General features: G+C 51.4%; 4 protein-coding genes across 5 annotated transcripts; all 4 read left to right on the top strand.

Annotated features, from left to right (window-relative positions):
- Positions 1 to 7,911: 7,911 nt before the first annotated feature.
- RPS7 (ribosomal protein S7) lies at positions 7,912 to 13,516 on the top strand. Its single transcript, XM_055427797.2, has 7 exons — positions 7,912 to 8,019; positions 8,182 to 8,265; positions 8,364 to 8,435; positions 8,566 to 8,709; positions 9,675 to 9,739; positions 12,813 to 12,963; positions 13,404 to 13,516. Exons 2-7 carry the CDS (start codon positions 8,191 to 8,193, stop codon positions 13,479 to 13,481), a joined length of 585 nt encoding a protein of 194 aa, XP_055283772.1. The 5' UTR covers positions 7,912 to 8,019; positions 8,182 to 8,190; the 3' UTR covers positions 13,482 to 13,516.
- Positions 13,517 to 28,435: 14,919 nt separating this feature from the next.
- On the top strand, positions 28,436 to 40,508 carry COLEC11 (collectin subfamily member 11). Its single transcript, XM_088837792.1, has 7 exons — positions 28,436 to 28,504; positions 28,711 to 28,795; positions 32,429 to 32,575; positions 35,034 to 35,105; positions 37,491 to 37,544; positions 39,509 to 39,604; positions 39,790 to 40,508. The coding sequence occupies exons 1-7, from the start codon at positions 28,436 to 28,438 to the stop codon at positions 40,179 to 40,181; spliced, it is 915 nt and encodes a 304-aa protein (XP_088693918.1). The 3' UTR covers positions 40,182 to 40,508.
- A 12,799-nt stretch (positions 40,509 to 53,307) lies between these two features.
- On the top strand, positions 53,308 to 75,735 carry ALLC (allantoicase). Its single transcript, XM_055428112.2, has 11 exons — positions 53,308 to 53,397; positions 59,347 to 59,397; positions 60,821 to 60,908; positions 62,341 to 62,466; positions 63,536 to 63,615; positions 66,905 to 67,037; positions 70,883 to 71,038; positions 71,429 to 71,502; positions 72,933 to 73,041; positions 74,568 to 74,692; positions 75,392 to 75,735. The coding sequence occupies exons 1-11, from the start codon at positions 53,308 to 53,310 to the stop codon at positions 75,596 to 75,598; spliced, it is 1,239 nt and encodes a 412-aa protein (XP_055284087.2). The 3' UTR covers positions 75,599 to 75,735.
- A 963-nt stretch (positions 75,736 to 76,698) lies between these two features.
- On the top strand, positions 76,699 to 139,241 carry DCDC2C (doublecortin domain containing 2C). Of its 2 annotated transcripts, XM_088837761.1 has the most exons (14): positions 76,699 to 76,985; positions 84,374 to 84,425; positions 92,880 to 92,956; positions 95,659 to 95,787; positions 99,621 to 99,758; positions 100,913 to 100,955; positions 105,176 to 105,302; positions 107,556 to 107,656; positions 109,133 to 109,201; positions 115,310 to 115,351; positions 127,132 to 127,195; positions 135,189 to 135,236; positions 138,624 to 138,804; positions 138,925 to 139,241. In XM_088837761.1, exons 1-14 carry the CDS (start codon positions 76,699 to 76,701, stop codon positions 138,974 to 138,976), a joined length of 1,410 nt encoding a protein of 469 aa, XP_088693887.1. In that variant the 3' UTR covers positions 138,977 to 139,241. The 2 variants fall into 2 exon arrangements, with proteins under 2 accessions (XP_088693887.1, XP_088693886.1); XM_088837760.1 differs by having other exon boundaries at positions 138,624 to 139,241.
- The last annotated feature ends 437 nt before the right edge of the window (positions 139,242 to 139,678 follow it).

Raw genomic sequence — 139,678 nt, 5'->3', positions numbered from 1 at the left:
CAACACGCAGCCTGTCCGCAAAGGCCCCAATTCTCTTCATCTTGTGCATGTTTCACAAAGATGCCTGGGAAGAATGGTGCTGCGTTTGAGGATATATATTGAAGATGAGCAAATAATCAGTTTGTGATAAAAATCAAATGTATTCATATTTCTATAATTTAGAGATTAATATCTCAGCAATAACCTTCTGCCTACTGATAGTTCACCAGTATTTCTGCAGGCCACCTATGGTAATACAGGAAAAGTGACCTTGAGACTCTCCAGAAGAAGCCAGTGACCTCGCTTCAATTAAATGCATAAGATTTTCACTTTCATTACAGGCTTGCACATTTATTTCACTCACACGCTCCTTACACTGGCTGATAGATAACACAATAAAAATCCTCCCAGCTATAAGTGGAGGGGAGAGAAAACCTTCTGCTAAATTCAGTCCATTAATTCTTGATCAGACAGGCAGGTCCATACATTCATTTTACACTCAAGGACTCATCAGTAACTCTTCTTTGTCACTTCATTATGAACACCAGGAGTTGTGATCTGGAGGGAAGAGAATTGTTTTGAAGTCTAAGCTCTCTCACCCCCATGACCTCTAGGCTTTCTGCCTCACAGAGCTGAGATAAGGCATTTCCCACACAGGATCCTTTTTCACAGGGACTTTTATACAATAAACAAGTTAACTTTTTAAAGGAGAACCAAGCTTGCTTGTTTAACGATGCCCTCTGCCCTGGCAGTATTCTGTCCTGGGCCAGAACTACCTAGTGTAAAAAATTAATGAGCAGAAACCTTAAATAGATCTGGGAGACCAGAACGGGAGCTCTGCTGCCCTGCGACAATGGCAGAGCCCAAGAGGAAGAGGACTTCTCTTCTTTCCCGGCAGAGACTTTGCCAGCGCATAGCCACAGACTGTCCTCCACAGCCCCCGCCTCCCTCTTCCCCATAGAAGCACTCTCTTTGCCTCGCTGTGCCGGAGTTCCGCAGTGCTCACCACAGCGGCAGAGCCTGACTGTACTCCCCTGCTGACCCTGAATAAGCCCATCTTTGCTGGAGAAACACCTGGCAGTCCATTTGTTTAAGGCCATCACTTTTCTTGTCCCTACAGGGGCCAGAGAAGGCTCCAGAACACTTCTGGTGTTGTAGCCTTGCATTCTGGGAAACACGCACTCAGAAGGACAATGCAGATAGTGGAGTGCAGTTTATTACACCAGCGGGTCCAAGGCAGAGTCTCCTCTTAGCCAAGGACCCCGACCAGTTTTCGTGAAAACCTTATATACACTAAGTGTACATGCCCAAACTACCTCCCCTAATTCCCTGAAACTAGTCTGAACAAAGGAAAAGAAAGATACAATCAAAGTTAACCCGTGATTCATATGCCTTAAGCCTAGGTAGTTAACAGTGGACACACCCCTGTGATCATACCCCAATAAGCATAATAGAATTTATGATTCTATTCGGTTTCACAGATAATTCGGGCATTCTTTAGAGTCGAGGTACAGAGAGTCTAGGTACGAGCCCTGGGGCTCTTCTGGGGGCCTGGTTTTCCAGTTGGTCTGCCGTTACCAGAGATACTGGGCATAGAGCTCAAAGTCCACAGTCCGGCCCAAGATGGAGTCCTGCTTTCAAGATGGAGCCTGTTGTGTTTCCTCCTTCACTGGGGGAGCAAGGAGGGGTGGCGCCCATGTTGCTTCTCTGGGCTCACTGCTTTTCCTGCGGACCCTGGAGTCTGAAGGCACATTTTTCTCGTGGATCCACACTCACGCCCTTGTGTGTGAGGTCCTCCACGCTTCATTGGGGATTCATGTAAAGGCTTCTTTCCAGTTCAGGCCTTGCTCTGTATGTGAGTTTGCCTTTGGCACTTCAGTCTCATCTTGAGATCAGACCGTTTCAACCAAAGCTGGCTGAAAATGCCACTGGCCTGGTTCCTGGGAAGGGGTGTTTCAGATAATGGGGGCTTCCCAGATGGCTCAGTGGGTAAAGAATCTGCCTGCAATGCAGGAGACACAGGAGCCATGGGTTTGATCCCTGAGTTGGGAAGATCTCCCAGAGGAGGAAATGGCAACCCACTCCAGTATACTTGACTGGGAAATCCCGTGGACAGAGGAGCTTGACGGGCTACAGTCCAAAGGGTCCCAGAGATTTAGCACAGCACACAGCACTGCTTCAGATAAAGTAGCATGGAGTTTTTCAGCCTTTGGCCTTATCCTTCTGGAGAGAGACACTATTGTATTGCCAACTGGGAAAGATTGAAAGCAAAAGGAGAAGAGGGTGACAGAGGATGAGATGGTCAGATGGCATCAGCAACTCAACAGACACGAGTTTGAGCAAACTCTGGGAGATCGTGAAGGACAGGGAAGCCTGGTGCGCTGCAGTCCACGGGGTCACAAAGAGTTGGAGAACAAGAGTTAGCAACTGAACAACTGTGTATGGGGGATGCAGGAGTCTGGGCTCACGGGATCATTCCTTGCACAGGCACCCAGTGTTTTCACATCCTCATTTCCTCAGGGCTCAGGATAGGAGAAGCTGCAGTCTGATAGTTTCTCCTGGCTGACACTCTTTGTTTCCTTCCTGAGTTCCCTCAGGGCTGGCCAACTCACCATCAAGAGTTGGTTGCAATTGCTGATGACTGTGACATTCTTTGTTTACTGATATGGCAGGCAATATTCCATTTCTCAATATCTCCATTTCTTTACTATTCCAGTCAATGAAACAGGCCAGGACCTTAGCCCTTTCACTTGAAAGAAAAATAATTTGGGGAGAGGAATGCCTCAGGATTTTACTGAGAGTCCTCGTTCTTCACAAATCCTGAAGGCTGACCCGGATGTTACAAACTTCCCGAGGAACTACTCTGTTGCAACATGTAGATTTGCTTCTTTGCTCTCCTTCTTGAGCCTCCCCTCAGGAAGACAGCATCCACTTGCTAAAGCTTTTAGCCATAAAGGGACATAGGACTGCCAAAGAAAAATGGCAGTTTTTCCAAGCCCAGGTTCGACACTTAAGGCATCTGCTATCAGAACAGATGAAAAACCTGTCCTTTCCAGCACTGAGTGACCTTCCTCTGACCTCTGGAAGGTAGATCTTCCTAAAGAAGGGGTGCTTTGTTATCCCCCGCCCCCTGCCCCTGAACAGACACTGCTCTTCTGATCGCTGCCCAGATGTTCTTTAATCCTCGGATGTATAAGCTCTGTTTCCACGTTGTACTTTCCTCCTGCAGGAACTCAAAATAATGTACTGACTTGAAGGTTCCTGTGGAATATTCTTAAAAATACATCTTTTAATGTTCTGAACATTAAAAGGATAAGGGAATATTATGAACAATTCTACTGGCATAAATTCAACAATTTAAATGAAATGTACCAGTTCCTGTAGAAGCACAAACTGCCAAATTTCATCCAATATGAAAGAAATAGTTTAAATATCCTTGTAACTATTAAAGAAATAGAATTCATCATAGTAAAAACCCCTGGAAAAAGAAATCTCCAGGCCCTGATAATTTCACAGCCAAATTCAACCAAATGTTTGAAGAATTAACACTGATTCTACACAATTGTTTTCAGAAAATACAAGACAAGGGAGCCTTCCCAATTTACTTTATGCTGATATCTATTTCTGCTTCATTGACTATGCCAAAGCCTTTGACTGTGTCGATCACAATAAACTGTGGAACATTCTGAAAGAGATGGGAATCCCAGACCATCTGACCTGCCTCTTGAGAAACCTGTATGCAGGTCAGGAAGCAACAGTTAGAACTGGACATGGAACAACAGACTGGTTCCAAATAGGAAAAGGTGTATGTCAAGGTTGTATATTGTCACCCTGCTTATTTAACTTATATGCAGAGTACATCATGAGGAACGCTGGGCTGGAAGAAGCACAAGCTGGAAGAAGCACAAGCTGGAATCAAGATTGCTGGCAGAAATATCAATAACCTCAGATATGCAGATGACACTACCCTTTTGGCAGAAAGTGAAGAGGAACTCAAAAGCCTCTTGATGAAAGTGAAAGAGGAGAGCGATAAGGTTGGCTTGAAGCTCAACATTCAGAAAAGAAAGATCATGGCATCTGGTCCCATCACTTCATGGGAAATAGATGGAAAAACAGTGGAAACAGTGTCAGAGTTTATTTTTTGGGGCTCCAAAATCACTGCAGATGGTGATTGCAGCCATGAAATTAAAAGACGCTTGCTCCTTGGAAGGAAAGTTATGACCAACCTTGATAGTATATTAAAAAGCAGAGACATTACTTTGCCAACCAAGGTCCGTCTGGTCAAGGCTGTGGTTTTTCCCGTGGTCATGTATGGATGTGAGAGTTGGACTGTGAAGAAAGCTGATCGCCGAAGAATCGATGCTTTTGAACTGTGGTGTTGGAGAAGACTCTTGAGAGTCCCTTATACTGCAAGGAGATCCAACCAGTCCATTCTAAAGGAGATCAATCCTGGATGTTCATTGGAGGGACTGATGCTAAAGCTGAAACTGCAATACTTTGGCCACCTCATGCAACGAGTTGACTCACTGGAAAAGACTCTGATGCTGGGAAAGGTTGGGGGCGGGAGGAGAAGGGGACGACGGAGAATGAGATGGCTGGATGGCGTCACCGATTCTGTGGACATGAGTTTGAGTGTACTCCGGGAGTTGGTGATAGACAGGGAGGCCTGGCGTGCTGTGATTCATGGGGTCGTGGAGAGTCGGACACAACTGAGCGACTGAACTGAACTGAACTGATATTAACCTAATACCAAAACCTGACCAAAACAGTACAAAAAAAGGAACCTAGAGACCAATGTCTCTTGTGAATAGACATTAAAAATCCTCAACAAAATATTAATAAGTGGATGATGAGAAAGTAAGATGAGAGTAAGATGATGAGCCCAGTGAGAAAGAATATACCCCATTACCAAGCAGGGGTCATTCCACATTCAAGGAAGGTGCAATATTTGAAAACCCATTAAGACAGTCTACAAAATTAACAGGCTAGGAAGAAAAACTCACATGATTATACTAAATGATACATAAAATGCATTTGACATAATCCCATTCATGATAAAAACCCAGAACACAGGGATAGGAGGGAACTTCCTCAATAAATAAAGAACATCTACAAATACCTAATGCTGACATCATACTCACTGATGTGATGAAAGAGTGCTTTCCCTGAGGATGGGGAGCAAGGCACGAACGTCGTCTCCTACCAGGCCTTCCAACAAAGGCCTGGAGACCAGAAAGAACTTTACTGGACAGACTTCTGGAGTGCTGCTACGTGGAGTGGGAGACACAGAAGCCAGGTCGAAAAAGTGGGCAAAGGAATGGAAATAGCCCATCAAGGGGGTTTGGAATGATGACCCAGCTAAGATCACAGGTCAGCTCTATTTTCTCTTTTCAACAAGTTCCATGCTGACTCCAGTGAGATAATCAGTTGGCCTCTCTCCCCCTAACATTAGAGAAGTATCAGTTCAGTTCAGTCACTCAATCATGTCTGACTCTTTGCCACCCCATAAGCTGCAGCACAACAGGCCTCCCTGTCCATCACCAACTCCTGAAGTTCACCCAAACTCATGTCCATTGAGTCGGTGATGCCATCCAACCATCTCATCCTGTCATCCCCTTCTCCTCCTGCCCTCAGTCTTTCCCAGCATCAGGGTCTTTTCCAAGGAGTCAGCCCTTCGCATCAGGTAGCCAAAGTATTGGAGTTTCAGCTTCAACATCAGTCCTTCCAATGAACACCCAGGACTGATTTCCTGTAGGGTGGACTGGTTGGATCTCCTTGCAGTCCAAGGGACTCTCAAGAATCTTCTCCAACACCACAGTTCAAAAGCATCAACTCTTCGGTGGTCATCTTTCTTTATAGTCAACTCTCACATCCATACATGACCACTGGAAAAACCATAGCTTTGACTAGATGGACCTTTGTTGGCAAAGTAATGTCTCTGCTTTTTAATATGCTGTCCAGGTTGGTCATGACTTTCCTTCCAAGAAGTAAGTGTCTTGTAATTTCATGGCTGCAATCACATAGAGAAGTATATATAGCTTTAAAACTCTGAGATGAACACAGTCTTAGTAAAGGTTATTGGAAATCTTAGACATGACCTAATGTAACGTTCTAAGCATTTTCCACAGCACCTGGCCCATGTTGATAATTGCTCTGCTAAATTTGACAGGTGAGGAAACTGAAGTTCAAGGAGATTATCTCCCCACAACCAGATACTGTTTGCTAGGTTGGAAATGCCCTTCTCCCTAATGACTCTTTACCACCCCATGTACCACAGAATGTTAGGCTTCCCTGTCCATCACAAACTCCCGAAGCTTGCTCAAACTCACGTCCATCGAGTCGGTGATGCCATCCAACCACCTCATCCTCTGTCCTCCCTTTCTCCTCACCACAGATTAATTTCTTCTCTTCCACAGAATTCCCTGGCTTCTTAAAGCATGAGTCCTCCTGGCCCCCTTTACTCATTTCACTCATATGTATTGTTATAACTTGTCATTATATTCAGTCATACAATTTATGTCTTCTTCACTAAACTTCCCTGGTGGGCTTCCATGGTGGCTCAGCTGGTAAAGAATCCACCTGCAATGTGGGAGACCTGGGTTCGATCCCTGGGTTGGGAAGATCCCCTGGAGAAGGGAGAGGCTACCCACTCCAGTATTCTGGTCTAGAGAGTTCCATGGACTGTGTAGTCAATGGGGTTGCAAAGAGTCGGACACGACTGAGTGACTCACTTTCACTCTCGAAACTGCCATCTCCCAAGGGCAAGGATCCCATGGGTTTTCCTTATAGCCAGCACAGAACACACACCTAGACAATCATCTGTGAATTGTATTTTTCGCTCCTCTCTAGGGCAGGAAGTCCTTTACACACATGTTTCAAGTGACAGGATAGGAAGCATTTTTCCAATAAAAAATTCTTCTGTGTTAAATTCTTGACCCGCTCTAAGGCCATTTGCCATCCCCGAATCTTTCACCACACCTGGACTAAATCCAGCTGTCCAGCTCGAGCCCTGACTTTCCCCAAGCATCCCTCATCCTCCTCCTGGACACGCCCTGTTTGGCCCCAGGTCTTTGCAGATGGTGACTGCAGCCATGAAATGAAGACACTTGCTCCTTGGAAGCAAAGTTATGACCAACCTAGACAGCATATCTAAAAACAGAGACATTACTTTGCCAACAAAGGTCTGTCTAGTCAAAGCCATGGTTTTACCAGTAGTCATGTATGGATATAACAGTTCGGCTATAAAGAAAGCTGAGCACCAAAGAACTGATGCTTTTGAACTGTGGTGTTGGAGAAGACTCTTCAGAGTCCCTTGGACTGCAAGGAGATCCAGCCAGTCCACCATAAAGGAAATCAGTCCTGAATATTCATTGGAAGGACTGATGCTGAAGCTGAAGCTCCAATACTTTGGCCACCTGATGCAAAGAACTGATTCATTGGAAAAGACCATGATGCTGGGAAAGATTGAAGGCTGGAGGAGAAGGGGACGACAGAGGATGAGATGGTTGGATGGCATCACGGGCTCAATGGACTGAGTTTGAGTAAACTCTGGGAGCTGGTGATGGACAGGGAGGACTGGCGTGCTGCGGTCCATGGGGTCGCAGAGAGTCGAACACGACTGAGCAACTGAACTGAGCTGAACTTCCCCTCTTGGGGTGGTTCTTCAGCTCCAGGCCGCCTCCACCACAGGTGTTCCTAGACGTCTCAGAATCGTCGGCCGCACCAAGCAGTCGATACGAGAGCCCAGTGTGGTCTGGAAACCACATTTATGCGTAAAGCAGTTCGTTCCCAAAGCGCTTTCACAAGAATCTCATTTGGTCCTCCACAGCGCAGCAGCCGAGACAATGATAACCGCGGAGCCCCTTCCGGGGACTCTCTAGGCTGCCTCCGCGTCTCAGTGGTTCTTCCGGTTTCTTTACTCTCGCTATTCCCGCCTCTTCCCCTCCGCCGCCGGGATTTAACGAACTCTCGCGAGACCTAGGCCTCTTCCTAGACCTGCTCGAGTTGGCAGCGGCAAGAATCTTTGGCCGCCTCTGCAAGGTACGTGGTCCGCGGGCGCCATGCTGGCCCCCCGGTTTCGGTGGGCACACGTCTGGGGCCCCCGGGTGGGGATGCGGCCGATTGTCTGGCCCGGGGGCCCCGATGGCTTGTGCGGGGGGAGGATGGGGCCGGCCGCTCTTCCTGAGCGCCCTGTGCTTCCAGGTCCCGGCCATGTTCAGCTCCAGCGCCAAGATTGTCAAGCCCAACGGCGAGAAGCCGGACGAGTTCGAGTCAGGCATCTCCCAGGTGAGGGGACGGGCGAGCCGGGGTCCCGGTGGGGGTCGGGGTGAATGAAAGCTGCGCGCGCTGAGCGTGCGTGGGCTGCGCCCTCTGCCTCTTCTCAGGCCCTGCTGGAGCTGGAGATGAACTCGGACCTCAAGGCGCAGCTGCGGGAGCTGAACATCACGGCCGCCAAGGCAAGGGCGTCCCCCCGGGGTGGGCTTCGGGTCCCCCCAGCACAGGGCGGGGTCAGGCACGTGCGCGGAGAGCCGGGGCCACCCTCCCCGCCTAACTGCATCTGTGCCTCTCTTCCCGCCTCGACTATAGGAGATCGAAGTTGGCGGTGGCCGGAAAGCTATCATCATCTTCGTCCCCGTCCCGCAGCTGAAGTCTTTCCAGAAAATCCAGGTGCGCCTGGTGCGCGAGCTGGAGAAGAAGTTCAGCGGCAAGCACGTTGTCTTCATCGCCCAGGTGCGGCGCGGGGCGTGTCATGTCGGGTCGCTGGAGCGAGGGCTTGTGTGGGTAGAGTCACTGGTCGGTGCTTGCACCAGGTTAGAGAGAGAGAAGGGACACTGCTGCTGGTTGGCCGCCTGGTGCCAAGACCCGACTCCCTGGAAAAGACCCTGGCGCTGGGAAAGGTTGAGGGCGGGAGGAGAAGGGGATGACAGGATGAGATGGTTGGGTGGCATCACCGACTTAATGGACATGAGTTTGAGGAAGCTCTGGGAGATGGTGATGGACAGGGAAGCCTGGCATGCTGCAGTCCACGGAGTCGGAAAGAGTCGAACACTACTGAGTGACTGAACCGAACTAAACTGCTGCTGTTAGTTTTAAAGCAGCCCCAATGCCTTCCTTGGCCATAAAAGTACTGGGTTGTGCAGAAGCGATGAAGGTAAGATGTGAACTTGGCGTTTGCTCCAGCTGGTGGGATTTCTCAGCAGACTCGCACCACCCTGGGGAATTACATGTAGCTGCTGGAAGAGGCAGACAAAGGAATGGTTGGTAGGGTAAGAAGAAAATGGTTAAGAAGCTGTGTTTTTGTTTTTAAGTTAGATTGGGCCTTCCTGTAAACAGAAATCTCTAGGACTTAAGTGCTTGGCTGATGAGGAAGTCAAGGAGTAGTATTCTGACTTAGTACCTGTAAGTGGGTAGTGGGTTGGATGAAATGTGAACAGGCATGTAATATTTGGGGGATCAGTCACATTTTTCCAGTTACATTTTAATATAAGCTGTGGGTTCTGAAAGAAGAAATGAAGTCAGGAAGTACTTCAGAGATTCTCACTCACTTGTTGGGTCTAGGTTGTTTGACTTTCTGGAGCTTTGAATTCATTCAGCCATTAAGTCCTTTGGTTTATAAAGCAGTTTTGATAGTGCTTAGTTTTCTGACAACTTCAGTCTTGTTAAAGGTTTGTTGCATGATAATTTTTCCCTTACAGAGGAGAATTCTGCCTAAGCCAACTCGAAAAAGCCGTACAAAAAATAAGCAGAAACGTCCCAGGAGGTAGGTTTTATCAGCATCAAAAATGTGTGTACCACTCTTAATAACCAGTGTTGATTGGCATGAGTTGTTTATAGTAAGAGTTATAGTAAGATTTTAAAATTAAGTGTAGATAATGCAAGAAAGCCATTCACATGGGAATTTTTATCCAGTAACTTGCTTTCTGTACCTGTGTGTGAAATGTTTTCAAGTTAATTCTGGAGGTAAGAATTACATATACTCACGTAGGTGGTACAGTAGGTTGCTGCGCTCACAGAAGGTGAGGCTTTCACCTAGTTCTTTGGGTACAGGGTAGGGGCAGTGAGGAGGACTCTAGTTGGATGTGGTGGGGTGAAGCACACCGGATGCGGAGGTGGGCAGCACAGTGTGTTCTCAGTTTCTCTTTTTGCTGTGGACTTGAGGTTGAAAAGCTAGACTTGTCTGTTGCTCGTGGCACAGGAGAAAGGCGTTGCTGGTGATGGATGTTTTATGAACTTGGTGGACTTGCCGGTTATCTGCCGTGAACTGGATGCCGGAGGCTGGCTCCGTGGCCTGGGCTTTCTGGTGTTGTGTTGTGGTCTCTGACTCTGCACACTTGGTCTCCTGGGTCCCTGCAGGCCTGCCCTTGGGCACTTTGAGAAAGGACTTGGGCGTCCCTGCTGACGGGGTAAAGGGCATCACTCAGCTCCCTCCGTCCAGCCAGCATTCGCGGTGCTGGCATCTGAGCTCAGTCTCGTCTCGAACCAGGGAGTGCCTGGATGCAGGGCGTGAGGGGTCTGCAGTGCTGTGGTCAGGCGTCCAGCCAGCATTCGCGGTGCTGGCGTCTGAGCTCAGTCTCGTCTCGAACCAGGGAGTGCCTGGACGCAGGGCGTGAGGGGTCTGCAGTGCTGTGGTCAGGTGTTGACGGTGCCGCGTTGGGAGGATGGAGAGGCAGCAGTGGTGAGGCTGGAAAGGCAGGTGCCTAGTGTTAGGAACTTGCACTGTTGGTGCTTTGGTCTCGTTTTCAGGGCAGTTGGAGTAGCATTAGCATGTAGAACTTTTTTAGGGGGGCTATTCTGGGGAGTTTGCAGGAGATCAAATACAGGGGTAATCAAGAACGTTGAGTTTACTAATGCTGATACTTCAGTGGTTTTGTAGCCTCGGTTCTGACAACCTGAGTCAGTATTGGAGTATAAAAACAGATCCTTTGCTCAGTGCGCAGTGAAGGTGCTGACTCCCCGACCTGTAGCCTTGGTTCTCCCTCATCCCAAACCTGTCTCCACCTCTCAGCTGATGATGGGTCAGTGACCAGTGGCCTGGCCCAGACCTGGGAGTCTTCCCTTCCCCTGCACCGAGCGATGCCCCGTTTCCAGTCTGCGCTCCTGCCTTCGGCTCCTTTTCCTTCTCTGTGCTCGTCTTTCTCCTGCAGGGTCTTGGCTGCCTCCCTGCTGAAGCCTCCTGGCTCCGCTGCTCTGTGACTGTTAAGTGGTGTTGCCACTGCTTGCCCTCAAAGAGATTTTAGAGCAGCTAGAGTTTGAGACCAGCTTGGATTCCGTTCTACTTTGTGTTTTGAAGGACATAACTAACAGTGTCCATGGCGCTTTCCTAACCCTTGGAAGGGTGTGCTTAACCATTGGTTAGCAGCCATTCGTCGACTGGGCTGGCTGGCTGATTTGTTAGCTGAGAAGTGATGGAGCTGCTCTTGGCCATGGAGCAGTGAGGCTTTGCGGTCATTTCGGAGCCCCTTCACTGCAGATGGTGACTGCAGCCGTGAAATTAAAAGACTCTTAGTCCTTGGAAGGAAAGTTATGACCAACCTAGGTAGCATATTAAAAAGCAGAGACATTACTTGGCCAACAAAGGTCCTTCTAGTCAACGCTATGGTTTTTCCAGTGGTCACATATGGGTGTGAGAGCTGGACAACAAAGAAGGCTGAGCACCGAAGAATTGATGCTTTTGAACTGTGGTGTTGGAGAAGACTCTTGAGAGTCCCTTGGACTGCAAGGAGATCCAACCAGTCCATCCTGAAGGAGATGTCCTGTGTTTTCATTGGAAGGACTGATGCTAAAGCTGGAAGGAACTCCAATACTTTGGCCACTTCATGCAAAGAGTTGACTCATTGGAAAAGACCCTGATGCTGGGATGGATTGGGGGCAGGACAAGGGGACAGCAGAGGATGAGATGGCCGGATGGCATCATCGACTCGATGCATATGAGTTTGGGTGAACTGCAGGAGTCGGTGATGGACAGGGATACCTGGTGTACTGCGCTTCATGGGGTTGCAAAAAATCGGACACGACCGACTAGTGAACTGAACTCTGTGTGTGCAGAGCTGCTGGACAGGAAGAGAAACGAGTAGGACGTGGTGTCTGAGCCACTGAGGGATGAATAAAACCTGGACATGTTCCGTAATAAAAGGGAGCCCTGCAGACATTGGGAATGAGAACAGTCTCTTTGTTCTCTCATTCCTGGTATCCTGTGGTACAAAGCTGATAGGCTGGAAGTTTGGGGTTAATTGAACCTTGTCAGGCAGCCAAATGGGTTGTGAACTTGGAGTCATATCCAGGAGAGGAGCAAGGCTCCCTTGGCAGTCTGTGATGGGATGGGCTGAAATTGGGACCCTCATGGGAGGGGCCAAATCCTAGAGCTGGGGTAGAGCAGTGTCCTTTGGGTGGGGTGTCACCTCATTGCATCGCAGGAACAGGGAGGAACTTTGGTGCATTTTAGAGGCCAGGGAGCCCTCAAAGGGTCTTCGGTAAGTAAAGCCTGTGGTGACATCTAATCGTTTTGGTGATTTAGTTGAGAATCGTGTGAATGACAACTTAAAGGTGTGTCCAGAAATAAGTCAACACTGACGTCCTTTCTGCGGAGAAGGTCACTCACGACAGCTCCTGTGTGTGGTCTCCACTGCACTGAGCTGTTGAAGGGAGGTGGTAGCCTGTGTCTCCCTCTCGTGGCAGGGGCTCTGCTGTGACACAGGAGCCGGAGGACGTAATTCCGAAGCGCGTGTTGCTGTGGCTTCAGGCACCTGCAGCGCCCCACTCAGGGTCTGGCGTGCAGAGGTGACGGGAGGGCAGACCTTGCTGGGTCTCTCACCCATGTCGCTGTGTTCTTCCAGCCGCACTCTGACGGCCGTGCACGACGCCATCCTGGAGGACTTGGTTTTCCCAAGTGAGATTGTGGGCAAGAGGATCCGCGTGAAGCTGGACGGCAGCCGACTCATAAAGGTCCATCTGGACAAAGCTCAGCAGAACAATGTGGAACACAAGGTGGGGGGCCGCCTCTGGGGAGGGGCCAGATGCAGGACCCGGGGAGGGGGCCAGATGCAGGCCTGGAGGGCAGGGTGCAGCCCACCCCTCCCCGGCGGCTCCGGACCCGCCTGTGCGCTCGGCGCTGACTACCTCATGGGCTGTAGATCAGGTTAAATTGGGAGATGTTTTAGACACTGGAATTGTTTTAAATTGTTAGGAGAAATGGACGTGAAGTAATTCCATGGTGTGTTACGCTGCACTTAAGGCTGGGTGGTGGTTGAGATAGACTCTGGGGCGAACTGTCGATTGGCTTCATTTCCTTAAACCACCAGCGAGGGTCTCTGAGTGACCCAGAGGAGCCAGCACTTGGTGCAGCTCCAGACTTGAGCTCGCCCCAGGGGGACTGCAGAGGGCACGGCCCCTGTGTTTTCTGTGACGATTTCTCTCTTTTCTTGCAGGTAGAAACATTTTCTGGTGTCTATAAGAAGCTCACGGGCAAGGATGTGAATTTTGAATTCCCAGAGTTTCAGTTGTAAAGAAACGACTAAATAAACTGCTGTTCGCAGCGCTCCGTCTTGGGTGTGGTTCTCAGGCTTGCAGAGATGCGGATGCAGCGCGGTCTGGATTTTGGGTCACTTCCCGCACAGGCCGGGGGGTCTTGGGCCGATGGCGCCCGTCCTCAGGGCCCATGTTGGTGTCAGACGCATAGCTCGGCAGCTCACTTGCAGGTGCGTCCGTGGTTCTCAGGTCCTTGCCCCTTGCAGGTGATTACAAGCACGAGTGTGGTTCACATGTGCTTAGTAGGCCCTCAGTGCTGGTCACCTGTGTCACATGGTGGAGCCCATTTCTAACCTGCAGGGTTTGTCTTGGGGACGGTGACTGGCCGAGGACCCCGCTGCCGCAGCCCCCTGACTGACCACCTCCGTGGCCTTCAGAGTCCTCCGGCCGATTGTGGGCAGCCTCCTGAATGTACTAAGATCCCTCCTGACCTCGGGATCTTTGGGTGTAACACACTGTGACACCTCTCTCCACCGTGGGGCCTTGTGTGCTCCACGTTTGCGTCCTTGCCCATGCTAGCTGGGCTCCTGTGTCACAAGCTAGCAGTCCATATGGATGGGGCGGGTGGCCTGATGTCCCTTTGCCGTCAGGAGCTCTGGAGGAGTGAAGCCTTGAGGGGAGGGCGGGTGAGGTTAACGTCCTGGTGGACAAAGTGTCCCGAGATCTGGCTTGCACAGAGCTGACCTCTGGGGAGGAGTCCCAGCTGGAGACATGGGCTTGCTGGGGCTCTTGTGTCCAGATGTCTCGGTTATATCTGAGAAATGTAAATAGTAACTGGGCCGTGGGCCAGATTCTTGTCCGACCCCTTGGAAGTGGCCTGGCTCTTTGGCGGTCAGTTTTGGGGGCGGAGGGCAGTGGGGTGAAGAAAAGGAAGGAAGCCTGGAGGCCCCGGAGGAGAAGCACCAGTGATGCTGGTGGCTGTTTGGTATTCGTTTGCCAGGCAGGTATAAACACGACCTGTGATCTAAAAACGGCTCTAATTTACAATCTACTTCAAGTAGGCAAGTTAATATCAGAAATGCACATCAAAGCCACAAGCTGTCACCTCACACCTGTCAGAATGCTGGTCACAGAGGTAATAGAATAGAGGTAACAACTTCTGAAAACAACTCGAGAAAACGTGGGAATGTGTGTCAGTGCGGCCGCTACAGAAAAGCATGCAGGTTCCTCAAAGAGGAGTTGCTGGACGATCACACAATTCCACTTCTGAGTATTTATGCAAAAGTAATGAAAACATCAAAGGGCTGGCTGTCCTCCCAGGCTTATTGCAGCATTATGCGTAATAAGTCAAGGTACTGAAACCTACCTGCCTGTCACAGGACAAATGGATAAAAGCTGCAGATGCAGATGTACAGTCAAATACTCAGTGAGGAGGAGGGGTGTCCTTCACTGACGTGCTTTTCCCTGGAGGGCATAAGCTAAGTGACATAATCCAATGGAGAGACACTGTATGATTGCAACTTCCACGTGGGTCTGAGGAAACCAAACTAGGAAGGGGCGTGGTGGCTGCCAGGGTGGGGTTGGCAGGCAGGGACTAGAAGAAAGGTTTTGGGGTGATAGCACAGGGTAGTGAACACAGACAGCAATGTAGTAAAATCGTCAAGATTCCCGAGAGCTAGATCTTAAAATTATTCCCACCACGAGAAAAGGCAATGACAGGGACTTCCCTGGTGGTCTAGTGGCTGAAGGCTCCACTCTCCCAATGCAGGAGGCCTGGGTTTGATCTCTGGTCAGGGAACCAAGATCCTGCATGCCGCAGCTAAGACCTGTCAGCCAAGAAATGAAACATTTAAAAAAGCAATGACAACTCACGTAATGTGCTAACTGACGCCACCCCTGTAGGCAGCCATATTACCATGTTCAGATGTATCAAATCAATGTACTGTACACCTTGGTCTTGAATGTTGTATGTCAGATACATTTCAATTAAAAATGCAGTTAAAAAAAAAAAACGGATGCTGTTTGTCAGTTCAGTCGCTCAGTCGTGTCCAACTCTCCACGACCCCATGAATCAGCATGCCAGGCCTCCCTGTCAAGGTGAGGAAATTCCCCATCTGTTCCCATTTTTCTGAGAGTTTCTATCATCGAAGTGTGTTGGATTTTGTCAGGTGCTTTCTGCCTCAACTGATGTGACAGGTGGCTTTTCTGTGTTAGTTTATTAGTATGGTGGACCACTTTAGTCAACTTTTCAGTCGATTTTTGATTATTGACCCAGCCTTGCGTCCCCAAAATATCCCACAGTCTTAGCTTATAAATCTTTTTATATAGTGCTCAATTCTGTTTGCTAATATTTGACTAAAAATTGATTTCATCTACACATTTTTTTTATGCGTGCATATCTTTTGCAAGTTATTGGTCTATACTTTTCTTTTTCGTAGCGACTGTCTGGTTTTGGTGTCAGGGTAACACTAACTTCATAAAATAAATTGGTAAGTGTTCCCCCCCACCACCCGTTCTGTTTCCTGGAAGAAGTGCATGGAATTAATTTTTCTTTAAACATCTGGCAGAATTCTATGAAGCCATCTGGCCTAGAGATTTCTTTCTAGTGTTAGTCGCTCAGTGGAGGCCAACTCTTTGCGACCCCCTGGACTGCAGCCCACCAGGCTCCACTGTCCATGAGATTTTCCAGACAAGCATACTGGAGTGTGTTGCCATTTCCTTCTCCTTCTGGGGAGATGTAAAATCACAAGTGCAATCCCCTTAATTGCTCCAGGACTGTTGAATTCTCTCTTTTGTGGGGAGTCCACTGTGGTAGCTTGTGTTTTCCAGGAAGTGGTCTGTTTCCAACCAAGTCATCGGATTGACTTATGCTATCAGGTAACTTGAATAAACAGTCCGTTCTTCCTCATGCATTTGGGGATGTGTGTGGCTGAACTGAACTGAACTGTGGCATCCCTACTTCTGTAATTTGTGACAACTTCTCTTGTCAGTCATCTTTGAAGCTTTTTATGATCCTAATTTGCCAACTGTCTAATTAAATGACACCCCCACCCCCACGCCCCCACTTCCAGCCACATGGAAGCTGGATCCATCCAGTCATGGATTTGGCTTGTGTTGCTTAGATGAAATTCCAGTGAGTGGAGGGCTTTGGGGGGCTCACCATGGGTTAGGGCTTCCCAGGTGGCGGTAGTGGTAAAGAACCCTGCCTGCCAATGCAGAGGACATAAGAGATAAGGGTTCGATCTCTGGGTGGGGAAGATCCCCTGGAGGAGGGCGTGGTGACCCACTCCAGTATTCTTGCCTGGAGAATCCCATGGACAGAGGAGCCTGGTGGGCTACAGTCCATAGAGTTGCAGAGTCAGACACGACAGAGCGACTTAGCACACACACGCAGAGTAGGTCTCGGCAAGCAGCAGGTGAGTACTTCATGGTTTTGGAGTGAAACCCACATGGAGAAAAAGTGCAGTGTGTTAGCCTGTATTTATCCCTGCCTGCGTGGTACCAGGTGATAACTGTCACTCTCTCTTCTGCTCTCCTGCATTCCCACAATAGGCTTATTTATTCCAAAGAAAGGAGGAAGAACAGAAAAGATGCATAAAGAAGGGACTGGTGTGGAAGTCTGGAGGGAAGAGTGAGGGGCCCCGAGACCCCATCTCACACATCCCCGAGTTCCCACACTCCCTCCTCCCCGCCAAGGCTTTGCAAACAGGAAGCCATTCGAAGATAAGGCTGCAGCCCCGGCCAGAATCTCTGGCCGGCCGACAGCCAGGCCACTCACCCGACGCCCGACGTGTGGGTCTGAGCGCAGCCCCAGGCGGGGCTGAGGGTCCCCCCGGTCAGGACGCCCGACGTGTGGGTCTGAGTGCAGCCCCAGGCGGGGCTCAGGGTCCCCGCGGTCAGGACGCCCGACGTGTGGGTCTGAGCGCAGCCCCAGGCGGGGCTCAGGGTCCCCGCGGCCGCCGTCAGGACGTCCCTCTGCCCAGTGTGTACCTCAGGTAGGGACTCTGCTGGCCCCTCCGCAGCCTCGGGGCGGGACGCGGGGGGGACCCCACGGGAGATGCTGGGGACGTGAGGCGTGGCTGCTCGGGGGCACCGGGGGTACTGGGTGCAGGGCAGAGCTGTCTCAGGGACCAAGGCCAGGTTAATTCTCTGGTTCGTGTGGAGACTGCCTGGAGCCGACCAAGGAGAAGCACTTAGTCTACCAGTGACTAGGAGACCGAGGCAAGCCCTGCCAAGCTGACTCGGATTCAAAGCAGAGAGAAGCAGTTTTTCCTGAGTCCCAGCCCATGTAGGCGCCTGCAGGAGGCGCGCCCAGGACAACTGCTCCTCTGTGCTTTCAACTCAGTTCAGTCGCTCAGTCGTGTCCGATTCTGCGACCCCATGGACCACAGCATGCCAGGCCTCCCTGTCTATCCCAGCTCCCGGAGTCCACCCAAACCCATATCCGCCCAGCAGCTCCGGGTGGGGCTCAGTGACGGGAGTCCGGTGGGGCTGCAGAAGGCAACTGTCGGGGCAAATCGGGCCCCCTTGTGTCGGGTCCTTTTATGATCGGGGAGGGGTCATCCCGCCTTCATCACTGGGCTGTGCAGTGTCAACAGGGGTCCCTCCTGCCTCGACGCCTGCCTATGGGCTGAAGCTGGGCTGCAGTCCTGAAGCTGAAAGCGGATGTCTGGAAGCCATGGAGTATGTGCAACTGGGTTTTCAGTTTGATGAGAAATGTGTTGCCCTGGGGGTGAGCTGAGCAGCACCCCAAACTTTCACGGCTCCCCAATTTTATTTACCGTTTTGAACAATCTATATGCCAAATAAGAGAACACACAGATGATTCTCGTAAAGGTAGGGAGGGAAATACGGAAAAGGCCTCTTCCTACTTTGAGGGTCTTGGTAAGAAGACAAGAAAGATGTGTGCCTTTGCGGTGACGCTGGCCATGCTGTGGCCTCAGGGGAGGCCCAGTGTCACTGTAGGAACAGCACGGCGGGTGGTGGGGATGTCTGCCCCTGAGACCCACGGCGCTTCCAAGAAATGTGCTGCTCTGCAGGCACTCGAGGTACCCATAAGGTGCTGGGCCTGCTGTGGGTGTTTAATGAAAATGTACAATTGCATGTTTGGCGTGCAGGAAGCTGCATATTTTTCATTGCCTATTTCATTCTTACAATGTATTTCTACTAAAAGTTCCAAATTGAATTTCCTTTCCCCTCTGCAAAGCCGCCTCCTTCATGGAGGGGAGGGTCCCAGTCTCACGGGCTCTGGCCTCCCGGGTCCTGGCTGGGAGATAAGGGTGTTGTTGTTGAAGAGGCCCCGGGAGGAGCTGCAGCTTCCTGGTTTATAAAACAAAATTCCTCTTCTAAGAGGGCAGGAAGGAGCCTGAAGGCTGGGAAACAGGCTCCCACCAGAGTCTGCCCACCCCAACTTCGGCTGGCAGGACCCGCTGGGTGGGTGGGCACAGACGCACGCGCGGGCAGAGGGCCAGGGGGTGAGGGGAGGGCTGAGGGGCTCTCTACCACGCAGGGCCCTCCTCCCGCTGCTCCCCTCACTCAAGAGGTGGTCTCGAAACCAAGTCAGAGCAGTTGTTCAGTCACTCAGCCGTGTCCGACTCTGCAACCCCATGGACTGCAGCACGCCAGGCCTCCCCGTCCATCACCAACTCCCAGAGTTTACTCAAATTCATGTCCATTGAGTCGGTGATGCCATCCAGCCATCTCATCCTGTCGTCCCCTTCTCCTCCCACCTTCAATCTTTCCCAGCATCAGGGTCTTTTCCAATGAGTCGTTTCTTAGCATCAGGTGGCCAAAGTATTGGAGTTTCACCTTCAGCATCAGTCCTTCCAATGAATATTCAGGACTGATTTCCTGTAGGATGGACTGGTTGGATCTCCTTGCAGTCCAAGGGACTCTCAAGAGTCTTCTCCAACACCACAGTTCAAAAGCATCAATTCTTTGGCACTCGGACTTTTTTATGGTCCAACTCATATACATGACTACTGGAAAAACCATAGCTTTGATTATATGGACTTTTGTCGGTAAAGTAATGTCTCTGCTTTTTAATACGCTGTCTAGGTTGGTCAGAGCTTTTCTTCCAAGGAGCAAGCGTGTTTTAAGTGTCAGAGAAATAGATCTTGCTAAACACCCTGGTATTCTCCTGACACAGTTGTTTCTAGCTAGAGAGGATATTCTCATGTACGCTTTTGAATAAAACAATCTGAACGTGGCCTGCATCCCACAAACACCAAGAAGCCAGTGTCCATCAACCTGAGCACAGCGATCTGCCGCTAGAGTGGCGGTTCCCTCTCCCCGCCTCAGCCCTCCTGTTGAGATGCCTTCTCATCGATGGAAGGAGATAACGGAGAAGCCACAGATGCTGTAGCAGCATAATGTACATGCATCCGGGAGTGCTGGTGTTGACTAAGGGCTTCCCTGGTGGCTCAGCAGTAAAGAGTCCACCTGCAATGCAGGAAACCAGGGTTTGATCCCTGGGTCAGGAAGAGCCCCTTGAGGAGGAAAAGGCAACCCACTTCCAGTACTCTTGCCTGGAGAGCCCCATGGACAGAGGAGCCTGGTGGGCTACAGTCCGTGGGGTCACAAAGAGTCGGACACAACTGAACAACTAAACAAGCAAAACAAAGTGTTGAGTAAAGCAGGTAAGACTACGCAGTGTGAACCAGGATCCCATGACTGAGAACCGGGCGCCTAGCCCTGCGCTGCCCAGGAATCTGCTGAGCCGACTTCAGGGCAGGGGGAGTGGGCGGGCTCACAGGTGTGGGGACTGGCCCCTCTGCAGGAGACGGGGCTGGGGCAGGCGCCAGAGACGGGTCAGGACGCCGTCGTGTGGAAGGGCGGCTCTCCAGTGTCTGGTTTTTGACGATGAATGCGCCTTTGTGTGTATTGAACCTTAGTTATAAAGAACCAGAAGACGAGAATCTGTAGTAGCACCTCCCAGGATGGTCACCGTTGTCACCGTGGGCAAAGGGGACGTCTGGGCGGAGGTTGAAGTTGGCACCCTAATGAGAGAGGGAGGGAGGGACGCCCCAGAACCAGGGGAGCGGCCCCAGGCAGGCGGCCTGCGCGCTGTCACTCACTGTCGGGTTTTCACTGTTTATTCCTCCCCCACTCCAGGAGTCAGCGTCCTGCCAGCCTCACCATGATGCGGGCTCTGGCTCTGATGGGTCTGGCCTTCCTGTGTGTGTTCCGGGCTGGGGCCACTCAGCAGACGGTGGATGATGCCTGCTCCGTGCAGATCCTCGTCCCCGGCCTCAAAGGTACGGTCCCCAGGCCCCCGGGCCATGCTGCCCACGTGGCGGCCATGGGCGGGCAGGTAACCTGGGAAACGCAACCAGGAGCAGGTTCTAAAGAATGCTTTACACAGACACCAATCATTGTAGGAAGAGTCAGCAATTTTAAACGGTCCCTTCCGAATCCTGATGAAAATATACAAATGCACAGAAGCTGGAAAAAAGCTGGAAGGAGACCCACTGCCGTATCAGCAGCCGCGCTTCTGACCAGAGTCCAGGAGGGCGCGGCCCACCTGTCTATAGCTCAGCCTCGTCCACAGATTGAATACAAAACAGGGGCAGCGTCTAGAGTCAGGTGTCTGGGTTTACAAGTGCATCTCGAGGGCACGCCTGAGAAGATGCTGCTTCCATCTGCTTCGGGACCATTTCTGCTGCATCCAGATGAGGTGTCTCTGACCGCGTGCCCCACAGGCCCCGCAAGGCTTTCTCCCCCACCGGCAGCCACGCCAGGGACCGGTCGCTTCCTTCAGCAGGGGTCTCTCAGCACCTAACACCGCACTGCGGGCAGTGATGAGCCACTGAACCGCCAGGTGAAGGCCAGTCCGCAGAGAGCTGACCGGCTGTCCCCCCGCCCTTCCCACAGGCTGGGCCGATGCAGTGAGCAAGCGTGATGCAAGGGGGTGTGTCAGTGAATCCGCCGGGACCCTGCTTGCCAAGGCTCACCCGCCAGCAGGCAGGCAGACAGGCTCCATGCGGCGGCGTGGGATGTCTGGGGCTGTGGGCAACACACTGTCACTCAGTGTGTGGTCTGGATCCCAGATCTCAGGGGCAGCCTCGTCTCACTCGTGTAGTTTCACGCTAGTCTGTCGATATCAAACCGGCAATTCCAGTGGAGAAACTTCCTAGTATGTTTACGAAAGCCCTTGGAATCCTGGCAGCTGGTTCTTTCTAGATATCCGGCTTTGCTAAGGGATAACTGGCAAACAGAAGCTGCCACAGCTATTCGGGGCGAGCTTCTTGATGCTCGACTCTGCAGACTCCTTGTGAACCGGCTGCAGAGTCACGCTGACGGACCCACCTGCACCTTGCCTGGTTACTCTCTGTGGCATGTTCTGACTCAGAACTGCGGGGCCGTGTGAGAGCCTTCTGGGCTGAGAAGGTGCTGACCGGAAGCGAGGGGGGATTCAGTATTCTGGGCTTTACAGGGTGGGGCGCGGGGAAGGGTGGAGGAGAGACGCTCAGGTCTATGTACCCCCTGCAGAGCAAGCTCAGCATCACGGCAGTGCCGCCTCCCCAGACCTGGGCCCCTGCGGTGGGGGAGTGGGGGAGCAGGGGGCAGCTGCACTCAGCTGGTCCTCACTGCCTGGATCCCCGGCTCACAGCTCCGTCTCTGACCTCGCAGGCACTCAGGGACGTTCCCCGGCTGCAGAGAGCAGGAGGCCCCGGGAGCAGAGAGAGGCCCTTCTGAGCCCAGGCCCTTCCATGAGGCTCAGGATCGTGGTGGGGCTGGGACTTCTCCAGCGCTTCGTGTGCAGAGCGTCGGTGTCACACCCAGCTTCAGGGCACAGGGGACACCCTGCCGTCCCCTGCCCTCTCCAAGTGACTTCCCGACCACTGGGTGCTCCGGCCGCACAGGGAGCCAGGGAGGGGACAAGGGCTCCGCTGGCCACGCCTGCCCGGAACGTGCCCACAAGAGGCTGTGAAAGGTCTGATGACCGCAAGTGTGGCAGGAACGGCCTTGGCCAGTGGGGGTGGAAGGAAAAACACAATACGGGGCCTGCTGTTAAGAGAGGAGCTGCGTGGCCTCCATTTGTCCATTAGACAAACGCCGGGCCAGGCTCAGCCCACGAGGATGAGCTGGTGCCCGCCTCCTTAGAGACGGAGCCTGGAGGCACAGAGGGTCTTGAACGCTGCTGCCTCTGCAGTCCCGTGCGGACGCTTCCTCCACCAAGTCACAGGGGCTTCAGGTCCTTCTCAGCACAACTCCAGGCGGCTTTCCCCCGTCTGGCGCTGTGCTCGAGGTAAGGTCCGTTTGCAGACCCAAAAATAGCAGGCTCTCTTTGCATTCAGAGAGAGCGAGAGCCCTTTCCATCACGGCTGGAAAAATGGGGCTGCACGGAGGAGGACACTAGTGTGTATTAGCAAGCCTGCCATTCAGAGATTTTAAAATGGCGTCGTTACTCTGAAGGTTTTATCCAATTGATTGGTTCAATTCAGTTCAGTTCAGTCGCTCAGTTGTGTCCGACTCTTTGCAACCCCATGAACTGCAGCACGCCAGGCCTCCCTCTCCATCACCAACTCCGCTTACCCAGACTCATCTCCATTGAACTGGTGAGACCATTCAACCATCTCACCCTCTGTCGTCCCCTTCTCCTCTTGCCCCCAATCCCTCCCAGCATCAGGGTCTTTTCCAGTGAGTCAGCTCTTGGCATCAGGTGGCCAAAGTATTGGAGTTTCGGCTTCAACATCAGTCCTTCCAATAAACATCCAGGACTGGTCTCCTTCAGGATGGACTGGTTGGATCTCCTTGCAGTCCAAGGGATTCTCAAGAGTCTTCTCCAGCACCACAGTTCAAAAGCATCAATTCTTTGGCGCTTAGCTTTCTTTATAGTCCAACTCTCACATCCATACATGACCACTGGGAAAAAACTGATTGGAGGAAGGTTGATAAAACCAGTTAGGTTACTCACACGCGCACTTGGGAATTTCGCTCTTCTGAAACGTTGCTCCGGCCTGTAACCTCTCCTGCAGTCTCCCGGCCCCTTCCTTCTGTTGCTGGGGCACCTCTGCCCAGTGCTTGGTCAACCGGTAGACTCGGCATTTGCAGTGGGTGTGGTGAGAGCCGAGCCACTCTGGTCCTCCCCCAGCGGCTGCGGACTCAGCCCGTCGACGCGCGCCCTGCATCCAATGACGGGCGCGCCTTCCGGCCCCGGTAGAGGGTCTCCCTGAGTGCGGTCTAGGCGGGGGAGCTGGCGCACGGTCGGGGTGGTGCGCAGGCGCGGGCCGAGCCGGATGCACAGGACACGCGGGCTTCCCTTCGTTGAGGCCGGAGGACGTATGCACACGGCCGCGGGAAATGAGCAAGACAGCGGAGCGTCAGCCTCAGCTGGTGGGGACACTACGAATACCCGTCATTCAGAACCTGACGTAGCAAGTCGGCCCCAGATCAGCGCCCGACAGAGACCCGGCTGTGGGGAAAGGCTCCTGTGCTCCCGGGCGTGTGCACGTTGTCGGATGCGTGTAACGTGTGTGCGCGGGAAGGGTCAGGAAGTCCCCAGCGAGCACCCCCAAGCCCTGCATGAGCGCAGGCTTTCTGCCCCCAGACAGCAGACAGCATGAATTCAAGCCCTGCAGAACACCAACAGGGCTGGGAAACCGCCTGTGTTCCTGGAAGCGCCTCTAGGGCGTCTGCAAGGAAGCGGTCAAGGTCACAGGACAGGTGGCCAGGAGCTTTCCTGCCAGCTGAGTCTCAGGGTCTGGGCTGCCTCCCAGGGTGGGTGGGGGGGGGTGAGTCTTTCCAGCGACCCCCAGCACACCATGTGCACACAGGTCATCCCCTTCTCGTCAGAGATGAGGGAGCCAGGTGGGACAGTCTACATGGCCCAGGATGGGGAGGCCCGCAGACTCCCGGTTCTGGACGCCCCACAGCAGGATCTCGAGGAAGGCTGGGGCTCCGTCCAGCGCTGGGGGAGGCTTAAAGGGCCTGGAGCCAGAGAGTCACGGGTCAGAGACACAGAGCCTCGGGAGAAGGGCGAGGAGAGAAATCCCTCGGAGGAGGGAGGTGGGAAGGGGGTTCAGGACCAGGGTGGGGGTGACACGTGTGTACCCGTGGCTGCGTCACGTGATGTATGGCAGAGATCACCACCGTATTGTAAAGTAATTACCCTACAATTGAATTAATTAGAAGAAAGGAAAGAAGCCCCATGGGTCCCGCTCCTCAGGAAGCCTTAACTGTGTCGGCCACGTCTTATTCCTGTTCCTGTCTCAGCGAGGAGAGTCCGGGGACACGAGGTGATGTTTGGGGCTCTTCAGGCTCTTGCTGACCTTGGATCCTTACTCCCAATCCCTGCTGGATCCTTGGAGACGGGCCTGTGGAAGTGGATGGATGCAGGGCAGGGGGCGGCGCGACAGGGCGCGGTCCTGACGGCTTTCCCCGAGGAGGCGCTTGGACGCCTGTCCTCTCCCCGGGCTTGGCGGTCCCGGGAAGTGTGGCCTGTCTCTGGCCTGAGTCTTCATCCGTGAAGTGGACATGGTTCCCGCATCCCATGGGGGAGCGGGGGGCGGGGGCGAGGCAGTGATGCTGTGGAGATGAGTGAAGTGGTGTGTGAGCTCTCGGAGTCCATCTCAACCGACGCAGGAAAACCTGCTGGGTTGCTGGTGCGACTCTTCCAGGATTGCTGAGGCCCCGTGAGGTCCGAGCTCCGAGGTGCTCTCAGAGACGCGGAGACACTCTCCTCACTGCCCTCCGCGTGCAGCGGGTGCCCTGGTGGGCGCTTCCCTCCCGCAGCCCAGCGGCGGGGCGTCTGGCCTGAGCGCCAGCTGCTCCGGGCTCCCCTCCCGCCGGCCCAGACCCCCGGCTCGCCGCTCCTCACCCGCTGGTCCCCTCCCCTCACCCCCGCCTGGGTGCATCCACCTGCTTCAGCAGGTCTCCGTCAGAAGCCGCGTCATCGGGGAGGCCCCTTCTGGTCTCTGTCTAAATTACGGCCTTTTGTTGAAAACCGCCTCATTTTATTCTCGTAGCCCATGTCGCTGTTGGGGATTCTACGTCCGTCTAATTCCCATTCACGTGCACGCAGGCTTTAAAGGTTCCTTTTGCTTGTGTTGCTTGCAGAATTTTCTCTTTACTCCGGACGTCCCGTGTGTCACTCGAGCACGTCTGAGTTGTTTCCCCCATTTTTTTCTGCTGCTGCTCCGTGGGCGCTCGCATCACACCCTTCGTGACTTTCCCCAGAGCCTTCACAGCTATGTTTCCCTTTTCTGAAATTCCTGTGTGGTGGGTGTGGGGATTTGTGGATTTTTCTTCAATTCCCGAGTCGATAACTTCAAAACCGAAACTAAGCTTTCCAGCCCTCCTCCAAGTCCTCCTGTGTAATCTCTTGTTCGTAAACCAGCCTTGTCATCGGCTGTTCTGCTGCTCAGCCTGTCTATGTGCGTGCTAAGTCGCTCAGTCGTGTCCGACTCTTTGCGACCCCCGTGGCCGGTAGCCCTCCAGGCTCCTCTGTCCATGGGGTTCTCCAGGCAAGAGTACTGGAGTGGGTTGCCATGCCTCCTCCAGGGCATCTTCCCCACCCAGGGATGGGAGCCACGCCTTCCGCACTGGCAGGCAGGTTCTTTGCCACAGTGTTACCTGAGCAGCCCTGTCTCTAGAGGCGCTGGTTTGGAAACTCCTTTGGGGCAGGAGAGCCCTAGTTGGTGCTCCTTCGCTGCCGTTTGCTCCTGTTCCCTCTCATCGTTGCGGGGATCCTCCGGGTCTCATTTCAAAGCAGGTTCTGGCTGCCCCCGAGTCCTGCCTCCTAGGTGTTCCCGCTCTATCCCGACGCCGGCGGCCCCGCAGTGTCTGCCGATTCCTGGCGGCAACAGATGAGTCTGTTAGCCGGCGCTTCATGCCAGACTGTCAGTGCTTCTCCCGGTACCGTTTCCTTCCTCTTTGAAGAAAGGAAGAAAGCGAAGTCGCTCAGTCGTGTCTGACTCTTTGCGACCCCATGGACTGTAGCCTACCAGGCTCCTCCATCCATGGAATTTTCCAGGCAAGAGTCCTGGAGTGGGTTGCCATTCCTTTTTAAAAGATAAGAAAGAATCCCGAGAACTACCCGGCGAGTCAAGGGGTGTGTGTGCTGCCCGTGTAGGTCGCCCTGAGTAGTGGCTCCCGGAGCCGCCAGGGCTGTGCTGGGGGGCGGTGACACCCCCTGCCTTCCAGGTCTCCTTGGCGCTCACTTTGCTCGTCTCTTTGTTAAATGCCTCCCCACCCAGACAGTTCGGGCCAGATGATCGGTTTCGGGCATGTCACTGGGGAGTCGGTAATCTCAGAGAAGCCGGCCACCCAGGGAAGGTGCACGGGGAGCGTTCACGTAGGACGGAAGTGCACTTGAACTTGTGCTCACCTGGGAAGGCGCGTCAGCCACAGCCACTCCCGGGAGCGGGCGCAGCAGGAAGCCGCGTGAGGCGTGATGACGGTGGTGAGGACAGGCCCCCCGTCTCCAGAGGAGGGAGGCCCACCTTGCGGGGGTGGGGTGGTGGTAAAGGGCAGCCTCCTGGAGGGTCCGATGATGAGATGAAACCCCTCCAGGTGGGTTGACGGTCGTGGCCGACTAGGTGGAAGCAGCCGTGTGAGAAAGACCTGGGCTCTGGGCACAGGCTTGAGGGGCTTAGAGACGGGACGTTATTTTTAGGGACATTTGGCTGTCGGTGGTTTTGAATCTCCAACCAAGGGAGGTGTCCTAACGGGCTCTGTGTTTTAGGAAGGTTGTTCTGGTGTGGACTGGAGCGGGGACCAGGGCGGGCAGGGGGAGGCCTGGATGTTCTGTCAGGACTCCGCCCTCTCTCCCACCACACCCTGACCTGCTCTGGCAGGATTCTCTACAACCTGTCCCCTGTCCCGAGCCTCGTGAGGGCAGGCTCGTGGTCCTTGCGCCCCCAGAGCTGCAGAGACACGGCCGGGCGTGGGGGCTGCAGAGGGAGACCGGCGGAGCTGGCTGGCCTATGGAGAGTTGGCAGATACTCACTCAGTTGCGTCCCAATCTTTGGCTCAGATGGTAAAGAGTCTGCTTGCAATGCGGGAGACCCAGGTTCAATCCCTAGACCGGGAAGATTTCCTGGAGAAGGAAATGGCACCCCACTCCAGTATCCTTGTCTGGAAAATCCCATGGATGGAGGAGCCTGGTCAGCTACAGTCCATGGGGTCACAAAGGGTGGGACTTGACTGAGCGACTTCTGTCTCTCTTTGTGACCCATGGACTGTAGCCCACCAGGCTTGAAGAGGGCAATGGAAAACCAGAAACAACTCGGGGCCTGGGGCTTGGTGTTTGGGAGAGTCGATGTCGCAATAGCAGGGAAGTCCACAGAGGAGACTCCCTTCTGGGGAAAACCCTGCGGTCGATTTGGGACGTGCCAAGTATGCAGTCGGAAAAGGCAATGGCAAGCCACTCCAGTACTCTTGCCTAGAAAATCCCATGGATGGAGGAGCCTGGTGGGCTGCAGTCCGTGGGGTCGCTAAGGGTCAGACACGACTGAGCGACTTCACTTTCACTTTTCACTTTTATGCATTGAACAAGGAAATGGCAACCCATTCCAGTATTCTTGCCTGGAGGATCCCAGGGATGGGGGAGCCTGGTGGGCTGCCGTCTATGGGGTCGCACAGAGTCGGACACGACTGAAGCGACTTAGCAGCAGCAGCAGCAGCAAGTATTCGGTACCCAGGAGACTCAACAGACAGCCCATTTCCCCATTTCGGTTTTGAACAAAATAAACAAAGCAGAGCCCAGTGGAAAGAATGGGTGCCAGCCCTGAGGGTTGGCTGGAGAGGGGCGGGCGCATTGCTGCAGGGAGAGGGTGGGCGAGGACACAGAGTCCTGAGAGCAGACCAGGGAGGAAGACCGGCTGGGAGGGGGTCGGGAAGCGGGGGTGAAGCCCCTGGGGGCTGGGCAGGAGGGAGGTCAGGGCCCCGGCTGGAGGCACAGATGTGGAGCTGGTTGTCACCTTGGCACAGAGGCCAGGGCCCAGCACTCGGCTGAGGTCTTAATGGCCTGTGGCTTCTTCCACAGGGGATGCTGGTGAGAAGGGGGACAAAGGCGCCCCAGGACGGCCCGGAAGAGTCGGCCCCACGGGAGAGAAAGGTATGTGCCACCCCTGGGCCCTGCATGCGCTGCTGGGGGAGGAGCGGGTGGGGAGGTGTGAGTGAGCAGGTCACAGGGCGCTCTTTAAACGGTGCTCCCGGGTCCTGCCTGCCTGGAGCCTCCTGGAGGCGCACGTCACGGGACGGCTCAGGGCGCGGGGCTCAGCTCTGGCTGGCCCTCACGCGCCGGTGACCGTTACACACAAGCACACTCACGAGGGCGTGCAGGCAGGGATGGAGGCAGTCACGTCGGTGTGCAGGGGAGAGCGGGCACAGATCTGCATGGGCCATGGTGGGGGTCACTCAGTGGCCTCCCATTTATGGCTGATGGACCCTAGTCACTGTTTTGGGGGTTCTGAAACCCGAGAACGGAAGTCCCTTTGAACCTGTTCCCTCATTAGTAAATCGGCGTCGTGTAGCCTGCTTCCTGGGCTGGTGCTGAGGTTCCCAGGGAAGCAGCCATACGGCGCTCAGTGAGGTAGCAAACGTCCCCTCTAGGGTTCACTAACTGCTGCTGCTTTGAAACTTGGGAAGTCCCTAAAGGCGGCGGGTCGAGTGCTCTGTCAACGTGGGGATGCTATCCTGTGAGAACACGCTCTGTGGTGCTCCAGCCCATCCCAGTCACGCGCAGAACACTGGTCCAGTGGAGGCGGTACCCACACAGGGAAGGGCCATCATGGCTGTCAGCCCACGCCCTGGTTTCTCATTGTTTCGAGGTGTGATGTACCCACCGTCTCCGTTTGGGACGTACCATCCACGACTTTGGCCCGTGAAACCCTGGTCCCACTCAAGACCGAGAGCATTTCTGTCACCACCACCCCTCCATCAAGCCCAGGAGCTGGTTTTTATTTAGTCTCCCTTTACTTGGAACAAATTAATCAAAAATAAACCAACTGCTCCTGGCTCAAAGTTCAAAATGTATATTCCCAGGGACTAGCCTCCCTCCTTCCCCACCAGCCACCCTCCCCACTGGGCATCTGTCAGGGTTCTGCATCTTCATAGAGATATTTTGGAATGGCCAAGTGAGCTCTGCTCTTTCCTGCTTCTGTAGGAGCAGTTGCACAATGTATGTACTGTCGTGTGTTTTGTTCTTTCCGTGTACTTGGAGATCCGTCCACAGGAGGACATGCCGGTTTGCCTGCTTCCTCCTGACGACGTGGTGTCCGTGCTTTAGCTGGCTGGTCTCCTATTACTGCAGGTTTGCAGTTTCCTAGGGCCTTGCTGCAGTGAGTCATCTTTAAATGTCATTCTTAATGTGCATGAGTGGAGCTTGAAGATAAATTCCAGGCATGTAATTGTAGATCGAAATGCTGGTGTCTTTGAAATATGGATGGATATGGCCGTTCAAAAGGGTCAAATCTGTCCACCCTTTCTTTCTTATTGAATCAAAAGAAGGCCATCCGCCATCACCCTCACCGCCTCAGAGAGCTTCCAGCCTGGCAGCAGTGAGAGGCTACATCAGTGTGCTTTTTAAAAAGACGTGTTTACTTATCTGGCCGCGTCAGGCCTCCGCTGGGACACGCGGGAGCTTTCGTTGCAGCGTGCGGACTCTCTAGTTTCCGCCCACGGGCTTAGTTGCCCTGAGGCATGCGGGATCCTAGGTGTCCAACCAGGAACTTTTTTGTTAGTTGCTGAGAAAGTGTGAGGGATTCTCTCCAGATGTCCAGAATGCCCCACAGGCTTCCAGTCTCCCTGGTTTTGCATCGTTTTCCCCGTGGGACCCCTTCCTTCCTTTCTCCTCTGGCTCCTGACTGGAGTCTTCCATCCCATCAAGGACCTGGCCCTTGGAAGGCCCTCAGTCAGTTGTCTGGGAAACATCTGGAAGGAATGCCTCTGAAATCTGTGGGTGGCCTGAGGGCCAGGATGACTGCGCGGGGACCCCCTCCCCAGGTTTGGGGGGTGGTCTGTGGCCGAGGCACCTGGCCACGCTGGGCTGGATTCCCTTGCTGCCCACCGAGCAGATGCTCTGCCCTGAGATGCTCCTCCAACCAGGAGGACCAGCTGGGTTTACGCAGTTTCAGCTTTGGTTTGGGGGGCGGCCGAGGTGGGCAAGACTGTCGGCTGGCGCCGGGGGGTTGGGGTGGGTGGGACCGCGGCATCCTGCCCCTGGCACAGTTTCCACAGAGGGCCGGCTGTGTTGACGTGGGGCTGCTGCAGGACGGGGGCCTCCTGCTTTGGCTGGCATGCCATGTGTTGGGGGGGGGTCTCTGGTCACACATGGAGCAGCCCCCCTGCTGGGAACTCAAAGCAGATGCAGCAGAAAGTGCCTGCAAGCTGCAGGCTGGCTTTTCTGGAAGAACAAAGACGGCCCATGCACGGCAGACCCCCCCCCCACCGCTGTCGGGGTCCTTCATTGGAATGCAAGTCCTGCCCGCACTTCCCGCCTGAGCGCCGTGTGCACTCAGCACGAGCTGCGCTTGCTGACACCACCTGCTAAACGCGTGTCATCTCAAGCCCCCAGACATGCAGCTAAGAGGCCGCCCGCAGGGCCCCCGAGCGCAGGGGCTGAGGCCCCTCCCAGCCCAGAAGGGTGGAGGGCGATCCCGACCCTGATGGGCTTTCTGGGAGCTGGAACGCGTGCATCATCCCCGTTAAAAATCGCTGAGGAAGCGGGCTGCCAAGTGCTCCTTTTGCCCTGTCTCCTCTTCAAAGGACGGAGTGAGATCTTCATTAAAATTAATGAGAATCACCAGCCCGCTGCGAGCACCGTCCCTCGTGCGTGTCCAGGGGACAAATGTGCGCAGTGCCCGTCTCATTAGCGGAGGGGACAGGCTTCCTGGGAGCCGCCGCCACCAGCTCCGGAGGCATGGAAGGACAGGATCTGACCGTGTCCGGTGTGTTCCCGGCCCTCCCCCACCTCCAGAGCGGGGCAGTTTGCTTCTTGTCCTAGGGGACTCCGGAGGAGGCAGGACGAAGGCAGTGGGCTCTTGTTGCATCCAGTCCCTGCCGGGCTGGCAGTCCCCCAGCCTTTCTGCTGCTTCTGGTTGACCGCGGGTCGCCCTCAAGCACAGAGCGTGCAGGTTACGTCAGGGGACCCAGTGGTTCTCGCCTCTTTCTTCTCCAGCAAACCCCACAGACAGAATATTCCATGAGGGGCGGCAGCCCACACCCAAAGGTCTTGTGTGCGTGGGGTCACACTGCAGCACCTGCGGCTCCTGCCCCCAGGTTCCAGCCCAAGTGCAGCGAGGACGACAGGGCTGCAGGGTGCGTGTTTATGTGTGCATGTCTGAATGCTGTTCATGCGTGTGTGCATGTCTGAGTGTCGACGTGTGCACGCGTGTATCAGGCACACTCACGCACTGGCATGTATACGTGCACATTTGCATGAATGCATGTGCGTGCACACATGTAACAGGCACACACGTGTAATATAGATGTGTGTACACGCACGTGTGTGCACACGAGTTGCCCAGCACCAACACTGCCCGCAGCAGCACCCACAGGTGGTGGCTGTCGTCACTCTGCCCTCGGGGGGCCTGATGTGTGGGAACCGTGCAGGACAGTGTGCTCGTTGTGCTGGCCAGGGTGACCGCTCACTTGGGGCCCAGCTTCCCCCAGGGCCTGGCCTTCTGCACAGAGGCAAGAGGCCACCAGGCTGGGAGCAGGCCAGGGCCTGCTCCAGTTTTGGGGCCGTGGAGTCACTCCAGGATGTGTTAAAATGTAGATTCGGGTGTGTGAGCTGGTGGGCCCAAGGCTCTTTGTGTGTGTGTGGGTCCAGGTGGGGTCAAATGACAGGGGGAGTTCAGCCAGGGCCAGGGCCCAAGTTCTGAGCGCCCCGCACACGGCTCCTCAGGGGCAGGTGGGCAGCGCCATGTGCCCAGCGTCTCAGACCACAAGGAGGATGTCATTATCACACTGTTTGGAGAGAGTCGACTTTGAGGGCCCAGATGCTGGGCTGGCTGACCTCCAGCCTTGGCCTACACAGGTGGCCTCCTGCACCTCCAGCCTTCTCACGCCCCCAAAACCTCAGGGGTCCCCAAGCCTGGTTCTGGGACCAGGATGCAGACCAGCATCGGCATCACCTGGGAGCTTGTGGGGACACCCCTCCCAGACCTGTGGAGTCCCCCCTGCGGTGGGTCCAGCCATGCGTGTTGACAAACCCCCCCAGGGCCTCTCCCCGGGTCTGCAGACCCGCAGCGCCTTCGCTCCCCGTGGAGCATGGGCTCTAGGCCCGCCTCCATCCTCTGCCCCATGAGCCACTAGTGTCCGACTGTCCGATTGTCCTATCTGTACCTGGTTTCTCAGAGCTCCCTACAGCAGGGACCACACTCCTCCAAGGGCAGGAGCTGGACACAGACATGCTGAGCATAGGTGCCCCGTGTCACTGGCAACCTTGAATCAGTGGTGAAGTTTGGCTGTGCAGTTCACAGATGGGCTGAACGCCAGGGCTCTGCAATCATCCTCAGGTTATGACTTATTTACAACAGCAGGATGTGTGCTAAACCCTGACTGCGTCCTTCAGCAGATGAACTGAATCATTACTTGATCGACTGCTAAGCTGGGAGGTTTTGTGTGGGGGGGGGGGAAGCGGGGGAGGAAGCACTTCACCAGATTGTTCCTGATGGAGGTGCTTCCCCTCCAGGCCCTCCCGCTAGCCTCCCACCCTCTCCTGTCTGCTTGAAGCGGCAGGGGCTGTCTCGGGGGAGCAGAGGGGTGGGCAGGTGCTGTTCTGAGCGCCCCGCTGCAGGAGTCTCAGGGAGAAGTGAACCTCAGGTTGTAGGAGGCCCGTACTCTGTCCTTACCTTTTCTAGTTGGAATCTTCTTAGCAAACAGCAGACCAGGTGACCGGCCCACGCTCACACCCGACCTACCCCAATGTGACCCAGGCTCCTGTGCGGTGGTGGGTCTTCTGAGTGAGACGGCACGTTCCCCAGGCAGCAGGTCACTCCCCAGGCTCCAGTGGGACCTCAGTGGAGTCCTCATGCTGGGAACCATCCGCCCAGCTCCTCACTGTAGGTGCAAGTCCCTCGACTGTGTCTCTGCAGCTGTGGTTGGGTGGGTGGTCTCTAAGACCTCCAGCTGCTCTGGGCATGGGTCTTCACAGGGCTGTCGGTGGAGCCCAAGTTTAATCTAATTTAGCGGATCTGCACGTCCCCTAAGGAGGCCATGGCAAGTGTCCCAGCGGACCCTGCTGGTCAGTGAAGAAACAGCGTGAAAACCAGCCCAACCACCCCAGGAGGCCCCCATGCCTCTCCTGTTACAACACTCATTACCGAGGTCAGAGCTGCCTCCTCCAGCAAACGCTGAGCTCTGTTGCTCTTGAGTCTCCAGCGTCACGCAGGGCACGTGGTGTCTGAGGCAGAAGCTTGCCTCGTGGCTGGACCAGGGACCTAAACCCGGGAACCTGGTCTGTGCAATGAACCCCTCCTGTAATAAATACGAGAGTGTCTGTGCACATGCTCTGCCCCCAACCCCTCCTCCTTGTGCAGACCTAAGCCAGCTCTGGTTAGACTGGGGGGCATGTTGGATGGGTGGCTCTGGGTGGCATGTTTCCATCTCCACCGCGGTTCAGCTCAGCCTGTGTTCTGTCCTGTGACCTTGACCTGGTCTGAGCTGGGGCGATGTCACAGAGCTAGGACTTGCCTGCCGGCTGGAGCTCGGCCTGTGGCCTGGTTGAGTGGACATCAGGGTGGGCGCCGAGGCCTTCGCCGTTCCGTAGCGTGCGAGACTTCAGTTCAGTTGAGTTGCTCAGTCGTGACCAACTCTTTGCAACCCCATGGACTGCAGCACGCCAGGCCTCCCTGTCCATCACCAACTCCCCGAGTCCACCGAAGCTCACGTCCATTAAGTCAGTGACGCCATCCAGCCATCTCATTCTCTGTCGTCCCCGTCTCCTCCTGCCCCCAATCCCTCCCAGCATCAGGGTCTTTTCCAGTGAGTCAGCTCTCCGCATCAGGTGGCCAAAGTATTGGAATTTCAGCCTCAGCATCAGTCCTTCCAATGAACACCCAGAACTGATCTCCTTTAGGATTGACTGGTTGGATCTCCTTGCAGTCCAAGGGACTCTCAAGAGTCTTCTACAACACCGCAGTTCAAAAGCATCAGTTCTTCGGCGATCAGCTTTCTTCACAGTCCAACTCTCACATCCATACATGACCACAGGAAAAACCATAGCCTTGACTAGACGGACCTTTGTTGGCAAAGTAATGTCTCTACTTTTTAATATACTATCTAGGTTGGTCGTAACTTTCCTTCCAAGGAGTAAGCGTCTTTTAATTTCATGGCTGCAATCACCATCTGCAGTGATTTTGGAGCCCAAAAAAATAAAGTCTGACACTGTTTCCACTCTTTCCCCGTCTATTTCCCTTGAGACTTAGGGGAGGGAAATACATCAGCAGTTGATGTGAGGAACCTTCAGGGATCAGTTGACCCCATGACCTTGGAGAGATTAAGAGTGGCTGTGTGTCCGGCCTCCTCGTGTGTGCGTGGCTGTGTGTGCGTGCATGTGTGCTCCGGGGGATGGTGTGCGTCCGCGTTACCTGTACGCATTACCCGTGCCTTGGCCGACCGTGATCTCGTTGTTTCCACAGGAGACGTGGGCGACAAAGGACAGAAAGGTGGCGTGGGGCGCCACGGGAAGATTGGCCCCATTGGCTCCAAAGGTATTTCACTCACACCTCTGGCTCACGTTTCCTCACAGGCTCGCCGCTGGGCGCTTGGAGAGCAGCTGGCGGGCGTGCTTATTGTGTGTGCTTTACACATGATCGGATCTGCCCTGATATTTAGGTTTTGGGAGCAATCAGACTTGACTGGGTGCTAGCAGGCAGGGATGCCCCAACCCTGCAGGGCTCACAAGCTGCTCAGGCTCAGGGGACAATCAGGAGGCCCGTTTGAGCAGCTGAAGGACGGTGTTCTGGACACAGTGTGTGTCCACCTCCAGCTCGGTGGCTCAGACTTCCTGGGACTGGGGACCAGCTCCCCATGAGCACAGGGGAGGCAGCATCAGTTCCCATGTCATCCTGTTTGACCCGCACGACCCTGGAGGATGGGGTTGGACGATGAGGTCCAGGGCAGTCAAGGGGTGGCTCAGCCTTGTGCACTGACCCCTCCACCCTCTGTCAGCGAATGATTTCTGAGCCCCTTGCTTGTCTGCACCTCTGCTGGACCCCGAGGCTCTTAATGAAGCAGGCAGGCCCCCGGTCCCATGGAAGCTCCCCACAGGTCTTGTCACCTGTGGGGTGCTGGCTGCAGGAGACAGGCTGGGAGGGCCTGGAAGGCTGCGGGGGCTTAGGGGTGAGGAAGCTTGGCTGTGGTTGACTCTGCCCAGTGGGCACCCCCTCCATCACAGTCCTGGCCAAGGAGTCCTTCCTGCCAGGGCTGGGCTGGGCCAGGGCAGGTCCCTGTGGCTCCCACCAGGAGAGCCCACCTAGACCCACTCACGACTCGAAGCCCTAGATGGGTTGACGGGGAACAGGGACTGCCCCGAAAGCGCCTCTGCCCCTGGCACGTCTGCGGGGAGCCCCTGCCCCGGGGATTCGTCACGGAGCACACAGATGTGCGTGACACAGAGCTGGCTACGACTGCTTCCAGGAAGCTTTGAACAGTGGTGGTGACACACCTGTAGCATGAAATTCATCACTTGCAGCGCACAGTTCAGTGCCACTAGGTTCCACTGCTGTGTTGTACAACCACCACCGCTACATATGTATTTCCAAAATGCTTTCATTTCTCCAGAGAGAGACTCTGTCCTCATCAAGTAGCAACTCCCCTCTCCCCTCCAGCCCCAGCAACCGCTTATCTGCATTCTGTCTGTGAACTTGCCTATTCAGGTATCTCACACACATGGAATCATACACTCTTTGTGCGTTTGTATCTTTCACTAATACGATGCTTCCGAGGTTCATATCCGCTGCAGCAGGCATCGGGACCTCTTCCCTTCATAGGCTGGACAATATTCTGTTGCATGGATGGAGCACATTGTACTTGCCCCTTCATCTGCTGAGGGTCGCTGGAGGGGTTTCTGCCTTTTAGCCATTTCGCAAAAGGCTGTGGGTGTTGCCTACAAGTAGGGGTGTGCATGCTTGTAACACACAGCACATGCTCTGGGTAAATGTCAGAGTCTCACGGGGGACAGCCTGCCCTGGGGGTACTCAGTGGGCTCAGCTTACCTGAGCTTCTGTGTCTCTGAGGCTGCCATGCTGGGCCCTTGTCAGGCTGAACCCCGAGTCATTCTCAAGTTCCTGATGCTGATAAAACAAAGACATCACTAGGGTGGAGCCTGCTGAGCTCTCTTCATCTCCATCAGACAGAACACGGGTCTCCAAGGATATGCACTTCACTGTCCCTTCACTGCCCCAGGTCAGCGGAGATACTTAGGTTCTCTCAGGGGGAAGAAAGATTATGCTTTAGGGACATCCCTGTGATTTAAAAATAAATATCCATCGTCTAATTGCAAAGCAGCTGGAAGCGCTGTCTCCATGGTTTTCTCTGACCCCCTTGTTTGATAAGTTGGGAAAGATGGAGGGTCAGAGTGGCTGAGTGGCATGTCCTGTCCATGGAAGGCTGGCGCCCAGGTGTCCATGATGGTGCCTCGCTGCCTCCCAGAGAGGGTCGGGGAGGACCAGTCTCACCTTGACTCTGTTTGGCTGGCTAACCCGTAAGGTCCATTCATCTCTGAGGTCACATGTTCTACCTGGGTTCTCTTGCTGTGATGAGGGACTCGGACAGGACTGACACTGAGCCTCAGATTTCCTGAGATGGTGGACGTTCTAGGAAACATGCTGGCTTTCCAGGATCGATGTGAAGCATGCTTGTCTGGTAACCTCTCAAGTCCTGTGCTATGTGTGTGTTCCCTGTCATGTAAGCAGAGCCTGGAGAAGCAATCGTTGACACACTGTACCTCCCTACAGTTCACTGCGGGAGGAGGGACCAGGAGAAACCCCAGGGCATTGCCCATGGAAGAATGAACGCTGTCACCTGGACAGTCTGAGCTCATGGAACACGCCCCACCCCTGCTTGGTGACTTTGGCCTTGCTTCTCTTTTGCAGGTGAAAAAGGAGATTCTGGTGACATAGGACCCCCTGGCCCTAACGGAGAACCAGGTATGCATAAAGGGTTCAAGGATTTCTTAAACGTGTTAAAACTGCACTTTTAAAAAGTATAAAGCATGACATCACGCTGCAAGGGGCTGGAAAGCAGCACAGGTACCTGCCCTCCCCTCCCTGGGTGTCGCTCCCTCTGTGGACCCCTTCAGTGTTCAGTTTCCTCCCGCCTGAATGTGTCCATGTCCTGCTTAGGGCGCGGTCTGCCTGCCGACTGCATGTGGTCCCAGCTCCTCATTCGGCTCAGACACAGGGGTCCTAACGACCCCTAAAGGGGTCCTTTCCTGATGCGTCTCTGGGGAGCCCACTTGCTCTGAGCACCTGGCTTCTCTGAAAAGCTCGTCTGTACCTTCTGGTTTTGCTCTTTCCGGAGTCCTTGCAGCCCAGCCCAGCTCGTCCCCGCCGCCCACCCCTCCTGGGGGCCGCGAGGCCCGGCTGTGGGCGGACCCTTCCTCTCTGTCAGCACCCTGTCGCCCCCACGTCCCCTGTCTCCCCGGAGGAGCCCCTCTGCTGCCCCCCTTCCTTATCCAGGCGGAGCCGCCGCCCCCACCCCGCTCCAGGGCGGCCCTCACCGTCCAGCCCGCCGCCCGGCCGGGGCCTCCAGCGCCCGCGCCAGGTTCACGCGGTCCACACACAGCCTCCCCCGGCGCCGCCGGACTGCCCCTGCCACGCCCTGCCTCGGCTCTCGCGGCCCCTCAGACCCGTTGCTGAGACCCCCTCCTGGGGGTCTGCACTGCCGGCCCTTGTCTGTCCCCCCGGTGACACAGGAGACACCTCACAGATTCTGGGTGAGGTGCGGACTGGTGTCCGCGTCCCTGGGGCGGCCCCGGTGCCGCTGAGGGGCCCGCCGGGCGGACAGCGGGCCCAGCTCGCCAGCTCGGCCCTCAGAGACCTCGAAGACCGAAGACACGTCTCAGAGAACGTTCCCTCAGAGCGAACCCACCCAGGCGCGGCGGCGCCAGGTGCCCCGGCAGGGGGGCGCCCTGTGGGTGGTGGGGGTGTCCGGGCTCTCGGTGATAAAGGGTGGCCGGGAGTCTGGACGACGGGCCAGACACCGAAGCTGACGACCAGACAGCGAAGGCGGGCTGAGCGCTCACGCGGCGGAGTCCTCAAAAACGCGGGGCGGGGCCGCGACTGGGCGGGCGGGGCCGCGGCTGGGCGGGCGGGGCCGCGGCTGGGCGGGCGGGGCCGCGGCTGGGCGGGCGGGGCCGCCGGAGGGCCGAGCCGCGGGTGGGCGGGGCCGCGGGTGGGAGGGCCGAGTCGTGAGTGGGCGGGGCATTTGGTGGGCGGGGCCACTGGTTGGTGGGCGGGGCCGCTGGAGGGCCGGGCCGCGGGTGGGTGGGGCCGCGAGTGGGTGGGCGGAGCAGAGTCGCGGGGGCGGAGCCGCTGGTGGGTGGGCGGAGCCAGCAGCCCGTCCTGATATGGAGCGGGTGCTGGAGCTAGATGTGCCTCCACGTGCGACTCACCCAGGACGCTGTGACAGCCAAGTGACATTCTGAGAAGGCTTCTTACCCCGTGGAGCTCCTCAGGGCACGAAGATTAGGGTCCTCTCAAGAGGCCGGGAGGAGACACCTAAACTGAACCATGGTGGGCCACGCATGGGTGACCGAACATCGCCCAAGGGCTCCAGCTCCACCACGCTTCTCAAATGTCTCGTCTTCTTTCCCCCGCCCCCGAAACACAGTCCAGACATCCTCCCGCGGTGACGGTCACGACCCCCACTCTCGCCCACCCCGTGTCACTTCTGCACCCCACTGATTCCTTCCCACGGTGACCAGAGCGAGACTGGGAAACTCGGACCTGACCTGGGCGCCCCTGTTGCCGCCCTCCCACTGCTCCTCGCCTTTAGGGTCAAGTCTATCACAGCCTGGACAGCCCGCGTGTCTGCGTGTCTGCTGTGTCACGTCGGTGCTTTGGGGAAGGGGCTCATCTCCTAACATGCTGGCTGTGGTCTCCATCCGCAGGCATCCCGTGCGAATGCAGCCAGCTGAGGAAGGCCATCGGGGAGATGGACAACCAGGTCACCCAGCTCACGGCGGAGCTGAAGTTCATAAAGAACGGTACGTGCTTCCGGGCACCTTCCTGCTCCCGGGCCTCCCCAAGCCCTGCCTCGGGAACTGCTGGCTGCAGGGGTGGTTTCCGTGGCCCGGCCGGGGACTCCGTGTCTGCCCCCGCTGCACGGTGCTCTGGGTCGGCGCTCCTTTCGGGGACTGCCGGCGCTCACCCTGCAGCCCTGTTGTCACAGCTGTTGCCGGGGTGCGCGAGACGGAGCAGAAGATGTACCTGCTGGTGAAGGAGGAGAAGCGCTACTTGGACGCGCAGCTGGCCTGCCAGGGCCGGGGCGGCATGCTGAGCATGCCCAAGGACGAGGCCGCCAACGCGCTTCTGGCCGCCTACATCACGCAGGCCGGCCTGGCCCGCGTCTTCATCGGCATCAACGACCTGGAGAGGGAGGGCGCGTTCGTCTACGCGGACCGCTCCCCCATGCAGACCTTCAGCAAGTGGCGCAGCGGGGAACCCAACAACGCCTACGATGAGGAGGACTGCGTGGAGCTGGTGGCCTCGGGGGGTTGGAACGACGTGGCCTGCCACCTCACCATGCACTTCCTTTGCGAGTTCGACAAGGAGCACGTGTAGGGGGCCCTGCCCGTGGCCCTTGCATCTCCAGGGTCTGAAAGGAAAAACAGTGTTTCTGGGTATTATTCCTGAAGAACTTTAAGTTTTACAACTTGTAGGCAAAATGTTTGTTATGTAATTATTACTCAGAATTGCTCTTGGCTTTGTCCAAAGTATGAAATGACTTCTATAATTATTACAACAGTTAAGTACAAACAATGGTAGTGAGGTCATAAAGGACTATATATGGAAAAGCATCCTCTTACCTTTGATCAATGCTTCTGTAAATTATATTAAAATATAAGTTCCTTTTCTATGTTAATCAAGTAGAGACAATTTTGCTTTGCTGCAAACCCAGATTTCAAGAACAAGAAAAATAAAGGCTCTGAATCTGACGATTGAATTTGGTCCTCCACGTCCTTACTAGCGGTATTCCTTGTCTATTCCTGTATCACTGTCACCCCCAAACAGCAACTTGTGACAAATCATCAGTGTCCCTGCAGGTGCTGTAGGGCAGGACTTCATGCCAGGCACGGCCAGGCTCTGCCTCACCCGCCACACTTGACCGTGAGGCCACATGGGTGGCTGGACAAGGCCTGGGTTCCTCACTGGGCGCCTCTGCCCTAAGCAGCTCCCAAGGACCGCTGGTGCCTCCGAGCAGTGCGGCCTGAGCCCATCAGAGAAGCGATGCCCCATCACAGTCTGCATCCTTGTCTGTATCCCCAGTGGCCAGGCCCAGCCTACACTCAGGAGGGGACTCCTGGGGGCGGGGCCACTGGGGACCATTCTAGAAGGTGCCTCCCACAGTCACCCATGGTTCTTCCTTCTGTATGTCATAAACCTCAGCAAAAAATAACAAGCATCTTCATTTTTCTAAGGAAACAACAAACATTTTCATTTTTCTAAGGAAGCATGTAGATGTGCCCGTACAAAGGAAAACAGCTGGGGCTGGGGGCCAGAAGGGGGCTGGGGGGAGACAGTCTCAGGGTCTCCTGCGAGTCCGTTTTGGGAGCGAGGACCTGGCTAGCCTGTGTCTGCAGGATGCTTGCACACTGATTGCCTCGGAGGAAGGGACGATCTGCCTAGAGCGGCTGGGGCAAAGGGAAGGCCGGTGACGCCCAGCACGGGTCGGGGTCTGGTCCTCTTCGAGCGCCCCATGGATGTGTAGGTACCACAGCAGCCCTGTTCGGGGTTTCTGCGGGCGTGCAGGCATCCCTGCCCGCAGCCCATAGCCCTGAGCTGGCCCGGGTGCCTGCCCCTCACAGGACGTGCAGATCCAGCCCAGGGGCCTATGCCAGGGAGCTGATCACACGGGGACAGTGCGGGGCACGGCCTTGGAAGGGGTCCGGCCTGGGCCTCCTGAAGCCTGAGACTCTGCACCGTGAGGGCCGGGACCTCTGCCTGTGAGGCTGCGCTCGGCCCCGCGGCCGAACCGCCCTGGTTCTACGGTGGGTCAAGAGTGCCCCCACCCGGCCAGAGTCGGGCTCTTCTCCTGGGGTAAGTGCACCTCTCTCGTCTGGGTCCCTGTCTCATAGGGAGGCGGAGTTGGGCACCTCTGTGCTCTCATGTGGTCTCTGGGAGGCCCCGTGCCAGGAGGCCGCTCAGGAAGCCCTTGGCTCGGTCTGTGGTCCGGGCCGGGCCACTCGCCTCTGTAGGGCGGTGAAGACTGCAGCCTCATTTGCTCGGACGCGACAGCCGGCGGGAAGCCGGGATTGAAGCGCTAATTCAATCCCCGGGCTTGGCAAGGGAGGGCGCGGCGCCCGATCTGCGGAGGAGGAGCGGCGGTCTGGCTGCGGGCGGGCCGGGTTTCTCAGGCTGCGCCGAGGCGGGACCGCGACGCTGTGCGCGGGTCTCCGAGTGCCCAGCGCAGCGCGGGCGCCACGGATTCGCGCCGGACGCGGCCTGGCGGGGCTGCCGGGCGGGCGGCCGGTGCGCGCGTCCACACTGCCACCCAGCGGCCGCGGAGACGGACGAAGGAGGAACAAAGGGATGACGAGCGCCTGGGAGGGGAGGAGAGGGCCGTCAGCAACGAGCGGAGCTCCTGTGGTGTCCCCTCCAGGAGCGAGTGTGACCCCAGGTCGCTGCTCGGACTGCAGGGGGGCAGACGGCTCTAGCCAGGGGCTGTCATTCCTGCCCTGATCCCCACCCCCTGCAGCCCTGGGCCCTGGGGGTCTGGGGGCGAGGGCTACAGCTAGACTGGCAGGAAGGGGTTTCCTCGCAGACAGATGTCCTGTGGCTGTCCATCTTCTTGTCCCTGGGGCAGCCTTTGTCTGGACATCCCTGCCTCTTGATGGGGGTGACAAAGGCTCTCATATCTGCACACGGCCATCTCTGGTGTCGGGTCTAGATGGAGACCACGTGCTTCTTTGGGGGCAGGTGTTGGGGGAGGTCCTGGTGGGGTCACCAGGTGTAGCCCAGTTTAATCCAGCAGGTCAGAACCAAGGGCAGGGCTGTTTCTTCGCTGTAAGCAGGAAAATTGGAGTCTGGCTGATGTAAGTAGAAAGGGGATTTGTTGAAAGATTTGGGGCAGGTGAAAGGGATTTTGGAAAGACTGGAGAATGTTCGGCTCTCTGTCCGAGGAAGGGAGAAGCTCGCACGTCCTGCAGAACGTGGGCCTGCAGGACCGGCCCTCTGCCAGCTCCGAGCACCCTGCCATGGCCGCTGTCTGTGTCCGACTGGACTCAGAGAAGCAGAGGACAGCGAGGCCCTCCTGCTCTGGGGACCCACTGGAGGCCACGGCCTGGACACTGCGGCTGCCACCTCTGGAGAGGCCGTGGGTGACCGGAGACATCAGGACAGAAGCACACCCGTTAATTTAAATTAAAACAGTCTGCTACGTGAAGAAGCACAGGATGGGTTTTGCTGTTAAGAATTTCACTTGGAAGGGGAGATGTGTGCCCTCTTGAACCAGAGGGTCTGGTGGGGGCCGGCCAGGTTCCTGGAGGGGTACGGGGGCAGCCTTTCCATCAGGGTGGAGTGGGGGTGCAGGGGGAGCCGGGAGGGCCAAGGCCTGGGAGGAGAGCCCCGGAAGGGAAGCGGGAGGGGCTCCCGGGGTGGGAAACGCCTCCAGGCAGCAGGGGCGCCCGCACTCCCGCACTTTGGGTGTTCTGAGCCCCCGCTTGTGAGGTAGGCTCCCAGGATGACCTTGAAAACCTTGGGCTGCAGTTTCTGTGTCTGTGAACCGGGAGAACACTGGCAGGGCGCTGTGTGGACGAGTGCGGTTGGCTGTGCCCCTCACGCATCAGGCGTGACCATGCATGTCAGTTGTGACCAAGGGAATCAGGCAAGACCACGCATGTCAGACACAACCATATATGTCAGGCGTGACCACGGGTGTCAGGCAAGACCATACATGTCAGGCGTGACCATGGGTGTCAGGCATGACCACACACGTCAGGTGTGACCAAGGGAGTCAGGCATGACCATACATGTCAGGCGTGACCACGGGTGTCAGGCATGACCACACACGTCAGGTGTGACCAAGGGAGTCAGGCATGACCATGAGTGTCAGGCGTGACCACGGGTGTCAGGCATGACCACACATGTCAGGTGTGACCAAGGGAGTCAGGCATGATCATGCATGTCATGTATGAACACAGGTGTCTGGCTGTGCTCAGCTGTCCCCATCTCATGGGGAGCCTTTCCCCAGACCCCAGGCTCCCAGGGCCAGGACAGGTGTCTTTCCTGCACCACGAGGCACAGGTATGTTTTCTCCAGGTCCACAGGCCCCTTTAGCCCCTGGAAGCTCCGTGTGCGTCTGCACTTTCAGGCAGAGGGTCCTTCCTGCACTCACCCCCCCAGGCTGTCTGCTGGTCGCCCACGGCTGGGTGTGCTGGACACATGCTTTCACAGGAGCCTCCTAGAGATGGACCCCAGGGGACCCGAGGGCTGGCAGAGGGGGGTTCAGGCCCACGATGTTCAATAGGGCTTCTTCAGGGAGGGGCCGCTCAGCTCAGAGCTCTGTCTCCCACAGCCCTTGTGATGTCACACAGGCACAGCCCGTCCCTGGGAAACTGTGAATTCTCTCTTGCTGGCACCTGAGCACCATGCAACCTGGGCTGGCTTGCGGGACAGAAGAAACCCAATCCTGAGCACGGAGCATCAGACTCCTTCCTGGTGAGCTCGGAGGCCCGTTGATAAACAACATATTGTTTTTAAGTTGTTATTGTGGAAAGTACAGGGCAGCAGAGAGGAACTTACTGGCACAGCGAGTGTTTGACCCCCGTGAGAGGGGAGGGTGGGACGGGTCTGGCAGACACTCGGTGTCGGCGGTGGCTAAACCCTAGGAACAGTGTTTGCAGAGCCAGGAACAGCCTGAGTGCGCTGAGCGGCTCTGGGCTCTGGTCCTGCTCTGCTGGGACTCAAATCATTTGACTTTTGTCTTTACAAAACTACAGAAACGCCGACAGTGCTAAGCCCACGGGTGAGATGAAACTTTATTCCGAAGGAGAGCCACACATCCGAGAAAAACTTGCATAGACCCCCAGCGGTGCTCACCGGGGCCTCAGTGCCAACCTTGGGGTCCGCTGTGCCACTGCCCACACGCACTCACGTTTCGTCCACACTTCAGAAAACTTCTCTACTTTCTTCTATTTTGCTATCAACCTTATACTTCTGTCCAGAGGCTTTTTTTTTTTTAATTAGGATTTATGAACAGTGATGACAGAAGTCACTGTTGTTCTTGAATTGTCAGCACAGCCTGGTTGGCTCCTCGAACAAAGACCTTCCACACACGTTTCCTAGAGTCACCCCATAGCACCTTCCCATTTTAGGGTAAATCCCAAAGGAAAATAGCTCTTGACTGTATGAAATTTAAAGACTAGGCTTTTTCCATCGGGAGGGAATAATGGCCTCCTTGCACTGGAATAACCCATTTAGTGCTCCTGACTTCTGATGACTGAGTTGCAGTTTGCCTGAAAAGCTTTAGCATGTGCATTAAGCATCGCAGCCTGACCTCAGTCACAGCCCCTTTTAGAGGAGGTCTTGCTTTTTGCCTAGGCTTATTTGAAAGTTAATTTTAAGTGAAGAGGTAAGGGAATTCCATATTTAGTAGTCAGATGTGGAGGCGGACGCAGCAGGCGGTCTGAGCGGGTGGGAATGAGAGAATTCAGGGGTGGGGGCTCCTCCATCAGTAGAAACAGTGGAGACCATGAGCTGAGTTTGGGGCACCCACAGCACCTGAGTCTCAGAGCTGTGGACACCCCCCACACACAATGAGGGGCGAGAACCCACTTCCCCGAGAGGTCTCAGGTGGTTAGGGTAACCCCACCCGGGCCACCCAGAGTCCCCTCCCTCTTGTAGGGTCTGTAACCTTTGTCACAGTTGCGAACGCCCTCTTGCCGTGGGAGGTGACGTGGACACGTTTTTTCGGGATGAAGGAGCAGACAGTGACGGGAGGCCTTCTGCCCACCGAGGGTGGATGGGCTGTGCCGACACTCGGGCCCGCCATGTGTCTGCCCCTGAGACCATCCGTGGGCCCCGGCGTCTCTGTCTCCCCCATCACCAGATTCCCTTCTGGCGGTGCACTGGACTCCCCTCCAGCGGGGGGAGGTGTGTGTTCACAGGTCCCCTTTACCGGACCCCCTCCGGCGGTGGGAGGTGTGTGTTCACGGGTCCCCATCACTGGACCCCCTCCGGCGGTGGGAGGTGTGTGTTCACGGGTCCCCATCACTGGACCCCCTCCGGCGGTGGGAGGTGTGTGTTCACGGGTCCCCATCACTGGACCCCCTCTGGCGGTGGGAGGTGTGTGTTCACGGGTCCCCATCACTGGACCCCCTCCGGCGGTGGGAGGTGTGTGTTCATGGGTCCCTGTCACTGGACTCAGACCCAGTCCACGAGGGAGTCTCCTGTGGGCACAGTCCCCAGGCCCTGTGTGTGCATCTCCAGAGATGAGGCGCACCCTGCCCGTTTCTGGGGGATCTCCAGCCCACTTCACGTTTGCTCCATCGACGCCCACCCTCAGCCCCCGATATGAGGACCTCTCTGCACCCCCATGCCCAGCCCCGCACACTTCATCCCACCCACTCTTCTCCCAGCGCCGTCTTTGAAGGCAGGGGCGTCAGTTTAGTGTCTCATTCTCTGCGCCCAGCGGTGTCCAGTTGGCTGTCAGAAGAAGCTCTGGGAGTGGATGGCTGATGCGATAGACTGATGACTGGTTGCTTGAGGCCCATGGGCAGGAAGGGGCCAGGGTCTGGGCGGCCTGGGAGGCCACGCGCTGGCCTTCCAGAACTGGCATTGTTGCACAGAAGCAGCCAGTTGTGGCTCCATGGTGGAACAGTTTCTTTGGCTTGCTTTTCATTGCTTTTGTTATTATAATCATTCAGAATGGCCTGCCTCAGAGAACCCTGCCTCTCCGCCTGACTGTTAAACCAAAGTGCCTTCGTTCAGAGCCTTGTCCACCTGTAGACGGCAGGAAGGAAGAACTGAACACACCCCTGGCTGAGGCCTGCAAGGTGTGCAAGACTAATGGCCTTTTTACTTTGCTTCCTCATCTCCCCCCATCTCTGACCTGTAAACCAACCTGGCTTCAGACCCCGCTAAGATGGTTATTTTCGGCGCTAGCCTGCCATCTTCTCAGCTGGCTTTCCAAATAAAGTCGTTTTCCCAGCCTCATGCAGCCAGCAGAGCGCGCTTGGACTCGGTAATAGAATGAGGCTGGTGGGTGGGTTCTGCGCCCTCGCACTCAGACGTGGCTGAGGATTTCCTGCAGGGCGGGGCTTGGTGGTGGTGGGGTCCTCAGCCCCCAGGAGGCGTGATCAGGTGGCTGCAGAGCAGGAGAGCAAAGCAGAGGCGGAGAGCGGGGTGAAGGCGTCCGTGCAGGGAGGCCCGGTGGCCGTGGGGGGCAGCTGCCCTTGGCTCGCCGGTGACCTCCCAGTGGCATCACGTCTGACAAGCCCTGAGCGAGGAGCACTGGCTTTGGAGGCTGCAGGGGAATGTCTGAGCTCCCTCCCCAGGCCTAGACCGAGCGGGGCTGGATGTGCATGGTATCCATGGGAACATGGGGCCAGACATGGCCACCTTGTAAGAAGCTCATGGACGTTAGAGCCTATGTCATGGTCTGAGCACCATGCCTGGTGCCTAGTAGGTCTCTAACTTCAGGGGTGCCTAGTAGGTCTCTAACTCTGAGACACCTAGGTCTCCAACTACAGGGGTGCCTATTAGGTCTTCCACTGCAGAGGTGCCTAGTAGGTCTCTAACTTCAGGGGCACCTAGTAGGTCTCCAACTGCAGGAAGCCCACAGGCAGCTCTGCAGTGTCAGCCCTGGCTTTCCTGCATTGGCGGGAGGTTGTTAAAGACTTCTGAGACTTACTGAAAATCGATATTACAACCAAGGTCATTCGTGAAAAGGCATGAAAATAATGAGTGCCCTCCTATAACATGCAGCAATGTGCTTTGCATCCACATACCTCCACCTTGACTAGAACCTTCTACAGCGACGGAAATCTCTCTTCTGGCTGTTCAGATGACACCTGGCTTCTGAGCTCTGAGCTTTATATTTCATTAACTTCAAACGCAAATGGTTCAAATAGCAGATAGTTACCATCTTAGCGCAACCACAGAACGCACAGACAGCGCACCCCATCAGACTTGTGTGCTCAGAGCCGAGGACTGAGTGACTCGCCTGTTCGAAGGACTGGAGGTTTCGTCTAAACACAGGATCTTAGGAAAACCTGTGAGTGTCCGAAGAGAAGACGGGGCTGGATTTCACCCCCACTCTGCCCCTGCTATTTCTATTAAATTGAGTTGGGAGCTTCATTTTCCTCGTAGATTTCTCTCTATTCTGGCTCCTCTGCAGTGTTTCACCAAGATCTGTTTTTCTTTTATTTCAATGCAACACATTTTAAACACACTTGAGGAGCAAAATCTTACCTGTTAATGGAGTTTGCCAAGAGAATGATAAAGCTTTAAGTCACTAGGTCTTGGCGTGGCTGTAAGGTCACCATGTGACACCTCAGTTCTAGCAAAGCGTGTAGGCTCGGGAAGCAGGCAGACATGGCCTCCAGCGAAGGCTAAGGAAGACGCCACGGAGAATTTCTGCCCCAAGTCAAGGTTATTCTGCCGATTAAAACAGATGTTTCCGTATGCCAGAGTTCATGGGGAAAAGCAGAAGTCAGCCTCAGAAACTTCCAGCTGTTTTTGAAGTGCCCTTTGATGAATATTTATATATCTATGTATTGTAATGAACTCGAGGAAAGTGTGCTCACCCCTTTTGAGAAACAGGCCACATTAAAATATCTGGCATGGTGGCCGCGGACGCTGCCTGTATCTTGCAGATGGACGAGGGTCGGCTTCGGCGGCTTTACCCGTTAGCTGTAGAGGGTGCTGCCACACTGACCAATGTGGAACCAAGAAGGACTTTTTATGTATTTATTTTCCAAACAGAAACATTCATTTCCAGAAGGGAGCATTCTTTTTTTTTTTAATTTTTATGTTATATTAGAGCATAGTTGATGAACAATGTTGTGTTAGGGAGTGTTCTTTTTTTTAAAACAAGTGCTGCACTGCACTGTTTATTGTCTAAACGGAGTGCCAGTTTTCAGGGGTGGGGCTGGAAAAACCTGAAGCGGGTGACACCAACACCTCGAAAAAAAATGTAAAAATGTTTTCCCCTTAATCTCTTTCTCCCTTGAATCTGCAGCCTCTGGCCGATGTGTGTCATACCAACTGTTTGGTGTAGTCTGAGACACATCAAAACAAAAGATAAAAGACGGCTAAGATGAAAAAGAACGCTCTCCATCCCCCACGGCTCTCTGGGAGGCAGGGAGGCAGAGCAATGCCTTCTCCGTATGGGTCGGGCCTGCGTTGCCATGACGCCTGGCTCCACCCATCCAGTGGGGTACCGAGCCGGGAATCCTGCATCCCTGACTCAGGCAAATGTGTGGATGCTCTGTCCTGGGGCGTCTCGAGCTCATTGACTGAAAAACAAAGCCGAGCCTGTTTGAAACAACGGGTGACTCACATGTTCCATGATTAGTTAAGGAAATGAAACACTCACAAGTCTTTGTTGAGTGTGCACGATGGGCCTGGCCCTGTGGGTTTTGTTCAAGAGGCGAGACACGGACTGAGCTGTCCTGGTGGTGGTGGTTGGGGGGCACCGGAGCGACCCACCAAGTCTGGGATGGGTCTGCCCCCTGGCTGGGTCTTGCCCTGTCCCTCTGAGCCCCCAACACCCTCAGCGGCGGAGCTGAGCAGAGCCAAGTGTGTGAGCTCTGATGGTTGCCCCGGGGCAAGGCAGGGACGCTGGGGAAAAAGCGTCTGATCAGCTGCCCTGAGGGCGCGTCTGCTGGGTGGGCTAGTGTTGCCTGTCCAGGTTTGGAGACTGCGTGTGTGTGTGTGTGTGTGTGTGTGTGTGTGTGTGTGTGTGTGTGTGTGTGGTGGTGGGGGACGTGGGTGGGTTGTCCGCTATTATCTTCTCCAGCCAGTAAATGTCGTGAGTGGATGGAAAGTTCTCTGCACCGGGCGACCTGGGAGCCATGCACGGCTGCTGAGCACTCAGAATGTGGCCAGTACGAGAGGAACTGTGTTGTAATTTTATTTTATTCACTTTTATTCACTTGTAATTCTTTAAAAGTTTATTTTGTTCACTTGTAATTCTTTAAAATTCGCTGTATCTCTTGTAATTCAATTGTAATTCTTTAAAATTATATTTTATTCACTCGTGATTCTTTAAAATTCGCTGAATAGCCACCTGTGGCCAGGGCTTCCAGGTTGCCCCATGCAAGTCTGGACCAGTGGGGTCCTCCAGCCCGCAGGCCCTGGAGCCCACCCGGCCACATGCTCTTGGTCGCTCCGTCTCCTTGATGCCCAGCTCGGGTGTCCCTCCTAAAGGGGACCCCAGGAGGACACCTCTTGTCTCTGCATCTCCTGCTGTGTCTGCCTTCCACTGTGACCCCTGGAGAGCAGGGGTCAGGGATCAGTCCCACACGTGGCCCTGGGCCTGGCCACCGCGGGAGCTTCAGCCGCAGCTGCTGGATGAGCCTAACACTAACGGGTGAGCATCCCTTCCGAGACTCTGACACAGGCTGGGAGCTCTCAAATATCCGTCATGTCAGGACATGTCTAGGCTGGAAATAGGGTTCCCTCCCCAGCTGCATGGTTTGGACAGTTCACTCGGCCTCTCAAAGAGGCATTTTGTTTGTAAGATGTGAATGCCAAACTCACAGGGTTGTTCTGAGGATTAAAATGAGATAAAATAAATGAACTGTGTAGGATGCTATTGTAAACTCAAAATAAACGTCAGGAAATAAATGTCCTGTTTTCTTCTGTACCTGTTCATCCCTGGGGAGGATTTTAGTCCATTTGAGGAATCAGTTCAGTTCAGTTCATTTCAGTCGCTCAGTCGTGTCCGACTCTCCGCGACCCCATGAATCACAGCACGCCAGGCCTCCCTGTCCATCACCAACTCCCGGAGTACACTCAAACTCATGTCCACAGAGTCGGTGATGCCATCCAGCCATCTCACTCTCGGTCGTCCCCTTCTCCTCCCGCCCCCAACCTTTCCCAGCATCAGAGTCTTTTCCAGTGAGTCAACTCGTCGCATGAGGTGGCCAAAGTATTGCAGTTTCAGCTTTAGAATCATTCCCTCCAATGAATATCCAGGACTGATCTCCTCTAGAATAGACTGGTTGGATCTCCTTGCAGTATAAGGGACTCTCAAGAGTCTTCTCCAACACCACAGTTCAAAAGCATCAATTCTTCGGCGATCAGCCTTCTTCACAGTCCAACTCTCACATCCATACATGACCACGGGAAAAACCATTGCCTTGACTAGACGGACCTTGGTTGGCAAAGTAATGTCTCTGCTTTTTAATATACTATTAAGGTTGGTCATAACTTTCCTTCCAAGGAGCAAGCGTCTTTTCATTTCCTGGCTGCAATCAGCATCTGCAGTGATTTTGGAGCCCAAAAAAATAAAGTCTGACACTGTTTCCACTGTTTTTCCATCTATTTCCCATGAAGTGATGGGACCAGATGCCATGATCTTTGTTTTCTGAATGTTGAGCTTCAAGCCAACCTTTTCACGCTCCTCTTTCACTTTCATCAAGAGGCTTTTGAGTTCCTCTTCACTTTCTGCCATAAGGGTAGTGTCATCTGCATATCTGAGGTTATTGATATTTCTCCCAGCAATCTTGATTCCAGCTTGTGCTTCTTCCAGCCCAGCGTTCCTCATGATGTACTCTGCATATAAGTTAAATAAGCAAGGTGACAATATACAACCTTGACGTACACCTTTTCCTATTTGGAACCAGTCTGTTGTTCCATGTCCAGTTCTAACTGTTGCTTCCTGACCTGCATACAGGTTTCTCAAGAGGCAGGTCAGGTGGTCTGGGATTCCCATCTCTTTCAGAATGTTCCACAGTTTATTGTGATCCACACAGTCAAAGGCTTTGGCATAGTCAATGAAGCAGAAATAGATGTTTTTCTGGAACTCTCTTGCTTTCTCCATGATCCAGCGGATGTTGGCAATAGTATTTTAACACAAATCCAGAAAGCATTGTTCACTCCTCATTTATTCAGCACGTGCTTGTCAAGCATCTGTCTGTGGCAGGCAACATGCCACGCCCGCCGAGACACCAGCGGGGAAAAAAAAATCAGTGTCCTCATTTGCTGTCCAGTTGCCCAGTTGGGTCCGACTCTTTGCGACCCCGTGGACTGTAGCACACCAGGCTTTCCTGTCCTTCCCCATCTCCCAGAGTTTGCTCAAACTCATGTCCATTGAGTTGGTGATGCCATCCAGCCATCTAATCCTCTGTTACTCCCTTCTCCTGCCCTCAGTCTTCCCCAGCATCAGGGTCTTGTCTAATGAGTTGGCTCATGAGTGTCCTCATGGAGCATAGCACATTTAATCGGGAAAGAAGAGACTAAATCCTGCAAGCAGGCGAATCCCTTAGAGGCCTGTGTTCTGTGGAGACAAAGATAGACGTGGTGGGGGTGTTGGCAGCGCTGGGGTGGGGTATGGGTGGAGAGGCCACTGCACTGCCGGAGCAGCTTGCACCGAGAAGGTGGCAGTCCAGCCAGGCCTTGAGCTGAGGTAGCGGGTGAGCCGCACAGGTGCTGGGGAAGCACTTCCTGGCAGGGGGAACAGACCTCTCCCAGTCCCAGAGGCAGGCCGTCCGGTACTGTGGGCAGGGAGGGTGCTCCGTCCTGTTTTCTGTGCCCACCTCCACCAGGGTCTACCGCCCAGCTGCTCGATACGTGTGTGAGTGTTTTCTTAGTATATATGTTTCATTGAAATACAGTTAAAACGTTTTAGGTGCATAGCAAGGTGATTCAGTTGTACATTTACACATATATTTCAGATTATTTTCCATTATTACAAGATATTCACTACAGCTTCCTGTGCTATAGGCTAAACCTTTGCTGCTTTTTTTTTAATTAGACATCTAGCATTCTATTCATACTAAGTCAAACACATGGGATCAAAATACGTTTTGTTTTTTAAAATGAGATTGTTTTCTAATGTCTCAGGGTAGCCTTTCTGTAAAGGCTATTTTCCAAATAATTTTATTTATGTTTTCTTATTTTGGCCATGCTGAGTCTTCTTTGCTGCTTGGGCCTTTCTCTAGCTGTGGCCAGCCGGGGCTTCGTGCTGCAGTGACTTCTCATAGATCACGGCGGTAGGGGGCGTGGTCTCAGTAGTTGCGGCTCCTGGGTCCTAGAGCGCAGGCGCAGTAGTTTTGGCGCACGGGCTTAGTTGCCCCGTGGCGTGTAGGATCTTCCTGGACCAGGGATTGAACCCGTGTTTCCTACATTTGCAGCAGATTCTTTACCACTGAGTCACCGGGGGAGCCCAGTATGTGTTTTTTGAATGTACCTCAAAACTATTCAAGGCAAATTGTTCTTTTCTACATTGAAGCATTTTTTTTCCTCCTTGAATAATGAAACTTTGCATTTTGTGGCTGCAGAATTTGTGTATTTTCTTCTTAGATGGTTCACACGGGGGCCGTGCTCTAGTTCCCTCCCACTGCAGTTTTGTGCAAAGTTGCTGGGGAGGGACCCTGAGCCAGAGGGTACCCCCACAACCAGTGGGGGACACGTGTGTTGTTTGAATGGCTCAAGCCTTGGTTTGGGGGCCTGATGAGGGCCTTGCTCCCCGAGACCCGGCACCCAGGGGCTGAGCCAGCCCGCCTTTCTCCTTGCAGGAAGCATGGCTGACTCCCCCAGGGAAGGAAAAGTGGCCAGGCCTCCAGACTTCACGCAGCTGATTGACTTGGCGTCAGAGTTTGTCGGAGGAAAGGTAAGCACGGTGTCTCAGGGCGGGAACAAGTATTGTCCTTAATGCACCCAGGCTGAGGCTGCAGCTGACCACGCGGGGACCTGAACTGGAACAGCAGGAATCAGGAGGAAGGCTGGCCTCCCCAGGGAAGCCCGTGACTGCAAAAGTCTCCCAGGGAACTTTCCTTAAATTGGTGACAATTATGGCCAGGGCAGCATTGCCCGAGGTTGGAAACACACCATTTGCGCCTGTGAAAAGAACTCCCCACCCCCTTAGTGTGTTTTCTTATGGGGCAGATGAGTGGTCCTCAGACTTCAGTATGAGAATCACGTGAGACCCTAACATGAGGTGCCAGGTAAGCTACAGACCTACCCTCAAGGGCTTAGGCTCTGCTGGGAGATGTGCAGACCAGGGCTGGCATCGAGGCAGGACAGAGCACTGCGGGACCACATCTGCCATGCAGGGTGGGGAAGCACGGGGAGGCCCATGCAGGGAAGTGATGCTCAAAAGAGCCCTCAGTTGGGGGAGAAGCCGGCAAGGCAGGAAGGTGACGGGGAGGGTCAGACGTCATAGGACGAGGGGAAGGGAGCTGACATGGGGTGTGAGGGCAGGATCCTGGAGGGGTAGCGAGACCCCCCGTGCCTGGAAGGTCTCTGCCCTGGGGGGAGGGTTGCAGGCCCTGAGCAGGGGAGGGACGCCCAGGTGAGCTCACCAAGCTGCGTCCTCAGGAGGTAGATGTCAGGGAGGTAGATGTCAACAGACAAAACTCTGCACAAGCTAAAAGCTGAGCACAATGCTTTATTTGGAAGACAAAACTGAGGGCGTCAGCCCTGGACACAGCCTCTCACATGGCACTACGGACGGCTCCGAGGAGGTGAGGGGAGAGCCAGGATATGCAGGGGGTTTTGCAACAAAGACCATGTAATCACAACATCCAAAGATTCCTATTCATAAAAGAAAACCAGACATCTTTAGGTAAGGAGTGTAGCCCTTTACTGTGTATGGGCTTCCCAGGTGGCGCTAGTGGTTAAGAACCCGCTTGCCGATGCAAGAGATGTAAGAGGCGTGAGTTCCATCCCTGGGTCGGGAAGGTCCCCTGGGGAAGAAAATGCCACCCACTCCAGTATTCCTGCCTGGAGAATCCCATGGACAGAGGGGCCTGGCGAGCTACAGTCCATGAGGTCACAAGAGCCAAAGTCTGGGCTCACTGACACCTTCCTTTTTTTAATCATTAAATTAATTTATTTATTTTAATTGGAGGCTAATGACACCTTCCTTTGATGTGCACATCACTCCCGATCCTATGCTTTCCGGTCACACAGAGATGGCCCCCACATTTGGCCAACCAGACAACCAGCAACTCCCAGACAGCTAGGCCCTCCCCTGCCTTTTGGGTACTGGCTGGGCTCAGAGGTCAGGACACTCTTTCCCAGACCACAGGGGTCCCCAGGCCCTAGGTTTGGTGGAGTGGCCAGCAGCCAGCCTGCACATCACTCTTGAAAGTGTTCTGTTTGGGAGTCCCCTGGCAGTCCATTGGTGAGGACTCAGTGCTTTCATTGCCATGTCCAGGGTTCAATCCCTGCTTGACAGGGCAACTAAAATCCCCCCAAGCCATGAGGTGTGGCCAAACTAACATTCTGCTTTGGTTAACAAACCATAGAGGCAATGGAGAAGCCTCAGCAAGATGGTAGGAGGGACAAAATCGTGTTTCGAAGCAAACCCCTTACCCGTCAGAGATGCTCAGAGGGCGCAAACAAACCTGATGCGCAGCAGGACCCAGAGAGACCCCACAGAGACCGAGGAGAACTGTGTTTAGTGTCTTCAGAGGAGGTAAAGGTCAGCGGCGGACTGCCGCAGGCGCAGGGGCTCTGGGTGCAGCAGACCTGGGGATGGCATAAGCCCTCTTGGAGGAGGTCACCATTAACCCACCATAGAGCCGCCAGAGCTTACGCAGGACTGGGAAATAGACTCCTGGAGGGGACAACAGAACCTTGTGTGCGCCAGGACCCGGGAGAAAGGAGCAGTGGCCCCACAGGAGACTGACGCAGACTTGCCCGGGAGTGTCCAGGAGTCTCCGGTGGAGGCGTGGGTCGGCTCTGGCCTGCTGCAGGGTTGGGGCACTTAGTGCAGCAGTGCATCATGGGACCTTTAGAAGGAGGCCGCCGTTATCTTCATCACCTCCACTTTAGTTTGGTCTCAGGTCAAAAACCAGGGAGGGAACACACAAGCCATCAACAGAAAATTGGAGTAAAGAGTTACTGAGCCCGGCCCCGCCCATCAGAACAAGACCCAGTTTCCCCCCAGTCAGTCTCTCCCATCAGGAAGCTTCCATAAGCCTCTTATCCATCTCCATCAGGGGGCAGAGAATGAAAGCCACAGTCACAGAAAACTAACCAATCTGATCACACGGACCACAGCCTTGTCTAACTCAATGAAACTATGAGCCATGCCGTGTAGGGCCACCCAAGATGGACGGGTCACGGTGGAAGTTCTGACAAAACATGGTCCACTGGAGAAGGGAATGGAAAACCACTTCAGTATTCTTGCCTTGAGAACCCCATGAAGAGCATGAAGAGGCACAAAGTTATAGGACACTGAGAGAGGAACTCCCCAGGTCGGTAGGTGCCCAATGTGCTACTGGAGATCAATGGAGAAATAACTCCAGAAAGAATGAAGAGACGGAGCCAAAGCAAAAACAACACCCAGTTGTGGATGTGACTAGTTATGGAAGTAAAGTCAGATGCTGTAAGAAAAATATTTCAAAGGAACCTGGAATGTTAGGTCCATGAATCAAGGCAAATTGGAAGTCGTCAAACAGGAGATGGCAAGAGTGAATGTCAACATTCTAGTAATCCGCGAACTAAGATGGACTGGAATGGGGGAATTTAACTCAGATGACCACTATATCTACTACTGTCGGCAGGAATCCCTTGGAAGAAATGGAGTAGCCATCGTGGTCAACAAAAGAGTCCAAAATGCAGTACTTGGATGCAATCTCAAAAACAACAGAATGATCTCTGTTGGTTTCTAAGGCAAACTATTCAATATCACAGTAATCCAAGCCTATGCCCCGACCAGTAATGCTGAAGAAGCTGAAGTTGAATGGTTCTATGAAGACCTAGAATTAACACCCCAAAAAGATGTCCTTTTCATTATAGGGGACTGGAATGCAAAAGTAGGAAGTCAAGAGATACCTGGAGTAACAGGCAAATTTGGCCTTGGAGCACAAAACGAAGCAGGTCAAAGGCTAACAGAGTTCTGTCAAGAGAAGCACTGGTCATAGCAAACACCCTCTTCCAACAACACAAGAGAAGACTCTACACATGGACATCACCAGATGGTCAACACCAAAATCAGATTGATTATAATCTTTGCAGCCAAAGATGGAGAAGCTCTATACAGTCAGCAAAAAACAAGATCGGGAGCTGACTGTGGCTCAGATCATGAGCTCCTTATTGCCAAATTCAGACTGAAATTGAAGAAAGTAGGGAAAAACACTACACCATTCAGCTATGACCTAAATCAAATCCCTTACGATTATACAGTGGAAGTGAGAAATAGATTTCAAGGGATTAGATCTCACAGAGAGAGTGCCTGAAGAACTATGGACAGATTTTCATGACATTGTACAAGAGGCAGTGATCAAGACCATCTCCAAGAAAAAGAAATCCAAAAAGACAAAATGGTTGTCAGAGGAGGCCTTACAAAGAGCTGAGAAAAGACGAGAAGTGAAAGGCAAAGGAGAAAAGGAAAGATATTCCCATCTGAATGCAGAGTTCCAGAGAAGAGCAAGGAGAGATAAGAAAGCCTCCCTCAGGGATCAATGCAAAGAAATAGAGGAAAACAATAGAATGGGAAAGACCAGAGATCTCTTCAACAAAATTAGAGATACAACGGAACATTTCATGCAAAGATGGGCTCAATAAAGGACAGAAATGCTATGGACCTAACAGAAGCAGAAGATGTTAAGAAGAGGTGGCAAGAATACACAGAAGAACTGTACAAAAAAGATTTTCATGACCCAGATATCACGATGGTGTGATGCTCACCTAGAGCCAGACATCCTGGAATGTGAAGTCAGGTGGGTCTTAGGAAGCATCACTATGAACAAAGCTAGTGGAGGTGATGGAATTCCAGCTGAGCTATTTCAAATCCTGAAAGATGATGCTGTGAAAGTGCTGCACTCAATATGCCAGCAAATTTGGAAAACTCAGCAGTGGCCGGGACTGGAAAAGGTCAGTTTTCATTCCAATCCAAAGAAAGGCAATGCCAAAGAATGCTCAAACTACTGCACAATTGCATTCATCTCACACACTAGCAAAGTAATGTTCAAAATTCTCTAAGCCAGGCTTCAACAGTACATGAACCCAGAACTTCCAGATGTTCAAGCTGGATTTAGAAAAGGCAGAGGAACCAGAGATCCAATTGCCAACATCTGCTGGATCATCAAAAAAGCAAGAGAGTTCCAGAAAAACATCTACTTCTGCTTTATTGACTATGCCAAAGCCTTTGACTGTGTGCATTACAACAAATTGTGGAAAATTCTTGAAGAGATGGGAATACCAGACCACCTGACCTGCCTCCTGAGAAACCTGTATGCAGGTCAGGAAGCAACAGTTAGAACTGGACATGGAAAAACAGACTGGTTCCAAATTGGGAAAGGAGTACGTCAAGGTTGTATATTGTCACCCTGCTTATTTAACTTATATGCAGAGTACATCATGAGGAATGCTGGGCTGGGTGAAGCACAAGCTGGAATCAAGATAGCTGTGAAAAATACCAATAACCTCAGATATGCAGATAATACCACCTTTGTGGCGGAAAGTGAAGAACTAAAGAGCCTCTTGATGAAAGTAAAATAGAGTGGAAAAGTTGGCTTAAACTCAACATTCAGAAAACTAAGATCATGGCATCTGGTCCCTTCACTTTATGGCAAATAGATGGGGAAACAATAAAAACAGTGAGAGACTTTATTTTCTAGGGCTCCAAAATCTCTGCAGATGGTGACTGCAGCCATGAAATTAAAAGACACATGCTCCTTGGAAGAAAAGCTTTGACCAACCTAGACAGCATATTAAAAAGTAGAAACATTACTTTGCCAACAAAGGTCAGTCTAGTCAAAGCTATGGTTTTTCCAGTGGTCATGTATGGATGTGAGAGTTGGACTATAAAGAAAGCTGAGCACTGAAGAATTGATGCTTTTGAACTGCGGTGTTGGAGAAGACTCTTGAGAGTCCCTTGGACTGCAGGGAGATACCACCAGTCCATCCTAAAAGAAATCAGTCCTGAATTGGAAGGACTGATGGTGAAGCTGAAACTCCAATACTTTGGCCACCTGATGCAAAGAGCTGACTCATTGGAAAAGACCCTGATGCTGGGAAAGATTGAAGGCGGGAAGAGAAGGGGACTACAGAGGATGAGATGGTTGGATGGCATCACCAACTTGATGGACATGAGTTTGAGTAAACTCCAGGAGTTGGTGATGGACAGGGAGGCCTGGCGTGCCGCAGTCCATGGGGTCGCAAAGATTTGGACATGACTGAGCGAGTGAACTGAACAAACCACAGGCCAACCCACCCCACAGGATGTCCTAGGATGGGTTGGCTAAGCCACAGGGGTGACCCAGGTGACATTTTTTTCCCCATTGCTCTGGGACAAGGGTCACAAAGCCCCCAGGGTCCTCCGTTTTTGAAAAAATGTTGGTTTATTTTCTTTCTAAGAAGTTAGCACTTTTGTATCCAGATGGTAAAGGAGATTAAGAAGGAAAGGGTGAGAAGGCAAGATTAAGGGGGAGGCAGGCAATGAAATCTAAGCATTTAAAAAGCATTGTGTCTTAATTGCTTATTGTTTCTCTCCCCCTCAGCAATTTCACATTTTCTTTTTACTGCATCTCATAATGTTTCACCAGGGAATGAAATAAAATGGTTTTAAATTTATGGTTATTTTATCTTCACTTCTTTCTTTGTCTAGATTTTATTTGCAACAGATGACTTTTTTGCTCCTGCCGAAAATCTTCTAAAGGTACTGTAAATTGGTCTCTGCTAAGTGCTGGGGTGGGGTGAGCCACGCAGTCCTGCTAATTAAAATCTCCCTGTGTGTTTAGCTTGGGAGTCACGTGATGTGACCCAGAGAATTAACGTATTAGAACAGTAGAAACGTGTGGAAATAAGCCTCCACTCCTGTTAAGACAGATGTGGACCCGACAGGACTCTGGGACCACCTTGCTCTATGGGGGAGCCACCGATGTCCTCTTGTATTTTTCTCTGCCCCACTTTGTGTTTATAACTTGTGATGGGAAGAAAAGTGTTGCAGAGCTGGAATTTTTGGGAAAATGTTTTTCCTACTTAGTTATAAAAATGTTGTTCAGTCACTCAGTTATGTCTTGTTTTGTGACCCCGTGGACTGTAGCACCCTAGGCTTCCGTGTCCTTGACTATCTCCCAGAGTTTGCTCAAAGAGTCGGTGATGTCATCCAACCATCTCATCCTCTGTCGTCCCCTTCTCCTCCTGACCTCAATTTTCCCCAGCGTCAGGGTCTTTTCTAATGAGTCAGCTCTTCACATCAGGTGGCCAAAGTATTGGAGCTTCAGCTTCAGCATCGGGCCTTCCAGTGAAAATTCAGGGTTGATCTTCTTTAGGATGGACTGGTTGGATCTCCTTGCAGTCCGAGGGACTCTCAAGAGTCTTCTCCAGCACCACAGTTCAGAAGCATCAGTTCTTTGTCGCTCAGCCTTCTTTATGGTCTAACTCTCACATTTGTACATGACTCCTGGGAAAACCAAAGCTTTGACTATATGGACCTTCGTTGGCCTAAGTTTATTAAAAACAGAAAATACTGATAAATGTAGGGAAGAACGGGAACTCTGGGGAATCCCGCCACCTTGTCCCTGCAGTGGGACCAGAGAGAGTTATTGCGAGAGGGGTGATGGCCTTGGTGCCCATAGGGCTGGGGCCCGGCAGCGTGTGACTGCTGTGGGGTGGGGGTCTCACTTTCACTGCGGGGCCTGGAGCAGCTCGGAGCACGGGGGTGGGGGCAGGGGTGACTGTTCAGAGCAACCCGCAGCATCGAGCCTACGCTTCCTGAGACTCGGCCGGATTCTGGTTGCGCAGTCTTTTCGGGGCTGCTCCCAGCTACCCTTTCTCGCTTTGCTCGACGGCCTTTCAGGAGGTGCCCAGGTTGCGGCTGCGCCCGTGGCGGGGCCCCTGGAATGAGCCGTGTGTGGTTTTACCTTTGGCTGCCAGTGGCAAGTTCCGTGGATGAAGGCCCGCAGAGAAGTAGGACCTCTTTCTCGGAAGCCGATACGAAGATGTGCAGGCATCGTCCCCCGTCTCCCCTTCAGGCCCTGCTCTCTGCGCCACCCATCTGTCCCTTTGGGGCAGAAGTTTATTTGCTGGGAGCCCAGGCTCTCGCGTGAAGGTTAATGATCCGCTCCTCTTTGCTTCAGAGGGACAACCCAAGTTTTAAAGAACATGAGTACACTGAGTTTGGGAAATGGATGGATGGATGGCAGACCCGAAGGAAAAGGATCCCAGGTAAGACGATGATGACTCTGTTCACCCACCCCCGTGACGTTTGAGATCAGGGGCTGTTGGAAAGCAGTGCACGTTGGGGGTCGATTCTAACACAGGCCCTTGGACTACTCGGTCACCTCAGAAGTCCCTTCTGAATGGCGGGCTCCGACAGTTCAGGAGGGGTCGCGAGAGCCCTGGTCATCGGTGCACAGGAGGGGCGGGCGCTTGTGAGGAAAAGGAAGGAGGCCCTGGAGAAGGAGGGCCGCGGGGAAGGAGACTGAGCTGTGTGCACACCGGTCGGTGCGTGTGCGGCATGTGACGTCAGCTCCCCTCTCTGAAGCAGGTGTTCTGGTCCCATCCAGTTGCCATGGAAACAGCCTCATTCACTTAGCTCAGGTCACAGCAATGGTAGGAGAACCTGGGAACTTGGCCAAGATCCATCCTATCTTTTATGTCACCTTAAGAGGCTACTTTTGCTCACTGCTACTCATCAGTCAACAAACACCCTTTAAATTTAAAGAGATGTCTGTAAAAGAAAACCAGCCAGCCTTAGGCTAATCGCTGACTTTCTTGCTACTGTCTCAAGTGTTAAAGAAACAGTCGATATTTCTAATTTTCGGTATTTCTGTGGTACTCCAGGCCTTATGGCTGTGCTCGTGCTGTGCTTAGTCGCTTAGTTGTGTCCGACTCTCTGGGACCCTGTGAACTGTAGCCTGCCAGGCTCCTCTGTCCATGGGATTCTCCAGGCAAGAGTACTGGAGTGGACTGCCATGCCCTCCTCCCAGGTCTCCTGCATTGCGGGCAGATTCTTTACCGGCTGAGCCACCAGGGAAGCCCAGGCCTTATTCAGTTCAGTACTGCCACTCAGTCGTGTCCAACCCATAGCCTTGACTAGATTGACCTTTGTTGGCAAAGTATTAGGCCTTATTAGATTCTAATAAAACTGGACACTTTAAGGTGGATCTGAATCTGACTGCTGGAAACCAAGAATCACAGTGTCATCATCTGATGCAGGGTGGTGTAGTCCTGGCTGGGGCCCTTAAGGCAAAGTTTAGGCTGTTTCCAGGAAACGCACCTCAGTACTGAGCTACAGCTAAACTTTTTGGAAGCGGATCTCATCCCTGATTTGCAGTTAAAAGAAATGAAGCTCAGAGACGCCTGTCTGCCAATGCTGCCCACATTGTGGCCAGTTTGGAGTCAGACATGTGGCCCCTCTGGACCCAGGGCTTATAACGCTCTGGTCAGATTAGAAGCGAGGGTCCATGTGGCGAGCGGCGGTCCCGAGCGGCCACGTCATCAGAGACCTTGCAGGCTCGGAGGAGAAGGAGCCCGCACGCGTGTTCTCCGATGCGAGAAGTGCGTTTCCCGGGTTTTACTTCTGCTGTCGTTCGCGCGGTCGTGCGGCTCGGCGCGGGATTCGGCCTGAGGGGGATCCTGTTGCTTCTGTCCCCAGGTCACGACTGGTGCGTGGTCCGGCTGGGCATCCGGGGCGTTATCCGGGGCTTCGACGTGGACACGGCCTTCTTCACGGGAGACCACGCCCCTCGAGTGTCCATCCAAGCGGCCAACCTCGAAGAAGGTGCGGGGACCCCCTGGCCCGGGAGGAGCTCAGTGGGGCCCCGATGGCTCACTTCCCGCCCAGTCTCGTCCAGAGGCCCGCCTTGCTGCCGCAGAGGCTGACCACATGCCCCCGCCAAGGGCTCCGTGATTGTTGCGGTTTAGCTTAACTGTTCTTCAGCTCAGCTTAGATTTCGCTATTCTCACGCTGCAGCACCCCCGGAAGGCGCAGGTTTGGGGAGCAGGCTGCTGGGCGGGTGGCGGGGAGGGCCGGCAGGGCGGTCTGCAGCCCGGTCCGGGCCAGCTGTGGGGCCTCCACCCCCGCTCATTCTGCTGCCCCCCCAGCCCGCCGGGTCTGCATAAGGACACGGCAGCTCTGGACTTGCCGGAAGGTTCCTTTCCGCATCCTGGAATGGAACTGGTGTCCTCCGAGGCTGGTCCCAGAGGTAGCTTTCTAGAAACATGTACCTTCAGGGACATGTCTGTCCATTACTCCGCAAACAGGAGTCATGTCGGTTAGCAGCCTTATCCTGGAGACACTCTGTGCCCAGCTTATACGAGGCTCCAGGGGCGTGTCGGGTCTCCATTCCGGAAAGACAGTGGAGGGGCCTGAAAAGTCTCCTGATGGTGGGAGGCAGTGACCAGTGACAAAGAGATAGGTGCTTTCAGGAGGCGCACTGATCGTCCACACAGGCTCCTGTTGGTGAATCGCCCACGGATCAGTTCTGAGGATGCCACTGGGGGAAGCAGTGTTTTTGGAGTTGACTTACAATATTTCAGAACTTTATTAATCCAGCCTTTTGAAAACCCGAGTCGTGTGATGAGTTTGTCCATCTGGTTAAACTTGGAGATGATATTTACCCTCTGATGAGTAGACAAACCACCAGATGTGCAGCACCCCTTTTGAAGTTACCCTAAGTATTTTAAATATGGAGGAACTTTAACATGTATATCTCTTACATTGGTCATCTGATACTTTGACTTAAGAAATGATATCTTTAGGCAAAATGAAAATGACCCTACAGCCCACTAAGTATGTGTATTCTGATTTTGAATGGGAATGGTAACCCTCATGGTCACTGTAACTTTAGATAAGCAGCCAGAAATCCCACAACGAGAAGTCAAGACAGGAGCCGCGGCCACCCCTGAGGAGTTTGAAGCCATTTCAGAGGTACGTCTCCCAGGGGAGCGGGGGCTTGTCACAGGCTGGTGGGAGCAGCTCTGCCCGCCTGCCCGCCTGCACTAAGCCTGGCACAGCTCACACATTATGCTTGCCCAGTGCAACCCTGCAGAAGTTTCTGGGTGGGTCTGTGCACCCCTGACCCCAGTGCATGTGAGGTCCAGGGTGCTGCTTTCCACAGGGCAATCTGCTCAGAGAGACATGGAATGATGCCCCATGAGAAAAATACAGAGTCAGTTCACATACTTTTGATAACAATTGGACAAAGTAACGTTATGCTGGATGAATGTAATACAATAAACAATTCTGTTTGTGTTTGGGGACTTTCTTGTTTTTTGACGTTTGTCTACTGACCTTCATTGCGTTTTCAAAAAGTGTGAATCCATAACACACTGGGAAAATACATAATGGCAACAACAAGTGGGCACTTCCAGGGACGCGCTGATCTGGAGGTGGGTGCTGGAGGCGCTGATCTAGAGAGTGCTGGGAGGTTTAGGCTGACCCATTCACCCCCAGGCCCGCGGCCAGAGCCTGGGTTTTACTTAAATGTTCACATCACATTCTGGCTGCTTTTTTATGAATCCTCAAAGTGAAGACATCCAGAGGTTCATTTCTAACCCCCTGTCCATCCCCAGCCACCACCACCCGGTGGCTGTTATGACCGGGGTAAAATAAAAGCAGGCCTTTACTCTGTTTATTAAACCTGGGACTTGATGTTTATTAGTGTTTTTATTAAAGTGTTCCATTAGGCATCCATCATTAATTTTGTTCCAAAGTGGTTGCCCCGTAAGCCCCATGCTGGCATTAGGATGAGAGGATTTATTGCTCCCTAGAGTCTTCACTCTTGTTTTTCCTATTCTGTTGTTTTCCTCTATTTCTTTGCATTGATCGCTGAGGAAGGCTTTCTTATCTCTCCTAGCTATTCTTTGGAACTCTGCATTCAGATGCTTATATCTTTCCTTTTCTCCTTTGCTTTTCGCTTCTCTTCTTTTCACAGCTATTTGTAAGGCCTCCTCAGACAGCCATTTTGCTTTTTTGCATTTCTTTTCCATGGGGATGGTCTTGGTCCCTGTCTCCTGTACAATGTCCTCCGTCCATAGTTCACCAGGCACTCTATCTATCAGATCTAGTCCCTTAAATCTATTTCTCACTTCCACTGTATAATCATAAGGGATTTGATTGAGGTCATATCTGAATGGTCTAGTGGTTTTTCCTACTTTCTTCGATTTCAGTCTGAATTTGGCAATAAGGAGTTCATGATCTGAGCCACAGTCAGCTCCTGGTCTTGTTTTTGCTAACTGTATACAGCTTCTCCATCTTTGGCTGCAAAGAATATAATCAATCTGATTTCGGTGTTGACCTCTGGTGATGTCCATGTGTAGAGTCTTCTCTTGTGTTGTTGGAAGAGGGTGTTTGCTATGACCAGTGCGTTCTCTTGGCAAAACTCTATTAGCCTTTGCCCTGCTTCATTTCATGCTCCAAGGCCAAATTTGCCTGTTATTCCAGGTGTTTCTTGACTTCCTACTCTTGCATTCCAGTCCCCTATAATGAAAAGGACATCTTTTTTGGGAACATTTCATGCAAAGATGGGCTCGATAAAGGACAGAAATGGTATGGACCTAACAGAAGCAGAAGATATTAAGAAGAGATGGCAAGAATACACAGAAGAACTGTACAGAAAAGATCTTCACGACGAAGAAAATCACAATGGCGTGATCACTCACCTGGAACCATACATCTTGGAATGTGAAGTCAAGTGGGCCTTAGAGAGCCTCACTACGAACAAAGCTAGTGGAGGTGATGGAATTCCAATTAAGCTATTTCAAATCCTGAAAGATGATGCTGTGAAAGTGCTGCACTCAATATGCCAGCAAATTTGAAAAACTCAGCAGTGGCCACAGGACTGGAAAAGGTCAGTCTTCATTCCAATCCCAAAGAAAGGCAATGCCAAAGAATGCTCAAACTACCGCACAATTGCACTCATCTCACATGCTAGTAAAGTCATGCTCAAAATTCTCCAAGCCAGGCTTCAGCAATATGTGAACTGTGAACTTCCAGATGTTCAAGCAGGTCTTAGAAAAGGCAGAGGAATCAGAGATCAAATTGCCAACATCTGCTGGATCATGGAGAAAGCAAGAGAGTTCCAGAAAAACATCTATTTCTGCTTCATTGACTATGCCAAAGCCTTTGACTGTGTGGATCACAATAAACTGTGGAACATTCTGAAAGAGATGGGAATCCCAGACCACCTGACCTGCCTCTTGAGAAACCTGTATGCAGGTCAGGAAGCAACAGTCAGAACTGTACATGGAACAACAGACTGGTTCCAAATAGGAAAAGGAGTACGTCAAGGTTGTATATTGTCAGCCTGCTTATTTAACTTCTATGCAGAGTACATCATGAGGAACGCTGGGCTGGAAGAAGCACAAGCTGGAATCAAGATTGCTGGAAGAAATATCAATAACCTCAGATATGCAGATGACACCACCCTTATGGCAGAAAGTGAAGAGGAACTCAAAGGCCTCTTGATGAAAGTGAAAGAGGAGAGTGAAAAGTTTGGCTTGAAGCTCAACATTCAGAAAATGAAGATCATGGCATCTGGTCCCATAACTTCATGGAATAGATGGGGAAACAGTGGAAACAGTGTCAGACTTTATTTTTTTGGGCTCCAAAATCACTGCAGATGCTGATTGCAGCCAGGAAATTAAAAGACGCTTACTTCTTGGAAAGTTATGACCAACCTAGATAGCATATTAAAAAGCAGAGACATTACTTTGCCAACCAAGGTCCGTCTAGTCAAGGCTATGGTTTTTCCCGTGGTCATGTATAGATGTGAGGGTTGGACTGTGAAGAAAGCTGATCGCCAAAGAATTGATGCTTTTGAACTGTGGTGCTGGAGAAGACTCTTGAGAGTCCCTTGGACTGCGCGGAAATCCAACCAGTCCATTCTAAAGGAGATCAATCCTGAGTGTTCATTGGAAGGACTGATGCTAAAGCTGAAACTGCAATACTTTGGCCACCTCATGCAACGAGTTGACTCACTGGAAAAGAGTCTGATGCTGGGAGGGATTGGGGGTGGGAGGAGAAGGGGACGATAGAGAATGAGATGGCTGGATGGCATCACCGACTCGATGGACATGAGTTTGAGTGAACTCCGGGAGTTGGTGATGGACAGGGAGGCCTGGTGTGCTGTGATTCATGGGGTCACAGAGAGTCGGACACGACTGAGCGACTGAACTGAACTGAGAGTCTTCACTAGTGTTTTTATATTTATTGCTAGCTGAAGTCTGACGACTGGAGTTGCTTGGTTCCCATGACAGAACTTACACCGGGAAATCCTGCTTCCAGCCACAACTACTTCCCGATCAATTCCCAGCAGAGGTGGAGTCACATACGACTCAACATTTTCCCAGGTAAATATGATGGACCGTCTCCAGTCCTGTGGTTTTTTATTGAGGACTGACCCATTTTAAAAACACAAAGTAAAGTCACCCTTTCCTCCTTGGTCACTGATCTCTCTAGCATTTTATGATTTTAATCTTCCCCTTCTGTGCACTAGGAAGTTCTTGTTTTAGCCCTCCATCCATAGGTAGTTAGGAAAGACTATCAAATAAACTAGGATGTGATGGACCTAAGCTGTATTAGGTTAGATATCGCCTAACAATGTCTATTTCACAGACATATTAGCCATTGAAATGCTGTGTACAAATAGCCCTCGTTTTGTTTTATTGAACAACTTTATTGCAATGTAATGTGTAACATGCATTTCACCCATGTGAAGTGTATAATTCAGTGGTTCATAGTACATGAAAGTATACAGTTTAAAGTCTATGTAAATATATAATAGGGCTTCCCAGGAGGCTCAGAGGTAAAGGATCTGCCTGCAGTGTAGGAGATACAGGTTCGATCCCTGGTTCAGAAAGATCCCCTGAAGAAGGAAATGACTACCCACTCCAGTATTCTTGCCTGGAAAATTCCACAGACAGAGGAGCCTGGTGGGCTACCGTCCACGCAGAGTCAGACACAACTGAGCGACTGAGCACAAGTGTGAAATATATGTATAGGTAGTGTATGCAGCCATCGCCACGGCCAGCTGTAGAGCGTGCTTATCACCTTGAGAAGAAACCTGATCCCCTGTCGCTGCCACCGTTCATCTCCCCCGGCCCTAAGCAGCCACGAGGCCACTTTCTGTCTTGATCCATTGGCCACTCCGGACGTCTCCCCTAGATGCGCTTTTGTGACTGGTCAGCACGTTTCCAAGGCTCACCCGTGTTGTCCTGCGTCAGTACTGCATTCCTTTGTGTGGTCAGATAATCTCCATTGTATGGACAGAGCTCACTGTTTGTCCACGCATAAGTTGATAGACATTTGGGCTATTTCCACCTATTGAAAGCTTATGAATAATGCTGGTATAAACATCCCTGTACAGATTTTTGTGCAAACATATGGTTTTCACTTGGGTGTACACCTAGGAGTTGAAATTGCTGAGTCATGTAATAACTGTGTTTTTAATTTTATGAGAAATTATCAGACTTCTTTCCAAAATGGCCGCACCGTGTTACATTCCCACCAGCAGTGTATGAAGGGTCCGGTTCTTCCACATCCTCCCAACACTTGCCATTTTCTGAGTTTTTGATCACAGCCATCCTAGAGGAAATGAAGTGGTATCTTGCTGTGGTTTTGATTTGCATTTCCCTCACGACCAATTATTATTTTATAAAAGCTTTCTATTTTTTATATTGAAGTGTAGTTAACAGCGTTGTATTAGTTTCCAATTTTCTGATGTTCAGTTGCTCAGTCGTGTCCAACTCTTTGCGACCCCATGGACTGCAGCACGCCAGGCCTCCCTGTCCATCACCAACTCCCAGAGTTTGTTCAAACTCATTCCATTGAGTCGGTGATGCCATCCAACCAGCTCATCCTCTGTCGTCCCCTTCTCCTCCTGCCCTCAATCTTTCCCAGCATCAGGGTCTTTTCCAATGAGTCAGTTCTTCACATCACGTGGCCGAAGTATTGGAGTTTCAGCTTCAGCTTCAGTCCTTCCAATGAATGTTCAGGGCTGATTTCCTTAGGATGGGCTGGGTGGAGCTCCTTGTTGAGAGCCTTCTCCAGCACCACAGGTCGAAAGCGTCCATTCTCTGGCTCTCAGTCTTCCTTGTGGTCCGACTCACATCTGTACGTGACTCCTGGAACAACCACGTGTGTGCTCAGTTGTGTTTGACTCTCCAGCTCCATGGACTGTTGCCCACCAGGCTCCTCTGTCCATGGACTTTCCCAGACAAGAGTACTGGGGTGGGTTGCCATTTCCTGGCCCAGGGGACCTTTCCAGCCCAGGGATTGAACCCACATCCCCTGTGTCTCCTGCATTGACAGGTGGATTCTTCACCACTAGCGCTACCTGGCAAGCCTCAGCTTTGATTTATGGACCTTTGTCAGTAAAGTGATGTCTCTGCTTTTTAGTACTCTGTCTAGGCTTGTCCTAACTTTCCTTCCAAGGAGCAAGTAAGTGTTAGTTGCTCAGTCGTGTCCGACTCTTTGCAACTCCATGGACTGTAACATGCCAGGATCTTCTGTTCGTGAAATTCTCTAGGCCAGATACTGGAATAGGTTGCCATTCCCTTCTCTAGGGGATCTTCCCGACCCAGGGATGGAAACCGAGTCTCCTGCATTGCAGGCAGATTCATTACCATCTGAGCCCCCAGGGCTACAGTCACTGTCTGCAGTGATTTTGTAGCCCCCCCAAAATAAAATCTGGCACCGCTTCTACTGTTTCCCCTTCTGTTTGCCGTGAAGTGGTGGGACTGGATGCCAAGATCTTACACAAGCCCCTTCGCCCTGTCAAGGCTGTGATCCATGAAGGGGAATATTCCTTGATTGTTTGATTAAAAGTGAGGTTGGATATTAATTCTGTAAAGAAGAATCTTATTTTTTTTAATGTAAAATCAGCTTTACACAAACAGACATTAACACTATGTACCATGAAGGCAGCTCATAATGTTCAGTGAACCAGTATAGTGTTGTGAATTACTCTTGTTAGTATATTTTCTTGGGTTTTATACCAACACTATAGGAAATAGCGAAGGACAGGGAAGCCTGGTGTGCTGCAGTCCATGGGGTCGCAGAGTCGGACATGACTGAGGGACTGAACAACAGCAAATACCAACACAGCCTGGTTTTATTTACTGTAAATATCAAGACTTCGCTGTTCTACTGAAATCTTTTCAGATCACTCAATTTCACCAAATTTTTCATGTAAAAATATAGGGCTTGTTTCATTAGAATATTCTGATTAATTATTTTGAGCTTCTGTATAAAAAAGCTTGGGTTCCACCTTCTAGGAAAGTGAAAGTGAAGTCACTCAGTCGTGTCCGACTCTTTGCGACCCCATGGACTGTAGCCTACCACACTCTTGGGATTTTCCAGGCAAGAGTACTGGAGTGGGTTGCCATTTCCTTCTCCAGGAATCACTTCTTCTAGGAAGTGATATGTAAATAAAAAGCGTTCATTTTATTAGACTCACATAATGTGAGTGGATCTTGGTAGTTATTTTCTGCTCTGCAGACCTACTCTCGAGCTGCTCTGGTTCTCAGCAGCTGCTTGAATTTGTGAATGTTAATCTTCAGTATTCTCAACCGCACTGCGAAGCAACGTGCATAAAAATAAAAACCTAAGATCTTGTGTAAGTTGGTGTGGGATTTAGCAACGTCGATTTCTGGAACCAAGCATTATATCTGTGGCGAATTTCCCGACTGATTTTTGGCCTTCCTGGAGTTATTAATTCACCAACAACACAAATATGTGAGTTTTTACTATGTGCCACATGGAAGCAAGCAAGACAGGTAGCCATTCTGTCCTTCAAAGATTTTTAGATGCTCCTTTTGGGAGACTTATTATCAGGGACTTAAGAACAGGGTGATTTTGGACTGTGATTAGTGCACTGGGGGCGGGGGTTGAAATCCTTAACCTGGGGAATCAGACCGTGGCTGTGGTGGGAGTGGGGGGCAGGGAGGAGATGGCTCTAGAGAGGGAAAGAAGGCCTTCCTGGGGCCACACAACTGAAGCTGAGACCTGAGACCAGCGAGTAGTCTTTGGGCAGCAGTAACAGTTGTCTGAGGACAGGGGGTGGCAGGTGCAAAGGCCCTCGGGCTTAGTGCATTTAAGAACCAGAGCAGGCAGATGTGGAGAGCTCTGTGTTTTAAGATCCACAAATGGCAACTTTCCCAAGTAATGATAATAATAAGGCACTTTTCCTTTTCAGATGGTGGAATCGCACGTCTTAGGGTGTATGGTACTGGACAAAAAGACTGGACTGCAGGTGACCCCAAAGAACCATTAGACCTGGTGACCGTCGCTTACGGGGGTGCCTGTGTAGGATTTAGCAATGCACATTTTGGGCACCCAAACAATATAATAGGTGAGACGATGCTCGAAGAGCTTGGGACATGTGGGCATCACACTGAGCACCCCGGTGTGGTATGAATTACTTCAGAGGAGGGGGCCGTCTCAAGCCATACGGGTGGGTGAGATCCTTCTGATAGGATCGAAAGCCTTTAAGACAGGAAGTAAATCAATAGCAATCTCCCTTCCTAATTGTGGCTTAAGCAGTTGCTCTAAAAGGAAAAGTAAAATTTACTAACCCTATAGTTGTGTGTGAATTTGCTGAAACATTCACCTTAATGAGAGTCGCGGATGCCGCACTGCTCAGGTGCACGGGATCTTCACTGGCCATGCCAATGCGTCATCCTCGCATTTAGAATAAAGCGTGATGGTCCCATGACATCCCGGTAAACACTGTTTTTGGCAGGAGTCGGCACGGCGAAGTCGATGGCAGACGGCTGGGAAACAGCACGGAGGCTGGACAGGCCCCCGATACTGGAGGTGAGACATGAAAACACTGTGTCGCAACGCTTCCCAGAAAGTAAAGGTTTTTTCTTCATTTGATGTCATGGAGACTGATATTTTAAGAAACTTCTTAGGCATTTTTGTAAATACTTATTGCTTCTACATGTTTTCTAAATCTTCTACTGTTTCATTATAATATCAGGGCCAGACTACACATAAAGACCTAGAAGTCAAACTTGCTAATTAATGCTGGCTGTTCTAACACATCATTGGAATTATCCCTTTTTTAATATAAAAAAGCGAGAGCATCTAAATTTAATAAAAACCCATGAGTAAATTTGTTGATCTGGAGAAAAACCCACCATTTCATCATCTTTGATTTTTGTGTATCCCTGGGTGAGACCACTTCTGTGAACTTGTGATGGCTCAGCTGTTTAATTTGGCCAGTAACTAACTCATAAGGAAGTAAAAAAGGAAAGGAAACACCTTTCAGTGTGTAAATCATATCACAAACTTAATTGTAAACACCCCTTTCATGGGTTAGTTTTTGTATCACCCAATGCTTCCAAATATAAACAAACTCTCCTCACTAGAAACTTGTATTTGGAGGCAGGTCATATATTGGTATAGATTTGGTCAAAGACATATCTACTGTGAAAAGTCAAAACAAACCAACCACAGGAGCCATTGGTTGGGTTAGGTAAGTATTCTTTGATATACAGCATCCTACCTGAATTCATGTGCATATGTGCTAAGTCATGTCCAACTTTTTGCGATCCTGTGGACTGTAGCCACCAGGTCCCTCTCTCCATGGGATTTCCCAGGCAAGAATACTGGAGGGGGTTGCCATGCTCTCCCCTTCCGGGGATCTTCCCAACCCAGGGACTGAACTCATGTCTCATGTCTCCTGCATTGGCAGGCGCGTTCTTTACCACTAGTGCCACCTGGGAAGCCCACCTGAATTTATAACTGACATACATGATCATATCGGAAATTCATCAAAATTTACCAAGCGCCCAGTCAACCCCTGAGTTGGCATTAGGCGTTTACAGAATGACAGCAGAGAGACGCTTTATTGCGCAAGAAGCAACTTACACCAGATCACGGGAAGGAAGTGCTCTTTTGCAGTGAAAAGTGAAAGTGTTAGTCACTCAGTCGTATCTGACTCTTTGTGACCCCATGAACTGTAGCCCACCAGGCTCCTCTGTCCGTGGATTTATCCAGGCAAGAATACTGGAGCGGGTTGCCATACTCTCCTCCAGGGGATCTTCCCGAGCCAGGGACTGAACCCTGGTCTCCTGCACTGCAGGCAGATTCTTTACCTTCTGAGCCACCAGGGACGCCCTACTCTTTTATGTAGGAAATGACACGTGCACGCCAACCTTGTTGCCTGCTGGTTTTCAGGATTGGTGTCTTGAACGACAGCAAGCTGACTTATGTTGTTTCTGCCTCTTTTTGAATTCCAGAATGATGAGAACGGTATTCTCCTGGTTCCAGGCTGTGAGTGGGCAGTTTTCCGATTGGCGCATCCCGGAGTAATAACTCAAATTGAAATCGATACAAAATATTTCAAAGGTAAATGTAATGCCACTGGGAAACCACTTATAGTTGGTGTGCTGGTCATAACGGCAGCAGGCTCCATGCCACAACGAAGACGCGATGCAGCCGAACAGATAAAAACTGTGAAAAAGAACAGAGACAGCGGGCTCCAGCGAGGGAGGGGGCAGGGCAGCGGGCTGTGGGCCTGGCTCTCCGCTCACAGCTCTGCAGCTTCAAGCGTGTCACGTTAACTCTCTGCACTCTGCTGCTCTCTCCATAAAACATCAGATGTGCACTAGGCCACAAAAGTCGGGAGGTTCTAGGAGGCACTAAGGCTCCTCACCACAGCGGCCCTGAACTCCATGTGGAAAAAGCCTATGAAACACTTCCTGGTTAGGACGTCCAAAGAATGGGGTGGGGGTATCTTCTCAGGGGAGGGATCGCAGGCAGCTTGGTGACTATTTCTTCTCTGGGCAGTGATTGACACACATTTTAAAAATTATGGCCTTCCTTTAGTAAAATAATATTTGGAAAAGCACCCTTAATATTCCATATTTACTTTCTTATGAAATAGATACATGTTCCATTATATTAAGTTCAAAAGAGTTTACTAAACTTTTATAATCGTTAAGTGAAGTTTTGCCAAGTACCGTGGTGGGTGTCTAATGACTCCTTGGCCGTCTTTGAATAAATACAGCAGTTTGTACTTACACACTGGATGCTTGATTTTTAAATGTCTTGCGAATCATTATGACCTCACTCAACTATTAACTCTTTCATCAAGGATCAGTATATATTTAAGGTGAGTTCATCCTCAATGGGTAGATGTAAACAGTTTCAAGAGGTCTCGATACTTTAAACTCCTGTTGGGAAGACCGTGGTTTAGAACTGATTAGCGGTCACTGTTTCCACTTTTCAACATGACTGACCCAGGGCGGCTCCTGAAGGTCAGGAGGAATGTCAGTCCTGCTATTTTCTTGCTGTTTCTGGATGTTCACAAATCATCCCTAGTGGTATATTTAATCCATGGTTCTCTGTGTGGGAGTTTAAAGTCACTTGTTTATTTTTGCAAGGGACAGTTTAGCCAAAACCAGGGTAATAAGCAGCGAATCCAGGTAACCAGGGACCCCAAAGTGCAACACGGTGTGGATGAACTGGTAGTGGCCTTGGGTATCTCTGTCAGCCGGGCATGATGGTCCTGGGGATTGGGAACAAGCCAGCATCCAGTTAGAATATCAAGCATGCAAGGCCTGATACATACATCCACACACATGAACACACGCGCACACCCCACACACATGTACACACACGTATACACACATGCATGCACACACACGCACGTACACACACCTGCACACATATGTACACACATGCCCATATATTAAAGAAACAGAGACAGTCATTGGGATGTCCTCTCCCTGCGCCCCAGAAGCATGCTCACCTCACCCATGCTCACTCTTTGCTGGGTCTTTCGATCTGATTAAAAAGGTCAATATTCCATAAACCAAACTGTGCTGAGTGCAAACAGACTGGAGAAGATGCCCTTTGTCTTGTTCCAATAGGTAATTCTCCTGAGAGCTGTAAGGTGGATGGCTGCATCCTGACGACTCAGGAGGAGGAAGACATGGTCAGGCGGAAGTGGGACCTTCCGGGCCACAAGTGGAAGCCACTGCTTCCGGTCACAAAGGTAGTGTGATGTCCGATCCCTTGAGGTCACGCAGGCAGCCCTCCAGCAGGCTATTTCAGTCAAGGCTGGATTTCAAAGGGTTACAGTTCCACCCCAAAACTTCTGCTCAGTTTAACAGTGCGACGAGTGAGATTTTAAAAGCCATCTCTGCCCCTTTATATAATAAAATAACCAGCTCTACCGTCTCACGTCTTTGCATATCTAACTCTCAAATTTTCTTTTAGACCACCTTGTTCAAGCATGCATACATGGTTTCCACGATGTACTAAATCTCTAGGTGGGGTACCTAGCATATTTAGGGCCATCAGGGTGTGACGAGCTGAGGGATGGATGCTGAGGTGATTCAGAGCGTTTCCCTGGATCACGCAGGAGGGGCATGGTCATTTTAGGGTCGGAGACGGGAGTGAGCGCTGCTCCCCTTAGTGAGGGGTGACCGCTCCCGCAGCCCCCTGTCTGCTTTCTTTTTCTCATCAGTTTTCCGCTTACTTAACTATCAGAAAGAAACATCACGGGGACCTGAGTATTCATACTCGTCTCCTTGGGGCATCCTGTCTCCAAAAGCAGTTGCTAGGGAGAGCCAAATTATTATCATGGAAAAACTTTTCACCTTTTAAGGCCCAGAGTCCAAGTGGAGGGGTGGCCTTGGGAGAGTCAGCCCCCTGGTCATTACAAGGATCTCCGCCTCCCCTCTCTTTCCAGCTGAAGCCTGATGAGATGCACGTGCTGGACAGCCTGACCCCCGAACTGCAGAACGTCATCACCCATGCCAAGTTCACCATAACTCCCGACGGGGGCGTGAGTCGCCTCAGACTCAAGGGCTTCCCCAGCTCCATCTGCCTCCTGCGGCCCCGCGAGAAGCCCATGATGAGGTTCTTGGTGAAGGCGGGGTTCAGGGCGAACCTCTAACCCACACGAAACCCCAGTGATTGTACAGTGACTCGGACCCTTCTTCTGAAGTATTTTCAGCACCTGAAACTTAAGTTTCTAGCAATCAGTGTTTTGAAGGTCAATATAATTCCTGATGATTTAATAAAGTGGTCACTCTCACACACTGGTATCTGAATTTAGTGTCACTTAATGTCATTTAATGGAGTGCTTGGCAATTGGATCCCTGGGTCAGGAGGATCCCCTGGAGGAAGGCATGGCAACCCACTCCAGGATGCTTGCCTAGGAAATCCCATGGACAGAGGAGCCTGGCGGACTACAGTCCATGGGACCACAGAGTCAGGTACCACTCACTCGGGGAACTCCTGGTAGTTCAAAACCTGGCTGTGGCTGTGAAATAGCAGCATTTCTTTATTCCTCTTTTTAAACAGTACAAGATGTTGATATTTTTATAACATCAGTATTCTGTACCTTGGGAGGTACTTTAGCACTTTATACATAGTCTACTGTCCTGAAAAGTTTGTTGAAGCCCATCAAAGCCACTGGAAAAATATAATCCGAGAAGCATTCTCTGACTAGGTGGAAGGGGCAGGGCCGGCCTTTACCTGGAACAGGAAGTGACCTTCCCAAGGTCACCCAGGCGCTTGACTTGCTCCTGCTGCGTGGTGAAGGCGCCTTCTGAAGGTCACCCCTTTGAGGCACCGCCTGACTGCTGCGCCTGCTCACCTAGATACCCACGGGCCCTGGATGGTTCCTGGCACATCCTCCTTGACCAGCTTTAATTGTCCCGATGGTCCTGTCCGCCAACCCCCTCTCGGCAGAGCAGGAGGCGGAGGAGCAGGGGGAGGGTCCCGGTGGGGCCCAGGGCACCCTCAGCCTCCCACCCCACACCGTGGCCCCGAGCTCGGCGGGCCTCACCTGCCGGGCCTCGGATGCCCATCGCCTGGCCTGGCCCTGCCCCCGACCCTTCCCTGTCCGGTTTGGCCGCCCCTCTCCTGGGCGGCGGTCACAATCGCCGGTGGCGTCAGCGCGGGCGGTGGGACCGTGGCCGCGGCGCCGCGGTGGCCGGGCTGCCCGGCGGCGGCTGCAGCGCACGGGCGGCGGCGGAGGAGGCCGCGGCCATGGGCTCGCGCGCGCCGCACGCGCTGGTGGACACCACGCCCGCCAAGACCATCGTGGTGTACCGCAACGGGGACCAGTTCTACGTGGGCCGCAAGTTCGTGCTGTCGCGGCGCCGCGTGGCCACCTTCGAGGCGCTGCTGGAGCAGCTGACCGAGCAGGTGGAGGTGCCGTTCGGCGTGCGGCGCCTCTTCACGCCGACGCGCGGCCAACGGGTGCTGGAGCTGGACTCGCTGCAGGCCGGCGGCAAGTACGTGGCGGCCGGGCGCGAGCGCTTCAAGAAGCTGGAGTAAGTGCCCGCGGCCCGCGCGCCCCTGCCCCACCAGGGCCGCCGTCCGGCCCCCCAGACGGGGACCGCGAGCCGGTGCCAACTCCTGGCGCGCCGTGCACCATCCGCCTGGTGACTGGGCCGAGCAGAGCCTGTCCCCGGACCGTCAGTGACGCAGAGGGTCAGGAAGGGGATGGCAGTGAAAATAGGACGCCAGGGCGCGCCTCTTTGGAAAGGTGGGAAGCTCTGCGGGGGGAAGGGGAGTTGGCCGCGCCGAGCAGAGCTGGATGCAGAGCTGGGTCGTAACTGGTCCAGACTGGCATCCCTGGGGACGTGGGTGCGTCTCCTTCCATGAGTGCGCCTCCTAAAGTGTGCTGTGGGCCCACTCACAGTTCTCTATCCTGCTAGATTCAGACCCTACCAAGGACGGGCACCTTGGATTTCCGAAATTCTGGCAGCTAAGGAAGGGCAGACGTGCCTTCCAGCCTCTGAATGCCGGCCAGGAGCAGGGCAAGGACACCCCTGCTGCCGCCCCAGCGCTGCAGAGGTCACGACCGCAGCTGGGGAAAGATGTAGGTGTCCTGGGCAAACAGGCCGTTGTACCAATTCCAGAGCCACCTGGAAAGCCATGATGGAGCTGGCCAGGTTCAGGCCGTCCATAATGCTTTGGGTGCCCACCCAGAGGGTGAATTCAGTTCTGTTTCGTTTATCCTGGGGCCGGTATTGCACTCCCTGTGAGATCTTAAAGCAAACGGGGTCACCACACTTCTGTTCACACCCTTACTTTTCTCTCCAGGCGTCCGCCCGTCTCTGCGCTGACAGCCTTCACCATCCTCTGAGCTCTGGGCACCTTGTTATACAAATGTCATCAGTGCAGCGCTTTCTTCAGTCCCTTAACAAAAGCTGTTGTGCGCGTCTTCCTGGAGGGCAGCCTGGGAGAACTGGGGAGGCTGCCAGGGCCTTTCAGTGTGTGTTTGGGGAGATAAGACACAAACAAACAAAAGTAACTGCAGAAGAGAAAGCGGAGACTGCCCAGACAGAGGCACAGGTGTTCTGTCGAGGTGCAGGACCTCGGAAAAGGCTTCCTTTAGAGAGCAGACTCTGCCCGCAGTGCTGGAGACCCTGGATTCATTCCTGGGTCGGGGAGATCCGCTGGAGAGGGGGAGGGCTACCCACTCCAGTACTCTTGGGCTTCCCTTGTGGCTCAGCTGGTAAAGAATTTGCCTGCAATGTGGGAGACCTGGGTTCGCTCTCTGGGTTGGGAAGATCCCCTGGAGAAGGGGAAGGCTACCCACTCCAGTATTCTGGCCTGGAGAGTTCCGTGAACTGTATAGTCCATGGGGTAGCAAAGAGTCGGACACGGCTGAGCAACTTGCACTGCACAGCAGAGCAGAAGGGAGAAAATCACTTGTTTGTTCGTCCTCCGTGAATTCCTGGGCTGCCTTGGTGTCACTCACGTCTCGTGTCTTCCTCCAGAGATATCATTCCTGTTCCTTATGTGTGGTTGACGCCATTTCTTTTATTGTGAAATATATCATGTACACAGAGGCGTGTGTGCGTGCTCAGTTGCTGAGTCGTGTTCAGCTCTTTCAACCTCATGCGCTATAGCCCTCCAGGCTCTTCTGTTTGTGGGATTCTCCAGGCAGGGATACTGGAATGGGTTGTTGTTTCCTCCTCCAGGGGATCGTCCCGACCCAGGGATCAAATCTGCATCTCCCGTTCTCCTGCATCTCCTGTGTTGTCAGGCAGATTCTTTACCACTGAGCTTCCTGGGAAGCCCCGTATACAGAGGAGTATGTGCAAGTTTATGTGTAGTTTAAAGGATAGTAACAAAGCAAGCCTCTGTGTGAACCAGTCCGGATTCAGGAAAAGAGAATGACCAGTATTTTCAAAACCTCCTATCTCCACTGCCACCCCTTGCCCACATGGAAACTCTATTTTGGCCTTTGTGATAATCATCTTTTCATAATAATCTATCCCTGAAGGATACATTTTTCCCAGTGTTTTATGTACTATATGTAAATGCAGTTATGCTGTGTGTATTTTGTTACTTGCTTTTTCACGCAGTAATGTGCTTCTGAGGCTCATCCATGTTAACTGTGTGTAACTATAGGTCATTCGTTTTCACTGTTCGGTATTATTTTGTTGGCTGATACACCAGTTTGTTTATTCACTCGGTTGGTGGATAATTGGGCTTGTTTTAAATTTCGTGCCAAGTCAGCACACTGCTGTGCACGTTCCTCTGCCCATCTCCTGGTGCGTGTGGGTGAGACTTCCTCCTGGAGAGCACGTGAGTTATCTGTTGCTGCGTGTCCTATTCGTGCACGCTTACTGGTGGGAAACAGTGTTTATTGTCTCATAGTTCCTCTGACCAGGAAGTCCGGAGCAACTTAGGCAAGTGGTTCTGCTTCAGAGACTCTCGAGTGTTTGCAGTCAAGATGCTGGTGCAGTCACATCTGAAGGCCTGACCAGGGCAGATGCTTGCAGGCTCGTGCCCGTGGCAGGAAGCTTCATCTGTGTCATGAGGCATCTGCGGGAGATCTAGCTGCTGGGGTCTCCTGGGCAGGAGTGGTCCAGCCGAAGCCACGGTGGCTCTTGTTACAGCTGCGTCTCTGTTAGGCTGTCTTCTCTCTCCCTCTGCCTCGTTATCTCTCTGAGCTGCACACTTTTACTTTTAAAACTTATTTGCAGAAATAATTTGAACAGTGTCATCCCAGGTGATGGTCACTTTAACACAGCTTCAGAGTGTGGGATGGTTCGGACCACCCAGGGGTCTCCAGGAGAGTGGGTCACGACGACCCCGTGGCTGGCGGGCCCTGAGCCAGCGCTTTTGTCTGCGGTTCGTCCTCTCTGCTCTCTGCTCCCAGCAGCCACCACCCCTAAGCCAAAGTGGCCCCGGACATCGGGCTCGTGTCTTTCTATTCCCTTTCTTTCCTGGACTGTGCTAACCCCTCACTGTCTTGTTATGTTGCAGAGGTGTGTTTTTTAGTTTCTCCAGTTTTGTTTTTAAGAGGACACGTTGATCACGGTTCCTTAGTCCACGGTTCCCAGAGCCAAGGTCTTCTCATGTATTTTTGTTATAAATCTTTGGATGACAGTGTCCTTCAGCCCATGGAAGGCATTTTTCATTGTCTTCTAACTCAGTGGTTGCTGATGAGGAATCAGCTATCATCATTTGCTTCCTTGAAAGTAACGTTTTATCTTTTTTTAGCTTTTTGAAATGCATGCTGTTTGATTCTGGGTGCTGTGCTTTAGGTGGTATGTCTAAGTGCGGATTTACTGAATTTTCCTGAGTCCCAGCATGGTGACTGTCATCGGCTGTGGGGGAGTTCTTAGCCCTGTCTCTTCAGGTGGTGCCTCTGCCTTGTTTTCTCTCTCTGCTTCCAGTATCTGGGTGGGTGTGGGCGGGCCTGTGTCATTGGCTCAAATCATATCCCTCTCTCTTTCAACTTGGTGCTGTAATCTTGGCACGTGCTTCACGTAGATCTTCTGATTGATTTTTCTGCCTCTGTGTCCTATCCTATCAAACCTGTTCATTGAGTTTTATATCATTTAGTTTTTAATTTCCAAACATGATATCTGGTTCTTCTTCACAGCTTCCCTTTCACTCCTGTGGGTCTCGTGGTCCTACCTGTGTTTTCAAGTTTGCCTTTTACTGAGGTCTTGTCCTTCTGTGATCTGTACGTACAATCCCAGTGTTTGAAACTCGTCTCTGTTTCCTCCTTTTCCACCTGGTTTTCTCTTGTGGTCCTTGCTATCCTTGTTAGCTTACTCACGTTTTGAGGGCAAATGACTCCTTTTCCATGGAATTTGTTTTTTGAGGAAATTCTTTGAGGCCTGAGATAAAAGTGAGATGTTCCAGAGGGGATTTCCGTTCTCTTCTCCCAAATGCCCGGGTTGCTCCCTATCCAAAGGGCCCTCCAAATTATCAGTATCTTGAGTTTTTCAGGGCCACCGAGATAGAGGTATTTTGTGAGCTAGCTGGCTTGCGATCTCAGTTCTTAATGGCATCTGCAAATGTGCAGACTTGACATCCTATTGCTTTTGAAGAAAAATGACAGACATCATAGTTGCTAAGAGGTAGCATTTGGATTGGGGCTTCCCAGGTGGTGCAGTGGTAAAGAACCCACCTGCTCATGCAGGAGACGCAGGAGACCTCTCATTTGGTGGAGAGATTTTTCAGGGCTTATTGAAAATGTTTTGGACTCAAGGCAGAAATATTGAGAAAGACATTGAGGTGTTTTTCTTCCTGGATTTCTTAAGGTCGATTATTATATTCTGAAGGGAATGGAAGGTGATCCAGTCACTGAGCAGGAAGGGGAGGAGGGGTTCCCACGTGGTGAGACCCTCTGCTGTTTTGCATTTTCGATGTACCTTCACTGTTATCGAATGGATGGGAGGGGTTCGCATGCAGAGTTCAGCATGGAGAGGCATTTGGATTTCGCTTCTTCACTGCCTTTTAGATCAATGAAGTATGAAATCGGAACCCAGATGTGGGTGAATTCAGCTCTGAAAACTATTTGGGCTTAATTTACATTGGTATCAGTGAGTTAACACTTGTTGGAATGTATATTCTGTACTTACTGAGCCATTGAGTGGTTAAAATTAATTTCCACCAGCAAATAAGCTTCTAATTGTGCCGCCAGTGGATGAATTTTGAACCTTTGCAACCTGATGATATATGAACCGCCCTGGAGGTCTTCTCATAATAACGGCTGTGAAACGGTACATTGAGAAGACAAGCAGGGTAAAATCTACCCAAATCCAGTCATCATTCAAACACTTCCTACACTTTCTGGAATAAATTAATTTGAGATGAGAAATATAATTTTTTCCTCTATAAAACAAAATATTGTAGACTAATAATTACTTAAAAGATAAATGTCCCATAAAGCCTGGAATTAATGATTTGTGGAGAAAGTTGTATTCACAATAAAATGCAGATTAAGGCATTGCATGTATGTGTGTGCATGTATGTGTGCACGTGGCACATACATGTGTGCATACATGTATGCATGGTGCGTGTATGGGCATGCCTCTGTGTGCGTGTGTGTACGCCCGCATTTGTGTGTGAATCTGCATGTGTCTTTGGGGAGACCCCAAGAATCTGAATTATAGTAGGAATTTTTCCTGTTTACCTTAGCAGTTTGTTGTTGAGATAAAAAGTGAACATGCTATTAAACTCTGGCAGCTCGGGGGCACCTCGGTTTGTCTGCAAGTCTCCTAACCTCCACTTGCACCTGGGCACTAGCGGGGGAGGGGGAAGAGCGTGTGCAGAGGCCAGCACGCCAAGGGAGGAGGAGTGTGGTCTCTGAGCTGGGAGGCCTGGGCTGGACAGGGTCCTGGCTCTCCCCGTGTGGGAGCACTTGGCCAGTAGAACAGCCTGGCTGACCCAGCCTCCTCATCAGTAGGACAGGGCTTGTTGACATCTGTTCCAGTGCGAGTCGTGAGGACACGGTGGACACAGCACTTTGAAACGCCCGGCGTGATCCTCGTGGTGGGCTTCTGCCTTGCTCTTGTTCTCCAGAAGCCGCAAGGGGGCACCTTGCACAGGAGCATCTAGTCTCTGCTTCAAGGTCCTGCTCCCCAACCCCCCACGTCCCCAGGGAAACCCAGGTCCATCCAGAAATCCCATCCAGGGCACTGGCTTAGTGGCCCAGCCACCGGCTCGCTGAGGGGTCACTTGTCCCCTCCTCCCATTCTGACTCGGCGTTCTTCGGCAGACAGTGTGGGGACAGTACACGGTGTTTTGTGGCTGTTCAATCTTTTTATGCCTTAATTTCCCCATATTTGGGCTTCCCTGGTAGCTCAGAGGTTAAAGCGTCTGCCTGCAATGCGGGAGACCCGGGTTCGATCCCTGGGTCAGGAAGATCCCCTGGAGAAGGAAATGGCAACCCACTCCAGTATTCTTGTCTGGAGAATCCCATGGACGGAGGGGCCTGGTGGGCTACAGTCCACGGGGTCGCCAAGAGTCAGACACGACTGAGCGACTTCACTTCACTTCCCCATATTAATTTTTACCTTTTGTTTTCCATTTCATGATAATAAGTTGTGTCATTTTGGGGATTAATGTTCATCGTCAAATATGTAATGTGGGGATTCAACCCTAAAACCCCTATTTGGAGGCAAGCAGAAGCACGTGGAAGGGACCTACGAGCCAAGGGCGGCAAGTTGGAGATGTGCAGCCTCTTCAGCTCACGCGCTTTTCAAAGGTCTGAATTGGCTGCAGTGTTTATAACGGAGGTGTCCATGTAATACAAAACTTGGTTTCCATTAGAAAATAGAGGATTTTATTGCTTAAAAGGACTGAGTTTTTAGTTGCCTGCATTTCCACAGGAAAACAGTGCCCAGGAGTTACGAGCCCCGACCATCTCAGAGGGACCCTCCCTCCTCTAGCCGCAGACCCCACCATTCCCTAACACCATGCTTTGCAAGCATCACCTTTCACTTGCCTCCATAGGCATCTGAGCTTGTGACTCCTGACTGCATAGTAAGTGCTTAAAAATGTCTTTTCCTTCCATCCACCAACTCTTAGTTAATCCTTCTCTGACTGTGGCTAAAATCATTGTCAAGAACAGTCTCAAATACGTGAAAAAATTGTTTTGAATCAGAGTGAGTGAGTGAGTGAGTGGAGCCGCTCAGTCGTGTTCGATTCTTGGCGACCCCGTGGATGGCAGCCCGCCAGGCTCCTCCATCCATGGGACTCTCCAGGCAAGAACACTGGAGTGGGCTGCCATTGCCTTCTCCAGGGGATCTTCCCGACCCAGGGATCGAACCCGGGTCTCCCGCATTGAAGGAAGCCTTAACACATATACATTTTAATGTATTCTTTTCTGTCACTAAGAACATCTGTTTTGTCTTTGAGGCATATGAAGACTCTGCAAAAGTCCTCAGGTTGTTAACAGTTGCACCCGTGGGGCTCGTACACATTAGATTCCACTGGCTGTTTCCAGTGTTCAGGTTTCGGCAGGACGGGGTCCACAACGACATTCCGTGAGACACGCGGGACAGTGCAGGCGTGAGGGAGCAGGACAGGGCATCCAGTCTCCGCCCTGACTTTGGCCGGTAGTGGACCCTGGACGAGCTGCGAGTGACCCCGGAAAGTTTTCCTCTTTGAGTCCTTCCCAAGGTTCCTCTGTGGTTAATAATGTTGTGTGAGGGAAAGCAATGCCACCTGAGGACAGTTTGCCCGAGTGGTGCCAACGGTGGCGCCACCAAGTGTGGGCATTTTTTTTGCAATGACGTTGCTGTCGTGTGTCCACATGGGCATCTACGGTGGTCTAGATTTTAGTTTTAAGTTGATACGGAGCGGGATATTGTGATGCCGAAGACGAGACACTGCCACAGAGGCTCACATTTTCAATCTAAATAGCTACCTGCTAACTAGGTTTTGCTTTCTTCTTTTGCAGTTACATTAATATAGTTCCCAGAAAGCCTGCAAGCATGAGGAAGTTGAAGGAGGTAAGTGCTCACTGCCAGCTGCTAAAGATGGGAGCAAGTGGATGACTTGGTAAAAATGGAAACGTCGGTATGGAGCAATTCAAGTTTCACAGAAACAGCCTTTTGCAGGGAATGCCTACAAAGGCAGGCTGCTCTTGAAGCCAGAAGTCACTGGGCGAGCTTGTTCTGTTTGTCAGAGCACCTCAGTCACTAAGGTGGTGGATGTGGGCGAGAACGTTCCAAGACGGCTTTTAGGGAGAGAGCGGGTCCATCCATCCAGTTAATGAGACGGAGTGTGCTGGCATTCATTAAGCCTTTAACTCCTCTTTTGTTTTGGGGATTTGGAAAGACAGGTGTCAGGAAAAGTTATTTTAAGTTGCACGATGTTGAAGCTCATTATAATGTTAAAGATTTGCTCTGTGTTCCCAACATTTTTGTGCTTGAAAGACATTTGAAAGGTCTACAAGGTGGAACCATCACTCTATTCACATCGCTTGGGTCTTAGCAAACAAACCATAGTTCACATGTAAGTTAAAAGACATCGTCTTTTTAATGAGCAACAAAAATCACTAGGTTTGAGCAAGACAGCCTGATGCTATTTAGAATGCAAGATGATTTTTACTTTTTTATTTTATAAATGGGCTTTTGTGGAGTATTTCAAAGGTGAGCTGTTTTTAGAGTATCTACTTCTACACATGGTAATTTTGCTATTAAGTTCTCTCCTCTGTAAAAAGGAGATGAGAATATGTGTTAGATAATGTGTAATATGAAGATTACATGATGAAATATATGTACTGTAGGTGAGGTGAGGTAGGTGATGTCGCTCAGTCGTGTCCAACTCTTTGCGACCCCGTGGACTGTAGGCTACCAGGCTTCTCCGTCCATGGGATTCTCCAGGCAAGAATACTGGAGTGGGTTACCGTTTCCTTCTCCAGGGGATCTTCCCGACCCAGGGATCGAACCCGGGTCTCCCGCATTGGAGGCAGACGCTTTAACCTCTGAGCCACCAGGGAAGCCCATACTAAATGTGTCTGTCCTCATCCTCCCTGTCCTCTAAAAGTCCTTGAACTCCAGCCAGGGCTCCAGTCAAGGACGGTCCAGCAGCATGCACTTTGCCCACAGGCACCAGCCTGCAGACACGTTTAGCATTACTTGCTCACCTTAGACTGTCCCTTGCCAGGGATAGAAGGAAAAGTTCCCAGCCAGAAAGGAATTGGCAGTCACTGAATTTCAGAGCTGCCTTTGTAAAGAGAGAGGAAATGGTATGTGATCATTCTTAACCCCTAGGTCCCTGCACCTCCCTCTCCAGGTGGGGCAGAGTGGGGTTAAACACCACTTCTGAAGAGGACCCCTCGACAGGAACTGTTCAAGTTTGAGTCTATGTTTATCCTTTGTACATTGCTGCTGCTAAGTCACTTCAGTCGTGTCCGACTCTGTGTGACCCCATAGACGGCAGTCCACCAGGCTCCCCCGTCCCTGGGATTCTCCAGGCAAGAAAACTGGAGAGGGTTGCCATTTCCTTCTCCCATGTGTGAAAGTGAAAAGTGAAAGTGAAGTCGCTCAGTCGTGTCTGACTCGTAGCGACCCCACGGACTGCAGCCCACCAGGCTCCTCCGTCCATGGGATTTTCTAGGCAAGAGTACTGGAGTGGGGTGCCATTGCCTTTGCACATTACAAGGATTTAAAAACATTAGACTTGATTTCAGGTAACATTTGGCATTGTAGGACAGGAAAGAGACTTCCCAGAGTATCTCATCAAAGCTCCCTGTTTTCTGACTGAGGACGCTGTGATGGGAGACGTTAGGACAAGCCTTGTGTGAAATGTGGGTACCGCTCCATCTTCTCCAAGTCGGGCCTAGATTCCCAGGGCCTTCACACCAAGGTTGTGGTTGCCCAAGGAGCTTTGTAATTGTTCTTTTGAAATTTGCACTCTTATTTAAAAAAAAAAAATCTGATTTTAAAGTCATTCTTGCTGAGAAAAATGTCAAAATTGCCATGCAGGAAAGCTCATTGAGGAAAGCGAAAATCACCCATCATCCCACCTCCCAGAGATCAGCACGGTGTGTATTTTGTCATGTCCGTTTCCAGCGGCCTTTCTCTGCATGAGTAGCAAATACCTAGCTATCTACCCTCACAGACACACATGTATATACAGTATGTATATGTGTATATTTAAAGAGATGCAATCCACCAACACACACTGTTCTTCTTTTTATTAAGTATCATGATAGTTTAACCTAGTAAAGGATCTCCTGCAACATGATTTTTAGTGCCTGCAAAATGTTCCATTATGTGAGTCTATCATAATTATTTAACCCGCTCCCTATCAACCGATCTTCCATCCTTTTGCATTTTCATTATTGTAACCAGGCATTGGGATGGCCCCTGATAGAGCCGTCATGATTGTTTGTAAGGAGGAGGAGTTACATGCACAATTTTAGCCTCTTTAATGTTGACTTCCGGCATGTCTGTAAGAGCATGTGCTGCTTCCAGGGCACATGTGATGGCATCCCATGAGAACGCCACCCCCGCCTCTGGGTGCTGTGGGGCTGAGCCGTGTCCTGTGCAGTGGGGAGGCCTGGAGGTGCTTGACGGTCACCCCCGGCCCCTGCTCCTTCGGCGGAAGACGTCACCCCCTGAAAGTGGCTCGTGATTATTGCCGTTTGACGTGTAAATCCTTGTCTTGGTGGGGTTGTAGTGTTTTCACAGCCTCTTTGAGGTAGCTTTGCAAGTGAACATGGTGCTAAAAGCTCTCCAGACCTTGTCAGAAGCTGAAGCCATGGGCTCCCCTCTTGTACCCACTCCAGCCAGCTCACTCAGCGCACACGCTGGGCCTTAAGGGTGTTTATGGCAGCGTTTATTATTATCATTATTGTAATTTCAAAAGCCTGGGAACCACATGAATGTCCATCAACAGAGGAATGGTTGAATGGTTTATGACGTCATACTGTGATTCGGTCTCTAGAGATGGGTCTGAAATAAATAGCTTAGAGTGCTGTGGGGATTGAGACGGTGATGGGCCTATTGTAAGAACTCAGTAAATCGTTCAAATTATTACTCATAATGTCTTTAAGTTGGAATAGCTCACCCTATCTGAATTTGAAATCCATAAATGCCTACCAATTTGAACACCAGTGCAAACTGTTAAAAACACTAAATATACTATACTGTGAGTCTTGGCAAAGTTCAAATATTCAGGGTTTATGTTTTAGTAAATTATTCTGCCTTATTTTGTGATACAGGAACACAGAGTAGGAGTGCCTAGCTTTCTGTAGAGTATGCGTTCACAGAATTTACATTCTGGTCAAAATATTAAATTAGTGCGAAAATTGAAGAAGCTTCTTAAGAGATCTTAGTTTAGCAAAAAAATTTACTTAAAATTAATTAGAATATCATAGTAGTACATTTCCTATAACCGTAGAAATGATGTGTGCTTCAATGTAATGAATCTGGAATTTCATTTCATTCAAAGGAGGGGTGAGGAAAATTAGACTCCAAATAGTGCTCTTGGGATCTTGAGGCTCAATGATGGTGTTATGTTGATATAATGTGAATGTCGTCAGTGTCCGATTTTTAAAAAGGCTTTTAAAATAAACATTAAAAAAAACTGTCATTTGTGTGTTTTGGCTCCGCGGGGTCTTCGTGGCTGAGCGGGCTTTCCCCAGCAGTGCCCAGTGGGCTGCTCCCTAGTGTTGGGGCAAGGGCTTCTCATGGCTGTGACTTTCCGTGCTGTGCAGAGCCCGCTCTGGGGCCCACAGGCTTCACGAACTGTAGTTTGTGGGCTCCAGAGCTTGGCCTCTGTAGCTGTACATCTTCCTCCAAAGCCAGTTGTTATTTTGTGTTCCCTTTTTCGGAGAACGGAGTTGTAGATTCAGTTCCTGAAACCGGAGACCTCAACGCTGTTCTTAGTCTTGCTGTCCCCGCCCCCCGCTGCCCCGCGCGCCACCCCTCCCCGCGCCACCCCTCCCCTCGCCCCACCCCTCCCCGCGCCCCACCCCTCCCCGCGCCACCCCTCCCCTGTCCCATCCCTCCCCGCGCGCCGTCCCTCCCCTCGCGCCATACCTCCCCGCGCCACCCCTCCCCTCGCCCCACCCCTCCCCGCGCCACCCCTCCCCCGCCCCAACCCTCCCCTCGCCCCACCCCTCCCCTCGCCCCACCCCTCCTCGCGCCACCCCTCCCCTCGCCCCGTCCCTCCCCGCGCCCCGTCCCTCCCCGCGCGCCGTCCCTCCCCGCGCGCCATACCTCCCCGCGCCACCCCTCCCCTCGCCCCACCCCTCGCCTCGCCCCACCCCTCCCCTCGCCCCATCCCTCCCCGCGCCCCATCCCTCCCCGAGCGCCACCCCGAGCGCCATCCCTCCCCGAGCGCCATCCCTCCCCGCCCCATCCCTCGCCTCGCCCCATCCCTCCCCGCGCGCCACCCCTCCCCTCGCCCCATCCCTCCCCTCGCGCCACCCCTCCCCGCGCCCCATCCCTCCCCGCGCCCCGTCCCTCCCCTCGCGCCACCCCTCCCCTCGCGCCACCCCTCCCCTCGCCCCATCCCTCCCCTCGCGCCACCCCTCCCTGCGCCCCATCCCTCCCCTCGCCGCATCCCTCCCCGTGCCCCATCCCTCCCCTCGCGCCATCCCTCCCCTCACCGCGCCCCATCCCTCCCCTCGCCCCATCCCTCCCCGCGCCCCATCCCTCCCCTGGCACCATCCCTCCCCTCGCGCCTCAAGCCCGTTCAGCTACTCCTCCGATTCCTGCTGACAGCACAGGAGCTGCTCCTGGGAGTCCCGTGCCTTCTGCTGGCCTTCCGGCATGCTGCGCCTCCCTTTCCAACTTGATCACCGCCGTTCCCTGGTTCAGACACTTCCGGGCCTGCCTCCTTGCTCCCCGGGGGTGGAGTCTGCTCTGCTAACCTTGACCTGGCCTTGCTTTCTTCGTCAGCCCCACCTCTCACCACCCCTCCCTCTGAGTCCAGGATCTAGTCTAGCGCTCTGTTTCTCAGAGACCTTGCACCCGCGAGGGTGTGTCCAAACTCCTCTCTCCAGTATGCTGCGGAAGCTGCTCCCCCAGCCTCATTCCACATTTCTTCCCACCCTTGACGGAATGGCTTCTTCCTGTAGTTGGGCTCTCAGCCTGGATGCCGCTTCCTCCAGGAAGCCTGCTTTGTGTCGCTGTGAGGAGGGGGTGCACCCGTCTGTGCCCCGTGCTGGCCCCCATGGAGCCCTCACCACAGAGCTATGTGTGCTTGTGCCCTTGTTTCCAGACCGCCCCTTCAGTGGCCTGGGTCCCCACGTGCCCAGCACTTTTGAGGCAAGGTGTGATGCTCACCTTTGCCTCTCTAACACTTAGCACAGTTCCTCCTGTGGTGGGGCCTCCACAAATAAGGCTTAAGTAAATGAATGGAACTGTGGCTGAGGGCTTCCAGAGTCTGCAGCCTGGCAGAATTTGGACTAGGTACTGTCCCTGGGTCGGTTGTACTTGAGGCCCTGCTTCTGAGTAAGGACTTCCCAGGATGGCCAGCAGGCTGCATGAATCAGTGGCCATCTGATGCTTTGTGATAGTTTCTCTGATTGCAGACTCAGCAAATCTGGAGTCATTCAGAGCATCAGTTCCAACCTGTAAGTCCATTTGTCAGCGGGCAGCTGAAGTCCTCAGATATGCAGATGACACCACCCTTATGGCAGAAAGCGAAGAACTAAAGAGCCTCTTGATGAAAGTGAAAGAGGAGAGTGAAAAAGTTGGCTTAAAGCTCAACATTCAGAAAACGAAGATCATGGCATCTGGTCCCATCACTTCATGGGAAATAGATGGGGAAACAGGGGAAACAGTGGCTGACTTTATTGGGGGGGGGCGCTCCAGAATCACTGCAGATAGTGACTGCAGCCATGAAATTAAAAGACGCCTGCTTCTTGGAAGAAAAGCTATGACCAACCTACACAGCATATTAAAAACAGAGACATTACTTTGCCAACAAAGGTCCCTCTAGTCAAAGCTATGGTTTTTCCAGTTGTCATGTACGGATGTGAGAGTTGGACTATAAAGAAAGCTGAGCGCCGAAGATTGATACTTTTGAGCTGTGGTGTTGGAGAAGACTCTTGAGAATCTTTGAACTGCAAGAAGATCCAACCAGTCAACCCTAAAGGAGATCAGTCCTGAATATTCTTTGGAAGGACTGATGCTGAAGCTGAAACTCCAATACTTTGGCCATCTGATGAGAAGAACTGACTCATTGCAAAAGACCCTGATGCTGAGAGAGATTGAAGGTGGAAGGAGAAGGGACAGAGGATGAGATGGCTGGATGGCATCACTAACTCAATGGACATGAGTTTGAGTAAGCTCCGGGAGTTGGTGATGGACAGGGAGGCCTGGCGTGCTGCAGTCCATGGGGTTTTGAAGAGTTGGACACGACTGAGCAACTGAACTGAACTGAGCTGAGCTGAGCTGAGCTGAAGTCCATCCTCCAAGGGAGCATGATCATGGGTCAGCTATGGGGCTTTTTGTTTGATGTTTGGCATGAAGAAGGCTGTGAGGGTGTTCACAGAGGGTTCTCGGAGCAGGATGGGGCCGGGGAGAGAAGGGACTAAAGGGCAACAAGACGAATAAGATCCGCTGCTGTCGACTGGGCTCTTAGCTCTGAACTTCAGGCGCTTTGCTGAGCACTGGACAATGCGTTCACTCACTTTGTGTTACTGGTATCTCGAGCAATGTCAATGCACCACCTTTTTTAAAAACTTTTTTTGGGCTTAATACATATTTTTTAATTTTTATTGAAGTATATTTGATTTACAATTGTGAAAATTGTGTTAGTTTCAAGTGTGATTGAAAAAGTGATTTGGTTATGCATATTTTTTAAGATTATATTTCATTACAGATTATTACAAGGAATGAATATTGTTTCTTGTATTATATGGTAAATCCTTGTTGCTTGTCTATTTTATATGTAGTCGCTTGTACTGGTTAATCCCAGTTTCCTCATTTATCACCCCCCCACCTTCACCGTTGGTAACCGTGTTTGTTTGCCGTGTCTGTGAGTGTGTTTCTGTTCTGTGTATAGATTCATTTGTATTTTTTTCAGATTCGACTTATAAGTAGCATCATGAAATATTCATCTTTTTCTGTTTGACTTACTCCTCACGCACTGCTCTGATCTGCATTGCACGTGCAGATAGACAAGCAGGCTTAGGGAAGTGAGACAAGCTGAGCAAGCTCACACGGTGATAAAGAGATGGAAAAAGTCCTGGAGTCATGGATGACTCAACAAAGGCTCCTAAGTGCTATATCGACATACGTTCAAGTGCCCATTTTGCTAAAACCTATAATAAAATATTTTTGATGGCTTATTATGGCCAGGACACTTAATAGCTGTGTGTTCTTGGGAAGATTATATAACCTCTCTGATAGTTTGTTGCCTGGTTGTTTTGAGGATCAGACATGAATGCCTGTAAAGGTCCGAGTGCACTGCCTGGTACACAGTAGGCATCAAGAAACCATCCATGCCGCTTTGGCAGCCTCAAGTGTCTTCCATCACAGACACAGATCTGGTTTAACGACCCTGGTTAGTCGCTCAGTCGTGTCCGACTCTTTGCAACCCTTTGGACTGTAGCCCTCCAGGCTCTTCTGTCCATGGGCTTCTCCAGGCAGAATACTGGAGTGGATTGCCATTTCCTTCTCCAGGGGATCTTCCTCCCAACCCGGGGATCGAACCCGGGTCTCCGGCATGGCAGGCAGATTCTTTACTGTCTGAGCCACCACCTTCAATAAAGAGCTCGAAAGCCCACTGGGTCCCGCCTCTTGGGGCAGATGATTGACAGGAGTCTTGGAAGTGTCACCACCATCAGACAACAGAAAAGCATGTTTCCTGAGACTTGTTAGGAGATTATTGTATGGAATACAGGGGGAAAGGTCCAGAATCATGTTAATTGCTGGAACCATTGAATCAGTCAGGTGATATTGGGGTTAATGAATCATTAGCACATAGATAAGCAATTAATTCATTGTTTCCATAAGTTTATGCAGTCAAGCAGAGAGCTGCTTCTTAGGGTAGCTTACCTTAATAGACTTTTTCAGAGGATAATCTCTGTTGTTTTCTTTCCAAACTGGGTCTGCAAATTCATGGTAGTTGTTGACATTCATGGCACTGGTTTGGTGGCTCTTAGTATGCGAGTATGTTCAGTTTTTAAAATTTTGTTTAGTTTTGGCTGAGCTCTTTGTCGCTCGCCGGCTTTTCTCTAGTTGTGGCGTGAGGGCTTCTCGTCGTGGTGTCCTGTCTGGTGGAGCACGGGCTCTAGGGTGTGCCGGGTTCAGCCCCTGCAGCTCCCAGACCCCGCCTAGCACGGAGCCCAGCCTCCCTGGTCCCCGCTGGGGTCTGATCTGTTAGCGGGGCGGCCCCACCTGTGCTTAGGTTTGGGGCTGACGCTGTGTGTCACATGGGCATCCAACAAGCACTTGTGAGCTTGACCTGGGTTCTGCGCTTCCTTCGTCTCCTTGCAGATCAGACCGGTGGTGCACTGTGGCATGACCGTGCCTTCCAGGTGGCAGGTGTTCCATCGCACGTCCCGACAAATACAGTGAGTACAGTGGGGGCAGGGGAGAGCACGCGCTGGCCCGAGCCCCTCAACACAGTAGCCTCCCTACTCTGCCTTCCTCCTCGTCCTCCCCCTGCTCATCCTGATGTCTCTTCCGTCTTCCCGGAAGCTTCTGTTTGATTCCGCCTTGCAGGTGCCACGTGGTCTCTCGAGAACCTCGATTTTGGAGAAGCAACGCCATTGCCCCACCGCAGTTCCCGGGTCACGTGGGGGCAGGAACACGCAATTTAGTCTCCATTTTTTCATTTATTTTGCAGTCTAGTCATTGCAGCTGCTGGATGGTGATCGGAAATGCAGAAGCTCTGTTCCCAGGGAGACTTAAAAAACGAACATAAAATAGTTATGGTGGCTTTCAGACTTTCCGATGTTCGAGCGAGGAAGGTAGTTTTGAGCCTCCCTGCTGAAGCGGGAGCTGGGGTAGTGGGAGCAGAGGCTGTTGAGGGTGAGTTCTGTAGCAGCCAGATGCAGGAGAGAGAAGCTGATGCACTCCCCTCTCCTGGTCCTGCTCCCGATGGAAGGAATTCCAGGGATTTTGCAGGTCCTGGCTCCCCGTCAGAGGGGCCCAGCTCGGGTTGGTCCCGGCCTTGAGTAGCCGAGGCTCCACTTTCCAGTCGGTTGTCCTTCCCACCCCTGTTGACCAGCCAAGAGCTGGGGCCCTGGAAGCAGGGAAGCCCCTGCAGAACCAGCGGAGCCCCTGACAGAGACACCCAAGGTCATCACGAGCAAACACAGCCTGCTGGTTAGCGAAGCTGCTCCTTCACTTACCCTCAAAAAGCCAACCATCATTTCTCTAAGATACTTCTCCTTAGCCTTCTGCAAGGGAGCCACTCACACAGCCAAGATCTTTCCTCTGTGTCTTTTATTCATCTGAGAACTGCTTTGAAATAACAAGACAGTATTTCTAAATTTCGTGAAAGACATCTCTTTCTAAAGAACAGACAGAAACCTGAGGGAACATTACTGGCTACGGGCCCTTCCTGGCAAAGCCACATTTCCCCAGATATATGTGTATTTCTTGTCCTGACCCAAGTTTTCAGTGGTTCTCACTTCCTTTTCAGACTGTTTTTTCCTGTTATAAGTCTGTTATTCTTACTGCCTGTGCTTTGTTCCATACACGGTGTGCTAGAAACTCCACTAGATGGACCCAGAAACCATCCACATGCAGGGCCTTTTCTTCCATGTTCGCATGGAGACCTTGTTAACTGAAAAACAAACAGAAAATAGTTAAGATGGTTTTCAGAGTTCTCAGTGTTCGAGGGAGAAAGGTGTTTTGACCTTTCCTCACCACCACCACCATTACCATTATCTTTATCACCACCACCAGCATCGCCTTCATTATCACCATGATAATAAAATTCATTCCTGGATCCAGGTGCTATTTCCTACTTTGAAAAAACACTTCTTATTTAAAAGCATTTAATGTTTGTCCTACTTAATTTAACAGTAGCTGTCTGTGTTTGGAAAGACTTTTGGTGTACACCCTTTAGGAACACCACTCGGTGGTGCAGATCTTCAGTGTAGTAGTTACATCACAGATGAGTTGTGATGCAGCTTGCACAGAACATCCTTTCAAGGTTTGTTTGGGGGAAACATTTAAACATGGACTCTGGAATTTGCAGGCCTCTTGCCACAGAGCCTTAATGAGAAAATGGATTCTTTTCATTGAGTGCCAGCATGTTAAATTAAAGTTATGTTTGGATGTGGCTCAGCGGGAAAGACCCCTCCTGCCAATGCAGGAGATGTGGGTTTGCTGCCTGGGTTGGGAAGATGCCCTGGAGAAGGAAATGCAACCCACTCCACAATTCTTGCCTGGGAAATCCCATGGACAGAGGAGCCTGGCAGGTTGCAGTCTATGGGGTTGAGGAAGAGTCAGACATGACTTAGTGACTAAACACTGTTACTCCATTGTGTGTATGTACCACGTCTTCCCTATCCGTTCCTCTGCTGATGGACGTCCAGCTCGCCTCCACGTCCTGGCTGTTGTAAATCGTGCTGCAGTGAACACTGGGGCACACACATTTTTTTGCATTATGGTTTTCTCTGGGGATGTGCCCAGTAGTGGGATTGCTGGCTCACGTGGAAATCCTATTTTTAGTTTTTTAAGAACCCTCCATACTGGTCTCTCCTAGTGGCTGTATCAGTTTTCATTCCCACAGTGTAGGAGAATTCTGTTTTGACAGAGGCATGCTGCTGCTGCTGCTGCTGCTGCGTCGCTTCAGTCGTGTCTGACTCTGTGTGACCCCATAGACGGCAGCCCACCAGGCTCCGCCGTCCCTGGGATTCTCCAGGCAAGAACACTGGAGTGGGTTGCCCTTTCCTTCTCCAGTGTGTGAAAGTGAAAAGTGAAAGTGAAGTCGCTCAGTCGTGTCCGACCCTTAGTGACCGCATGGACTGCAGCCCACCAGGCTCCTCCGTCCATGCGATTTTCTAGGCAAGAGTACTGGACTGGCTTGCCATTGCCTTCTCCATGACAGAGGCATAGTTTTTAAAGAATAGAGTGTTGCCCTGCTCGTTGGCACGTCTCTCTCCTATGAAGCCGAGTCCCTGCCGTGTGTGCTCCCTTCTCTGAGCTCAGGGCTGTGCGTGGTTTCCATGGTTCTGTAAGTGTTTATTTTTCGTGAATGCCCAGTGTTTTCCCCCAAAGCATGAGGCACTAACAAAGTCTTTTCCTTTTATCCTTACAGTGTTTTCACAAATGGAAGATTATTTATTCCACCTGTAAAGATTATTATACCCAAATTCAGCCTGACGGAGTGGAACAGCGTGCTGACCACGGTCGGAGAGAAGGTCTTCCCTCTGGGAGGCGTTAGAAAGTAAGACTGCGGCCTGCCCCGGGGACCCGGGAAGTGGGGAGTTTCGGTGAGAACTTCTAGCCAGCACCAGTGAGGTCTAACATGAGGCTCGTGAACTCTGGTTTTAATTCTTCGGGCAGGCAGTATTTCTGTAGTCTTCTCTGTCCGTGGGATTCTCCAGGCAGGAGTACTGGAGTGGGTTGCCATTTCCTTCTCCAGGGATCTTCCCAACCCAGGGATCAAACCCAGGTCTCCCGCATTGGAGGCAGATGCTTTAACCTCTGAGCCACCAGGGAAGCCTCTTCGGGCCATACTTATTTTTAACCAATTTTATTCATTCACTTAACGAAGTTTAGTGAATGTTCCCCTCCACGAGGTGTGGTGAACACGGCAGGTGTGTCCTGTGACCCCACTGTGTCCCCGGGGCCCCCCTGTACTGCTGCAGGTGGCCAGCAATTAGAGCTGGGCAGGAGAAGTCGGGGGTCTGACCGGCCCATCAGTGAGGATGGAGTCCTTGGACGGAGGAGGCCGCAGTGGCCACACCTGGGTCCCGCCGGGGAGGCACGGAGCTTCCCGTCTCCTCCTCTGGGAAACTGGAAATTAGAACAGTACCTGCTTCCAGGAGTGGTGACGTGGTGAAGTGCCTGAGGAGCCCTTGGTGTGTTGTGAGTGTGGGATGGGCTGGCGATCCCGATCGGAACAAGCGAGGAGTCTGGGGGAAACTGCAGACAGTCCACTGTGTGCAGCTGGCGTCCTTGTGGGGAGGCAGCCAGGCCTGAGGCCGGAGCAGCCTCCAGGGTCCACACTGTGCAGGCCCTGCAGGCCGGCGCCTTGCTGTCTCGAGGCTGCTCTGTGTGTGTGTGTGTGTGTGTGTGTGTGTGTGGTCAGTGATGCACTGGGGAGGAGAGGGCTGGGGTGGCCACGGGAGCAAGGTCCCAAGTGGCTGGAAGGCGCTGGGCCTGGAGGTGGGGGAAGTGGCCTCTCGTGAGTGGATCGGGGACAGCGAGCCAAGACTGAGGGGAGGGGACGCATGGCCATGCGGATTTGGGGGCCGTGTGAGCCTGGGCCTGCCGCGGTTTCCTCTGATGCTTGGCAGCCCGGGGGGAGGGCAGGGGCAGACGGGTGGACCGGTATGTGGCCGAGCTGGGAAGGATCAGCCCGGGAGGGGCTCAGTGTGGAGCTGAGTCCAGGGACGCCGAGGTCGTCGCCGGCAGCCTGGTGGTCCCCGCAGGGAAGAAGGGGGCTGCGGGGCTGTGGCTGGAGGGGAAGGTGTGGCTGAGACGGCAGAGTCTGCTCGGGCAGAAAGCCGAGAACAAGGGGGGTGGCCGTCCCCCGGCCCCCCATCTCGCTGTCCCTGCTGGAGAGCTGGCGCTGAGTGGTGCCGCCGGGTCCTGAGGCCCGAGGCCCGGCCGTCCCCGCTCTCATCACAGCGTCCGCAGGGCACATGGGCCGCGCCGGCGCCCTGACCCTGTCTCTGCGTTGGGCTCCGCCGCCCCCTGCCTTTCCCTCTGTGCCCTTAATCTGCATCGTTTCTCTGGCTGTTTCTTCCTTTCCACTCCCGCTTTAGCTTCTTTTGGGATTCTTACCGTCTGGATGATGGCACTTCTCATTTTTACCCCCTAACTTTCCCTCTCCGTGTTCTGTTATCGTTCCCTGCTTCGTCCTGGGATGGCTCCTCTGTTTTATCTTCCAAACAGTAATTGCTTCTTTCTTTCTCTTTTTTTTTTTGAAGGATAATTGCTTTACAGAATTTTGCTGTTTTCTGTCAAATCTCAGCATGAGTCAGCCATGGGTATACACACATCCCCTCCCTTCGGAGCCTCCCTCCCATCTCCCGCCCCAGCCCACCCTCTAGGTTGATACAGAGCCCCTGTTTGGGTTTCCTGAGCCATACAGCACATTCCCGTTGGCCGTCTATCTTACACGTGGTGACGTGAGTTTCCGTGTCACTCTCTCCACTCATCTCACCCTCTCCTCCCCTCTCACGTCCATAAGTCTATTCTCTTGTTTCTCCATTGCTGCCCTGTGCATGAATTCAGCTGGCGTCCTTGAATTCCACAGGGTTCCATTGTGTGTATCTACCACAATGTCTTTATCCATTCATCTGATGGACATCTAGGTTGCGTCCGTGTTCTAGCTATTGTATATAATGCTGCAGTGAACAATGGGATACATGTGTCTCTTTCAAGTAATTGCTTATTTCTCAGTTCCCTTACTTTATAAAGTTTTCTTTGTTCAAGCCCCTGCTCCATCTGTCCGAGCACTTCTTCTGGTGGCGTCTCCCCAGCCGTCTGCCCCCAGCACCTTGGGGTCCAGGCCCCGGAGCCCAGGCTCTGGGGGGAGGCTGTCCTCCAGGCTACGGGAGGTCAGTCTGCCACTGCCCTGGGCCGCTCACTGCTGAGGGCACCTGCCCCTCCCTGACTTGCTCCTCGTAAGCTGTGCGCCCTCTGGGGGGATGGACACCGACTGTCCAAGGTGACAGCAGGAGGGGAAGGGAATTCCAAGCCCTGCCTCCCACCTGGAAGCCCGTGCTCCGCTCCCGAGGTGTCTCACTGCCCTCTTCTGTCTGGGGTCTCCTTCTTGGCTCTCCAGGTGACCCAGGGGGGCAGGGCCACGAGCTGCCCTGGTTGGAAACAGGTGTTCAGGCCCCATCCTGGGATCACGGGATCAGCGCTTCTGTGGCGGGAGCCCAGCCGCTGTGTGTGTGCCAGCCCCCGAGCTGGTCCCATGCTTGCTGGGGTTTGAGGGTGCGTGATGGAGGGAGGGTGGGTCCCGGGGGTCCTGCCATTCCACGCGTCCTGCTTCCTTCTCTTGTCTCCGCCCCCGTGATCGCTGCAGTTGTTGGTAAGCATGGCCTCCACCCCAGCTCTGCGTCTCCTCCCCCAGGGCGAGGTGCTTCTCCTCCATCACGGCCAGCTGAGTGCTGTCAAACAGTGCTCACCCCACTCTTCCAGCCTCCGCTCACTCTAAGTCAGCGATGAACTCCTCCCCTTAGCATTTCAGGCTCGTGATTCAGTGTTCAGGCCCTCTGTGTGTCATGGCGGCAGTCAGCCCCCTGGGTCCTGGCTGTTTGCAGAGGCCCCTTCTGCTGCCCCAAAGGTTTCCTTCCGCCTTCCCATGAGGAACTCCTCTGCACCCTTCAAACGCCTCTGCACATTCTCCGCCTCGGTGAAGCCCACAGTCGCTTCTAGTCTCTCTCTCCTCAGAACGCTGGCACTTTGCCTTTCTCTGGTCCTACTTGTGTTTCCAGGTTTTGTGCGCTTCTTGGCTCTGGGGCAGCAGTGACTTTCTATTCATATTTTTATCCAAGGCCATGCCTAGCTCGTTGTCTTGTGCCTAACAGACGCTCAGCACTCGGTGAACTGAATGGTTTCTTAAACGAGTGAATGAGTGCATTAATGCTTGCCGGAAAGAGTGCAGAATAAAAAGCAGACTTATTTTAGTCTTTCGGTGCTTATAAGAAGGCGTATTGTTTTCTAATAAATGCCAGGTTTTTTTCAAGTTTTGTAACACAATATAAGCCAATTCATTTTAGCTGTTATTAGTTAAAATTAATTGAACAACAACCTACAGCTTAAAGTGTTCTTCTCAAGGGCCTTTGAGCACTTGTACATAATTAAAAATATACTTTAATTAAAGAATCTAAAAATGGAAAGCAAGCCTAATCCTGGCAGAGCCGCCCCCTCAGGGCTCAGTGTGTTTGGGTCACGTTTGCTCAGAGAGCATCGGTCCTGTTACTCCCCGTGTAGTCCACATGGCAGTTGTGTTCTCTACTGGACGTCCCTTCTCCCCAACCCCAGCCCTGACGTCGCGGCTCTTAAATCTCCAGCCCATTGCTCTTTCTTTATTCTCAGATTGTTTACAATGAATGGACATCTTTTGGACAACTCCAAGGATTTGCAAGACAGCCATTTCTATGTGGCAGCAGGACTGGAGGCTTTCAAGAATTTCCCTTACTGGAAGTCCCCGAAGGTCCCGAGTGAAGTCCGACAGTGAGCACTTTCTGTTCCTTTTCCCACCTGGTGAAACCTGCCCTTTCCCAGGGACCTCTCCCTCACGTGGCCAGTTCGGTTCAGGGAGTTCAGTCGCTCAGTCGTGCCCGACTCTCTGCGACCCCATGGACTGCAGCGCGCCAGGCCTCCCTCCATCACCAACTCCTGGAGCTTGCTCAAACTCACGTCCGTCGACTCGGTGATGCCATCCAACCATCCCATCCTCTGTTTGGTATCTGCTGTTTTTCTGAAATTTGATCTTCTCATTTTATATGTGATGCAGCTTTGGATTTTCAAAATCTTAGGCGTGGAGGAACCTCTCCTGTTGGGGAAGGTCACAGTGAGGCGAGGTCCCGTGTCAAGTGCGTTGTTTTTCTCTAGGTGCCTGGGGTCACAGAGGTCAAGAGTCTAAATGTGCAAGATGGAGGTGGTCCCAGGCCACTGTCGTGGTAACCCGCCCTCCACCTGACATAGTTAATTCAACTTGCTTTTCCTCTGTAAAGCAGTGTGTGCTGGGGGGCAGTCTCTCCTGGTGAACAAAGCTGTGATTTTACAGTAGATCCTGGGCCTGGACAACAGGGAGCTCCCGGAGTGTGGGTCTTTGGTCGTGGAGGAGGGGCTGGGAGGAGGATGAGACGGCGGGGGCTGCGGTCCCGTCCCCTGAGAGCGTGTGGCGGCTGTGGGGCTGGATTTTGGCCCCAGTTCTGCTGCTTAATTTGGGGGCATTTGAGTAAACGCTCGTGACCGGAGCCCGGGTTCTCTACCAGCCCAAGGAGAGCAGGAATGCTTGTTCTGCACGCAAGGGCTGTGTGAAGAAACTGCGTTTGCAAACGTGATTAAACAACCATCAAAAACTTTCAAATATTAGGGTTCCCATCCCCTCTGCCCTGAGAGCACATAGAGGCTTTAGGGCAGAAGGTGCCTATAAATGTGCTGCCCTTGGGTCAACCTCGGGTCAACCACTACTCACCCCGGGAGGGGGTGCTTTCTCTCACGGAAGCTGATGTTGCTGGGAGGCTGTGTCCTCTAGGACAGGTAGCTCCTTCGTTGTGGGGGTCAGTGTCTCCTGAGGCCGAGGCAGCGGTCGACACTTTTATTCAGATGTTTTTGGTGAGCTTTCCACGTTTCAAGCTTGATTGTCTTTTGTTTTCCAGAAAGTACACAGACATTGAGAAACTTTCACGAAGAAAGAAAAGAGTGAGTACTCCGTAACGAGGGATGAAGGGCAGCTGCATCCCCCAGGGGCTGCAGGGCACTGGTCTATTCTTTCCCGAGTCAGCCTGCCAGCCCTTGGCTTTGCTCTCCTGGTGAGGTGCTTTCCTCCTCCAAAAGACCCTGGTGTTCTTTGGCATCAAAAAGGACACAGGAGGACAGGCTGGCTCCGCTCCTGTTGAACAAGCTTCTGAGCACAGGCCCCCTCCTGTGGACGAGGCGAGCAGGAGATCAGGGGTGAACCTGGGGCCCAGAGTCCAGGCCTGGGAGGCACGTCAGGTATTAATGACAGAACACGGGGAGTGCAGAGAGAAAACGACTCACAGGTCTCATGGGACCGGTGGGAGGAGCAAAAGTGAGCCTGGCTTGGCCTGGAGGGAGCTGGGAGCGGAGTTTAGGCAGACATGACAGCTGGAGGAAGTGTCTGTGTGTGTGCGTGTGCGTTTGCGTGTGTGTGCACATCTGGATGTGTTCATCTAAACACACAATTTGTTATTGCAACACAAAGCATGGGGCAAGGGAGACAGGTGGCGATCAGATCTTGGCGACCTGGACAGGCCTGGCTGTTCATACGATGAGCACGCATTCCAGACCAGCTTATGAAATCCGTGCTACGGTGGCTCTGCTGTGTGAATATTCATTCATCAAAGCTGTTGAATGCCTACTATTTCCTTCCTTCCCAGCTGGCCTGCTTGAGTGCTGACCCTCTGGAAGTGGCTGGCCTTGGGAGCTCTTGAGTTATCGGTCTACTCTTTCCTGATAGCAGGCCGCCAGTCCTTGGGTTTGCTCTCCTCTGTTGCAGCTCCGATGTCATAGCCACCGTCTGTCACCTCACTGCAAGGAGCTCTGGCTTCCGTACCCCCGGGACCACCTTGCGTTCACCTGGGGCAAGCCTAGCCTTGGGACCCAGCCCTCACTCTGTCTGTACTTGCTCCAGAGGAGCTCAGAGTGATGACACCACTGAACTGGCCCTCTTCACACTGACTTCATGGCCACAGTCCTTGCCCAACCAGCCTGCATTGAAAAAGCCTCACTGCTGAAAAAAAATATACTTTCTGAGTGTGTTTTGCTGAATGTCGATAGGGAGCTTTGCACGTCTCTTCCTAGGTGAGATGTGCCCGAATACCTCGTTCTCCTGCTGTCTGGCTTTTGGTGTGAAGGTTTCTCTGATTTGATTCTGTTGTTATTTTGGTAGCTTCTTGAGCTGAAGGGTCATCTTACTTTTGTCTCTCTCTCTCTAAGGATTGCATTGAGTGTTAAATGACTGCTGGATGAGTGGGTGAGCATCTCCAAGAACACAGAAATGATAGCCATGATTCTGGCCTTGGGGTGCGCTCCGTCTGGTGGGGACAGGCACATGGACTCGTGTCGCGACGCACATTTGGTATAAATGAGTCATGTGAATAGCATGATGCCTGGTGGGAAGCGGGGCAGCCGGCACGCGCACATAGTAATGAACCGGGATCAAGCACTGGAACCCAACTGTGAGTGCGTGTGGGCACCTGATACCCGCACTTCAATAACCAGGTCTAGACTGTGAAGTTCAGTGTGAGATGAGCGCACTGGAGCTGATATTTGCAGGCTGACGAGGTCAGTCCACACAGCGTCACAGGACAGTCATGCAGGGCTTGTGGTCATCTCCCGGCAGCCTGGGGATGAAACGCTCGGGTTCAAATGTTGGCGAATTTTCTATGTTAGCAATGCTCAAAGCCGAGACTGGTTTGTTGATGGAAGGTCTTGACCCGCTTTGGAACCAGGACATTGACTGGGGATCCAGAGAAGTGCCTTTTTCCAGAAGGCGTGTTGTTTTCTCCCTGAGGATGGATTGCCTCTGAATCGGTTGTTGCGTTTGTCGATTAGACCCCGTCTCGTTCATCCCAGTGACCTTTGGAGGCTGTGTCTCATGTGTTGGATGATCCGTTACAGTGGCATTAAAACAGCTGGACGGGTTATGGCAGCTCTGCAGGAAAATATTACTTCTCAAAACACCACGGAGTAGTAAGCGCAGTGTTCCTCAGGCTTCTTTTCCAAAAATCCTTTTAATAGGAGGGCTTCCCTCATAGCTCAGTAGGTTAAGAATCTGCCTGCAACGTAGGAGACCCGGGTTTGATTTCTCGGTCAGGAAGATCCCCTGGAGAAGGAAATGGCAACCCACTCCAGTATTCTAGCCTGGAGAATCCCATGGACAGAGGAGCCTGGCGGGCTACAGTCCGTGGGGCGCAAAGAGTTGGACACGACTGAGCAACGAATGCTTTCACTTTGGGGCTTCCCTGGTTGCTCATCTGGTAAAGAATATGCCTGCAATGCAGGAGACCCCAGTTCAATTCCTGGGTCAGGAAGATTCCCTGGAGAAGGGATAGGCTACCCACTCCAGTATTCATGGCCTTCCCTGGTGGCTCAGATGGGAAAGAATCTGCTTGTAATGTGGGAGATCTGGGTTCGAACCCTTGGTTGGGAAGATCCCCTGGAGGAGGGAATGGCTCCCCACGCCAGTGTTCTGGCCTGTACAGTCCATGGAATTCTCTGGACTGATTGATGGCAGCTCTACCAGATAATATTATTTCTCAAAACACCACAGAGTAATAAACTCAGTTTGCCTCAGGTTTATTTTCCAAAAATATTTTTAACAGGAAGAAAGATGAAGGAAATTGAAAGGAGAATGGTGTAAATATTTGTTGTTTTTCTGGGCTGGGTCTGCAGTCGAGTTAGGGTCCACGGATCATGTCATGGTATGGAGACCAGATTGGAGCGTGGATGGTGGATTAGCTAGAAGTCTGTGTCAAGGCCTGTTTCTTGAACGGGTGACCGTCCTGAGGTTCTGCAGGGGCTTCTGTTTCTGTTGTCAGGAAACCACCCAGTAGCGTAAATAGGGCGTGTGCCTGCCTTCAGCTGCCGCCCTACTTCCCTGGGAGCTCCTGGGGTGCTGGGAGCAGGCGTCTGCCCTCGATGGCCGTGCTCGTCTCCGAGCGGGCGTCTGCCCTCGATGGCCGTGCTCGGCTCTGAGCTGCTTGTTCACCATTGTCTCTGCTTTTGTGCCCTTGTAACAGCGGAGGATATTTCCTTGTCACTGTCCTTTGAGTGCTATTTCAGAGATAATAAGCTCAGTATATGGTGTCTTTATCTTAGAGGCCAAAGATGGAAAATGCTTGTGACAAGGAGCTGTGAGTCACGCCAGGAAGAACCAGGCAAGTTTTCTAAATCCCAGCCTCCAGCTGCCTCCAAGACACAAACATCATATACCATTTTCTGTTTGTAAAACCAGTTCTGCCAAGGTCTTGCTTCCTATACTTATGAGCACAATTTCAGCTTGCAGGAGAGCCTCCTAAAATAGGTAGAGAGATTTTGTGTGGTGCCTATATGTGGCTGAAGGACTATCTTCACACTGTAATTTCTGCAAGGAAGAAACCCCTAGTAGTTTGCGTAATACACAGATAGTGCTGTATATAAATGGGGCGGGTTGTAGTTTTTAGTTTGACATTTTCTTGAGTGACATAGAGAACTCACGAGAAGTGTCTATTTATATAGTTTTGCCTGTCTTCACTTCCAAATACTTCAGTAAAGAAGGAATAAGGGAGAACTAAAAAAATTGTTTGTATGTAAAGATGGGGTAGAATTGGAATGGTGCTCAGAATTAGTTCATCTCACACTGTGATCTGGTTATGCTTTGTTATTATAGTTTATAGTTGTTTTTTTTAGAAATCTGAGTTCCCCTCAGTTGTAACCCGACACACCTGCCAGGCATTGTTTTTTTTGATTGGAGGTGCTCCATCTTGCCCTGAGGGTCCAGTGGGGACCGTTTGGTGGTTGTTGCTGAAGCCCTTTTCTGGAGGCTGGCAGGAGTGTCTCTGGAGCCCCAGCAACCCCTGCAGACCTGCTCCCTGCCCCACACAGGCCCTCCTGGGAGGCCTCCTCTCCCAGGCACAAGGCCCCTTCATTTGGGAAGAGAACCGCTTCCCTTCCCGCCGAGGTGCTGCCCTGGTGTTCCTCGGAGGAGGGAGAGGAGTATTTTCACCACTTTCAGAAAAGAAATGTAGCGACAGCATGGTCCAGGTGGTGCGAGAAGGGGGCCGCTTGGAGGTACCTGGGTCCTCGCCCACAAATCACCCGAGGAGCGTGCACTTTCCCTGGCTCTTCTCAAAATCGCCGATTAGATGGACTGTATGCATTCATCCTAACGTGCCTTTTATTCTTCGTTTGTACCTTAGGAGGATCCCAAGGTGAAAGACACTCATAAACAGGACAACATTTCACCCAAAGCACAGGAGTCTGTGTTTTATGCCAAAGAAGGAAAAAAGAAGCCAGAGGCAGAAGCTTTAATCCAGAGTGGGGCAGGTAAGGCGGAATTCCGTGCGGCTGCTGGGAATTCAGAATGCTGCCAGGTTGAGAACGTGCTTTTCCAGACCAATTTCATCCTGCGGAGATGTGACTGACAGCGATATGATTTAAAATCCTGAGTGTAACTGTCCGATTTACTAATACATTGGTTATCGGGTAGGGCTGTGGTGAGGGGAGTTAAAAAACAAACTTCCACGGTTGAGGACAGTGGGCTTCTCCTGTCAGGAAGCCCAAGATGAACCCAGGACTTCGAACTCATTCTGTTGTCTCTCTGGACGTCAGGGTGGGCATGTGTTCCCCGAAGGGCCATTGACACAGAAAACAACCAACAAGCATGTCAACCTTTTGAGGGAAATGTGAGCATAAAAGCCATCTGAACTGTTTGCAGTGTGAGAGACTTTTAAAAGACTGAATTTCAGAAGTAATTTTAGAGGAGATGATTTAAAATATACTCCTCCAGTCCCACCGCTGTGTTTACTGCTGTTGCGGCAACTGCTCCCACGGGTGCTATTGCTACCACTGTTCACGTTATTAATGGTGGGGCTGGGACCCCGCCACGGCTGTTAGTGCTGCTCTTAGCGTTACTGCTGCTGTTCGCAGTGCTGTTGCTAGTGTTATTCGCGCTTCTGTTCCTGCCTTACTGGCTCTGACGGGGGTCCAGGCTCTGCAGAAGGTGCTTCTGTGGCCGTGTCCCCTGTAGGTGTGATGGATGCTTAGGAGGCCCTGGCCCCGTGGCTGGCTGTGGAGAGAGAGGATAGCGGCTGCATGCAGGGTCCCTGGCCTCCTCCGCAGCACTGATGAGCTCGAAAGCACTTTCTCTTAAATCTGTCCCCGCCTCGGCTCTCAGCGCCACACAAAACGACTCCAGATTTCTCTTTGCTCGCTGCTTCTTAGCTTCCTGCTTTTGTTTCAAGCTGTAGCGTTGGCTGTTTCCCTGACGTTTTCCTCTGGCTGGTTCCCCCACCCCCAGGCTCCCCATCCCAGGACAGAGCATCGTCCTGCGGTGCACCGGGCTCCGGTCTGGACGCACGGGGGTGCTCAGGCATGTTCCTTCCAGCCGCGGAGCTGGCGGGCCAGGCAGATGTGTGAGCACCGAGGTCGTGCTGTCCTGAGCCACCCTCTGGGGCTGTCCCTGAGCCTGTTGGACCTTTATGACCTGACACTCTGTACTATATTAGCGGCAATAGAAAATTTAACCACTGAGTAAAGTCTTTCTTGGGAAGACATACCCCGTGGGTGTGGCCCGTGTGGCCGGGCCCACTGCATGCCCTCCCTCTGGAGGACTCACACTCCGGCTGTCACCCTGCTGGACCTGGGACCTGGGCACACTCCGTGTCTGCCGGGGGCCCTCTGGGTTTGTTTGAGGAGTGCCATGGGTGTTATTATGAAGGCGTAGCTAGAGGAACCTCTGGGATGCAGTGGGTCCTGCCCCTCTCCTCTTCTCTTCCGCCCCTCATCCTCCAGCCCAGGGCATGGGGCGGCTCTTCTAGGCCGGGGGCTGGAGAGGGCAAGAACGGGCCCGTGGGGGCGGGGAGGTCCAGGACTCCCGACCAGGGACTGGAATGGGCTGCGACCGCAGTCTCCTGTTTTGGATCGTCAGCCCGTCAGCGGCCACATCTGTGTCTTGGATGTTGAAGGAACTGTCTGGCCCACTTCTTTCTCTTTGCTGTCACCTGTTGCTTTTGATCAGGATGATGACAAACTTTTCAAGAATCTTGGGATTTTGTAAGCTCTTAATACATCTAGTTGTAATGCTAGTTACATGATTTTATCTACCAATTAAGTTGAGTGGCTCAAATGTACAGCTTCAACCCTGCCTAGTTAAACCCAGTTCTTGAATATGTTTTGAAGGAGTACATCTGCGTGTTGTTAAAATCTGACATTGATGTCCAGCGGTTGCTTTGTGTTTATTTCTGGCTGAATGAGCCAGATACACACTTGTCGAAAGTTCACTGTATCTGTCCCTGGCCTGAAGCCCATGAGCGGTGGGACCCCGGGATGACCCGGACTCCCAGGGTTCGGGACCTTTGTGGACACAATGCAGATGTCAAGGGACACCAAGCCCAGCTCCTGGGCTAAAGCAGAATCGGGGCAGTGGGGAAATGGAGGTGGTGTGCAGGGCCTGCGGTCACTGGACCAGGCTGCCTGACAGAGACACAGGAGGCTCTGAGAACGCTGAGCTGTAACTCTGGTTTGGGTCAGAAAAGGTACAACGCACATCAGCTTGAAAACACTGTTATTTTCCTGCAGATGGTGACGTGTTTAAAGCCCAGACTCCTAACCAGGAGACCCAAGGAGCCCCGGAAGTCAAGGAGGCCCCAGACGTGAGCGTGGAGCTGCCTGTGGACAGGGTGGGTGGCCCCTCCCGCTGCCTGCCCGCGTCCCCGGCCCCTCCCCGGAGCTCTCCCTGGCCCCTCTGGAATGCTCTTTGCCCCTGCGGCCAACACCCTTCAGACCCTGCGCCTCACATTTCCTGCCCATCTTTCCCCCAAGACTCTCCTGCTACCAGGACCCTCTGACCGGTCGTCTAGGTTTGAGACTGCAGACTCCACCTTGTCATTTTGTTGGTTCCTGTCTTTTCCCCCGCGAAGCTGCAAGCTCCACACCAATGGGATGGTCTGCGGTGCTTACTTGTGTAGCCCCTGTTCCCAGCAGAGGGCCTGGCAGGCAGGAGGCCCCTAGGAATCACTGGTGGAAAGACGGGATGAATGGTGTCTTTAGACCATGTGGTCGGGAACCAGGGATCTGTCCCCTCCTAGCTTCCTGCTCCCAGGCCTCAGCCTCCTGTCCCTGCGGTGAGGTGACGTCACCCAGCCAGTCGGTCTGGGCACCGAGTGACGTCATGCGTGTGGAAGTGTCCCGTCCAGGGCTTGGTGCGCTGTGGACCCTCGCTCACCGTTCCCGTCCTCCTGGCTTCACGGAGGAGGGAGGTGAAGCCCCGCCTGGCCCCCGGAGGAGAGGAGGGGGCAGATGAGCTGGCCGAGAGGCTGACCTCGAGGCTGGGCTCCTGCCCAGGAGCAGAAGCCAGGGGCTGCATGTCCAGGGTCAGCTGGCAGGAGCTGTCGGGTCCTCGGGGCTCAGTGCTAGCATCATTCGGGTCGCTTGTCCCCTCACTTTAAGTCAGGCGTGGCTACATGACCTGCCGTCCCCGATGGCATGCAACGTGTCCAGGCAGAGGCCTCAAAGGCCAGTGTGCACTTGGCCATGCACCCTTCTGCCTCTGAGGCCGTGGGAGCACCAGGGGTTGGAGTCTCCTGGCTGGCTGACTTTGGGAAGCCCTCGTCTGCCCCAGGAGCCCCCGTGGGAGCCTTTGATTTTGACCCCAGAACACACAATTTTCCCAGGGTGGAGAGGAGCCCCAGGGCACCAACTGCAACAGCTCATTGCCTTTTGCCAACAAGCCGTGACCACCAGGAAGGTACCCACACAGTGTAGTGTGCCCACGGCCTTGGCGGGAGCAGGGCCAGGCAGTCTCTTGGCCCCGGAGGCGCGTGCTGTGTGGTCCCCACGGGTATGCTGGGAGCTGCAGAGGGCCTGCAGTGACCAGTCTCTCCTTTTTCCCCATGAGCATTTGCAGCGTCCCTTAACATTTTTCCCCAGCAGTTTTGTTACAGAGGTTGGCATTCGTTGGCACAACCAAAGGTAAAAATGCAGAGCAGATGCCATCCTGGGTGTGAAGAAACCTCTGTGGGGAAAAGGGTGGCTTTCGTCTCTGCCCGCACAAGCGTCAGGAGGTCACAGGGCTTCACCTGCTCTTTGCGGCTTGGAAGGACCATGATGCAGGTTGGCTGTGACTAAACCCAGCGTGTGGTGTCTTTTCTCCCCAGAAACCGGCTGAGATCATCAAAGACACTGAAGAGACAGACAGACACACGTCTGATTTTGAAGGCAACAGGGTGAGTTAATTCTCCGTTCGTTTTGTGCCGCCCAGCCCCTCTTCACCCTTGTGACTTGCTGGGCAGAGCTCCCATCGGATGGGACAAGGGTCAGAGAGCCAAGGCACCCCGGGGTAGAATTGCTGGACCGAAGTGTGTGTCTTCCGGGCAGGCTGCAGTCACCTCAGGTGGCTTCCGTATCAGAAATTGCAGGCGTGGTGTTCATGGTTCTACACTAATCCTAATTGCCCTTTGCTGTATTTCCGGTCACAGACTGAAAAGCTTTTCCCCCAACAACTCTCAAGATGCATCTTTAGAAGGAGGAAGGGGTGGGGCGCCATGGCAGCAGGTGTGGGAGGCTCCACTGTTCTGAGTACCCCGGGCGTCGGTTTTGTGGGCTGTCAGCGCGGTGTAGCAACGAGTCTTGGCTGAGGTCGCGTGTGGCACAGGCTCTGTAGATGGCAGCGTGAGCTAGCTCAGAACGCACTGTGTGGTTTGGGTTTTCTCTCTTTCCCGTCCAGATGCTTTAGATGTGTTTCTTCCTTTCGTAAGTGGTGAGATTATGTGACTGATCTGTATGAAATGTGTATACTGGGAAAACAAAACTGATGCCCTTCTATTTTAACTTTTTTAGTCGAGAGATATTTGACAACTAAAGACTGTCTATTTTTAAGGTGCACAATTTGATATATCAATCGTTATCGATTGTGAAAAGATCACCACAATCCAGCTGATTAACAGAGACGTGTGTGCGCGGTGAGATCATTCAAGACAAAATTCCCTTTAAATGTACAGTCCGTGGAGCTGAGAAACAGATTTTGGGAATTTGTTTTAACAATTCTATCCCTAGATTTTTTTTCAAGGTGGCTTCTTCTTAAATTCTTGGTCCCAGGTAGGAGGTGTGTAACACACGTGGGGTATCGAGTCCGAATGTGTTCTGATGACAGAATATGAGCCAATCCACAGTGTGATGGCCCTGCAGGCGACTGTCTCCTGCTCTGAAACTTGCCCCGCGGTGTCCAGGCTCCACACGTGGGAAGGGGGAGCAGTGACTCCAAGGTGGGCGGCTGCGGGGTGCTGGAGCTGGAATCCGCCCCTGGTTCTTGCATGTCTTGGAAAGGGGCGTTTGTGGGAAAGGACGTGGGTCCTCAGGAAGCTGGTTCAGGTTTTTCAATCTGAGCAAGTTTATGATCTGAAAAAGACAGCTAAAGGGAATAATCTTTCAAATGATCCTTTTTCCTTCCTTACAGTCTTAACTATTTCTGACCAGGAGGCAGTGTTCAGGGAAAGACATGCTGTGCCAAACACTTAGGGAAGCCTTTCAAATGCAGTTCGGGGGTATTTATGAGGATGCTCACGGTTGGTGATGAGTGTAAGGCTGTGTCTGGGGTGGGAGGGCGTTGGTCCCAGGGCACTGGGTGACCAGGGGCCAAGGGTCCCCTGCTTGCGTTGGGGCCCTGGAGGAAAGGGTGCTGTTAGGATCCAGTTGCGGAGTAACAGAATGTCATGGTTTAATGGGAACACAGCATCAGTGTTTCGTCTGCACTGAGTTTATGCCGTCACCCGGAGGTCTGCACGCTGTCGGAATTTGTCTCGGCCTTACTGACTTGTTCTGTAGGTGCATCTCCTCGGGCCTCTGGGGGCAGCTTGTGTGTTAGCAGCTGACGTCAGGCAGGAGACAGTTGCTTAGCACGTATCAAAGTGACCTCCTCAGTGCCAGCAACATCACGGGAGTAACGGCAAACACAAGCCCCTCGTTTGTACGTATCTGGGCTAAGGACCCGAGCTTTGGGGCAGGAAGGCGATAAGGAGCCTCCAAGCCTCCTTCTCTTGCCCAAACAGGATGACTTAAGTCGGGCAGGAGGGCTGGATGGGGCCGACGCATCTCCATGGAGCTCTGCCCGGGGGGTGGGCACGGTGCTGGGACTCGCATCCCAGCTCAACCATGTGTGACTCTTCCAGGTGGCGTCAGCCCCGCTTTATAGACTCAAACCCAGCGAGATGGAGAGAGGTGAGCGAGTCCACCATGCCGGCAGTCAGGAAGCAGGGTGCTGGGCTCTGAACCCAGTTTCCAACGCTCTACAGTCGGTCTCCTCCTCCTCCCCAGGGAGCGGGCTGGCTGCGTCCCGCTCCTTGGAGGGGACACTCCTCGCACCGGGCTTCCAGGACAGGTGCTGTGTGGGGCTGGGTGCTGCCTTACTTGTGTTCGAGGCCGCCGGATGTTTCAGTCCTGTTGGGTGCACACGACTCGTCTCGGCTCCAGCACGAGATAATAAAACACCCCACCGGTGTGAAAGGCCTCTGAGGTTGAAGGTTGTCAGCCCTGAAATCTAGCCCATGTTCTTATGGGATCACAAAGAGAGCAAGCGTTGTATAAGCATCGCAGAAGCTAGTAACGCTAATGAAAAGAAATAATACTCCACACTTCCTGGCCAAGAGGCTGCGTGATCTGTCTGCTCTCAGTGGACTGGGGTTTCTCTTGGCATTGCGTTTGTCTGTTCATTTGAAAAATAGATCTTGTGATGTTTATTTGATGTTGGGTATATAGGTTTCTTACACATGTGGTTTCTGGCTTGATCACCCTCCCCAAACTGACTGTGAAATCCTGAGGGGCTGATATGCATCCTTGATGGTGTCTAGCACAGTGTCTTATACACAGTAGGTGCTTCATAAATTCTGTGGGATTGCTTCACGTTGCCTATGACTCAGTTGCTTAAACCGAAGTGTGTGATCCTGGGATAAAATGGTAATGACCGTGCCAAGCTGTAGGATAGCATATTGTGATGAACAAAACACAAGAAAGGCTATGACCAACCTAGGCAGCATATTAAAAAGCAGAGACATTACTTTACCCACAAAGGTCCATCTAGTCAAGGCTATGGTTTTTCCAATGGTCGTGGATGGATGTGAGAGTTGGACTATAAAGAAAGTTGACCACCGAAGAATTGATGCTTTTGAACTGTGGTGTTGGAGAAGACTCTTGAGAGTCCCTTGGACTGCAAGGAGATCCAACCAGTCCATCCTAAAGGAGATCAGTCCTAAATATTCATTGGAAGGACTGATGCTGAAGTTGAAACTCCAGTACTTTGGCCACCTGATGTGAAGAGCTGACTCATTGGAAAAGACCCTGATGCTGGGAAAGATTGAGGGCAGGAGGAGAAGGGGATGACAGAGGATGAGATGGTTGGATGGCATCACCTACGTGATGGACATAAATTTGAGTAAACTCTGGGAGTTGGTGATGGACAGGGAGGACTGGCGTGCTGCAGTCCATGGGGTTGCAAAGAGTTGGACACGACTGAGCGACTGAACTGAACTGATGAACAATGTTTAGAAATACATATTATATTTCTGATATTGGGTCACAAGCGTTTCGGTTTCATTTAGTTGAAATATTTTAGGATAAAGCATGTTAATATGTAGCATGAGACTTGCTGTTTTGACTGTTTCTTTTAGTGTACTTAGTTCATTGTACCGTTGCGTTCAGGGATGTGAGATGCGTCTGCACTGTTGCACGGCTACGTCCTCAGGGCGCTTTGAATGTGTTGGTTACAGTCAGGACAGCTTTGCGCACATCTGACACTCTGATAATATTTTCCTTCTGAAAAAGTTGGGATCTTATCAATGTTAATTAGCTAATTTGGAAAACTCTTCTGTGAATTTATAAAGATGATGTGTGTACTTTCCCACTTTACCTATTTCAAACTGCGCTCCTGACATGTGTTTGTAATTAAGTTGGGCCCCTGAGAACTTTCAGGATCAGGCGGGTTACAATCTCTCCAGTCCTGCTTGTGGCTGATTTGTTCGGATCCGTCCATTGTAAGGAGAAGGCAATGGCAACCCCCTCCAGTACTCTTGCCTAGAAAAGCCCACGGACGGAGGAGCCTGGTAAGCTGCAGACCATGGGGTCGCTAAGAGTCGGACACACTGAAGTGACTTAGCATCCATTGTAAGGCACTTCACATGCAAGCAGCACTTCTTAATGAGTGCTGCCTGCTAAGTCTGTAAAACATTGTATAAAAGTTTAGCAAAGATTCAGTCCCTTTCCAAAGGAACGTGAAGATGAAGTTACAGACCATGTGTCTAGGGCTGTCTGGCCTGGCAGGAATTCTGCACCCTGGGAAGAGTTCAGAGTGGTCTGCAGGCAGGTTTGCTTGGGAGTTGTCCAGCCTCTGGGACTCTAAGCCTTTACATCTAACTCTGAGATATGGGTCATCAACCTTTTAATTGATTTTTTAAAAGTTTTTCCTGCCTTCAAAAAGGTTATCTGTTTAAAAATGTCCTGGGTAATTTTGTGTATCCATGGAGTGGGGAGTGAGAGAGGTTGGCGTTAATATTTTGGGTGCTCTCCATGGAGGTTATTCTGGCACTTTCTACTGCCTTTTGGCCACTTGATTCGAAGAGCCAATTCATTGGAAAAGACCCTAATGCTGGGAAAGACTGAAGGCAGGAGGAGAAGGGGACGACAGAGGATGAGATGGTTGGATGGTACCACCTACTCGATGGACATGAGTTTGAGCAAGCTCTGGGAGTTTGTGAAGGACAGGGAGGCCTGGCGTGCTGCGGTCCATGAGTCACAAAGAGCTGGACAAGTTGTAGCTGCACAACACAATGAACTGAACAACAGCCACATCACAGCCATTTCAAGCTTCTTCCGTCCTCCAAGGCTCCTTACTAAAACCAATGTCCTCATTAAGCTTTCTGGATCCTTCAGCCAGAGGTAGGAGCTCTTCCTCCGTGACCCCCAGTTTGTTTGTATTTCTTAACACCATCTGAATCACACGTTGGCTCTTCTTAGAGTTATGTGAGCCATTCTCCTGTGTCCTCTGACAGAGTAAGTTTTGTGATGAAAGACTTTATTTTACTATACTCTCAACAGCTCTCACGTCGCCCGGCACGCAGGAGTAACTGGTCTTGAATCTGATCAAGAACCTTGAGCACAGGAGATGCCTATCGTGTAGCTGGCCTAGAGGCAGGGCTGTGGCAGAGCTGGGACCACGAGGTGATTCCCAACAGAGAGAACGAAGATGAAGCCGGATATTCAGTGAGTCTCCAGAGACTATGTCTTAAGAAGTCACCGAAGCCTTGACCTTCTCTATGTGAAAATTAAATCCTCTTTGGAAAATACCGTAAAGTCAAAAGTCAGCCAAAATGTGGAAGAAAGTATTTGCAAGGCAAATGTTCTTAATTTACAAAGAGTTCATTAAGTCATTAGTATAATCCTATTAAAAAAAGGCAAATGAGACAGGAAATTCACAGAGAAGAATACAAATCAATGAAAGATGTAAGAAAATATATCCACGTTATTCCTATTTAAAGAAATACAAACAAGAAATGGTGAGTTTATTTTAAAAATCAGGTTGACAGTTTCCAGCTCTGGGATGATGCAGGGAGGTTGAAATGCTTCTTAACAGGGTCAAAGGTAAATGGTGCAGTCTTTTGGGAAGGGAATTTTGCTCTGCCTATAAAAATTAACTCTTCACATGTTTTTAAACCATCATTTCCATAAGGCTAGGAATATCCCACAGATATACTCATAAGTAATAAGACATAGAAACAAATGAGATATTCATCCTGTGGGGTTGGTTAAGTTATGCTTTATCCATACAATGGAAAACACTGCAGCTGTAAAAACAATAAGATAGACACATGTGTACTGAGGGTGGGGGCTCCGGAATATTATATTACGTGAGAAAATCAAGGTGCAACTGAGCATATAATATTCTGTATTTTGTGTAAAAATATGTAACAAGGTGCACACAAAAATGCAGAGTTTAGAGTGGGGAAGAGGTAGTGCCTGACCAAATGGAAGGGAAAGAGGATCCCAGCAGTGGTGGCCAGGATGGCCAAGGCTTAGACCCAACTGCTGCTACTGCTGCTAAGTCACTTCAGTCGTGTCCTACTCTGTGTGACCCCATAGACGGCCTCCTACCAGGCTCCCCCGTCCCTGGGATTCTCTAGGCAAGAACACTGGAGTGGGGTGCCTTAGACAACACCTGAGTGATATTTATAACAGGAAAGAATTTGACCAAACCAGGAAGGTGAGAGGACTTTGGGAAACTAAGGATGTATTTGACAATATCCTTCTTGCAGATAGTTGATTGCTGTATTTATTTTTTTTAACAATAGGAAAAAGAAGATGAAAAGCTTTATGAAGATAATGAAAGGAAGGTTTGTATCAACAGATTCTGTAGTTTTGTGTTTCCTGTTCTGAAGACAGACCTAACAAGATAATCAAAGGATTCTCAAACCTTGTCAGGTGCTTGTTAGAAATATAACATCTGAGTCTCCATCATCCACCATAGCTCTGTTCCCTAGAGGCAGAAAACCAACTCAGAGGAAAGGAAATGTGAGGACATTTCAAGCAGGTGGATGGATCCGCTGTAAAAGCAGATAAGAAACAGGGGAGGGAAGACTCCTTTAGGGTTATGTATCAGGAGACCCGCACCCCCTCCGAGTTATCTGCCTTCAGGCACCCACAGACAGCCCCCTGGGTTGTCCAGGGAGCCGGGAATGCTCCGCACTGTCAGGCTCAGGATGACTGTGTCCACAGGCTGGGGACATCAGGGGAGGACGGGCTCCCAAACCACGAGGCTCACAGCCCCTGGGAAGGCAGTGCTCTGGCTGAGCAGCTGGCCCCACGTGGCGGGCGATAGTGCGTCCGGCTCCATGGCATTCCTCTCCTAGGTGGAGTCAAGTTCTCTTCATTATTTGTTAAATGATTACGTGATCATAATGCTTTTTGTCTGAGTACATAAGAATTTATTTACTTATTCTTAAGTTCACTTAGTCTCCTCATCACTCCATAAAAAAATACCTGAGCCATAAATAGTAATACTTTGGGCCATAAATACAAATATTTGGGAAGGTACCTAGTTAAAACCAGCCCCTGGAAGCCACCTGAACTTTGACATCACATCAGCTAATCCATCACTCACCCTGTGTGACCTTGGGAAGACCCCTTGACATTTCAGAGTCTGTTTCCTCTGCTGCAAGTCTGTTGTTCAGTAGTTTATCACCAAATTAACCTCTGGGATTAGTGAATATGTGGATAAAATATGCTCGATGCTATGCTTTTTATGTATATGAGTAGAAATAGCGAATTGTAGGGGAGTCCTGACAGCCTCGGGGAGAGGGAGCACATGAGCTACAGTTCCATGTGTGAACACGTTTCTACAAGCAGCTGAGTTAGAGCACCAGACTCCAGCTTTAGTGCTTCTGTTAATTTGCAAGTGTCCTTTGTTAAGTAATGTTACCTCTCTGAACCTCATCCATTCAATCGACGATTATTGTACATTTACAGGTTTACTTTCCTCGAAAGAATCAATTGTGACAGTGGATTTGAAAGTTCTTGAAAAGTACATTTATGTTTAAAATGATGTTTATGCGATTTGTATTGAAGCCAAATAATGAAAGCACATGTTTTCCAGTCGGAAAGTGGGCACTGGGTTTTCCCTCTCTTAGTTCTCTCGTTAAAAGCAGTGTGCTCAGTTTTATCCAGCATTCTGTCCTTTGGAATGTCCTTAGGAAAGACCCCTCAGTGACCAGCCTGCGCAGAACAGATCACATTGTGTGTTTGCCCTGATGTCCCCGGAACTGAAGTCACATCCACTTACTTGGCTTTCAGTGTCTGGTGATTCTCTGGGAAATTTACTGTTCATTTGGTGTAGGTGTCACTTGCTTTTTTAATCAGAATGTTTAACCAAACACAGTGGATGAAGAATGCAGACCTTGAACATGTATAAACTGTGTCGTGAACACAATTTCACTTCCCTGAGCCCCACCCAGCTTCTTTGTTTGTAAAGCTGGGAATTTCTAACCTGCGAAGTCAGTATGGAGATTAGAATTATTCTTAAAAAGCCTTACACAGTGGGTTGAGAGTTAATTACAGCAGTTATTACTGTTATTCTCCAGTCTCATCGTGGTTTCTAGCAGAGGTTTCAAGTCCTTGAAATGGGAATTTGACTTTATATTTTCGTTTTTGTCAGCATCAGGCACGTATAATGCCTCACTCATAGTTAGCATTAATTGTATTTTTAAATCGAATCTTCTATGCTCTCTCATGTTTTAAAATTAAGGATACTTTACCAAACTGTAGAGTTCAGTGTTCTTGTAGAATTGTTCAGTTCAGTTCAGTTCAGTTCAGTCGCCCAGTCGTGTCCGACTCTTTGCGACCCCATGAATCATAGCACACCAGGCCTCCCTGTCCATCACCAACTGCCGGAGTTCACTCAAACTCGTGTCCATCGAGTCGGTGATGCCATCCAGCCATCTCATTCTCTGTCGTCCCCGTCTCCTCCCACCCCCAATCCCTCCCAGCATCAGACTCTTTTCCAGTGAGTCAACTCGTTGCATGAGGTGGCCAAAGTACTGGAGTTTCAGCTTTAGCATCAGTCCTTCCAGTGAACACCCAGGATTGATCTCCTTTAGAATGGACTGGTTGGATCTCCTTGGCAGATACAAATAAGAAGAAAGTGAAAACATTGAATTCCTGCTTAGAATCTGTTTTCACTTTTGTGTTTGTTCTTAAGACTATTTTCCATTTCTTCTATATAGCATATTAAAGGAACCATGACTCTGCTGATAAGAGAAAAGTATTATTTTAACAAGTACTATGAATCAGTATTGAGGATATTATCAGAATTTACTTTTTTTTTCAATTTACTTCAGAATGATGATTTTATTTATTTGAATAAATGCAAACATTTTGAGCAAAGCTGCCATTTACATAAAAAGAATACCGCGCCCCCACAAAAATGACAGACGAATCAGGTGTTTGTATGGAATTCTTCCAGAACAACGTTAGTTTCACTTCTTGGGTATCATCTTGGGTGTCGTTTGTTTTGATCAGTTAATGTCACTCCAGCAGTTTTACTTCTGTTTTACTGGAATAAATATTGTATTGATTTCTCATTGGATATATTTTTTGTGATTATAAAGAAACACTGAGAGTCTTAGGGAAGCACCGTCGACCCTTGACCTGCAAGGGTCCATTTATATGCGGGTCTGTCAGTAGTAAATGTGGCCCCACTGCACAAGCCCTGTGCTTGTTTGCAGCTGCGGGTGTGGACCCTCGGTCAGGGAGGGACCCCCTGTGTGGAGGGCCAACTACTAGTTAGTTATGCTCGGATTTTTATCTGCCTCAGGACTGGCCCCCCGAGCCCCCTCCAAGGGTCAACTCTAAATTGATAGAATAGTTTATCCAGTAATACATTAAAAGTGTAAACTAAAGTTTAAAACCTTAAGTAGATGTGAAATTACTCAGGTCCGTCCTGTGTGGGCTGATAAAAACTGAAACCGAACACCTACAGAGGACACCCGGACACCCTGGTGTGCAGGTTGGGGGTCTGGTTTCATTTCTGCTTCGTAGGACGTGATCAGAACACATGACCGACAGACATCCAGACCGGCTGCCACAGTGGCAGGTTCCAGGTGCAAAGCGTGAAAGAAGATAAAACGATAATTGTGAAAAGTTTTCCAAAGGCCTCAAAGATCAAGTGTACTTTGATAATAAGTGTGCTATCCGTCATGAAACACTTCCTAGATAAGATTTTTAACACATATATTCTTTGATTTATGAGATGTTTTATCACCTTGTAGAGGTGCATTTTGTATGTTTTATGACGTTATGTATGTCGGCTTCCCTGGTAGCTCAGCTGGTAGAGAATCTGCCTACAATGCAGGAGACCCCCGCTTCGATCCCTGGGTTGGGAAGATCCCCTGGAAAAGGGGATGGCTACCCACTCCAGTATTCCGGCCTGGAGAATCCCACGCACTGTATAGTCCATGGAGTCACAAAGAGTTGGACACGCCTGAGTGACTTTCACTTTCACTGTGTATGATTAGATCCAGTTGAAGTCCCTTCAAATGCGTGTGAAGGGCAAGGCTGGACCAGACCTCAAAACATCTGGAGCATTAAGTGCTGTCAACGTGATGGAAAATAACAGATTCTGTCTGACTAACGAATTTGTACTTTAGCCCATTGGAGAAACAAGAGAGAAACAGTAGCCAGCAACACATAAATAGAGCTCATGTCTGTTTAAATTTATTCCTTGGGACATATGTAAACTTAAAAATAATGTACACTTGGGTGTTGTTTGTTCTGTTAAAATCTTGATGTTTATAAATTGGAACATTTAGAACACAAGCCTAAGTTGAGAATCTGCTGTCTGGTGTCTGATTTGACAAGGCAGCACTGAGGGTCATTTGGTCTGTAGGTTATTGCCCTAGGCTGGAATGAATGTAAACTCTTCAGGGGCAAGGCTTGTATTCTGCATGTGCAATGAACTTCAGAGTTTAATGTTCTTGTCCAAGAATGTGCTGTTAATAGTGTTGAACTAGAAGCAGTGCCCAGGTGAGAAAAATTGGCAGCAGTATCTTCAGATGGCCTGGCCGTGCCATTTGCGAGCATGCAGTGTCAGCCTCGTGGAGGACACTGGTGGCAGCTTCCCTCCCCACATCCTCTCTTCCTTTCAGTGGAGGGCAGACCCCCATCCTTTCCCTGAAGAAGTGTAACTTCTAAGTTTCCCCTTCTTGCCTGATCTTCCGCTCTTCCCCTAAAGCCTTGTCTCTAATCAGTTCATGAGGTACCTCTTCCAAGACACTCATCAATTACCCTTTCTGGTCACTTTCTTTTGGCAGTTATGCATGCTATTTCACTCTTGTCATTTTTCCCCCGATTACCCCCAAGTTATTGTGTGTGTGCTTTCAAGGTTTTCACAGCTCTCTCACGCGTGCCGGCTTCTGTTTTTCCTGCGAGGTGGCAGTTCCCTCTGTCGGGCAGTGACTTCTGTTCAGTCTTCTTCTCCGCCAAGGAGCATGTGTTGTTCAAAACATTCTTAACTGAACAAGCCTGGGCTTCCTAGAACTAAAATCAGAGATGAGAAAGATCGGGTCCTCTCATAGCTTTTAGTCTTCAGTGTTTTCCTGTGGTTGAAAAATGTAAAACTTCAAACTGTTATGACTCTGGGTGGAGTCATACAAAAAAATTGGAATTAAAATGGAACACTGTGGGTAATTTTGTTGCAGTAGGGAACAGAAATGATCTATCATTGATGAATGTGGCGTGCTTATTTTTTAAAAAACAAGTCGTGTTCTGTTTTGCACTTGGGTTTTCTTGTTATTATAACTCCACAGTAAATAATATGGATCAATCCCTCCTAGGATGAGGGATTATTGAAAGAAATGTCGCGTGTAGCTCTGCTTCACCTGGGCTGCGTATTGGTGCACCTCGTCACAGACGAGATCAGATCAGAAAAGTGACTTGATATGTTCCTAATTGTAAAGTGAGTGGTGAGACAGCAAAACCTTAAAAAAAAGTCAAGTAGCGGTTTCTCTCAGGTGACATAGATCACATATAAGTGGTTGAATACACTTAACAAGTGCTGGGCTCAGAACGTGGACATTTCCCACTGCCTGCGGCTCCTGATGAAAACACCGTTGAAGCAGCTTGCTGACACGAAATGCACACCGAATCCCAAACTGTAACTTACCTTACTGTCTGCTTCATCGGGCCGTCGGCAGAGGGTTTCCTTTAACCCCCTTTGCCAGAAATGCCAGTAAAGCCGGAAGTGTTTGCTCTCCCGTTGTCTCTGACTCAGGGTTTTTGTGACCAATGAAAGCGACATCGATTCTTTGATTGATTTTTGAAATTCGTTGCCTGCCCAGTATCTTTCCCATTTTTTCCCTTGTATTATTTTGATACCACTTTGTCACTACAGCTGAGTGTTTTATTCCCTCCCTAAGAGGCAAGGTTAATACTGAGCAGCAGTGGAGTTTCAAGGGCTAAGTGTAAGCCATCAGTGCTAAGTGGGCCTTTGGTGAACTAAACGTTTTAGAGAATTATACAGCTTCAGAAAAATAAAGCTTGGATTCCTCTATACATAGGAGATTCCTATGGACCCAAGCAGAAAGAGAAATGTTCACTGTTGAATAAAAAGGCTTTATCTTCATCCCAGCTGCGGGCATATATTCTGCAAAATGCTCTGCATTAATGAAGTGGAGGTATTGAATTGATGTTTGATAGCAGAACAGACACAGATGAACTGATCTGTCTTTTCATATGGTGGGCTCCATCCAAACACTTTTGTTGAATTCATGCCAATGTTAGAAATCATGGTTAGGGACCTGACTTACTTTTAATTATGAGAATTATTAGTATGTGGCCCATCTACAATGTTTTTGTAACGGACCGAATAACCTAGGGTTTAGAACTGTGTAATGTAGACAGGGCCATACATATAAGTTTTGGACACAAAAAGTAACATTTAAAATTTTCATTTCTGGGAAAGCTTTATTGGCCGCCTATACCAACCACATTCTGGAAAGATGCTTTCAGGTGAATTCAGAACTTCATTTCAGTTCAGTTCAGTCTCTCAGTCGTGTCCGACTCTCCGCGACCCCATGAATCAGCACACCAGGCCTCCGTATCCATCACCAACTCCCTGAGTTCACCCAAACTCATGTCCACAGAGTCGGTGATGCCATCCAGCCATCTCATTCTCGGTCGACCCCTTCTCCTCCTGCCCCCAACTTTTCCCAGCATCAGAGTCTTTTCCAGTGAGTCAACTCGTCGCATGAGGTGGCCAAAGTATTGCAGTTTCAGCCTCAGCATCAGTCCTTCCAATGAACACCCAGGATCGATCTCCCTTAGAATGGACTGGTTGGGTCTCCTTGCGGTACAAGGGACTCTCAAGAGTCTTCTCCAACACCACAGTTCAAAAGCATCAATTCTTCGGCGATCAGCTTTCTTCACAGTCCAACTCTCACATCCACATGTGACCACGGGAAAGACCATAGCCTTGACTAGATGGACCTTTGTTGGCAAAGTAATGTCTCTGCTTTTTAATATATTATCAAGGTTGGTCATAACTTTCCTTCCAAGGAGTAAGCGTCTTTTAATTTCATGGCTGCAATCAGCATCTGCAGTGATTTTGGAGCACAAAAAAATAAACTCTGACACTGTTTCCACTGTTTTTCCATCTATTTCCCATGAAGTGATGGGACCAGATGCCATGATCTTCATTTTCTGAATGTTGAGCTTCAAGCCAACCTTTTCACTCTCCTCTTTCACTTTCATCAAGAGGCTTTTGAGTTCCTCTTCACTTTCTGCCATAAGGGTAGTGTCATCTGCATATGTGAGATTATTGATATTTCTCCCAGCAATCTTGATTCCAGCTTGTGCTTCTTCCAGCCCAGCGTTCCTCATGATGTACTCTGCATAGAAGTTAAATAAGCAGGGTGACGATATACAGCCTTGACATACTCCCTTTCCTATTTGGAACCAGTCTGTTGTTCCATGTCCAGTTCTGACTGTTGCTTCCTGACCTGCATACAGGTTTCTCAAGAGGCAGGTCAGGTGGTCTGGTATTCCCATCTCTTTCAGAATGTTCCACAGTTTATTGTGATCCACACAGTCAAAGGCTTTGGCATAGTCAATGAAGCAGAAATAGATGTTTTTCTGGAACTCTCTTGCTTTCTCCATGATCCAGCGGATGTTGGCAATTTGATCTCTGGTGCCTCTGCTTTTTCTAAAACCTGCTTGAACATCTGGGAGTTCACGGTTCACATATTGCTGAAGCCTGGCTTGGAGAATTTTGAGCATGACTTTACTAGCATATGAGATGAGTGCAATTGTACGGTAGTTTGAGCATTCTTTGGCATTGCCTTTCTTTGGGATTGGAATAAAGACTGACCTTTTCCAGTCCTGTGGCCACTGCTGAGTTTTCCAAATTTGCTGGCATATTGAGTGCAGCACTTTCACAGCATCATCTTTCAAGATTTGAAATAGCTCAACTGGAATTCCATCACCACCACTAGTTTTGTTCGTAGTGATGCTTTCTAAGGCCCACTTGACTTCACATTCCAAGATGTCTGGCTCTAGGTCAGTGATCACGTTATCATGACTATCTTGCTCGTGAAGATCTTTTTGTACAGTTCTTCTGTGTATTCTTGCCACCTCTTCTTGATATCTTCTGCTTCTGTTAGGTCCCTACCATTTCTGTCCTTTATCGAGCCCATCTTTGCATGAAATGTTCCCTTGGAATCTCTAATTTTCTTGACGAGATCTCTTGTTTTTCCTATTCTGTTGTTTTCCTCTATTTCTTTGCATTGATCACTGAGGAAGGCTTTCTTATCTCTCCTTGCTCTTCTTTGGAACTCTGCATTCAGATGCTTATATCTTTCCTTTTCTCCTTTGCTTTTCGCTTCTCTTCTTTTCACAGCTATTTGTAAGGCCTCCTCGGACAGCCATTTTGCTTTTTTGCATTTCTTTTCCATGGGGATGGTCTTGGTCCCTGTCTCCTGTACAATGTCACGAACCTCCGTCCAGAGTTCATCAGGCACTCTATCTATCAGATCTAGTCCCTTAAATCTATTTCTCACTTCCACTGTATACTCATAAGGGATTTGATTTAGGTCATACCTGAATGGTCTAGTGGTTTTCCCTACTTTCTTCATTTTAAGTCTGAATTTGGCAATAAGGAGTTCATGATCTGAGCCACAGTCAGCTCCTGGTCTTGTTTTTGCTAACTGTATACAGCTTCTCCATCTTTGGCTGCAAAGAATATAATCAATCTGATTTCGGTGTTGACCATCTGGTGATGTCCATGTGTAGAGTCTTCTCTTGTGTTGTTGGAAGAGGGTGTTTGCTATGACCAGTGCGTTCTCTTGACAAAACTCTATTAGCCTTTGCCCTGCTTAGCTGCCAGAAATTAATAGCCATATTTTGGAAGTAAAACTGTCTTTTCCATGAGTAGTTTTAGTGGGAAGAAAATCAGAAACATGAAGAGGAGAGGGGCTGGAAAGTCCGCAGGAACGTTGAATTGACAAATGAGATTGTTTGGGGTGCTTTGGCTTAATTCCACGTATTTTCTGTGGCCCTGGCAGCTTTTCCCCGAGAGCTGAGATGAGAAATAGCCGGGTCCTTGGTATTCAAAGCTGGGGTTTACTGTTGAGCTCACACAGAGTTACTGTCCATGAGACCATGTAACAGTGGTTCAAGTCAAGGCGTGTTTCTTATTTATTCATCTTCAGGGTTTGTCTATATTGATATTTGAAGGAGAGGAATCCACGGCAGGGCAAAAATCAGTCCTATAAGTAAAGTCACATTCTGCTTGTGAATAGAATGAGGAGGAAGAGACAGGCTATTTGGAAGTTGTAAGATATCAGAAAACGGGTTTCCATCTTAAACTGCACCTCACAAATCAGTGAGCACTGCAGGCACGGAACACGCGTGCGTGTCAGGAATCTCTGTGTTGATCTGGAGGCAGTGAAATGCCCTCCCGGGCATCCTTCCCTCCCATCTTCAGTGCTGGAAGCCTGTGTGACATTCAGTGTTCTCTGTCAGCACCGTCCAAACGCACATCACAAAGTCTACGCTCTCGTGCCTGGTGAATAAACCCGTGTTAGACCAGCCACTGACTCCCCGTTCTAGCCGTCTGTCCACGGAATATACTGGGTCTAAAGACCCTGATGCCGGGAAAGATAGAGGGCAGGAGGAGACGGGGACGACAGAGGATGAGATGGCTGGATGGCATCACCGACTCAATGGACATGAGTTTGAGTGAACTCCGGGAGTTGGTGATGGACAGGGAGGCCTGGCGTGCTGCAGTCCATGGGGTCGCAAGGAGTCGGACAAGACTGAGCGACTGAACTGAACTGTTGGGACCTTCAAATGCTGGTTGGGAAGCTCCCCCCTCCACAATGATTGTTCTCCAGTCTTTCCTTCTACTGAGGAGGAAATAGAAACATCTGTTTGCTTCTTTCAATGCCATACTGTCTGGTAATTTCCCTCTCACAGGAGAAATATCTTAGAGCAATTTCGAATCACCAGGGAGGAAGCCCACACGTTCAGTGTCTGTGTAGGGGTAAGAGACGCTGCGGTGTTCAGGCACAGGAAGATGCCCTAAGATGCAGGCTTGTCACCCGATTCATGAATCGCTGCTCTGCTGAGTCTGGCCCAGAGACTGCGGGCTTGGGGAGGGGAGCGAGTGGATGGGAAGAGGGTTCGGCTTGCGTTGTTTACTCATCTGTGTCAGGTCTGCGGGGCTTCTCAGGTGGCACTAGTGAGGAAGAACCTGCCTGCCAGCGCAGAAGGCGTAAGCGATGTGGATTCAACTCCTGGCTCAGGAAAACTCCCTGGAGAAGGAAGCACGGCTCTCTTCAGTGTTCCTGACTGGAGAATCCCACGGTCAGAGGAGCCTGGTGGGCTACAGTTCCTGGAGTTGTAGACGCGGACACGACTGCATCGACCTAGCACGCGCGCACGCCGGGTCTTACTTGTGGCGCTGGGGGTCTTTCCTGCGTCAGGCAGCCTCTTTTTCCGGTGCCGGGTTCTCTAGTTGGGGCCCCTGGCTCTGGAGCACGAGAGCTTGGTAGTCAAAGGGTGCAGACCACTGCATGTGGGATCTTAGTTCCTTGGCCAGGGGCTGAACCCACATTCCCTGAATTGGAAGGCAGGTTCTTAACCACCAGACCACCGGGGAAGTACTCAGAGCTGTATTTTTAATGCAAAGTTTCTCTTCTTGTTGCTATATATAAGAATATATATTAAAAATAAAGAATCAGATTTAAAAAGTAACAAAAAACTATCTTGATCGGTGAAGCTGGTGACCTCTTTTTCCTAACTCTAGTTTGGAAATTCTCCTTGCAAATGGTGAGCTTGACAGCTGTGACTGAGTTTGTTTTCAGTCTTGGAGATTTGATGTGTAAAGTGATGATGGACTCAGGGTTCCACTGTTAGGGTTAACGCACAGCATCTGCTGTTTATAATATGTTGAGTGAATTAAATGGTACTCTAGCAGATTCTGATTTGATTTGATACTTTAGGGTGGTGGTTCTGAAACTTATTCCCAGGACCCCTTTACATACAATAATAACTGGGGACTGACTGCCAAGACCTGTGTTTCCATGGGTTGCTCAGTAGTTACTACATTGCTGTCCCACCAACAGCGTGTGAGGGTTCTCATTTCTCCAGAGCCTTACCAAAATGTGTTATTTATTGTCTTTTTGATGTTAGCCACGCTGACAGCTGTGAGGTGACGTTTCACTGTGATTTTGATTTTCACTTCCGCAGCGATCAGCATCTTTTCCTGGGTCTGTTTTGACCACTGGTGTTCTTCCAGCTTGGCTCCTGAGCTCCTTTGACTTGTCCCTTTGACGAGTTTTGTTCAGAGCTCTCTTTGCTTCTGTTGCTGCAGGCGTGTCCTTGCTCATCCGTGCTGTCTGCCTTGGCACCCCGTGTATCTAAGGAGCCCTCACACTCGGCGGCACCCTCTGGGACTCCCGGCTGAAACCCGCTTGCCCTCTGTCGCGCTCTTCCTCCTGTGCTCTGCGCTCTGTCCTTTCTCTCCAGGAGGAGTCCGTCTGTCCTCAGATTCCAGCCTGGTTGTTGCCCTGTGATCCCACCTCTCCCACGAGTTCACAGTTGTAATTCTGTGGATGACCTGACTTTTTCTTGTTGTTAGGATGGGAGCGATTCTCTTTGAAGCTCTTTACATTCCAAGGTGAAGCTGGGCCATTCTGATGTGGGGGATGTTTGAGAGGACAGGATGGTCATGGTAAACTTGGGAATCAGTGTGAACTGGGTCCATAGGTCCTGGTCTCCAGTATGGAGTCCAACAGAGAAGGGCTGGACCCTGAAGCTGGACTAAGGGAACTTATCTGGTCCAGAGTGACCTGTGGGCTTCCTTGATCTTGGTCTGGGCCCCCAGGCCAGGTCAGAGTAAGGCCGGCCCGTGGTGGACCACGGAGAGGTCAGCAGCCTTCCAGCACAGGCTGTGTGGTTCGGCACGTTACTGTTTTGCATGTGTGACAACCTCTGGCGGGCTGACCGTTTTTGCAAACGTCAGTTCTCAGTGTCCAGTTGTAGCTGAATGTTCCAGTCCCAAGGGCTCTTGCTTATCTTCAGAGAACAAAGTATCAGCTGCTAACACTGACGGTTTCTATTTCAGGAAGACAGTTCACGAATGTCTTTTAAGAAAAAGTTTCCCTTAAGACACAACACAAAGAAAAAAGGTATGTCATGTAGATGTTGAAGAAATAGAAATGTATATATTCTGTGATAATTCAGCCACGCGTGAGGATACTGTAAGATCCTGTTATAAGCAGCTAGTCAGATTTGTCTCCTGAAACATAGTGAAAATATAAGCGTTTGTCCTCAACACGTGAGTTGCGTGTTTTATGGATGAGGGAACAGAGGCACAGCCAGGGTGCATGCTTCCCAGGGTTGACCGGTGGTTTCCTGAGTTTCTGAACTTGGAACACTGTAGCCGGAGCTCACTCCAGGCTGTGTCTTCTTTTTCTTTTAAGTCATTCTTGAATTTATCACAATATTGCTTCTGTTTTAGGGTTTTGGTTTTCTGGCCTCAAGGCATGCAGGATTTTAGTTCCCTGACCAGGGATGGAACCCACACCCCCAGCATCGGCATTGGGAGGCAAAGTCTTAACCACTGGACCACCCAGGAAGTCCTCAGGGTGTGTCTTTTGAGATCTGAAGCCTCACATCTGGGGGTGGGGGTGGAGCCCTACAGTCACCCCGGGGCTTGAACGGAGGCTCAGATCTCCATCAGCAGCTTGTATGCTCTTTCAGTACAGTTCAGTTCAGTGGCTCAGTCGTGTCTCTTTGCGACCCCATGGACTGCAGCACGCCAGGCCTCCCTGTCCATCACCAACTCCCAGAGTTTGCTCAAACTCATGTCCATTGAGTCGGTGATGCCATCCAGCCATCTCATCCTCTGTCATCCCCTTCTCCTCCCGCCTTCAATCTTTCCCAGCATCAGGGTCTTCTCTAGTGAGTCAGCTCTTTGCATCAGGTGGTCAAAGGATTGGAGCTTCAGCTTCAGCATCAGTCCTTCCAATGAATATTCAGGACTGATCTCCTTTAGGATGGACTAACTTTCCTTTAGGATTGTATGCGCTTTGGGTATACGTTATTCCCCCTACAAAGCGCCTGCAGGCTCCTTTCCTTGAAGTGTGGTGATTACAGTCCTGTGAGACAATCACGTCCTCTGAAAGGGGTCAGTCGTCAGGATTGTCCGACACTGTTGCTCCCCCGCCCTTCCCTCATCGGCTCTGTGTGTGGGGACCTGTGGTTGTTCCCCTTGAGGAAGGTAGAGGGGGCATGTTTGCCACGGGAGAGGTTGAAGAGGTTGAAGAGGTCCCCGGTAGCTCATATAGAGGCGGGTCAGCCTGCACTCCCGTCTGGTGGGCAGGGGATCACCCATCACATCTCAACAGCTGACTTCCTTTAGCATTTATACGTGGTAAAACCTAGCGGCTCAGATGGTAAAGAATCTGCCTGCTAGGCAGGAGACCTGGGTTTGATCCCTGAGTCAGCAAGATTCACTGGAGGAGGAAATGGCAACCCACTCCAGTATTCTTGCCTGGAGAATTCCATTGACAGAGGAGCCTGGTGGGCTACAGTCCATGAGGGTTGCAAAGAGTCAGACTCGACTGAGCGATTAACACTAAACGCAGATTAAACCAACCCTGGGGGGATCCTTGAAGGGAAAAGAGAGCGGAAGGAACAGTTGGAAGATTTCCCGTGGAAGAGGTGAGCATGGAGCCTTGTGAGGCTCCAGGAAGTAGAGCCACCAGGAGTCAGAGGGTCCCTAGCGAGGTTGGGTCAGGGGAGGGGTGGTGGCTTCAGGCTCCAAGACAGCAAAGTTTGTTGTGCGACCTTTCATGCTATTTCTCACCTATATCCTGGGAGGATCGGCAGATCCAGGGAGACAGGGTTCCTCAATCTGACCTGTGTTGTGTCGTTTTGGGTTTCAGTTTTAAAATTGCATTCTAATTGTCAGTATCTCCACAATCAAAATCTTTCAACCATGATTTCCATTGAATGTGGGGGAATGTCTACCTTTCCACTTTCTACTCTTATTGGTAACTTAAGAGAAAAGCCCTCATTCATAAATGCCAGTAAAATGATCAGAGAAGATACTCGGTTTTCAAGAAAAGAGGTTTTTATAAAGTGGATCCCTGGTATTAAAAGGTGAAGGTAGTATTTACCCTACAAGGGAACTGATGGCCACGTGGGCCCCAGGTTGCCGGTTAGTGGCCCGAAATAAACCTGCTGAGCATCACAAATAAGCGTGTCCTTGCAGTTTAAGGACTTCCCTGTAGCTCAAACGGTAAAGAACCTGCCTACAATGCAAGAGACCAGGGTTCGATCCCTGGGTCAGGAAGATCCTCTGGAGAAGGGAACGGCAGCCTGCTCCAGCTGCCTTGCCTGGAGAATCCCACGGTCAGAGAAGCCTGGAGAATCCACGGTCAGGGAAGCCTGGAGAATCCCACAGTCAGGGAAGCCTGGAGAATCCCACGGTCAGAGAAGCCTGGAAGGCTGCAGTTCTTGGGGTTGCAAAGAGTCAGCCACAAGACTCACACGCACACACCTGCAGTTTTGGGTGTGTCTGAGCCCCTGCTTCGCCTCCTTGCTGTTCGACTTTCCACAGAAGGATGCTCACGAGATGACACTTCACCCCAGAGAGGCATCTCCGTGGACAGAGTCCACCCCATCTTCCCTTCCAGTCTCTCTGTGCCCCTTCCCTGCAATCAAGGACCTGTGTACTTGAAAAAATAATCCCATTAAATGCTGTCAGCTTTTATGGAGCCTTCCGGTTCTGGTTCCGGTTCCGTCGCTCAGTCGTGTCCGACTCTTTGCGACTCCGTGGACTGTAGCCTACCAGGCTTCTCCGTCCATGGGATTCTCCAGGTAAGAATACTGGAGTGGGTTACCGTTTCCTTCTCCAGGGGATCTTCCCGACCTTAAGTATATAAAATGTGTATTGAACCATCTGCTGTAACAATAATTTAAAAATATGCATGGATCCCACAATTCCTGCACAGACATCTCCTTCTGACATTTATTTTCATTTTAACCACCTTGCCAGGTGATGATCGTCATTTTACAGAGGAGGAATCAGAGTGATTGCCTGTCTTGTCCTTGGTGGCAGAGGTGATAGTGGAAACAGCAGGGGTTCAAGCAGCTCCACCTGCTTCCCCCTCGCCACTCTTTCAGGGGAGGCGCTGAGCTAGGTGCTGGGGGATGCTGAGCTGGGTTGGGCTGTGGCCCTAGAAGTGGGGCTTAGGGTGGGCTTGTCCATAACGCCGGTCCTGAGCACCCGATGAGGGGGCTGTGAGTGATGTCAGGACCCCCCTGACCCTTGCCCTTCGGTTTGTTTGCAAGTGGCCAGGCTGCCTCTGGGCTCTGCCTGGGAGCTCCGAAGTTCAAGGACAGCCTCAGAGGCCTCTGAGCGGAGTTCAGCCCAAGCACAGGACACAGAGCTGCCGGAGATCGCTGTGGCCCCACACACAGCTTTGTGTAGGGGAAGGGAGTGAGCCTGTTTCGCACCTCACTTGGACAGCGTTACCTTACCTCCTGCGTGCTCACGGCTGTTAGCGCCCATCCATCCTGTCAACTTCTGTATTCCATGCTTCAGAAATCTCTGAAGTCTACCCGTCGCCACACTGTTTCCAAAACACCGCAGTGCCTTACCTTTTGTGAGAGTTTCACGTTTCATTTTACTAGGAAACTAAGGCCATTTTAAGTCCCTGAAGTTTGATTCAAATCAGTAACACTTTTTTTTTCTCACTAAGAATAATTTTTGACTGCGTTCCACTGCATTTATTTTTGTTTGTTTTTGAGAACTGGGAAGTGGCGAAGGAATCAAAGAATCAAAAAACAAAAAAGTTAATCTTTTCCCCTCTGTGATTTCCACCCGCTGTTCTCTGCTTCGGAGCTCACAGCTCCTGGGGCAGAGTCCCAGGAGCAGCGCGTTGCTGCCCAGTCCCCAGGCGGCCTGGCTTCTGAATCCCTTTTTGCCCAATGGGTCGGCTTGTCCCTTGGGTGCTGTGAGCTGGAGAACCACAAACTGTAGCTGGGCCAGGCCAGATGCTCACTCTGCTTAAAGGCTTCATTAGAGGCCTTTTAGTGGGGGTGGAGGCTGTGATTTTAGTCAATCTGGCAAGTTAGAAATGGTTAAAAATGAATTTTCGACATTAAAAAAAAATCAGTTAGCTTGGTTCTGTGATGGCCTGTTATTGATTGTCATTCAAAGAGCTGCTAACAGTTGGTGAGAGTTTGGGTCCAGGAGACCCAGGAGGCAGGACCCTCTCAGGGGTGGGGAGCATAGACCCCCATAGACCCCGCTGCCAGGCCTCTTTCAAAAAGGCCTCATTGAATTCGTTACGGCGCGTTGTTCAGTCGCTCTGTCGTGTGCAACTCTTTGTGACGCCAGGCTTCCTTCTGTTTTATGTTTTGATTTTTCAGCCACCAGGCACGTGGGATCTTAGCCCCCCGACCAGGGATCGAACCCACACCCCTTGCAGACCACCAGGGACATTCCTCCCGGCTGTGTGATTAACACGGCTTTAGCTTAAATCACGTGTGTCTGTACTGTGATATCCTGAGTGCTGTCTCTTTTGACACTCTGCTTTGTTTGGTGGGAACAGCCTGCTCAAACAAAATGAATCATTCAGGTTTTTCTTTAGTTCTCATGTCTTGTCCCTGGGTAAAGCTGGGGGACTTCCCTGCCATGTGCGGTCCTCATTGGAGTGACCTTGAGCAGAACGGGATTCTCTGGGTTTCGGGGCTCTCAGCCCTCACTTCCTCCCACCCCAGAGTGACCCCTTCCTCCGCCTCCTCTTGCTACCAAGTGGCCGGTGGATAAGCCTCTGCTCTCAGGAGCTGTCATCAGTTACAGCGCAGAGGGGGGTTAAAGCGGTGACTTGGCTTTTCTTGTGGATGGAGCCACCTTTTCTTTGAAGACTCTGGCTATTAGTAAGGAGGTGTGGGGGTCCAGTGAGTGAAGTGAAAGTCGCTCGGTCGTGTCCGACTCTTTGTGACCCCATGGACTAAGTCCATGGGATTCTCCAGGCCAGAACACTGGAGTGGGTAGCCTTTCCATTCTCCAGGGGATCTTCCCAACCCAGGGATAGAATCCCGCGTTGCAGGCGATTCTTTCACTAGCCGAGCCACAGGGAAAGCCTGAGTCCTAAATTCCGTTGCTCTGTCTTCCTGCGTAGGCTTGTGAGCGCAGCCCTGCTCTGCAGGTGAGGCGGTCAGCCGCGCAGACGATTCCTCCACTGAATGCACACCTTGTTTTACCCAAGAACGAGGCAGCTGAAAGCAAGCCGAGCGTGTCCTGCTGGCTCGGCGTCGGGGCCCCAGTGCTGTGAACTCCGTGCATCCACCGTCACGTCTCACTGCGAGCTCCACGAGTGCGCACTAACCCGGCGGTGCTTCCTCCCGTTCATAAAAGACTTTGGTTCAGTCCCCGAGTTGGGAAGATCCCCTGGCTACTTGACAGACCTGCTTAGTGATATTCTGTGATCCTTTACTTCAAAGTAAAGTGATGCTTGGGCTTGCTACATGGGACAAAGGACAGTAAGCACTGCCTCTGCATCCAGAGTCTGCTAACAGCCCTGGACCACGGGCTAAGCTGGTCCAGGAGGCGGGGTGTAGCTACTCCAGGGAGGGGAAGTGGGCAGTAGAGTCTCAAGATGTGAAAGGCAGAGAGGCTGAAGTTGTTTTAGGGGTGAGGACGGATAAAGGCCTGGGAACGCCCGCTTCTAGGCCTGTGGCAAAGTGAGCAGCCCTCACTCAAGAGGGTTGCTGGAGACCGAGTCCTCGGGAGGATGCGACTTGGGTCATCTCTCCTGCAGGGCGCTTTGCAGTATGCGCGCCTCTCAGCCAGCAGTCTACATCATGGAGTTTATCTTGAGGCTGTAAAATCAGGGATAAGTGCTTATTATGTATCTCCAGACATCATCTAGGTTACAATTTAAAACAACAAGTGGTGGGTCTGTGACTTAAGTTTACTTTCTTTTGAGGGGGCCCTATTCTCTGTTTTCCAAGTTTTCTGTGATGAACAGCACATGTGAATGTAGAAAATGGAATTATTTTAGGAATAAAAACCCTCACTGGTTGCAGGAGAGCGCACCATGTGATCTGTGATTCTAGGTCTCCAGTTGGGTCTTCAAGTCACTGTCAGAGAGTCTGTGAATTCAAACTACTTTCGGACTTGATTTATAAAAGGGCTTGGTGCTTCCTGGGTGGCTCAGTGGTAGACTCGGCTTTGATCCCTGGGTTGGGAAGATCCCCACTCCCACATTCTTGTCTGGAAAATCCCATGGACAGAGGACCCTGATGGGCTACAGTCCATGGGGTTGCGAAAGAGTCATACACAACTTAATGACTGAAACAACAACAAAACAGAAAAACTTGGTAAATGTCTTTGCTGATTTATTTAGAAACATGCCTCGCACGCAGAGAAATCAGATGCCTACACAGTTGTTACCAAATGCAGAAATTAAATGCCATCTAACTTAGGGTTTCTAACTTCCACAAAGTTGTTACCCCTTAAACCAAAAGATTGGATTCATTTTCACAAATTTGAGCCTGACATCTAAATTCATAACGAGCAGCTGCAGTAGACTCCGGCAGTCTCAAAAATGAGTGAAAATGAAGACAAGGTTTGGAAGCAAGTATCGAACACGGGACTTAACAGAGCGTTCAAATCGCACGACCGTAACACGGCATCAGGGGGCTTCTTTGTGGACAGAGGCAGTGGTTTTTCTCATTTCATCCAGCTGTTGTGGCTCGTGGTGGCCTCTGAGCTCCATGGCACCCCACTCCAGTACTCTTGCCTGGAAAATCCCATGGACGGGGGAGTCTGGTAGGCTGCAGTCCATGGGTCACTAAGAGTCAGACACGACTGAGCGACTTCACTTTCACTTTTCACTTTCATGCATTGGAGAAGGAAGTGGCAACCCACTCCAGTGTTCTTGCCTGGAGAATCCCAGGGGCGGGGGAGTCTGGTGGGCTGTAGTCCATGGGGTCACACAGGGTCGGACTCGACTGAAGCGACTTGGCAGCAGCAGCAGCAGCAGCAGCTGACCTCCCATAACTGTCGGTGAAATAGGCCTTCTCTTGAAAGTCCCAGTTCTTACTCCTTTTCCTCTCTGCTCCAATGTTCGGATCGTCTCCACTGCTGCTGCTGGCAGTTTAATGCCTCCGATCGTCTCTCCTAACAGCTTCTCCGATTTCTTCCTTTATGACCGGCAGCTCCCCCAGCTTCTCTCATATGTGTTTTTTCTCTCACTTGCCAACATGTCAGGTCTTCAGAACAGCCTCACTCTAGTTCTTTTTGGCCCCTGAGTTCAATTTAACTGGAGTGCTTATTAGCAAAAATATTTCCGTGTTAATTATGTCAGCGGAAACTCGACACACTGATGTGTTTAGGAGCACATATCTGTAATAGAATAACCGTTATCATGCCATGTTGATGGATTGGCAGAGATGCTCATGAACTTTAAAATGCCTGAAATCAAAGCAGAATTGTCAGATGAGTGGCTCAGCGGGTGGATCAGCAGAAGTTTTATTGCATTTATTTACGTTGCGCTTGCGTGCACCAGCTCTTTGTAACTTGCAAGTGTTGATGGTAAATCTCACATTTCTGGTTTTAGCATTTTTCATTGGACACTGAATATTATAGTTTTCCTCCCCTTTACTGTTGAGGTTTTTGATGAGCAGCTGCCGTGGAAACTGAGCGATGTTTTCTGCTTGTTGGTGGGGTACATCCGACATCACACTTTATGGTTTGCTGGTCTGGCTGGAGAGCCCTTGGCCACCTGGGATCCCTTGTATGGAGAAAAGGGGATACCAGCACGTGCCCCCCACTGCCTACTGGGAAACTGCAGGAGGGAGGAGCTAAAAAAAAACCGTAACTAAAATTGACCTTTTCCTTAGAGGAAGAGAAACAGGAAGATCAAACTTCCGTTGCCCCGTAGTCTCAGGGACCACGGTTGGCATAACATTGGCCTGACCTCCCGTGTCACAATGCAGGGTTCTGCTCTCACCGAAATGGCCCCAAACGCCTCTGCTCGCCCCTGCGTGCTGGCACGCCCCTCCTGCGTTTAGCCGTAGGTCTCACACCACCATCTCACGGGATGGAAACCTCTAAGTCGGAGTATTAATATCTGGGTTTTCCTTTCTTTCTTTTTTCAGCATCTCTCAAGAACCTCAGCAAGAATAAGAAAGTGGTTCCGTTTCCTGGTAAGAGAACAGTTATTCTGATGGTTTTTGGGGCGCCTGTGAGATGGGTCCTTGGCAGTTACCCCCGAAAATGTGTGCACAGTGCCCCCACTGGGCCACCCCAGAACTTCCATTTGGGGGCAGCACCTGGCTTGGAACAAAAGCTGACCCTCTCGTGACTGTGCTCTGACCTCTGCAAACCCTCTTTTGTATGGCACCATATTTAGGCGGATTGACAAAGGAGGATTTTCACTCAGCAACAAAGTCACACTGTCCGTCAGCCAGCGATTTAGTCCAGGCAGACTGCATTGTTAAACTGTGCAGTTACGTTAAGATTTCATTGTATTTATAGCATTTTATAAGAAAAAAGGAAAGAAGAGAAAAAAAAAGCTTATACTTGGGGTAAGAAGGTGCAATTTTCAGACAGGAGACTTCAGAGAAATATGGAAATTCTTAGGGGCCCTGAAGTGACACGTTTGTAGCCACATTTAGGGGCCTATTGGATTATGGGTTCAATTCTGAAACCAATATAGAACAAGCGTGCAAGGTCGGAGACACCTCACCAGTGATTGCGTTTAGAAGGTGACGTGAACTCAGGGCTTTTTGAAACGTGTTTTATTACATGTCAATACAGTACATTTATTACTGTATATTAATGTTTCATGCAACTTCGTGTTAAAGAGTATGGTGATCTGTTATTCCATCTCACTACCATTTTTAATTTTTCACGTTCTAAATTTATGTCTTTAGGGATGCTTTATGTGTGGGACTAGGCAGTGCTGGTCCATTTATTATTTATTCCCTTTTTTTCATTTATCAAGAATTTTCTAAGTTCCTTCCATGTGCCAGGCTGAGCTGAGCACTTGGGAAAAGAGGCCTGGGACGCAGCCCCTGCCCTCAGGCAGCTGCCAGGCGGGGACTCGGACCCAGCAGAGGTCAGCCCACCTGCAGGTGCAGAGGGAGCCTGGAGGGAGTGTTCGCCGGCTGTGAGAGGCGCGCAGTTGCTCCTTCCCGGGGGTTTGCCGAGCACAGTTTCAGCTCCTCCTGCCTCTCGCCTCCTTGGCCTTTCATTTTCCTATAATCGATTGTTGCCTTGTGAAGGTGTTTAGTCTTTCTTCTATACTAACCCCCCCCTTTGTTTTTTCTCTTTAAACTTGTTGTGGTCATAGTAAGTATCATGTGTACGGTTTGCCTTCCACATCCGTGGATTCAACCAACTGTGGATCAAAAATATTAGGGAAAAAACTCCAGAAAGGTCCCCAAAGCAAAGCTTTGCCCGGTGCGGGCAACTGTTTACACAGTGTCTAACCGTACTGCGTAACAGCTGCTTACATAGCGTTTGCATTGTATTAAGCGTTCTAAGAATCTAGACGTGATTTAAAGTATACGAGAGAATGTGCCTAGGTTGTGTGCAGACACCATGTCCCGTCATGTAAGGGACCAGACATCCGTGGGGTTCCCGGAACTGTACACCCGAAGGGATCAGTGTTCACAGCTCACTGTGGCCTTTGATCGCGTATCACCATGATCTTACATTTCTGAAGATCCACTTTCACCTGTTTTTTTTCAAGAAAGAAATAACTGAGACCCAGGAAGAGAAGGCAATCTGTCCAAGATTATTCTGAAAGTAGGTAGACGAACCGGGACTCATGAGTCACTTAAACCATCCTTTAAAAAGGAAACGGAGTAGTGGGGAGCTGCCCACCCCGAGCTTGGCACCGAGTGCTAAGAGAAGACGGGTGAGCTCGGAGCCGCTCTGCCGTTCTCTGGAAGCTCGTGGCTCCCGGGTTGGGACACAGATGGACGCAGACACAGATAGAGGCTTGTGCTGGAGACCCTGGAAACGTCCTAGGGAGTGGCTGACGTCCAGGGCCAGAGAGAGGATGTGGCAGGAGGTGTTACAAAGGAGGGGGTTGCGCAGGTGGACTGCGAAGGGTCGGAGGGTCTGCTGGGAGGGGTGGGCAGTGCTGAGAAGGGGTCAGGGCATGGGGGCCGCGTGTGCAGGCGTGTGGCAGGGCGGTGGGAGCAGGTGGTGCAACTGGAGCAGAAGGATGTCGGGGGGCCGTGTGAGGGGAGAGATGGGGACGCAGGTGCCCTAACCCAGGTCTGCTGTGTCCCCGAGAGCAGGCAGGGCCAGGTGCCGGTGAAGGTATCAGCCCCAAGGCTCGGGGATGCGATCCGTCAGCGTTGGCTTCTCAGCTGCACACAGCTTGCCGCAGGGTGGAGGCTCTCGTGGGCTTCTCTCCTCCCAGTGCTGACTCGGATCTGGGGGCTTCGTGATGCTGCCGCCTTCCAGAGGAGAGGCGAGGCAGGAGGTTACATGAGACCCTCCCCAGCTCAGCCGGGAACAGGGCTTCACGTTCACAGCCCTGTGGTCGGGCAAGGCCCTAGCCCCCATCCCAGGTGCGGGCTGGCTGGGAACCGTCCGCGGCAGCTGGATGCTAGGGCTGGAGCGCAGGTGGGTCCGCTGGTCACTGCTGCCACGCCCCGGCTGTCGCTCTAGGGGCCTGGCCTTTGTCCTGCAGATGATGTTAAAGCCGGGAGATGACGTGATCTGGTTCGTGTTTTAAGATCATCACTCTGACAGCAGGAGGTGGGGACGGGAGAGGTAAGAGCGTTACTGTCTGTAACGTCTATTAGATGGCGTGGGCCGCGGCAGTAGGGCCGCACCGGAGAGACGGGCTTCATGACCACAGGGAGCAGACCTGGCCGCAGAAGGGATGGAGAGACGAGGCTGACACTGCAGCTGGGCTTTCTGGGTTGGGCTCTGGTGCAAAGTTACTCCTGCAAACAAGAGCAGGAGCAGGTTTTGGGGGAAGGAAGGTATCAGGGTTCCGGGCTGTGAGGCGCCTGGCTTCTCCTGGGTTCTGCAAAGCTCCAGCTGAAGGTGTCTTTCCTCGGGCCATTTCCAGCAGTGGTGTTTTCAGGTTCTAGGAACGTCCCCTGCTTTCTGACGACAGAGGGCTTTTATTTCTACAGGATTTGCTTGGCGTCGGCAAGCACGGTCCGGCTGCTGGGAGGCTGACAAGTGCACAGGGATCTCCCTGCTCTCCTTGCGTGGTTCTTCATGCATTGGTATCTCTTCTGGGGAACAGTGGCTCTGGATTCTCCTGCACTGATGTTTTCCTTTTAATTTCCATGAAAGTGCCTTCCCTCTCTCTGTGACTTAGAAAAAGCAAGTCTTCCCGGTAGTTTGTCAACTTTTAAACAGTGAATGGATCACATTGCTAACTGAGAGTCAAAGCGATAAAACGTGTAAAAGCACTTTGTCAATGTAATGTCATACGTGAAAACTATTTTCTTAATGATATAGTAGCAGTGCTTGTCATTTTATGATTTAGTTCATGTGGTTTAGATGGCTACTATGTTTACTGGTGATTTTGTTTTATTTTGTTTACTGAAAACAAGAAAAGGAACCAAATGACATTCTAGAGGAAAAGAATACACCTGTACGACTAGACACCCTAGCTGAAAAAGAAGACCAAAGAGAGCCACCAGTAGGACAGCAGTCACAAGACTCTTCACCAAGACAGCCAGACGTGAGGCTTGACAAGCAAGAAGCAGCTGAACAGTCGTCCCTGGGACAGCCGTCCCAGGAACAGTTACCTGACGAGCAAGAACCCCCTGAACCGGCATCCCTGGGACAGCCATCCCAGGAACAGGTACCTGATGAGCAAGAACCCCCTGAACCGGCATCCCTGGGACAGCTGTCCCAGGAACAGCTGACTCAGGGAGAAGACAAAGAACAAGAAATACCATGAAAACAGAGTATCAGCTGCAGCTGGGAAGAGCAACAGTCTGAAGCCAGAAAGGATCAAAAGGCAAATGAAAATCGCATTAGGCATTTTTTTTTTCACATAATGCTGAAGAGGTATGGCAGTAGGATATTACAGTTGTGAATTTAATATTTTGGTGCCTGGACATAAAGTTTGCAAACAATGATTAAGACTAAATGTACCTGGAATTCTCTCTTCTGTTCCCTGAGTGTAAAGCTGGGAGGGAGTGGTTGGTGGGATTGAATGGACGTTGTCACATGGCCTAGATCATCCCTCTTTCTTAGAACCTCACCCATATCTGGCATTCCAGAGTGACTCAGCCATCCCCAAAATGCTACATATTTGCATGAAAAGTGAAAAGTGAAGTCGCTCAGTCATGTCTGACTCTTTGCGACCCCATGGACTGTAGCCTACCAGGCTTCTCTGACCATGGGATTCTCCAGGCAAGAATACTGGAGTGGGTTACTATTTCCTTCTCCAAGGGATCTTCCCGACCCAGGGATCAAACCCGGGTCTCCTGCATTGGAGGCAGACGCTTTAGCCTCTGAACCACCAGGGAAGCCCATAGTTATCCATAATTAATTATTCCTATTTAAAAGTGATTTGAGACATAATTATAATACATATTGGAGCTTCCCAGGTGGCGCTAGTGGTAAAGAATCAGCCTGCCAGTGTAAGAGATGCAAA

The sequence above is a fragment of the Moschus berezovskii genome, chromosome 7, assembly GCF_049115385.1.
Source record: "Moschus berezovskii isolate FMDL1 chromosome 7, NW_MosBer_1.0, whole genome shotgun sequence".
Taxonomy (NCBI): Eukaryota; Metazoa; Chordata; class Mammalia; order Artiodactyla; family Moschidae; genus Moschus; species Moschus berezovskii.
The sequence above is the reverse complement of the archived record's forward strand: the minus strand, read 5'-3'. Positions and strand labels throughout refer to the sequence as shown.

What these genes read in the sequence shown, in the direction of transcription:
- RPS7 (XM_055427797.2), top strand. Translation starts at nt 8,191, where the DNA reads ATGTTCAGCTCCAGCGCCAAGATTGTCAAGCCCAACGGCGAGAAGCCG. An exon ending in TCGAGTCAGGCATCTCCCAG is followed by an intron (nt 8,266 to 8,363) that starts GTGAGGGGACGG and finishes GCCTCTTCTCAG; the next exon opens with GCCCTGCTGGAGCTGGAGAT. An exon ending in AGAACAATGTGGAACACAAG is followed by an intron (nt 12,964 to 13,403) that starts GTGGGGGGCCGC and finishes CTTTTCTTGCAG; the next exon opens with GTAGAAACATTTTCTGGTGT.
- COLEC11 (XM_088837792.1), top strand. Translation starts at nt 28,436, where the DNA reads ATGCTGGTGAGAAGGGGGACAAAGGCGCCCCAGGACGGCCCGGAAGAG. An exon ending in TGGCCCCATTGGCTCCAAAG is followed by an intron (nt 35,106 to 37,490) that starts GTATTTCACTCA and finishes TCTCTTTTGCAG; the next exon opens with GTGAAAAAGGAGATTCTGGT. An exon ending in GCTGAAGTTCATAAAGAACG is followed by an intron (nt 39,605 to 39,789) that starts GTACGTGCTTCC and finishes CTGTTGTCACAG; the next exon opens with CTGTTGCCGGGGTGCGCGAG.
- ALLC (XM_055428112.2), top strand. Translation starts at nt 53,308, where the DNA reads ATGGCTGACTCCCCCAGGGAAGGAAAAGTGGCCAGGCCTCCAGACTTC. An exon ending in AGCGGCCAACCTCGAAGAAG is followed by an intron (nt 62,467 to 63,535) that starts GTGCGGGGACCC and finishes CTGTAACTTTAG; the next exon opens with ATAAGCAGCCAGAAATCCCA. An exon ending in CGATACAAAATATTTCAAAG is followed by an intron (nt 73,042 to 74,567) that starts GTAAATGTAATG and finishes TTGTTCCAATAG; the next exon opens with GTAATTCTCCTGAGAGCTGT.
- DCDC2C (XM_088837760.1), top strand. Translation starts at nt 76,699, where the DNA reads ATGGGCTCGCGCGCGCCGCACGCGCTGGTGGACACCACGCCCGCCAAG. An exon ending in GCATGAGGAAGTTGAAGGAG is followed by an intron (nt 84,426 to 92,879) that starts GTAAGTGCTCAC and finishes GTCTCCTTGCAG; the next exon opens with ATCAGACCGGTGGTGCACTG. An exon ending in CTGATTTTGAAGGCAACAGG is followed by an intron (nt 109,202 to 115,309) that starts GTGAGTTAATTC and finishes TTTTAACAATAG; the next exon opens with GAAAAAGAAGATGAAAAGCT.